The sequence below is a fragment of the Primulina eburnea genome, chromosome 1 (assembly GCF_022965805.1).
Source record: "Primulina eburnea isolate SZY01 chromosome 1, ASM2296580v1, whole genome shotgun sequence".
NCBI classification, from domain to species: Eukaryota; Viridiplantae; Streptophyta; class Magnoliopsida; order Lamiales; family Gesneriaceae; genus Primulina; species Primulina eburnea.
The window spans coordinates 3,873,155-4,004,242 of NC_133101.1; the positions used below are offsets into that span (position 1 = coordinate 3,873,155).

The following is a 131,088-nucleotide window of genomic DNA, read 5'->3' on the forward strand; positions in this document are numbered from 1 at the left end:
AATTGGCAAATTTTAATGTTAATAAATTCAAGTAAATAGTAGTAGAAAGTGAAGTCGATAATTTTTTTTATTAAAAAAGTAGATAATTTTTTTTATTAAAAAAAGTAGATAATTTTTTTTCAAAGATAGAATCAGAAATTGGGCTGCCAACGATTTCTATACTATTAATTTGTGGATAAATCTAAATCTTTCTATAATTTTGAAGGGATCAACTAGGAATCTTCAACATTGTACAGCAGAATCTTTGACACCAACTACTGCTTGTTGGGTCATTTAATATCATACCTAACAAATCTGAAACATTTTTTTAAAAGCGTGAGTATAATGTGAGATCGTCTCACGGATCTTAATCTGTGAAACAGGTCAACTATACCCATATTTACAATAAAAAGTAATATTCTTAACATAAAAAGTAATAGTTTTTCATTGATTACCCAAATAAGATATCAGTCTCGCAAATACGACATGTGAGACCATCTCACATAAATTTTGTTTTTTTAAAAAAGGTAAATCGTCCTTAGTTTGCACCAATATCTTTTGGGTTTCGTCATTACGTTAACTTCATGTTTATTTAACTTTTAGTTTTATTTAGTTAGAGTGTTGATGTCTATAACATTATTCATCCATTATTTTTGATATCACGTCAGTATTCACGTTAAATAATAAGATTAGAAATTTAGAAAATAATGCAAATTTTCTGTACTCGGATCCAAGATGGATAATTAATGGATTAAATTCAAAATAGAATAACTTAAAATGAGAAATTGACTAGTTTTTTCTACATATTAAGGAAATTAGATTTCACATGGTTATTTTTTATAACAAAATTAAGTAATAATAATATAATCTAATATCTATATTATATAATATGACAAAAACTTGTGTGAGTCGGTCTCACAGGTCGTATTTGTAAGATGGATCTCTTATTTGGGTCAACTATGAAAAAGTATTATTTTTTATGCTAAGAGTATTACTTTTTATTGTGAATATGGGTAGGGTTGACATGTCTCACAGCACTACAAGAAATTTGATCAATAATGACAAAAAAATAATGAGGGTACACAAAAGTGGTCATTACAAGAGTTTTTTTAATAAAAAAATCGCTAAATATAGCGACGGAAGGTGTTATCAAAACCGTCGCATCTATAAACATTAGCGACGGTAAATGAACACCGTCGCAAATATAGCAATGGTTTTTCAAAGCTGTCGCTAAATATAGCGACGGTTTTTCAAAGCTGTCAATAAATATAGCGACGGTTTGACTTTAATCTGTCGCAAAATTTAAATTAGCGACAGTCGAATAATAACCATCGCTAAAATGAGCGACGTTTTTTAAATTTGCGACATTATTTTGTCAAACCGTTGCTACTAGCGACGGTTTAACCAAAAACCGTTGCACCATTTCTATAAATACCGCCATTTCCCTCTACAACACTTCACAACACTTAAAAATTTTCTTTCTCACACAAATTTACCTCTTCACAAAACACTTAAAATTTTTCTCTATTACACAATTTTACCATATCACTTTAATTTTTTTTCACCACTTAATAACACTTAAAATTTTTTACTTTTACATAATTTTACTACTTAACAATACTTAAAATTTTCTTTTTTACAAAATTTTAGTTTCTATTTTTTGTTTTATTAGATTTATTAAATTAATAAAATTATTATTTTTTATTTTACGAAACAAATTAGCGACGGATAACATAAACAAAACCGTTGCGAAAATTAGCGACGGATTATAAAACTGTCGCTTATTTGGCGACGGATTAGAAATCCGTCGCTACCTTTAGTGACGGGACCTCATTCCCCTCATTAATAACCTTTACCTACGAGGGCAATAACGACGGTCCATGACGGGAAATTTCCCGTCATTAAAAGTATTTAATGACGGGATTTGATTATGTAGTGATGGATGATATTTCCCGTCACTAAAGGTCCATTTTCTTGTAGTGCAGATTAAAATATGTGAGACGGTCTCGCATGAGACCCACTTATACAATATTATAAACGACGAACTGATTTGATATGTCAACGTGGTATCAAAATATTTTTCCAATGTTGCCCCTCATATTACATGTCGTGTAACCTTCATTGGCTTTTAGGATTGGGCAAATTTATCACTAATGTCCCCACCCACCCCCCACCCAACCTCTTGAAAATGATACAAATCTACACACTTAATTAGGTATACATTTCATTCGATTTGTGGAAACAATTTGCCACGACAAAACAACCATATATAAGGTACAAAAAATCCGCCAATATATTTTACATCTCCAAGAAAATTATTTCTTGCTGTCATGACAAAACAATTACTAAAAAGTTTCTACCAAGTGCCGATTACTTATGACTTATCTGATATCGTTAAAATCTCAATTTCAAGATCAAATATCGAGTACGAGATTCAATTATAACAGTCTTTCTTACTCGCATGTCCAGGTGTCCTAAGCTCTCAAACTACATATGTTTTCCTAAAATGCTCAACTTATATGTCAGTTGCAAAATCAACTGCTGAAAAGCAAGACATATTAATATAAATACTTTATATATAGAATATCTATCCCTAAATAATTTGATTAAATTGAAAAGGATTTTGAATTATTGTTGGGATTGGATTCAATTTGTGGATAGTGATTTATTATTTGGGTTTTAGTTTGACATTTTATTTGGGCTTTGGTAGATTTATATATGGGCTTCCCTTTAAATAAATGAACTTCCGTGCAAACATTTTTACTGGACTTCAGATTAGAATAACAAATATGACAGATAACTCAGTCTTCCAATTATTAATAAATACTTGTAATTCTTATGTTGAAATGTGCTATTTTTTAAATTTAAAATGATGTAATTTTTTTGTGAAATGGGTTAATATTTTCATTTGAAGATTAATTTATTTTAGTGAGTTAATCAGACCAATTTTAATTAGTATTAGAGAGATTCTTTATATAATAATATTAAATATAAATATTATTATTATTATTATTATTAGAGTATAAATAATAAAGATATATTTACTATTTGGATGAAAAGGAAAATAAAACCATCAAAATTTATGAATTTAAAATTAGCCATAGAAATAATTAGGGTGCTTTCCATCTAAAACGATATCTGAGTATACGCAGCATGCTCCAAAGTTGGATCTCACTGCACAGAGGGAAAAAAAATTAATATTGATAGTTAATGTTTCATATATCTGTCCTTTTAATTTCTTGATAACATGTCCCCTCGATGAGGTTCTTTTAAGCATGTAAGAGTAAGGATAACAATGAGTTTGAATTTGGGTGAGATTTCATATCTTTTTATTCATTTCCATTTATTATATCTATCATCATCTTCATACTAGTCGAATCAAGTATCATATTACAGCCTACAATTATATTTTCAAATTTTAATTATTTCGATGAAACTATGCATATTTACCAAATTATGATCAAGAGAAAAAATTAAAGATAAAAAAATATTATCAAACTAAACATCCCAGAAGAAATAAAAAAAAATATAAATAATTCATCTCAACACCATTATCTTACGAAAATAATATTAGATATATAATAATAATTTTATTCATTTCACCAAACTATCATCATTCATCAAAAGTTTATTAGAATTAACATTTCTTATATATATAAATTGTTTTAATCATTTGTCATATTGACATATAATTTATTGTCGATTTTTTTTTAAAACATAGATGAATATAAAGTTTTCAATATACATTTATTGTATTTTATTTAGGTATGGTGTTTAGTACGTTTAATTTATAATAATTCGTTAAAATGAAACTTGTTTGAGTTATAACACGATTTTGAGCATCAAGTGTAACAAATTATTTGTCCCTTCTTGAAATAATCGAGTACAAAAAATCTCTCCATACCCTCCTTTATTCAAGTCTAGTATCGAATTTTCAAACAGGTTAAAGTGGAAATCATCTTCCTAAGATACAAAACTGGAGTTTGATTAATTGAATCGAAGACCATGCACGTGTAAAAGACACAAATAAACGTGTCGTATTATAGATAACATTTATATAAACTAATTTCAAAAGATCATACCCTATTTTACAAAAATATTATAATTAATTTGACACTTCAAGCTACTTAAAAATATATATTTATTCACTAAATCAAATTTTCAAACAAATATATATATTTTTTAAAAACAATAATGAAATTGTAATTAAATGTGCTCTAATTAAAGTCAGAGAACATCAATATAATAATTTCATGATATCAACATACTAAATTTTAGTTTTATTTATTTAATTTTTATAATTGTTGGTGATATTATTGTTTTTTAAATAAAGATAAAAAGTTTAAGTGACTAAAAGAATAACATAATAGAGGAAAGGCAAAAACTTGTGTGAGACGGTCTCACGGGTCAAATTTTGTGAGACGGATCTTTATATGGGTAATCCATGAAATAGTATTGCTTTTTATGCTAAGAGTACTACTTTTTATGGTGAATATGAGTAGGGTTGACCCGTCTCACAGATTGAGATCCGTGAGACGATCTCACATGAGACCTACTCTAGAGGAAATATATTGAGTGCTCGACTTTTAAACATAAAATGTAGCCACCCTAAAAACATAATTGACGATTCCTGCTAACCCTTGATTATGTTTGATCCTTATCAAAATCTTAAATTCAAATATATCATAAGAATGTATTCTAGATACGTACAATCGAACTTTCACCAAATCTATACAAAAATGAACATATAATATCAAAGAATAAGTCTCTTGTGAGACAGTCTCACGAATCTTTATCTGTGAAACGGGTCAATCCTACCGATATTAACAATAAAAAGTAATATTCATAACATAAAAAGTGATATTTTTTTCATTGATAACCTAAATAAAAGATTCGTCTCACAAAATACGACTCGTGAGACCGTCTCACAAATTTTTGACAATACCCAAATATAACCCTGTGTGATATTATCAGGATATTAACCAAAAATATTTGTAACATCATATGTCTTGTATCCTTGAATAATGACTAAGAGAACATTGATTTGAGATTCATATGTTCAGTTTTTTTATAATAATGTGAAAAAAAAATACATGACTAAAATCTTTAATAATATAAAAATAGTATAAATATAAATATAAATATAAGATACAAAAATATGTGACTAAGAGAATATTAAACTTTTACGCTGCGTTTGGTTTGGAAGATTAGGTATGTTTATTTTTTTTAATCAACATAATCACTTGTTTGGTACGTTTTTTATTTAATCAAGCCAATCCCTCATATAAATGACTAAGTTATATTAGGTAGATTAAAATAATACCTCCTCATACCCTAAGATTATTTATCTCACTCTTAATCATCTTATTTTTCCAATTTTACCCTTCTCCTAAATCCAAACTCACCACCACTTCCTTCCATCGACCGCCCACCGACAACCCTCGCGCCGGCCACCGCCAACCGCCGCCGTTTCCGACCGTCCACCGTCAGCCACTGACCTCCGCACGCCGCTTTCGATCGACCGCCGCCGCTTCCGATCGACAACCGCCGATCTTCGCCTCTGATCGCCGCCACAACCGACGACGAAAAAATAGAAGGATAATTTTGTCAATTAATCAAAAAATGATTAATTATCTCATTCTTAACCATCATATCAAACATAATTGATACCCCTGTAAGAGCCCGGGTCATGGATGACCCGGAATATCAAATGGATTCCCAAAACCGAGTGAGTCTGCAGATGGATTCTTCTGGAGCCGGGCAGGAGAAAGCCCATGCTCTACTCTCCGGGCAGTCATAGGCCCGGTCTCTTGTAATCTCCCGGGAACTTTCTACCCGGGCCACCTCGATATGAGCACCGCACTCGAGTATACTAGCAGAATAGGGTGTGGGTGACTGCCCTATCTCTGACACCAGGCCGATGGGTTGACAAAATCAGATAGACGGGATGTCACTAGTATATGAATTGACGTATTAGGATATAGGGTACAGTCAGCCGCTCTACTATAATTGGTAGGTAGCACGGAGAACGAGGTCATCATTACTTTTTCTACTATAAATATCAGGTTCTCTCTTTACATTTATATTCATTCATTCACACCAATATCACAGCCATCACTTGGCTACATTGGTTTTATTGCTTGAGTACTCTGCTGACTTAAGCATCGGAGTGGTCACGCCGGACACCCCTCCGGCGCCCATTCACGAGTTCCTTTCCTTGTTTACAGGTTACAGCTGAGGTCATATTGCAGAGATATATCTTCATCACAAATATAGTCCTTGCTCAGTTTCCTTCATTATAAATTATTGATTCGATCCGGTGGAGCACCCGACCCCGCTCACCCATTTCGCCCGGATCGCATCATTGGCGCCGTCTATGGGAAAGTGAGTTCAAGACGTAGATATGGTTTCCATTCAGAACTCAAGTCCGACCAGCTCGGCACTCAGATTTTATGTGGGTTTTATACGGGCTCAAAGCTCAGCAGCTATCCCGGATTGGCATGGAAGAACATTTTCTATGCACTCATTAGCATACAGCTATATTAGTCACCTAATTTAGCTCAACCAGAGAAGTTCCACTCTACCGAAAATGAATTTGGATTCAATATTTCCAGGTTAGTAATTTGGTTTTAAACTAATATAGCAGGAGAAGCAAAATCTTGAAAGTCCGGGAGACACGAGGCCCCGACACTATATCTTAAGTCCGGGAGGTATGAGGCCCCGACATCCTATTTTAAGTCCAGGGATCCGTACCCTGGCTCGGGACTCCGTACCTCGACCATTTATGAAGGTCCAGGCTCCGCACCCTGGTTATCTATTAAGTCCAGGGATCCGTACCCTGGCTCGGGGCTCCGTACCTCGACCATTTATGAAGGCCAGGGCTCCGCACCCTGGTTATCTATTAAGTCCAGGGATCCGTACCCTGGCTCGGGGCTCCGTACCTCGACCATTTATGAAGGCCAGGGCTCCGCACCCTGGTTATCTATTAAGCCCAGGGATCCGTACCCTGGCTCGGGGATCCGTACCTCGACCATTTATGAAGACCAGGGCTCCGCACCCTGTTTATCTATTAAGCCCAGGGATCCGTACCCTGGCTCGGGGCTCCGTACCTCGACCATTTATGAAGGCCAGGGCTCCGCACCCTGGTTATCTATTAAGTCCAGGGATCCGTACCCTGGCTCGGGGCTCCATACCTCGACCATTTATGAAGGCCAGGGCTCCGCACCCTGGTTATCTATTAAGCCCAGGGATCCGTACCCTGGCTCGAGGCTCCGTACCTCGATCATTTATGAAGGCCAAGGCTCCGCACCTTGGTTATTTAGAAGCCCAGGGTTCTCAAACCTGGCTCGGGGCTCCGCACCTCGACCACTCCCAAGTCCTGGGACATGCTCCCCGGCCCAAGGCTCCGCATCTTGGTTATTTAGAAGCTCATGGTTCTCAAATCTGGCTCGGAGCTCCGCACCTCGACCACTCCCAAGTCCTGGGACATGCTCCCCGGCCCAAGGCTCCTCATCTTGGTTATTTAGAAGCCCAGGGTTCTCAAACCTGTCTCGGGGCTCCGCAACTCGACCATTCCTAAGTCCGGGAGATATGAGGCTCCGACAATCTATTTTAAAGTCCATGAGACACGAGACTCTGGCATCTTATCTCAAGTCCGTGAGACACGAGACTCCGACATCTTATCTCAAGTCCATGAGATACGAGACTCCGGCATTTCATCTCATTTCTAGGAGACATGAAGCCCCGATGCTTTTATAGAACAAGATTGATTATCTCTTTGGGAATCCAAGCATGACTGATTGGGACAGCGAGTATGACTCTAGCCCGACTATTTAAGGGATGTGTGATGATACCCTTGTAAGAGCCCGGGTCATGGATGACCCGGAATATCAAATGGATTCCCAAAACCGAGTGAGTCTGCAGATGGATTCTTCTGGAGCCGGACAGGTGAAGGCCCATGCTCTACTCTCCGGGCAGTCATAGGCCCGGGCTCTTGTAATCTCCCGGGAACTTTCTACCCGGGCCACCTCGATATGAGCACCGCACTCAAGTATACTAGCAGAATAGGGTGTGGGTGACTGCCCTATCTCTGACACCAGGCCGATGGGTTGACAAAATCAGATAGACGGGATGTGACTAGTATATGAATTGACATATCAGGATATAGGGTACAGTCAGCCGCCCTACTATAATTAGTAGGTAGCACGGAGAACGAGATCATCATTACTTTTTCTACTATAAATATCAGGTTCTCTCTTTACATTTATATTCATTCATTCACACCAATATCATAGCCATCACTTGGCTACATTGGTTTTATTGCTTGAGTACTCTGCGGACTGAAGCATCGGAGTGGTCACGCCGGACACTCCTCCGGCGCCCATTCACGAGTTCCTTTTCTTGTTTACATGTTACAGCTGAGGTCATATTGCAGAGATATATCTTCATCACAGATATAGTCCTTGCTCAGTTTCCTTCATTATAAATTATTGATTCGATTCGGTGGAGCACCCGACCCAGCTCACCCATTTCATCCGGATCGCATCAATAATATTATTTTATCATTATACATTATATTTCTACAACAATTAATCGTTCTTTTTATTATTTCTGTCTTAATCATTTCATTTATAAAATATAGTAATTTTAATGCACATGGATGACTTGTAATCGTATCTTATAACTATGCAACACAATTAGATCTAAGATAAAACGGGAATACAATCATTCACTTTGTTTTTTTTCCAAAAACGATTAAAGGAAACAAAAAATTAAGGGATTTCCTATCGACCATTTTAAGCTTATTTCGAAATTTCCCTATATATATAGTGGCCCTTTCAGCTTCTATAAAAACTCACCGGTTTCCTACTACGCCCTTTGTCCTTAGTTTTCGCACTTCGTACGCTCGTTATCTTCTTCTTCGGGCTATATCAAGGATTTTACGATGGCTATCGAAGATTCCAGCTGGTGGATTTACGCTCTTCCTACTTTATTGGCTCGGAAGCCCTTCTTGATCAGTCTCTCATATGTTATATTGCTCTGTGTTTTCTGTCTCTGTGTGTTCTTACGTGGGCCTTTACTCCCGGTGGAGTAGCTTGGAAGAATGGAAGGAACAGATATGGCGCCGCCCCGATTCCCGGGCCGCGAGGGCTTCCGGTCTTCGGGAGCTTATTCACTCTAAGCCGGGGGTTGGCTCACCGTTCTTTAGCTGCCATGGCTTCAGCTTGTGAAGCTAAGAATCTTATGGCTTTCAGCCTCGGCTCGACGCCGGTTGTGGTGGCTTCCGACCCTGCTGTAGCCAAAGAAATATTGACCTCTCCCCACTTCGCAGATCGTCCGATCAAGCAGTCAGCTCGGAGCCTCATGTTCAGTAGGGCCATCGGTTTCGCTCCCAACGGCACTTATTGGCGTCTCCTCCGCCGCATCGCCTCCTCCCACCTCTTCGCTCCACGGAGGATTGCGGCGCATGAACCCGGCCGCCAACTCGATTGTGCCACGATGTTGGAAAATATTGCCACCGAGCAAACCCTAAACGGCAGTGTATGTTTGAGGAAGCATTTGCAGGCTGCCGCGTTGAACAACATAATGGGCAGTGTTTTCGGTAAGCGTTACGACTTTACGCGGGATACCGAAGAGTTGAGGGAGCTCAAAAGAATGGTGAGAGAAGGGTTTGAGTTATTGGGCGCTTTCAATTGGTCTGATCATCTTCCTTGGCTCTCGAATGTATACGACCCTCTACGAATCGTCGCGCGCTGCGAAGCCCTCGTGCCCTGCGTCAGGAAACTTGTGAAAGGCATTATTGAAGAACATGCATTAAAATCTCAGTCTAAAGATGTTACTGATACTGCTGATTTCGTCGATATTTTGCTATCTTTGGATGGTAATGAGAAGCTTGGGGAAGATGACATGATAGCCGTTTTGTGGGTACGTTTCTTTATCCATTAATAATTGAGTTAATATTGCTATTGATTCATGCATGTTTACGTTTTGGATGGTTTTTGGAGTAATAATTGTTAAATATGTTCTGTTTTATACGTATACAGGAAATGATTTTCAGAGGAACGGATACGACAGCTTTGTTGACTGAGTGGATAATGGCAGAACTTGTGTTGCACCCTGAGGTACAACAGAAGCTGCGGGATGAACTTGACGACGCCGAACGTTGTAAACGTTGTGGGTTAACGGATGCAAACCTGGCTGCGCTGCCGTATCTTCAGGCGGTGGTGAAGGAGGCGTTAAGGATTCACCCCCCGGGGCCGCTGCTTTCCTGGGCCCGTCTCTCCACGTCGGACGTGCACCTCTCCAACGGCATGGTGATCCCCGCCAACACCACCGCCATGGTCAACATGTGGGCTATAACTCACGACTCCACCGTGTTCGAGAACCCTCTCCAATTCAAGCCGGAGAGGTTCGTACCGGAAATGGGTGGCGCCGACATCGACGTCCGCGGCGGTGATCTGAGGCTTGCCCCTTTCGGGGCCGGGAGGAGGGTGTGTCCAGGGAAGAACTTGGGGCTAACGACGGTGACGCTGTGGGTGGCGAAGCTGGTGCAGCAATTCGAGTGGGCGGCGGAGAGGTCCAATCCGGTGGACTTAGGTGAGGTGCTGAAGCTGTCGTGTGAAATGAAGTATCCTTTGTCCGCTGTTGCCAAGAAAAGGAATGTTCCATCAAATTAAGGAAAAAGGAAGAAGTGTTTTTTTTTTTATATATATTATGTATTTGTTGTGATGTCCTTTTCTTGCGTCTGGATATTTTTTGTCTGGGTTGGTGTGAGTTTTTGAATTTGATCATTTGGTGGGAAGATATTGTAGGGAAAGGGTGTCCTAGTCTAGCAAGTTAAATGGTAAGATTTGGCCTTTGTGCTAGCTAGCCTATATAGTAGGGGCATATACAAGATTGGATATGGTGGCTCTCAATTTTGATCTTGTTTTGCCTTAAGAGAGCCTTCGAATGTATTCGGATCTCATTCATGATGAAATCTAAGTTCAATCTTTTTTGTTGTCGACCTAACTTGTGTTTTGTGTTGTCCGGAAGGCAAGTATTGACGACACCAGCGCCGTTTTTGGAATGTATATTTCGTCGAGGAAACATTTACATTTATGAATGATGGTCGTGGATAGGTAGTAAGCAATTCTGGAGTCGACATATCTCCACTTCGTAGATTTTTTTACTTCTATTATGCCTTTGTTGTCTTGGTTTCCTTTTTGTTCACTTTTTCGGATGGTTTGGATTGTGAAAATTGAAGAAGTAGATTACAAAATCACGGAGGAATTTGAATTTACAATACATCTCTCCGAATCAGATCTTTACCTTTATTTAATAAAATTGGGGTTTCAAAAAATGAAAATTGTTTGACTAAATAAGTATCGTATATAATCATAAAATTTGTAGATTTAGTCTAAAATTTACAATTTTAGCTCTGTTTATTTTTTATGTACAATTAAAAAATAATTGTAAATGGTATAAAATAATAAAATTGTTGAGCAATATATAATTTTTCAAATCGAGCTATCAAAAGCGAAGGCATACGTATAGAATAATTTATTGTTCGTTTTATATGTACATCATTTAAACATTTGAAATTGTTTTTTTTTAAGATATAATCATGTGAAGAATAATTATATAAATTAATAAGTACAGGAGGTTTAATTTGAAAGCCGTGGGGAACGCGAAGAGGCAGAGAAAAGCAGACGAATATGTTAGCTGAGCAAATTTCAGGCCATCCAGTCTTTCCTTATCCCAATAAAGATTTTATATAATAATATCATTATTAATTAATAATTTTATTCTTATAATAATAAGTGGAGCCATAAATAAAGTTCAGCCTAGTCGCAAATTTTGATTTGAAGCCCTTACCAATTTTTTTTTATGATAATATCGGAATAAATAATTTATATTAATATTCGACGATGTAATTCGTTTACATTCTTATTACATAATTCTCGGTTTCCTTGTCTTCTATCCGACCACAGAAGAATCATTGGAGGATCAAAATGGATACCAAAAAATAGGTTTATAATTGTGTATTAATATCGTAAATATCACAATACCGGGTGTATTGAAAAAAATATTGATATTTTTTTATCTTTTACCATAAAAGCAACTATAACACATGGTTTGATATATAATAATGCCAAAATGATCCTACAACTTATATAATTTATGTTCACGGATCTAATCTGTGAGACGGGTCAATCCTACCAATATTTACAATAAAAAATAGGCAAAAACTTGTGTGAGACGGATATCTTATTTGGGCCATTCAAGAAAAAGTATTACTTTTATGCTAAGAGTATTAATTTTTATTGTGAATATCGGTAGGGTTGACTCGTCTCACAGATTAAGATCCGTGAGACGGTCTCAAATGAGACTCACTCTAAAAAATAATACTCTTAGCATAAAAAATAATATTTTTTCATTGATGATCCAAATAAGAGATCTGTCTCACAAATACGATCCCTGAAACCGTCTCACATAAATTTTTGCCTAAATTTAAAAACGTATATATCGAATTGGAATTTTTTTTAAAGTTCTCGAAAACAAGTATAGATAAATAAACATGGTTTATACTCTAAATCATAGTCAGATTGAAGTTTAATATATTCTTCTTCGTCTAACTCAACTTCCGTGCTGATCGAAGCAAATTCATATTTTTAAAGCGATTGAATGTGGAACTTGAGATCTCGATTAGGCATATGTTTATATATATATATATATATATATATATATATATATATATATATATTGATCGGGAATCATGACCTAATGTGAAGGTGGCGGAAGGAAGCGTGGAGTAGGCAGTAATTGCTAAGCCACCCATAACTCTGCAACTTTAAATTGCATGAAATTAGCAAAAGGTATAGGTGGATCGGAGTTAATGAATCGGGGACGTGTGGGCGTGGGTACAGTGAAATTATGAACATTTTCACGTGATTATGTTCGCCTTTTGGAACTCTGAGCTCTTGCGTTATTCTGCCACTTGGATCACAAAATTAAACCATACAAAAATACATATTTTATAACTTTTAAAAATAATAATAATATTCTCCACAATATATATGTGTTTATATATATATATATATCTATCAAAAAGTTAATTAAGTTCGTGTAGTGATTAGTGAATGTGGTTTCAATTTTGATTGAGCTTTCAATTCAAATTTTTAATATTTTTATCGAAAATTAAGACAATATTTTTACGACTGAGAATGTTTATGTTGAACGAACTAGTCTCGCATCGTTCGAAACCAATAAAACAAGATGACGAAACCTAAATATGATCTTGAAGCACCTCCAATGGGAGGTTTATTCTTGTGCCTGCATATCATGGTTCCTAAAAAGAACTACATTCAAAATTATGAGTCGAGAAAAGATTGTTTTTTAGGGTTTATGAATGTGGGGGGAGGAGGTTTAAAAAATTTGGGTTTTTAACTTTTGATCTGATGATAAATATGACAAAAATGAACCAAATTTTTTGGATTTATGACTGGAGATGCCGTAAACAGAAGTTTAGAAACTCTATCAATTTATTCAAGTGGCACGAAAAATCTGAGGACATTTAATTTCCTGTCCCAAAATATACATAGTAATTGAAGGCGGACACGATTTCCGCCCTCTTGGAAAGCAAGTAATCGACTTTTTTGGGACATTTGGCATTGAAATCGAATAATAACAAATTAATATTATAATATATATAATATTACTCTTAAATACAACAATAATTTACTCTTAAATACAACAATAATAGTTGCTGTTGAAATCGGACATGATTGTTTCTGTCGATAATTTTTGTATCGATAAAAATTTACTCTTAAATACAACAATAATAGTTGCTTCTCATTAACCTAATCAGTTTGTAATAACAAAATTACAATATATGATTTTTAATTTGTCATCTTGACAAACTAAAGCAAACAATACTATCCTTATTTTACTTCAAAAAAAAAAAAATACTATCCTTATTTGTTAAAAATCCCAATTTGAATTCCAATATAATTATTATTGATGCCTCCTTTCTATTTCCTTATTTACCAAAACTATTATATTAAGTGTTATGATAATAAGTTTTGAATTTTAAATATTCAGAATTTGAAATATTTGTAATGTATGATCAAACGTTTGTTGTTTTTTTTAATAAAAAGTTCTAGTTGCTTCAGCTATAATAATTTAAATCATATACTAACTCAAATGTCAAGTTATAAAAATAATTATTCGTCGTTTTACCAAAAACTATTAACCAAATAACCAAAATTTTAAAATTATATAACAATTCAACATCATATTTCAAATATTTTATTAATAGAAAAATTATTACACCAACAACACATGTACATATGTCCATCACTCTCGTAATCGAGTAGGTATGAACCCAATAATCTCCTCCCAATGATTTAATAAATTCACGTAATCGTTGATAAGTTTGAAGTTGCTTTCAGAATATATTTTGAAAAATTATATAATTTTGTCATATAAATTTGTTCAAACGAAAAAAGAATTAAAAAATAAAACAATTTTGAAAAGAGAAAACATTTCCGACGAGTCAAAATCAAATAAAGAAGCACGAATTTGTTGGTTTCTCATATTTTGAGAAGCCTCCATGGAGGGGCTTCTCTCCAACAAGTTTGGATGAACTGTTGTCCATATATCGAGTCTTTAATTCCATTCACCACAGTCTACAGACTCTACACACACAAAGGACAGTGATAGCTACATACCAATATGCCTTCCCAACAAATTAAAATTAAAAATAAATAATAATAATACTAAAAACAATAGCAGTAATTACGATAATTTGAATGTAATTTTTCGAAAATTTTCCAAAATAATAATACAATAGCAAAAACTTGTGTGAGACGGTCTCACGTATCGTATTTGTGAGACAGATCTCTTATTTGGGTCATCAATGAAAAAATATTACTTTTTATTATAAATATGAGTAGGATTTACTCGTTTCACATATTAAGATTCGTGAGACAGTATCATATGAGACTAGCTCTAATAAAAAACTACAAACATGATAATTCTTCAGATATGGACCGGGAGTTTGGGCCAGATCTTGATGGGCTCATCTCTGGGGTATCAATGAGATTAAACAAAGGTAAAAAAGTTTTAACTTTTTCACCAATTGTTAAAAAAAAAATTAAAATTTGTTTTATATATTGAGAGAATATGCTTGAGCAAGATTTGATGTTGCCTTAATTAATGGCAAAGAAGAGGGTTGGGCAAGCTAGAGCAAGTTGAATGCAAAATGATGAGGGTAGGCGTCCGGCAGATGTTGTAGAATCAAATGTGTGATTCTCTAATGTACTGTCACAACCATCGTACGGCTACAGTACTGCCAATGGACGGATAGGATTGGTTGCTCATCCTGTCAATCAAATTAAATCTCCTGTCAATCCTTCCAACAAAAAAAGTACATCAAACAAAAATTAGTACTGTTCCATTTTTCTATTGAAATTTTGACCTAATTCACATTCATGATGAAATTTATTATTATTACTATATTTCATTCCTAGATATTAACATAAATAATAAATAAAAATTTACACACTATTTTTAGTTTTGATATCAATTAAATGATCAGACATCAATAGATTTTCCAAGAGTAAAAGCCGATAGCAAAACAAATTAATTTTCTAAAAAAATTTATATGACATTTCAGTGACCATAATTTGATCTCTATATAATTAAAACAAAAATCGTTGTGAGATTGTATCATGATGAAAGACAAATCTTCTACTTGAGTTATTCATTAAAAAATTATTTTATTATAAATATGAACATAATTGACTTTTCTCATGAATAAAAATCTGTGAGACTGTGTCACAAGAAGCTTATTATTGAGTAAATAAATTGTTTCTCTATAACTCCTACAAACACACATAGCAAAAACTTGTATGAGACGAATATCTTATTTATGTCATCTATAAAAAACATTATTTTTTATACTAAGAATATTAATTTTTATTGTAAAATAGATATGATTGATTTGTATCTTAATCTACGAGACAGTCTCATGTTCTTAGAGTTATTATTCGAGTAAACCCTAGATTTAATTATATGATTTTTGATTTTTTTTAGGAAATAAAAAATTGGAGGTATTTTCGATTGTCAGGCTATTGAAAAGCATGTAGGGAAGCGGTAGCCGTAGGTTAAGAGTAGGGAGCAGCTTTAATCCTAAGGAGTAAATATATACATGCAGAGAGAAGTGATTGGGGGGGGTACGACCCTAACCCATGATATGAAATGTCTGCCAAAAATCTGATCAATATCTTCTTTCCATTTGGTTGTCTCATTTAAATTTTAAAAATACCAATCAAAATAAAATAATTATAATTCATGGAACTAAATAAAATAATTTGTTTGGTTTGATTATTAACAAGTTTTATTTGTTGGAAAGTAAATGATTTCTGTGTTTGAGTAATTGTATGGTTTAAGATTTTTGATTTATATGTATTATAAATATTTATTGTTTTTTGTTAAACGATATGCGGTGCTTATAATTGGTATCTAAAGTGAAATATTTTATGTTGATTCCTATGAGTTATTAAACAATACAAATTACCTACCTATGGATTGTCCCATCACCATGATCGTATTCGATGGTGACCATCGAAATGCATTATTTTTAATTATTTTATAATTTAAAATATCGAATTATACTGACGTTCTATCTATATATTTTGTTTAAACAACAGCACGCAATACGATTTTGTATATTTGATCACTTCTCAAATCTTTGAATAATTTTATTAATTAAAATATATTATTATAATAATGTATTAATTAGTATTAATTTCCATGTCTATTAAAAATTATTACTAAGAAATATTATAGAAAACATAATATGAAAAAAAAAAAAAGATATTGAAGAATCATAATAGGTCGATGATGAGTTTCCTGGGGAAGCTGATTGGAGAGAATGCAGCCCATTCACGTGGTAGGACTAATGGCTACTTTTTGACTCTGCAAATCATCGTTGAATTGTTCAGTTTACCCATGGTAGCCACGTGATTTACCCACTCACATTTTTTGGATGGATGTACTGGAACTACATGTTCACTTGGTTTTAATAACTTTATAATATATCAATAATAATTTATAAATATCATTTTTTTTAATTTATTTTTTTTATATATTGCTATTTCAATGAAACAATATTAGTGTTTAATCCATTAATATCTTAATTTAAGCAATTGTGTTAAAATATATAATATTATAAATTACTTATATGATATCAGATAATATTAATGTGATATCAAATATTATTGACATATGTTCAAAGTCACGTTGATATTTTGATAAAATACAAATTTTTTTAAAAATAAAGTTACAGTACGACCAAATTTATCAATGAGTGAGTCTTATGTGAGACCGTCTCACGGATCATAATCTGTGAGATGGGTCAACCCTACTCATATTCACAATAAAAAGTAATACTTTTAGCATAAAAAAAATACGTTTTCATGGGTGACCCAAATAAAAGATTCGTCTCGCAAATACGACCCGTAACATCGTCTCACACAAGTTTTTGTCATTTTCAAATTCCAACAATTTTTGTAACTGAGTTGACTATTTTTCTCTTTTATCTATAATAATTTTTGTGTAATGTATAATTATGTTAGAGTAATTTTTTGGGAATCAAATTAATAATTGAGTCTAATTATTTTGTTACGTTTTTCTGTATCATAAAATTAATGCTATTTTTTTTTACCAAAATTTTATCGTTCAGCGACAAAAAATTGTTATTAAAGGTCATAAATTAGTTATCAAAGAGGATTTTTACTTAAAAAATTGATACATCAATTAGATATTTAATAAGGGAACTCGAATATTGGTGGTATATTTAGGCCTCCGTTCACGCGGACCAGTTCTTAGATAGCGTGGAGGGGTGAACTCTTATTTGTTCTACAAATAATTAGTCTAACCTTCTTTAAAGAAAATTTCAGAATTGTATATTTAGCAAATTTATCGGATTTTAGCAATATTATCTCACTTTTTTCTATCATGATTTTTCATTGTAAAAAATGATTTTTTTTCTATCATAATGTATATTATGAAGGTGAATGATTATGATATCTTATCTCTTATGGATTTAAAAAACAAGTGTTTAAAATGGTTTATAATAACTTAAAAATAGATTTTTTATAACAACATATGTTAGTCATTTTCGTAAAACGAGTCCAGAGTCAAAGTAGTTGTTATATATCTTATTGAATAATTGTTAAAATTGAGATTTGGACATAACTCAACAAAAAAAGTTAACTTTAAGGGGAGGATTGTCCAAGTGCACATATGCAACTCTCAGAAATTTTATCTAACCGATATTGGACAACTAACACACCCTCTTATGCTCAAGAATGAATATTTGAAGCGTGAAGTTTACAAGTGACTCAACTATTGACAGTCCAGTCCAACACATATGATGGAATCTGAAATTTGATATCATGTAAAAATTGAGATTTATACATAAATCAACATCAAAAGCTAGTTTTGGAGAGATAATTGTTCAATTACATATATCAAATATCAGATATTTCATTCAACCGATGTATGACAACTAACAACAATCACACTTGTGTTTCTGTTGTACATCCAGCCATCCCAGCAAATAGTATAAAAGTGATTGTTCTTAGAAGATCACTTTAGATCATTTTGAATGCATGTCACCAAACAAAAGCACCGAATACTTCCGGGGAGAAGATGGAAGAATACGACGATGGAAGGATTTACAAACAAACTTAGAGACAAAACACTCGTTCCAAATGACCAAATTATGGCATTAAGACCCACTATCGATCAAGTAAGGGACCGAAATTTAAAAATGTATACATTAAAAAATTTTAAATTTTATATTATTATCCAAAAAAGGATCCCCAGAAAAGAAAATTTGTATATCTATAAAAAAAACTATGGATAAACATTCGTGCGACAAGTTGTTTGGTCAGCAAAATTGACCTAGAAAAAACAAACGTACGTGGGGGATCCAAACATATGAAATATGATCTTAAATGTTGGATTGTAGGGATAAGTGAACAGTAGAATTTAATGAGAAAGACAATGCAAGCAAGCAAGCAAGCAGCAAGCATGCATGCATGCACCCCACATATTTCAAGCTATCCCCTATCACAAATTTAATCCCTGATACCTTTCAGATTTCACATTATATTTCTGTTTGTCCCAAATCCTAATATTTATTACATGTTCGTTTGGTAGGAAGCATGGGCTTTTGTGCTCCACGTGCATTGTAAAAACTAACAAATTATTAGCCTATATTAATCAATCGAACATTGTACACATAACCGAGGAATGATTAATTAAGAATATGATAAAATTTTACTTTAAGAGAAGAATACGTACTTGTCTCGTGTGTGTGTATATATACATATGGAAAAGTTCAAATTAATTCTGTAAATAGATTTGTAGAGACTTTTAGTCCCTCAAATTGACACTTAATTTTATAGAGCATATCATATAACAATTATTGGAATCTACGTCGTCGATGTTTAGCGTCATGTCTGTATTATTATGAAAATCTGATTACAAATGATAAAAAAATAACTAATTTATTTTAGGGAAAAGTGCATTTTTTATTATCTTTGTTATTAGATTTAAGTAATTATATATTTTTTCAATTTTCGAAAATTCTAATAACTTTTTATTCGAAGTGTTGATTTGATACGGTATATATCAACACAATACTAGCTAGTGTCAAATTAGCAATATACGTCGAAAATATGACTAAAGTTGCAAAAAAATAAAATAAAGATAATAAACGAAAACTGATATTTTATAACATACAAAATCAAAATCGCAAAAAAAACAAAAAGAGAAACCTAAAGACCAAAAATATAATTTTGCCATTATAGCACTAACACCAAAATTTGCAACATTAGCACACATGATTTCTTGAAATAATCGAGTCGTGGCCTATTGTTTAAATCACATCAAAATATATAATGAGACAAATGAGAGCCCGTGCACGTATAATATATAAAGTTTTGGATTTGATAATCCCTATAAAGATGTCCTCATTTTTAAATTTTTTTTCCCCAAAATTAATAAGTATTTCATGTTTTATTACTCCAAAATTCAACTACGTGCCACGAAACCTTGATAATCTGCCTCGGCCATACTGCCGACACTCGAGAATTTCGACGAATGGTTCAGACAATAATAATATAGTATGTGACAAGTCTAATTTATCAATCAGTATCGTCCTCGTACTCAACAATCACCATCGACTACTAGTAATATTGCAATATCTCTCACAAACTTTCTATTTGCATGTAATGAAGGGTACAGATAAATTACACGAAAAATATACAAGAAGGAGAAAATTTAAAATCTTCCTCTCCGACCTCAAGCACGCAAAGCATATTTAATTTAGCTTGTCTTTATATTAATTAATTGACAAAAAAAAGGTTACAGAAGACATGGATTTGTCGTCTGGTATGAGAAGAACGGCGCCGGAATTTCTCACATATTTTATTTACTCAAAATATATAATTAATTCTGATCGGTGTGTGGTTTCTCGCTGGCATTCACTGTTTTATTGCCTTTGGTCGTGCATGGAATTATCCCATCCAAATTACTATATTATATATATCATAATAACATATATCTACTCGAAAGGTTTTTGACATAATCTCTCGTTGGTTTATATAAACGATCTTTGTCGATCACAATTAGAGGAGTTCAAGGAATCCAATAATTAAAGGAAAATCTTTGTAGAAAAAGAAAATTATATTACGATCGGTTTTTAGCCAATTTGACAATAATTTATTCAAAGTCAACCTTTGAATAAAGGCAATGTATTGGCCTTAATTAGAGAAGGAGACAATGAATCTGCGTTCGTTTGTCTTTTCCTTCCATATGAAGAGTAACAAAGGTTTTGAAGTGTGTGCTTTTTAACTTATGGTTGGAACTTGGAGCATGATTGATTAATTTTTGGGCAAGCAACTCCTATATTTCATTTCCTACCATTAATTTATTAGTTAAAAATAGATTTAAAAAATGTCATGTGTTTGATTCTATTTGTTAATATTTTCTCGGTCGAATTTATCATGTAATGTTTGTTTAATATATTTACCAGATTGACGTTATTTGCATGCTGCTGCTTAAACCTAAGATTTTATCCGTAACTACTATGAATTTTTCGTCGCCCAAAAAAGAAAGTAATGTATATCCTTTCTATATTCTTGCATTTGATACCAATATTATATTAATGATATAGATACGAGGGAAAAAAATAAAAAAAAAATTATCCCACATACCTAAATTATTGGATCTATTTGGTTCGTGACACAAGAAAAAGTGAAATTAAATTGAATTAATTATCAATTTACCTAAATAACCAAATTGCATCTATTACTTGGTCAATGAAACTTTTGTGTTATTATTATTATTTAGGGTTGACAAAAGGCCTGATTAGGCCCAATTCAACCCGAAGAAGTGGCCCATATATCGGCTTATAGGGGTTGCCCGTCCGTTAAACCATATCGAGTGTGCCTACAGCAATTTTATTAGTTATTTAAAGCAGTTTAAAATATAAATAATTAACTACAAATTTTTTGAAATTGTTTTTAAAAGAAACTTGTCAATATCTAAAAATAAGCTACTTGTGTTTCATAGATATTTTTGAAAAAAATAGGCCAAGATAGTTTAATTTTTAAAATAAAAGAAATTACGTTCAAAACAAACACATTATTTGATTTTGTCACGCCACGAGACCAGGATGTTTAACAGTAACGTTGTTTCATAATCACAAAATTGTAAAACAAGAAGCCTCATAAGTATATAATTTCCAAACTAGTATATTTAGTCATAAATAGAAAACTTTGTCTTTACAACTCCGAAAAAATCATAAAATTTTTCACATAAACATAATGTAAAACATTAACTATAGTGCGAAAGCATATAACTTAAAATAAACTGATAACAAAATTGAAACTTAAACATTAGCAACACTCGTCTTTTTCCTTAACATCCCCAGAACTGAGTTTGTTCTTCATCCTCTAACCAATTTTCATTCTTATCTCAGAGGAGGTGAATGGGTGAGCTACATGGTCATCGCTCATTAAACAGGAGAATTCCTCACAGTCTTTAAAATCATTTTTTCAACAAAAACAATAATTTCAGATATATACATGAATATTCTAAATTTTCATGAATAAGCATGTATCAGAATTATGCACTGAATGAATTATGAATTGCATGACTAACTAATATTTGTCTCCCTATATATTCTCTAAAGAGTGACGCAAGGAATCAAAAATCAAGTATGTTCAGAATATGTATTATTACCATTAATTCACAAAGTTCCAATGCTTCTAAAATACAAATTTTAGAAACCATATTTTAAAAACATATAATACATATATGCTTGTCATTTTAAAACATATATATCAAGTTAAAACAAAAAACCCATTTGCTTGGTTGTTCTTGAATAAAAAACATGTAAAATGTTTAAATAAAATGTTATACTTTTAGTAAACAAAATAATATTGTGCTTAATTGTGCCATCATTCTTGTGCTTAATTGTGCCATCATTTTTCAGGTCTTCACAAGTTTTTTGTGAGACAATCTCACGGATTTTATCCACGAGATGAGTCAACTCTGCCTATATTTACAATAAAATGTTATACTTTTGGTATATAAAATAATATTTTTTTCATGAATGTACAAAATAGAAAATATATCTCACAAAATTGACTAATAAGATTATCTAAGAATAGTTTTGGTCTTGGTTTTATATTAATCCAAATATCTATATCTATTTTGATCAATGTTTTCTTAAGCATTGAGATCATTTGACTTGTTTATGTTCTCTTGATTTCTAGAAGTTTTTCTTCTATCTAAATGATTTAAGAATTTAATTTTGAAAGATACCTTTAAAACTAAATAAAACATTTATTTAATAAAATAAAAGCGTGAAATTTGTATTAATAAATATTTGATATGACATAAGTAAAATATTTTAAATGACATAATAATCTTAATTATATCCAAGATACTGATAAAATGCTTGTAAATAACTATGATTATAAATTATATGAGCATAAAAATATAATAGAACTTAAAACCATTAAAAATATTAAAAGTTTTTTTTTTAAAAAAAAAGAAATAATGGAAAATGATAAAAAGGAGAACATTAATATTTAGTTAAATTGAATGATATAAACATCAGATCAGATTTATATTATTTTTCTAAAGAGTGAGTCTCATGTGACACCGTCTCACATAATAGTAGGTAAATTGAATTCTATATTAAACGTCAGATTTATTTTATTTCTCTAAAATATATGTTTCAAGATCTGACTTAATAGGAAAAAAATAAATTACAATACCTAAAAATGAAAGTGGGCAAGCAAATAGTCGATCAAAACGAAAACTATCATAGTATCATTCTCTCCGGATGGCTGGAAATGTAAACTCTCCAAACAGGATGATTGAAATATCCTCGTGTACCATGAAATCCCTTGACTTCCCCAAATTTTTGTTGTCGGGGTGATAACAGCGTATGTCCAACCCCATAGCTCATCTTGAAACACAACCTCGTTTTCACTCGTCAAGTACAATGGGATGCCAGCGAAAAAGAATTCGCTATCCTCCTCTTCCGATGGCTCCCCCATATCCACCGACGGTAGCTTCATCCAACGTTTACGGCCACCACCGTGTTCGTGTTCTATCAGCAACCACATCCTAATCACAAACCCTTCAAAACGAGTGTAGAGACACAAGTTTCCTATCAAGTTTGTCAAAAAATACCCGTGATGCTCGAAATCCTCAGGTCCATGCAGTTTCTTTAACAAGTCATCTTTAGGATCAAAGTATACTATTCCAGTATAAGAAAAAAGGGACGAACACGTTGACATAACCCAGTATACAACTCCATTAACGTAAGTCCCCTCACGGCCTAGGCATCCTGTCAATTCGCTTCGTCTCTCGACCCAACTATCGTTTTTAATGGAATAAACCATGTATTTTCCGCCTAGTAAAACAGCTATAAACTTATAATCATCTTCATATTTATCGAAGCAAAGCCCATAACCTTCCGAAGGATGCATACGGGGGGCATTTGTCTCATCAAAGAACGGGCAAGAAAAAGTCGAGATATTTCTCGTGAATGGATTCAGTAACACAAACTTCTTCTTGAGGGTCTCTTGATTGGTTTGCTGGAACAGAAGTATCCCTTCACAGCCGCATAAAATATGTTCAAACTTGTATTCTTCCGACTGAAATTGGCAGACCGATTCCGTGTAAAATTCATGGCCTGTAAACTTAATCAAACTGTATGTGTCGTGTTTAAGTGAATGACTGGCAAAAAAGCATCGGGAATTCGAGATATTTGATTGTTTGGAGTGAGTTTCGGCGAATCCCGGATCTTTGATCATGGCGTTCCATGATTTGCAGACGGTTTTAAACCGGAGAAGAGACTTAATGGGTAATCTCGAGAGAATGTTTTCTAATATATCATATGGAAAATCATGCGTGCTTTGCTGATTCTTCATGCTCAGGAGTTTGAGACTTTCAATACGAGAGAATATTTTGCTACAAAATTATGATAAAGAAAAGATACAATGATATTTATATTCTCACGAAACCGTAAAGATTTGGAAAACTAACAAATTAAATTATTTGTGTATTAGCAAACCGTAAAATCTATAAATTCAAATATTTGGAAAACAAGATTTTGTATGACAAGGCAACTCTTGAGCAGCAATCCACGCATTAACGGAAAGTTGAATTTTCGACATAATTAATTATGATTTTTAGATTTTTTTAACTTAATAATCATGAATAAAACTAAATATTGTTATATTTTTTTAAAAAAAATGAATTTAGATAATGTTTACAAATTATATTATCAATAACTAAGAATCGCCTTATTTATTTAAGGTATAATGATAGATACAAATATATAGATAGAACGATAAAGATATATTTTCTCAATCTACAATATATATACTATATTATTGAATTTGAGCACCTCGTACTAGTTAATTTTGGTACGTCAATGTGACATCAAAGTTTATTTACAGTTTTACTTTGCATGACATTTATTATGTAACTTTGTTGGTGGAGATTTATATGTAATTTTGGTACGTCTCCTCGTCTTTTTCCTTATTTTCTCAATTTCTCTTTATTTTATCTCAAAGTTCAAAATATCTCATTAAAATCGTATCTAATCTATAAGTATTATATCTTAACTTAATAATATATATTTTTTATTCAACAATTATCGAACACAAAAACTTTCTATATGTATGCAACCATCACGTGCCAAATGACTAGTACTATATAAGCGTTAGGGTCAAATGTTTGGCAAAAACTTGTGTGAGACAGGTTTCAAGGGTCGTATTTATGAGACAAATCTCTTATTTGAGTCACCCATGAAAAAAGTATTACTTTATATGCTACGAGTATTACTTTTTATTGTGAATATGAGTAGGGTTGACCCTTATGATCCGTGAGACGGTCTCACATCAGACCTAAATGTTTTGGTAGGTTGGTATAATCTCTTTAATTTTTTGTTTTTGGTACCATTTTCCCCCAATATAATTTTTCTTTTTTCCCCTCAAATTTCTGTATTTAGTATATTGGCTTTAATTTTGTTTTTTGTTTTTTTTCCATTTTCTATTATTTTTTTTTTTTGGTTTTTCATTTAAAAAGTTAAATGTGCAAACACGCAACGCATACACTCGAATATCAGTCTTAATAGAAAATATATCTACATTATTAGTTACATTCAACAATCATATCGTGACACTTAACTTAGATGATTACTTACATAGCGACTACTTTGTTAAAACTTTCATTTGGCAACATTGCTTGGAAACTACATCGATCTATTTTAATGAATCATTGCAAATTATTTATCCTCGAGTTGTAACTTATTTTTGTCTTTCGCTATATACATAATCTTTTGATAACTTTACAAAAGAAGAATTAAGATTTTGATCTTGTGAGTTGGATATTTTAGATTATAGTCATCTATCTTGCCAGAGGTTCATTCAACAACTTGATTTTTTTCGGTTTTGTTTCTTTTTTCGCCATAAGACACTTAACTCAAATATTGTTTATTTGATATCGATTATCTCTTCTATGGCTCGTATGATGCAAATAAAAAAACATATGTTACACACATTAAAATTCATCTAAAAAAAAGGAAAATAATAGAGAACTACTAAGTATAAGAAGGATCCGGATCGCCTGCTGTGCACAGCATGCTGCTGTGCACAGCTTGATTTTTTTTTTTTTTTAATTTTTCTTTTTTTTTCTCTTTATTTCCTCTCTTATTCTCTTTTGTTTTCATTCTATTTTCATCCATTTTTTTTCAATCTTCCACAAACATTGGACAATTTTATATAAAATAATATAAACATTTTAATTTTTTTATGTTAAATTAATAATTTTGCAATTAAAAATTACTATATTAAATTTTTACATGTGAAAAATCGTATCATTTTTTTCGAATTTGATGAGTATTATTAATTTTTTTCCAATGTACAAAATTTTTAACAATATAAAACTATTAACATGTTAATGCTTAAATTAAAATTTAGAACATTTCCACTATGCAATATCAAAAACTAAAATTCAACACCACATTTCCATCAAAAATAAATAATTCATACATTTTGAAACTTCATTTCAACTAACAATGTTTATACCACAGTAGGGGATGTTGTGAACAATTTTTTTTAAAAAAAAGTTTATATATATATTTTTATAATTTTTTTTATCATTTTTTTGGATTTTTTGTTTTATTTTTTTTTTTTACTCTCATTCAAATTTTTTATTTTAAAATATTTTTTGCTCCTTTTAAAATATATTATAATTATTTTTTTTTTCGATTTTTGATTTTTTTTGACATTTCAATTTTAGTTCTTTTCGCATGTTTGTTTCATCCATTTTCATCGATACTCGAACAAGATTAAAAATTTGTGATTTGTTTTCGTCATCAATCAATTCTACCAAAAAAACATCGAATTTTCATTAGTATAGTAAACACTTGGTTTTACAAATAAGAAAGAGAGAAAAAAATTATAATATATTTTAAAAGGAGCAAAAAATATTTAAAAATAAACATTTTGAGTGAGAGTAAAAAAAAGATTAAAACAAAAAATCCAAAAAAATGATAAAAAAAATTAAAATATATATATATAAACTTTTTTAAAAAAAAATGTGCACAGCATCCCCTACTTTGGGGATGCCACAGTAGGGGATCCTCGTCCATTTTTATTTATGTAATATATATTTTTCTATTGTCACATGGATCATGTAGAAAGCAATCAATAACAAATGAACCATATTTGTTTGATTTAATGATTATGAGCAAAAACATACCAAAAAAGTTATTGGATAATAATCAAAATTTGAAAAGTTATACGACTAAAATCTAAAACACAACCAAAATCATAATTATATCTATTTCTATACATAAAAAATGTAACTATCATGTTAAACCATAACAAAATAAATATCCAGGGTCCATCAATTTCAAATAACAAAAAAAAAAAAAAACATATTAAATATCAAGCTAATGTAGTTTATCACCCCACTTCGTCAAAGTAATCAAAAAATATTCTTGGCTATGGCCTGTTCTTAGCAGAAAACAAAAAATAACAATAAAGTTCTCTCATAAAAACCGATTAAACCCGGAAAAAGAAGATGGAGAAAGAGATCATTGATTTGAGAGCTACCACTCTCTGCGGATGGCTGGAAAATGCAAACTCTCCAAACATGAGGATCCAATCATCACAGTGTCAAACGGAAGTTTCTTAATTTCCCCAAATTTTTGTTTTTCGGGGCGATAAACAGCGTATGTCATAGACCACGGATTTTGAAACACAACCTCGTTTTCACTCGTCAAGTACAATGGCCTACAAGGGAGAAATAATTTGCTCAAGTCGTCTTCCGGTGGCTCCAAGTTATAATCCGCCGTCATTAGCTTCATCCAACGTTTACGGCCACCGTGTTCGTGTTCGTGTTCTTTCAGCAAAAATATCCTAATCACTGACTTTTCATGAATAGTGTACAGACACAAATTCCCTCTCAAGTTTGTCAATTCAAAATTGACATTCTTCAAATCCTCCGGTCCACGCAGTTGCTTTAACAAGTCATCTTTAGGATCAAAATATACTATTTCACCAGGTGAAAAGAAGGACAAACAATCTGACATAATCCAGTACACAACTCCATTGACATAAGTCCCCCTGAAACATACATATCCTCTCAATTCGCTCTGTCTCTCGATCCAACTATCGTTTTTAACTGAATAAACCAAGTATCTTCCACCTCGTAAAACAGCTACAAACTTGTAATCATCTTCATATTTATCGAAGCAAAGCCCATACCAGCCACAAAAACAAATACGGTTGTCAAGTATTTCATCATAGAACGGACAAGAAAAAGTCGAGTAGTTTCTCGTGAATGGGTTCAGCAACACAAACTTCCTCTCGCGGGTCTCTCGATAAATGTCCTCGAACAGAAGTATCCCTTCACAGCCGCATAAATAGTAGGCATATTTGTACTCTTCCGACTGAAACAGCCCGACCGATTCCATGTAAAATTCATGGCCTTTAAACTTCATCCAACTGTAAGTCTTCTCTCCACATGAATAACCGACGAAGAAGCGTTGGGAATTCGAGAGTTTTGATTGCTTGGAGTGAGTTCCTGCGAATCCCGGATCTTTGATCATGGCGTTCCATGATTTGCAGACGGTTTTCAACCGGAGAAGAGACTTAACGGGTAATCTTGAGAGAATGTTTTCTAATACATCGTATGGAAAATCATGCTGATTCTTCATTCTCAGGAGTTCTCCAGACTTTCAATAGGAGAAAATATTTGTCTACAAAATTGTCATACATAACTAGTTTAAAAGATACAATGATATTTATATTCCCTAAAGATTTGAATAACTAACAACACAAAAACTCTTCCGATGTCACGTGTCAATTTTGTGAAACGAATATTTTATATGGTTCATTCATGAAAAAGTATTATTTTTTATGTCAAATATATTATTTTTTATTGTAAATATTAACATGATTGATCTGTCTCACAAATAAAGATCCATGAGACCGTCTCATGAAAGACCTACTCAACTAACAAATTAAATTATTTGTAAATTAACAAAACATGAAATCTATAAATTTCTAATATTTGGAAAACAAGATTTCGTGTAACAACGCAAATCTTCACTTGAAGCATCAATCCACGCATGAACGGACATTCGAATTTTCGACATAATTAATTATTATTTTAAACTTAATAATCATAAGTAAAATTAAAAATGTGATAAAGTTTTTTAAAAAAGAGAAAAGTGTGTTCAAATAATGATTACAAATTATTTTATTCTTATTATACAATGACTGATACAAAAATATATAGATACAACAATTGATATATCTATTTTCCCTATCTTTATCTCTATGCTATTTTAAAGTTGATTTGTGAGCACTTTTTCAATTTCCCTCTTTTTTTTTCTTTTTTCCGTTTGTTAGTTATTTATTTACGAACATGTCACTTTTGTAATTTTGATATATCTCTTGTTTTTTGGTGTCTATTTATTTACAAAAACAAAAATTTTCAAAATTATAGTGTAACACCTCATAAATTTTTATAGTTATGATAATATCCAAATTTTAATATAAATCATTTTAAAAAAAGTATATAAAAACACAACGCTTACGTCGAAAACCTATACTATATTAAATGTTAGCTTAATAGAGACAGAAAATTGGTAGGTCTGGTAGAACAAGTTCAGAAATTGCATGAAAGCCACTCATTAATTTTTATAAATACGATATCATCCCTATTTTAACATAAAATAAATTAATTGCAAAACACAGTACAAACAAGCAACATATATGTCGGGTATTAATATTATATTACACAAAAATTCATGTGAGATGATGGTCAATTTTATGAGATTGATATCCAACCAGACCCGATTAATAAAAAATATTACTTTTTTATAATAAAAATATTATTTTTTTATTTTTGAGTGTGGATCGAGTTGATCTATTTCACAGAATTAGATTCGTATGATTGTATCACAAGATATTATTCAATATACTAGGATAATGGTGGGCTTGGTACATTAGTATGATTAACTTCTCTTTTTGGCCATTTGATAACAATTTATTTACGAAAATGTTGTAAAATTTACGTGCATCTATAAATACCAAAATGTCACCTTTTCAAAATGTTCTCTGTCTTTTATTTACACATTATTTTGTAATTTTTTTTCGTTTTACAATTTAATTTTTTTCCTTTTTTGTTTTGTTTTCATTTTTTTTAAATAGACTGTACAAACATGCAACACATTCATCTATTTATTATACTATATTAAGCTTGGGGGGGAGGGTTTGGTATGTTGGCATGACCTTCCTCCCTTTTTATTTGTATTCGATGACTATTTATTCACAAAAACATCACTTTAAAAAATATTATCTATATATTTTTTTAGAAATCTATTTTTTTTCTACATTAAGGGTTTTTACATAACAAAAATAAATAATATTTTATGACCTATAAATTGAAAATAATAATTACTTTTAATAAGTAAATTTATTTTTTTCTAATTATTTTATAAAATTTTAAATAATCTGCATCTTATTTTTTGTTATAACTCAAATTTCATATATATGATAGTGATTAAAAAATTTATTCATTTGTTAATATGTTTTTAAAAATTTATGAACACATATGTATAAGGATAATTATAATAAATTAAATATATTAAAATTTTATAAAGTTACAATAGTTTTAAATATTTTAACATACTTATTCTCTATTTTCAGATACAAAATAATTATCTTATTTATTTTTTGTTAGAAATATTGTCAAAAACAAAATATATATTTTTTCATACTAAAATTTACTAGAAATGGATGAAATTATTTTTAGTATGATTATTTATTAATATCGAAAATTATTGTTTTGTATTTTTTTAAATATTAATTGATCAAATGAACACGTTGAATTGACATGAATAATTGAAATTGAATTACAATAAATTTAATACTAACTTATTTATTGTCTTTCGTAAATTAAATCAATAATTAAAATTATTTATATTGATAAAAAAATATTTTAAATAAATAAAAATTATTCATGTTGAACTTATAATTTACAGAAATAAAAAAATTACTATAATAAATTATAAAATTCAAAATTCTTATGCTTCAATGAAAAATTTATAAAACTAATTAATATTTTTAGGCTTGAACTAGCAATCCAGGCATGAGCTGACAGTTGACTTTTCGACTTAATTAATTAATATTTTCAGGCTTTTTAAACCTAATAATAATGAGTAAAATTGAAAATAACTTATTTTAGCAAGTTTTTTAAATGCTTTAAAAAATTATTATCAACTTTCTATTACAAAATTCTTCTTGTTGTCGGAAAACAAATATATATAAATAAGTTATTCTGTTTCAAAAGAATTTTAAAATGATTATCATGATTGATAGAGAGGAAAAAACACAAGCTCAAACTTCAGAATTTCTTTAAAAGTTAGATGAAAGACTCAAAATTTTATGAAATTAAAAATTTATCCAGTAAAATGAATTTAGAATCAGCAAAAATTTGGCAAACAAAATAATAAATTTCCACCAAAAAGCAGACACAATGACTCTTTTTACATGCAAAACACCTTTCATGGTATCCAGCATTGACAATCTTGAACTTAGATTGATGCCTTAGCTCTGAATCTGAGATAACTCAGGAGCTTCATAGAGAACCGCGCTAGAGTAAAAAAAGTTTTAATTGTTGCACGACCTTTGACAATCCCCTCTCTTGCACCACGTGCACTCCTAGCTAAACTCGGTTCATGTATCCCGGTTTCGTTTGGGGCCACCACCTGCACCGGTGCTATCGAAGTCGAGATTAAGCCAATTTCATCACCCTCGAGTCATTTCGGAAAGAAAACTGAAATCAACACACTGTACTAACTTGATGGAATCATGTCGGTCAGCTGCCTTAATCTTTCTTCTGTCACACGAACGGCTCGAGTTGAGTTCCTAATGCCTTGTGTAATTTCTTGGCTACAATAGGAAAATAATGAATGTTAAATTAACGTTAACTATGAGATATTCAGAGATAGAGAAGCTCGAAGTTAAAATGAGTAACCCCAGATCATTGAGCTCTGTTGTCAAGTCACTGATCTCCATCCCAGACAACCGAACGGCAGCCATAGTATCAGGCAGCTCCTCTCTCGTGGCATCCATTAACTTCTCTAGTGATTCTGCTGCTCTTCTAAAGGCCTTCAATTGAACATACGAAAATCAAGCACCATAAATGAGGGGAACCAAACAACGTATGCTACCAATGACATATTTCATCAATATTTTCTCAGCTCCGTTGAAGTATTATATAATAACAGCATTATTGCCTTTTGCATGCTTATTTTCCAGCTAATGATCAGCAACTTCTATTGCAGGTGGCACATTTGGATTTAACAAAATATTTTACAAGTAAAGAGAGAACATGTAGCAACAAGGATTACGAAAACAAACCAGAAGAGTTGGAATTGCCGAACAAAAGAGCCATGTTGCAGATATCGCCACCTGATAGTTAATATGAAATTGAGTATCATCCTTTAAAATAACCCAACAGAACAACTTAATGGAAGCAAATAGCACAAAAGATGTATTTAAGATAGAAATGCCACTTCAAAAAATCAAATATCAAATAAACTAAATATGTTCGACCATTCAGCTCAACTGTAAGTCTTATGGTGTAAAAGTAGCCTTTTCACAATTACATCCCAAATCCAATGTGTGGCATTAATGGTGACATTCTATAAAACCAAAAGTAACTTTAAAAAATATCAATCCTCAAAAGCACATAAGATGCCTGAAAACAAGTCTATTTCATAAATTAAATGCTGATTTTTTAACTACAAAATAAATAAAATACAATGAAATTTGTCTCTACCGATCAGTGGAAGGCAGCAGCAACGAAGCTAATAGCAAGCTAACAACATAGGGAATAACAAACAGCAGTGTAAGCGGCAGCAGAACCTTTCTCAGTTTCAGTCTCTCTAGAGGTTTTGTAGGCATGAGACATAAATCACTCAACGAGAGGGGGCCCAATATTTTTCAGCAAGAACAAGTTCTAAATAATAATACAATCCAAAGGGCTAAGATAGCAAACAGGAAAAAGAAAGCAGCATTTGTATTGTAGAATAAATTGAGAGAGCAAAATATGAAAATAAAATAGAGAAACACTGAGTTCTTTATAGAGTGAAATTGAGTTTGCTATCAAGTATATAGAGTTTTCATGCCAGAACATTATCAAATTTAATCAAATATTGCATTTTAAATTATATTAGACTTCATTTTGTCAATCGTTATTCCGACTATACGTTACACCAATTTAAAATGGAGCCTATATATATATATATATATATATATATACACACTTTGAAATGCAATATCTCAAAATAATTTAATAGAATTTCTGCATTGAGCTTGGGCTTCACAATTTACTTTTTCACACTTCACTTACTTGTAAGTTTCGAAGAAACAAAAATAAAACTGTGGTATCCCATATCTGCCAAGGCGTGGTAGGACACAAAAGCATATATGTTCTCTCGTGGTAACCATGATACCCTGTGATATAGTGGTAACTGGTAACCATGAAACCTTGTAATGTAGACAAATTTTCTTCTCTACAGAATTAAGATAGTTCATTACTATCTTCCCAAACGATTATCCACCAATAGATTTCATCAACTAACAATGGATTATCGACGCAGTGGAAGATTGATCTATATCTTATTTGTTCCATATTTATCTACACATATTTTTCTAATTTTTAGTGATAGCTTTAGCGTGAATTGCAGTTGGTTAGGATTCGATCATTCTTTCGACCTTTTTATATTTGAACTGCAAGATTAGGTGATTTTTTTTACCATTTATATGTCTCTTGTTATTTCTTCTCAGCGTTTTTTCAATAGTAATAAAATAGACTTGAGCGCTTGCAAGTGTTATTTTGTTTGCTTCTTACTCTGTGCCTGCATCCATTCTTCTTGGATATTTTTAGCTGCAATAAGCACCAGCAGCTTATACATAAATTACATGAGAATGGATAGCTAAGCAAAGAGCAACCTTTTTTCTTATCACGTCGATATCCAGGAAAGGATAGGTGAATCCAATGCTATTTGCAGATGCACTGAATCACGAATACTTTCTAAATTGATACTGAACACTTTAAAAATAATACTAGCTCCATAAGTTGTACAAAACTTCATAGAAACATGTGACATTGTACAGGGAAAGATGAGTAATTTTGCCTGGATTTTATGTAATTCGGCAATAATTTGAAATACTTCGGACCTGAGGCGATAAAATCTAATGATGATTATACATTAAACCTAGGCCGACACACAAATTTCAGTAGAAATACATCTGAATAGAAAAAAGAAGAACCCTTTATCTCAGACTAAAGCAATCAAACACTTGATAAAATATCTATTCAAGTAATGCTCACCCAAAACAAAATCAAGTTAGTCTAGCAGAGAGAGAGGAAGAAAATACCCCGCAGGCGATGAAACTGAGAACGTGAATGTGGCGGTGAGTGAAAGTGTACTGATAGGGCCGAAGCTCAGGGGAGGATTCAACTGTGGATGATAGGTCCACAGATTGAACAGTGGAAGAAGCGAATCGAGGCCGATTGTGTAACTTGAGACTCAGACGCCGGCGAGAATAAGCGACGGCGCCACTTCCACCACGGGAACTACCACGGATTACTGGGCTCGGGACCGGCAAGACCAACGCCGCCTCCTTCAACATCTTCAGAAACGCCGATGCATATATCCGAACATATTTGGGTTCGGCGAATCCTCGGAATATCCGAAACAGTGTCAGCGTCTCGACGCGAATTTGAGATTAATATTGTGCTGAAATGTTAAACAGCAACATATTTTAGCCAAAAATTTGTGTGATTTTTCGTGCTACGTATTTTTTATTTCGATCACCTATGAAAAAATATTGGAGTACACATAAAATATGGAATGGGTCTCATATGAGATCGTTTTACAGATTTTAATCTGTGACATGGGTCAACTCTATCTATATTCACAATAAAAAGTAATACTCTTTTAACATAAAAAGTAATATGAATAAGTTTGCAGTAAGATAAAAGGATAGAGTTTTTTTCAAAAATATGAGTTGTTAAATATATATAAAATTTGATTTGAAAATTATAATTATACTTTGTATGACTTTTGTAAAAGAACGTAATATCTTGTGAGACACTATCACATGTTTATATTTGTGATAAGCGTCGATATGATCTTATCAACAATGAAGAGTAATATTTATAACATAAAAATTAATATTTTATACGGAGGAACCAAATACTAAATTTTCTCGTAAGACGATATTATAAATTTTTGTGTTGATGAAAATTTATTGTAACAAGTCATTAATTTGTTTGAGATGGTCTCACAAGATAATTTTTGAAACAGATCTCTAATGATGCTTAACTGATGAAAAATATAATTTTTTATGTTAAAAATAATAATTTTCACAATAAATATAGATCGATCTGTCACAAAAACGAACTCTTCGTGAGAATAGATTCAAAACTCTGAAGCTTCGAGAAACTTCCAAGCTATTGTGCTTTTGGATGAACAATTTTTTAATAACTTCCCCTATTTTAAATAATCGACACAGATTTTAAAAATATTGTGGGTATCGATGAGAAGTTTTAACAAAAATATTTTAAATCATTGACCAAATTTATAACTTATTATCAAATTACTTTTTCCCCCCAAAAAAATATTAAGTAATTTGAAATTCTTTATTTTAATTCATTACTCAATTCATGTCATGGAGTAAACATAATAATCAAATTATTTAAAGACATTACTTTTTGTGAACTAAAATTTGTTTGTACCAAGTACCAACGGCCAACCTGACTTTATTTAGATTGTGCAAAAATACACGAAACAATAGCCTTGTTTTTAAAATTTGGCGACCATTTTTTTTCTTTTTCTCTGAGGACAAAATGGTTCCCAACATTTAGATACTAAACCCTAACAATTGTCGATCATGAATCCGAAGAACGGTAAAATGGTAATAAATTCAACCAAACTGGTTCAAAGTTAGAAACAACTCTATTAAGCGACACTTCAACTACGATAATCTTATATTCGCTCAAAAAAAAAAGGACTCAACAAGGAATTTGCTACTGATGATACAAAAAGAATCTGTTCATGTCAGTTCTTCTATTCAAGGACCGGCTGATATATCGTATATGTATATCACAATTGTGAATATTGAAAGTTCTCAAAAATAAATTGGGTAGTAGAGCTTGATTTTATTCAACATAGTTAGACATTTATTCATCCTTGAAGTTGCACAAGCCCGACCAAGGTCATGTTACAATTGCAAGAAGAAAACGATAATTTCAGTGCATCAAATCCCACAAATCTCTACTTGAATTAAAAAACCATGCTCATAGATCATTGTTCCTTTAAATTTTCAACCGAAACGTAGGAACAGCCATCAAGTGCTCGGCTCTAGCCACGACGAGCGCAAAATCCTCGGTCATGTCCAGTTCTTCCGGCAACATACCATTAGGCAGCTTTAGATCAAAGCAGTGAACCAGTTGTGCAACGATTAGCCGAACTTGGATGAGCCCGAGTTGCAATCCAGGGCATCCTCTCCTTCCAGACCCGAAGGGAATAAGCTCGAAATGTTGCCCTCTGACATCTATATCCCTCCCAACAAATCTCTCCGGAATGAACTTCTCCGGATCACTCCAGGAACTCGGATCACGTCCGATTGCACGTACATTAACAATTATTCGCGAGTCTTTCGGTATATGGTACCCGTCAACCGTGCAATTTTCCATAGAGTAGTGAGGTAACAACAAAGGCGCGACTGGGTGTAGCCGAAAGGTTTCTTTTACAACCATATCTAGATACTTCAGTTTCTCCAAGTCGGATTCCTCTACCATCCTTTCCAATCCCACAACTTCTTCCAACTCTTGCTGAACTTTTTTCATTGCTTGGGGATTTTGTAGGAGTCTCGAAAGCACCCACTCGATCGATGAGGCCGCGGTGTCCATTGAAGCTACAAGCATGTCCTGCACAGAAAATTTACTGACAATGATTATTGCTATATCTGGAACATCACTTGTGCCAAAAGTTTGAGCTCCCGAGACTATCTAACAGTAGTTTTTTTTTTGAAAATTTGATTTCTCAACACGGGGAAATGGGGTAATAAATTAATTACCAGCATTATGGCCTTAACATGGCCACGATCAAACTGAAACTCTGTCTCCCCAGATTCCATAATCGACATCATGGTATCAACAATGTCTTTAACCTGCCCGCGATCACTGGTCTTGACATGGTCATCGATAACTTTCTCGAAAAAATCATCGAACACTTTCGCGACGGCCTTCATTCTTTTCGTCAATCCTTGAAGATCAAGAATCCCAAGTAGAGGAAAGTAATCCCCAAGATTTGGAAGTGCTGACACTTTCAACCCTTCTTGAATCACAGATTTGAACCCTCTCTCGTCGATGTCTTTATCCTCGTACTTCTTACCGAACACCATCCTACAACTCATCTCTGCAGTAAGGGATGAAACCATAGCACTGAGATCAACAGCAACAGTTCCTCTCTGAGATTCTTCTTTCACGGCCTCTATAAAAAGGCCAAGCTCTTCCCTCCTCATGGGTTGGAATGAGTTTATCTTGAGATTACTAGGAAGCTCTAGAGTGCAGAGTTTACGCATGTTTCGCCAGTATGCGCCGTATTTCCCGAAAATCAAGTTTTTTTTATCCCAAGAAATGTATTTAGCCGCCTCGTGTGGAGGTCTGCTCGCGAACACGAGATCATATGTCTTAAGAAAAAGCTCGGCGGCTGCCGCAGATGAAACGATGATGTTCGGCACGAACCCGAATTGCAAGTACATGATCGGGTCATGTTGTTTGGCCATTCTTTCCAAATCTAGATGAGGGTTCTTGCCTATCATCTGAAGATGTCCCAAGATAGGAAGCCCTTTCGGACCCGGAGGCAGCTTCTTCTTTTTCTTAGTATACATACGAAGCAAAGGAGCAGCTAAACATGCTACAATTGCCATAATCCAAATCCAAGAAACACCCATTGTTATTTTTTTGGCCGATCAAATTTTTTAGTATGCAAAGAATTTTGAAACTATTGTAGAAATCTTAAGAGTGTGTTCGTTTCTTTTTATGACGTTATCGGATACCAAAGATGCTCCGTGTCGCATTCGAGTTGCGAATTGAATATCCATTATAAAATTTGGGGGAGAGTTCATTATTGCCGTAAGTTTCTTGTTTCGGTGACGACTTGATTTCTAGAAATTACTGATATAATGGAACAAAATTCATCAGACAAATCCGGTGCACCTCTGCTGTTATTGACTTTATTTTGGAGTTATCCATACGCCGCAGTAAACAATTGGACCAATGTAAAAGTTAAATGCTGTCGTAATCAACAGTGATTGATAGAAGATATGACGGGGAGATATTTTAGAGGAGACAAAAACTTGTGTGAGATGGTCTCACGGGTCGTATTCGTAAGATGGATCTCTTATTTGGGTCATTCATGAAAAGTATTACTTTTTATGCTAAAAGTATTACTTTTTATTGTGAATATGGATATGGTAGACCCGTCTCACAGATTAAGATCCGTGAGACGGTCTCACATGAGACTCACTCTTCAAAGAATGAGTACCTAACTTACGTTTCTTACATATATTCATAATTTTTAATTAAGAATGATATCAAAAATTTGTGTGAGAAATTTCTTATTTGGGTAATCAATGAAAAAATATTATTTTTTATGTTAAGAATATTATTTTTTATTGAGAGTTGACCCGTTTCACAGAAAAAGATTCGTGAGACCATCTCACAAGAGACCTACTCAAATAATAATGATCATTTTTTTCAATTTCTTTTAAAATGAAAATTAACTTCATCCTCGGCTGGTAAATATTATAAAGTAGCTCTGAACCAAACTATATCGACAAAAAAAATTAAAATCCCGTTGATTTTTAGACGTTTTAAAAATAATGCCAAAATTCAAAATCTGGAAAACCCTGCTCGGAAAGATGAAAAATCAGCCCGATGATAGTATAATCCACCTATATAATCAAAGATTTTTCTGGTTCATAGTTACTTAGCTCGAGTAAAAAGGTTCCCCAGTTATATTATAAATTTTTAATTTGATACATATTAAAATATTGTGTCATTCTACACACGTTTTATGTATTTGTATAATCTATTTTTATTTTATACTTATATATAAGCACTTTTGTTTAAAATTAGAAATTAAATTCCGAAAAATTTAATAAATGTTATCACTAATATTATTTTGGAGTCAATGTGAAAACACTATATTTTTAATTTAAATTTTCTTAATGATTAATTGTTTTGAAAAAAAAAAACCCGACTCTCCTGAAAATAACTCCTAGCTCCATCCCTGGATGTTGTGCCATTGGAATGCCGTCTGAGCACCAAGATGGAAGCTGTGATAGCACGTTTTGGTGCAGCAGCTACTTATTCTAGCACGAGCTTTAATACTGTAAGAGGCGATGTTCTCGTCGTAATGGTGGTCACGCGATGAATGTCGTCGCGGCTGCAGTGCGTTGCTTGGGCCTTGTGGATCCACCATTGCCCCAACAGGCTAGCTACCTGATGCTAAGAGCAACTCCAACCATTCTCTATTTTGGAGAAAATGGAGAACCAACCATGTTCCAACCATTCTCTATATACAATTTCCATTTTGAAGCCATGTACAGTAATTCTCCAAAAATGCCGAATCTTAGCTGCATCTCCATATATTTTGGAAAATGCCATTATTTACGAAAATCCCATTCTCCAAAATTGCAAATACACCCTTTTTTAAATTTTTTTTTCTCTTTTATTCATTTCATATATTTAAATGTTTATTTCAATACTTTTATTAACTTTTAATGATTTTTTGGTATTATTTAATTTATTTCAAGTTTTCTCATTTTTTATTATTTATTTATTTATTTATTTATTTATTGTAATTGAATTATTTTTATGAAAAAAACAAATGAAAATAATAATTAAATAAGATTGTGAAAAAATACATTACATATTTTTTTTGAACACTATGCATTCCGAGATGCTCTTATTGACCATTTGTGGGAGGAATACTCTAATTCGGAATATTAGTCTTTAAATCATGCGCAGTTTATAATTATATCGATCTATGTATGTGTTTTAATATTGTATACGGCTTGAAATTTGATGTCAAAATAAATGAATTATTTTTTTAAAAAAATGAGTCACATTTAATTTAATTTGTTTGATATCATAATACATAATTAATATTTTTATGTTAAATAATTTGGAATAAAAAATATAAAAATAAAGAATTTACAAAATTTAGAGAATATGTGTTGGAGAAGATTTTTGAAATAGAGGATTCAATACTCCATTTTGGAGAATAGAGAATGAAAAAATGAAAAATAGGGTTGGAGATGCCCTAAGGTTATTGACATGAAGGAACTGCACCCGATTCAAGCGTACATATTTTATCTAAGCTTCTAAATTGCTAATTCTTTCTATGAATTGATTATAAAAGTATTTACTTATTATTTGTATTGTATAATAAATTGAGAGAGCAAAATATGAAAATAAAATAGAGAAACACTGAGTTATTTAAAGAGTGAAATTGAGTTTGCTACCAAATATATAGAGTTGTAATGCCAGAACATTATCTAATTTAATCAAATATTGCATTTTAAATTATATTAGACTTCATTTTGTCAATCATTATTCCGACTATATACCTTGCACAAATGTAACATGGAGCCTATTACATATGTTAATATATAATTTGAAATGCAATATCTCAAAATAGTTTGATAGTGTAGGTCGGGGTATATTGCATAGACCATACTTTTTTTTTGTGTGTATCATATTTAAAGGTTGTCTCAAATGTTGTAATACTTAGTGACAACACACAGCGAAATAATATAACACACAAATAAATAATTTCAACCAAAATAACTCGAAATTAATCATGCACAAGTAAAAATACTTGCGCGGTAACTAGAAAACCAATTCTCGTTTACAAAAACCAACACTAGTGGTTTTAATGAAAAACATGTCTCACTAAATTTTCTCGTAAGACGATTTGATAAAAGTTTTTGTGTTGATGAAAATATATTGTAATAAGCCATTAATTATGGATTAAACATAATAACATGTTAGAAAACATTAAAAAAGCTATGAAAATATATGTTGTGGAACATAAAAACTTGTTTGGGATTATCTTAAGGTTAATTTTATGAGACGAATCTCCAACATTGTCTAACTTACGAAAAATATTATTTTTTATATAAAAAAAAAGAATTTTGACGATAAGTATGAATTGTATAGATTTTCCTCATAGTTTCACAATAAACATATATACTCTTTTTAAAAGTGGATCAAAACTCTGAAGCTTCGAAAAACCTCCACGCTATTGTGTGTTTGGATGAACACGTTTTTAGATTGATATTTTAAATAATCGACACAAATTTAAAAAATATCAAGTGTATCGATGAGAAGTTTTGACAAAAATATTTTAAATCATTGACCTAATTATAATTTATCAAGATATTCTTCAGATTCGTAGAAATCATCTCCTTTAATTATTATCATAAATTACTTTTTCCCTCAAAAAAATATTAAATAATTTGAAATTCTTTTTTAAAATTCATTACTCAATTCAAGTCATGGAGTAAACATGATAATCAAATTATTTAAAGAAATCACTTCTTGTGAACTAAAATTTGTTTGTACCATATAAAACCCGATGAATCTTTTTATGACGGTTTTTCCTTCTAATGACCGACATATATATCGTATACGTATAACATAATAAGTGAATATTACATATATTGAAAGTACTCGAAAATAAATTGGGTAGTAAAGCCTGATTTTATTCAGCATAGTTGGACATTTATTCATCTTTAAGTTGCACAATCCCGACCAAGGTCATGTTGTGATTTCAAGAAGAAAACGATAATTTCACAAACATAATCCCACAAATCGCTACTTGGATTAAAAAATTGTGCTCATGGATCATTGTTCCTTTAAATTTTCAACCGAAACGTAGGAACAGCCATCAAGTGCTCGGCTCTAGCCACGACGAGCGCAAATTCCTCGGTCATGTCCAGTTCTTCAGGCAACATACCATTAGGCAGCTTCAGATCAAAGCAGTGAACTAGTTGTGCAACGATTAGTCGAACTTGGATGAGCCCGAGTTGCAATCCAGGGCATCCTCTCCTTCCAGACCCGAAGGGAATAAGCTCGAAATGTTGCCCTCTGACATCTATATCCCTCCCAACAAATCTCTCCGGATTGAACTTCTCCGGATCACTCCAGGAACTCGGATCACGTCCGATTGCACGTACATTAACAATTATTCGCGAGTCTTTCGGTATATGGTACCCGTCAACCGTGCAATCTTCCATAGAGTAGTGAGGTAACAACAAAGGCGCGACCGGGTGTAGCCGAAAGGTTTCTTTCACAACCATATCTAGATACTTCAGTTTCTCCAAGTCGGATTCCTGTACCATCCTTTCCAATCCCACGACTTCTTCCAACTCTTGCTGAACTTTTTTCATTGCTTGGGGATTTTGTAGGAGTCTCGAAAGCACCCACTCGATCGTTGAGGCCGCGGTGTCCATAGAAGCTGAAAGCATGTCCTGCACAGAAAATTTACTGACAATGATTATTTCTATATCTGGAACATCACTTGTGCCAAAAGTTTGAGCTACCGAGGGGATATCTAACAATAGTTTTTTTTTTTTTTTTTTTTTCAAATTTGAATTCTCAACCGGGGGAAATGGGGTAATAAATTAATACCAGCATTATGGCCTTAACATGGCCGCGATCAAACTGAAACTCTGTCTCCCCAGATTCCATAATCGACAACATGGTATCAACAATGTCTTTAACCTGCCCGCGATCACTGGTCTTGACATGGTCATCGATAACTTTCTCGAAAAAAGCATCGAACACTTTCGCGACGGCCTTCATTCTTTTCGTCAATCCTTGAAGATCAAGAATCCCAAGTAGAGGAAAATAATCCCCAAGATTTGGAAGTGCTGCCAATTTCATCCCTTCTTGAATCACAGATTTGAACCCTCTCTCGTCGAAATCTTTATCCTCGTACTTCTTACCGAACACCATCCTACAACTCATCTCTGCAGTAAGGGATGAAACCATAGCAGTAAGATCAACAGCAACAGTTCCTCTCTGAGATTCTTCTTTCACGGCCTCAATAAAAAGGCCAAGCTCTTCCTTCCTCATGGGTTGGAATGAGTTTATCTTGAGATTACTAAGAAGCTCTAGAGTGCAGAGTTTACGCATGTTTCGCCAGTATGCGCCGTATTTCCCGAAAGCCAAGTTTTTTTGATCCCAAGAAATATATTTAGATGCCTCGTGTGGAGGTCTGCTGGCGAACACAAGATCATATGTCTTAAGAAAAAGCTCGGCGGCTGCCGCAGATGAAACGATGATGTTCGGCACGAACCCGAATTGCAAGTACATGATCGGGCCATGTTGTTTGGCCATTCTTTCCAAGTCTTGATGAGGGTTCTTGCCTATCATCTGAAGATGTCCCAAGATAGGAAGCCCTTTCGGACCCGGAGGCAGCTTCTTCTTTTTCCTTGTATACATATGAAGCAAAGGAGCAGCTATGCATGCTACAATTATCATAATCCAAATCCAAGAAACACCCATTATTTTTTTTTTTGGCTGATCAAAGTTTTTAGTTTACAAAGAATTTTGAAACTATTGTGGTAATCTTAAGAGTGTGAAGATGGTCTGTGTCGCATTCGAGTTGCGAATTGAATATCATTATAAAATTCGGGAGATAAGATCGATATTGCCCTTAGTTTCCTCACTGGACCTCTGCTATTATTGACTTTATTGTTTTGTATTTTGGAGTTACCGATATTCAGTAAACAATTGGACCAATGTAAAAGTTAAATGCTGTCATAACTCATAAGCAACAGGGATTGATGGAGATATGACGGATATTTTTTAGAGATTCAGTACCTGACGCAAGTTTCTTACATATTCATAATTTTAAATTTTGGAAAATTTAGTTATTTTTTTGGTGATAACACATGTTTGTACATGCTCGAAGTCAAATAAAAAATGATCAAAGTTAGTTCCATAAAAGTTATTGTGAACTTGCTTGCATATCAGCCCATCATTACGGAAGATTTGTGATTTTTTTTGTTGTTGAAGGTATTTATGTGGCACCCGTGTTTTGTGAAAGTTTTACAGCTCAGTTTTGTCAAAATATGGACCTACGTTTTGTCCTCAAACCTCTACGATATTTCTTATATTCTTATTAATGTGACAAATTAGGAAAACTGTTGAGATTTCGTATTTCACTCGCCTTTGAAATTTAGCAAGGAAAGTTGAGATTTGCTGTTGCATGCTAGTTAACTTGCTTTACATTTCTTATCTAAGCTTCTAAATTGCTAATTCTTTCTGCAAATGGACTTTCAGAATTATTTCTTCGCAGAGTAGAGTTGTTAAAATGAGTAAGTTCAGTCGGGTTTGGATGCTCCGTCCTGCCAAATAAGTAAGTTGAGTTACAACTTTTTAACCCACTCAAATAACGAGGAGACCTATCCCGCCCTTGCATGTGGTGGGTTGTGGTTTGTTGCAGGCCTATCCATCTCAATCTATCAAATATAACTAAAAATTGATAGGTTGTTTCGTCTCGTTCCGTTCCACCAAATAGACTAGTGGGTTGGCAATATATCAACCAACCTATATGGTGGGTGGTGACGGATTACAGGTCGACTCGTCTCAGTGGCCCGTTTTAACAACTTAACTTATAACCATGATCTCGATAAGAAATATTGGACTCGCCCTTGGTTCTCTTTGAATCTAGCATCGACTACAAAGTTCAAAGCCTGTGGTGGATATCGAAGCGTGTGGTGGTGGATATCGAAGCCTGTGGTGTCACACGATATCGGATTATATAATTTGTTTGGAGAGAAATAATATGCATGATCGGGATGTCTTTTGTTGAAAAATTTTACCATGAACCAGAGCTTTTATTATTGTTTATTTATATTATATTACATTATATTATATCATTCAATTATTGAGTTCCACAAGCATGTGGAAGTTTGAACTCTACAATGGTTCTGACACTTCAGAATTTAATTCCCATTTTGTCGTAATATAATCTTTGACGTATCTCATTTATTTTGGTCAAATTCCTAATGCATGACTTAATTATCATATAACTCCAACCAAAACGATAGTGACAACTATTTCTTGATTTTGGTGGGGTATTTTATTTTATTTTTTTAACTGTCAACTATTTAAAAATACACGTGACAAAGTCATTTTCTTAAATAAATAGTTGATCAATTTTATCTTACAAATTTTCACGGATTATTTTGGTGCCACATGAATGAATTGGTTCAAATTCCTAAAATAAGGCACCAAACATGTCTACTTCTTCAACATGACACATTGAATTAATACAAGTTTCATGTCTTTTATTATATTGTGTTAAGGTAAAAACTTGTGTGAGACAGTTTCAAAGATCGTATTTGTGAGACAGATCTCTTATTTGGGTCATCCATGAATAAGTATTATTTTTATGCTAAAAGTATTACTTTTTATTGTGAATATGGGTAAGGTTGACCCGTCTCATAGATTAAGATCCGTGAGACGATCTCACATGAGACTCACTCTTGTGTTAATTTTTGTTTGTGAAACATATATCCCCGTAATTTTTAAAAAATCATTTAAATACTATTAGTTTCCAAAATTAATTTGTCGTTAAAACCCGATAACAAGCATGTGTGCCACCCCTGTTAAATTTCACCCAGACTTTACCAACCTTTTCTAATCGGGACAATTACATTCACCCACCAAATATTTGTTTTACCTAAACCGATTTGGTTTCTCTAATGTACTTATGAGTCCCTATATTTTTTGTCGTTATATAGATGGTAATTTTTCATTTTTGATTTTGTTTTCGGTCAATTTACGATTTATCTTACTAATTTGTATTTTTTTTTTCGATTTTAGTACCTTTTTTTCAATAGTGTGTTAACATAACACCGAAAATATGATGTTTTTGATGTCACGTTAGCTAGCACTTCAGTCAAATATGACTAAAATTGAAAACACAAGACTATTAATTGATGGATTAACATGACAAAAAAAAGTGCAAGTTATCATAAAAAATAAAATAAAAAGAATGATGTGAAATTCGTAAATCACTAGACTTTTGTGGTACAACGGTAATGTAGATGCTATCTGTGGGGGCAGTGCCCTCACAGGATCTCAGCCATTGATTTTACATGGTGATTAAATTTAGGCCTTTGATCACTTCATGGGGTGTATGTGTGTGTAAATCTGAGCTTTTGATCACCTCATAGGGGCAGTGTCTCACAAAGTAGGGTGAAATGAACCGTGGTACAACCCTGAACAGAAAGACCAAAACCTTTTTGGGCTAAACAAAAATAATGAAAAATGTTATTATCCCAAACTAGAGATACGAAGAAACTGAAAGGAAATGGATGATTTTAAAACTTGGCTCGGAGTTTTGGGTATCATTATTACCGAATCTTTCATTAATGAAAGATTTTCGATACTATACACGTGGAGTGTAAGCTCAAATATTGAAAAAATATATATATACGATACAAAAATTATCTGTAATAAAAAGTCAAATGATAAGAGGAAAATATTCTAAATTATCATTTATGGCAAAAGTATATATTAATTAAATGTAATAATCAAGAGGTTTAACTAATTTTCTTCCGGCGAGTTTTTGTTAACTTCAACTTGAATAAACTTTTTTTGACATATATTTATCTTGATTTGAAATTCAAGTGATTTCAGTACCATGTTTTAACAAAATACTAAGTCAAAATTATATTTTTGGTCAAAACGTTTTCTATTTTAATTATGTTGTTGCAATCGTAGTCTACTATTTTGCAATTTTCTTTTTCAAATTTCATCATTTTTCACCCAAGTGTCGATGTGGTGTAGTGCTGGAAAATGATGAGATGACACCAAAAATTGATGACGTGACATCGAACATTGTTGAAGTGTCCGATGTCACGTCATCACTAAATGAAAAACAACTAAAATTAAATAAAAATTTACAAATTAGTATATTAATATCGTGAATTGACCGACGACAAACCAAAAATTAAAAACGTCCAAAACACATAATCAAAAATGCAATTTTCTCAAATATGAATTTACTTTTGGGCTCCCTCAAAAAATGGGCACGAGGGAATGTATCTTGGACCTCACCTCAAGTCTTTCCCTCCCCTGGTGTGCATTTGCCCTCCGATAGAATTTTCCGCACCATCGTGGTTGCACTCTCGGGTGAATGTTTTATACTGTTTACTGTACATGCCGAACTAGATTGGTTGCTAAGGTTGTCGACTTGACAAACATTTTCTTTGATCGCAGTTATATCCCAATTTGTTGAATTTGGAAAATTACACATGGATGGGGGACAAATATCGAGTTCCGAAAGAAACAGTAAAATTCTTCGGAAAAAGGAGTACCGCAAGATAAAGTACGTAGTTGAAAATTTATTGTTGAGGAATGGGAGGTTTCCAATTCTGCTAAACTTCTTGCAGGGAGCGACACTAGGATAGTGGGTTTCCAGTTGGTCATTGAACAATAAAATTATTTTTTATTATAAATATAGATAAAATTGATAATAAAAGAAAAATGAAAATAAAAGAATCATAGTGAAAATATCATAAAATTTGATATCAATTCATGCTAACATATGTCCCCGACTTTGCAACCATCGCCACCTCTAACTCTCCTAGAATAAATGCAAGAACCCAACATTGAAATCAAGAAACCGGGAATATGTCAAAACTTACATCAACTCACACACAAGTTCACGCGAATCAAAATGTAACTTCTAACAACAAACATTGAGACAAGAAACACATACGTGCGAGGGAGGGAGAACGGTCCAGAAAACAGAGTATGTGACCCACGAAAGTATTCAGGAAATTCCTCAAAATACGCATAAAAAAAGTTCCAACAACAACAGCACCGAGATCTTTGCAATTCAGAACTCAAACATTGCATGCCCAGTAATTTATCTATCTAAGACACAATAATAACATCCAAAATATATCCTTTTGGATTGAGGAAGACAAACAGTGGGAGCATCAACGGACACAAGACTCCAAAACTACTTCTTGTGCGGCACAAGCTGTGTAAAAAGAAGAATACACAATTGGCTGCATGATGCCCAAAGAATTGTACTTTCAATTCGTAATTCCTCTGAATCTGCCATGGATGAATTTCATTTCATCCCTTTGTCGTTGGAGTTATTTTTATTTAATGCAGACAATTATTTATATTTAGTTTGAGTTAATTGACCCCCTACCCCTTGTAATCGAAAATAATTAATGTTTTTTTCCCACTAATACCCTTGTCTCAAAGTTAACTTTTACATGCATACCCCTCATTCTTTTTTTGTTTTATTATTATACACGATTAAAGGACAAAGTTTGTCCTTTCATTGGCACTTCTATAGACGATGAATGGCATTATCTGAGCAGCATATCTCGAATTCCTCCGCGAAGCATAAAAGATAAAGTAAATAAAAGAAGAATGTCATTTATTCCACATGGACTAGAGGATCCTTTTGTCTTTGCCCGAAAATGAATTTTGGAGATGAAGATGCTATCGATGCATTTAAAAACGACATCCTTGTTTGACTTCACAATCATGTTTGTTTCATTCCAGCAAGAGCTTCAACTTCCTACTATGTTAACTTTATTCATTGGTATAAGTATAGCAGTATTATTGCTCACATGGTTAAGTACATCAACAAGGAGAAAAGGTGAGATTCCTGGGAAACTAGGAATCCCTTTTCTTGGCCAGACCTTCGCTTTTCTCGCGGCAACGAATAGCACCAAAGGCTGCTATGATTTCGTTCGACTCCGACGATCGAGGTAACTATATGCGTTATGTAGTTGTTTGTTCCCTTTGTTGAGATAACGAAAAGTTTGTTCATGATAGCTGATGACTTATGGCACCAAGGTTACAAGTTTGTGACGAGGTGACGAGATCTAATCATAATAAATCGCCGGATTTAAAAAAAAGTGTATGTCATGATAGGATCGAAAGATTTGAATTCGAAGCGTGAAAGGCTTCACTCTAAAATTAATTCCTTTTTACCTTTTGGTCAAGTTTTAAGAGATTTCACAAGAAACACAATAACATATATATGGATATGGTTTGAGCAAATAGTTTTCATTTTGATGATTCATTCATCGACTGGAACAACAGTATAACACCGCATGTTTGTTGGATAAAACCAGGTATGGACAGTGGTTCAAAACGAGATTATTTGGTAATGTTCACGTATATGTCCCAACTGTCGAGGGTGCAAAGACAGTATTCGCCAATGATTTTGTGTTGTTCAACAAAGGGTACTTAAAATCAATGGGAGACATGGTTGGAAAGAAAAGTTTACTCCGTGTTCCGCATGAAATACACGGACGCATGAGGCGACTGCTCTCAGATCCTTTCTCGATGAAGTCCGTATCCAAGTTCGTCCCGAAATTTGATCGCGAATTGTGTGCGAGATTAGAAAGATTGGAAAGGGCTGGAAAAAGCTTCAGGGTACTTGAATTCACTATGAAGGTAAAAATTTATATCAACTATATATGAAGATTAAAGAATCATTTGTCAAGTTATAGTAGTACTTCTGTTGGTTACCAACAATTGTTTTGGAGTAATTAGGACTATTTAATTAGAATGAAAGATTACATCTCACTTTTTATTTTCAAACCTCTGAAAATCTTGGCCTTGTCGGCTTGTAATCGAATAAATCAAAGTCATCATGTTCACAACTATCATCTTTGCTCAAAATTACACAAACTTAATAGGGATCGATGTTCCGAAAATATGTACGGGCATGCCCTTAATAGGATGCCAAGGAAAATATGCGGTGACCAAGAACCACTCGCGGCCTTTTGCACTCAGGACTCTAATCCTGCAAGTGAATGTACACAGGTTGCATTTGATGGTATCTGTGATATGCTGATGAGCATCACGGATGCTTCCACGCTCGAACAACTCGAGAGGGATGTCACAGTTGTTGCCGATGCAATGCTATCATTTCCCATTATGTTACCCGGCTCGAGATACTACAGCGGCATGAAGGTAATACTGGAGGTTACTGCAATAAATTAATGAAGAAAAACTAAAAGTAAGGTATGAAAATTAACAAAAGTATATAGTCGAACTTTCGTGCAGGCGCGCAAAAGGATATTGGAAACCCTGAAAGCAAAGATTACCAGGAGGCGGAATGGACAGGAAACTGGGGACGATTTTCTGCAATCCATGCTTCAAAGAGATTCGTATCCTCCGAACGAAAGGCTCGATGATGAAGAGATAATGGATAATCTACTGACCATGATAATAGCGGGGCAGAGCACCACCGCAGCTGCCATAATGTGGTGTGTCAAGTTCTTGGACGAAAATAAACAAGTTCAGGACAGGCTAAGGGTACTTCATTGCATCTTCAGATTGAAAATTTTCTCACAACATGAATGAAAATGTTACGTTTTGCATTGATGAGGTTTTTTTTTTTATCATGCTGCAGGAGGAACAATTGTCAATACTTGGGAAAAATGCAGTTGGAGCTCTACTTAAATATGAAGATCTGATGAGCATGGCTTACGGTTCAAAAGTTAGAGAAACGGAAAAAATAAAAAACCTGCATGAATTGCTAAATAAAATTGATATTTATATGTGAAATAATTATATGGTATATTGTTGTTTAGGTTGTCAAAGAGACTTTGAGGATGGCAAATGTTTTGTTGTGGTATCCTCGTGTTGCACTTCATGACTGCACTATTGGAGGTGAGTTTTGTATATATATTATATTTATTTTTGGTTTAGTCGAGTAACTTGTCCAATTTCGGAGATTTGTCTATTAATTTGTCGAAATTTGATATCGATGTACTAATTTTTAATTTTCGATGATTTTGGTACAATTAGATAGTGTAGACTCCAGATAAAAAAAAAAAAGTTAGGTTTTAAAGTATTTGGATTTAATAAATAAAGAAAGTTAAATATGTTGATTAGTTTGGTGCTACGAGACTTTTTTGTCACGATGATGCAAATATTTATTTCTAAAAAAATGTATATGAAGAGAGTTTACTACGATAATTTTATTTATTAAATTATAATTTTCATAAAAAATATGATAATATACTATAATTGTAAAATTAATAAATAATAATATTACCAAGATATTAATATAATTGTAAGTATAATTATTGTACTTAATATAAAGTATAATTATTTTTTTGTGAGACAATTGGTAAACTGAGATTACAATAGAGAGGAAGAAATTGAAAATGAGGAGAAATTGTTTTTCTTTTTCTATGTTTGAAAAATGGACATGTATATTATATATGTATAGCTTCTTTTGGGAATGAAACCAAACATGAAATTCAAAATTATACAAAACCCACTTATTATGTCTGATTCAGTTCCCTCTATTCGCAGGTTTTGAGATAAAGAAAGGGTGGCAAGTGAACGTTGATGCGACTCATATACATTATGACCCAACAATATACACAGAACCCATGCGCTTCAACCCTTCAAGATTTGATGTAATAATTAACTAACTACTCTTTCCAAGATTTACATATGAAGTTTCTATGCTACACTCGATCGGTGTAATATATTATACGAGCCTTTGGATACTCTGAGCTCCTCGTAGGATCCAAGGGCTTAAATTCTGTCATCCGAGCATTGATGTACGTTACAAATGACAACGTTAACTGTTTCGTGTTATTCGATCAGGACATGCAAAAGCCATGCAGCTACATACCATTCGGGTCAGGACCTCGGACATGTTTGGGTATAAATATGGCGAAAGTGACCATGTTAGTGTTCTTGCACCGACTCACCGGCGGATACACGTAAGTCCATGCCTGGTAAAACATTTGATTAACAATGAAAAATGACTTCTCATGTAAATTTAGTCTATAGTTATTAATTTGTATTTATAAATATACAAATTAATAAGAAATGTTATATTACTAGAATTTATTTCCAATGAATATTGCAATAATCTTGCCTTTGTGGCGTAGGTGGATTGTTGATGACGATGATCCTAGCTTGGAAAGAAAAGCACATATTCCTAGATTACAAAGCGGATGCCCCATTACGTTAACACGATTGGATTCGAAAGCTTAATGTGTGTATATGCTCGATAAAGTTCATTTTTTTACAAGTCTTCAAATATTAAGCAGAGGGAAAACGATTTTTTTGGTTCATTAACTTTTTCAATTTTAGGTTTTTGGTTCATTAAGTTTTCATCATTTTTCAGTGTCACGGTAGCAATTTGACCAAAATAGTCGAAAATTAAAACTTATTATATTAAAACCAAACTTTGAAAACTTATCAGAAAAAATCCAAAATTTAACTAATTAATGAAAAAAAAAACTATTTCCCTATTTGAGTGTGTTGAATTTTTCGTTAATCATGTAAATTTTGTAAGAGTAAATCAAGTTTTTAATTGGTCAAAATGGATGTCAAAACAATTATATCCACACAACCACCTTAATTTACATATGCTTAATTAGTGTCATAAATTCTTGTCATTTTTGTTCGATTCATTGGGAATATTTGAAGTTTGTAATGCTACTAATTAAATCGTAATGAATTCTCCATAAGTGCGGCTTATGGGAAATATATATACATTTTAAAATAATAATAATAATAATAATAATAATAATAATAATAATAATAATAATAATAATAATAATAATAACTTTTGTCTCGATACCTATATATATTACCCTATAAATTGATTAGAACAAAATAGCTTATCAAAATTGACAATGCACAATTCATTAAAAATTAATAATCAACATTTTCCCTCCGATAACATTCAACCTTGTGCATGCAGATGGCACCTCCATTTACAATTTACTTTAAAATATTATTGGTGATAATACAAGTTTTAGAGTAAATTAAAATATATAAGATAGAGAATGAAAAATGGTTTTCTTTGAAACATCAATTGCTCCTCCATTACATCACATTATTATTATTATTATCTAGGTTAAGTGGTCTAGAATAGCAAAATTTTGTATCATAGAATTTAAAAACCATGAAAAAATTCTTGGCGTTCATTCGTTGGATCCGTGGAGTCGGATACATGGATATTAGTTCTTCAAACTAAGTAATTTTCCTACATGTAATCTCTTCAACCAAAATATAATACATCATCTTTATTCACATTTATCCAGGTTTTCAATGACATATATCTTCTTTCACTTTTCAATGAGCCCGCTAATCTAATATATGTCGGATCAAGATCGTGTTTGATCTCTTCTTTATATGACCAAATCATATTAGACATGTCTCCATAAACTTAGCTTCTACGGGGTTACACCTAAATAGCTCATAATTATGTCATTCATAATTCTATCTTTGAGCATTTAGCATCCATTCATATTAAGAGTGGTGTATTCAATATAGGAGATTTATTGACTTTTAATTACTTTTGTAGATTTTAAAAATCTAGATGTATTCAATTAAGACTTTTACATACTATATAGAAGTCTAGTGATATTCAAAATAAACTTTCATAGAGTTTTAAAAAGTCAAGTGGTATTCAATATTGACTTTTAAAAACTCTATAAAAGTCTATAGATATTCAAATTTTCCATAGACTTTTAATAACTTCATGGTATTCATTAACATACAAACATTAAAGCCTAAGGTACAACTATAAATTGTAAGAAAGTGTATTTACTTCAACCCAAAGATTTGGATGGATTTTTAAAATTCTAACTCATACGCAATCTATTTAATTTTCTCTCTGTCGCTTCACATAACATCTTTTCTTATCTTCTCTCCTCTCATCTATCTCTATCACTCTCTCAAATTTTCGAAATATATCTCTATATATATTTTCATCTTTCCATTTTATTTTTTTCATTTTTGGCTGAATGTTCATTTAATAATTTTTTATTTTAATATCACGAGAAATTTTGAATTCTAGAATTGATTTGTGATTTTTAATTTATGATTTATACAAATTAATATAATATTCAATAATAATAAAAGATGATCCAAAAAAATGTTGTTTTATTCTTAATAATTAATATTCTCGTAACAACCATAATTTTTTAAATTCATTTTAGAATTTTCAATTAATATGTAAGCTATAATATTTTTATACAAAATTATATTCACACAGGACTAAATAATATTCTTTTCACATGCATATTATCAATTTAAAAACAAGGTTACAGATTAATCAATTGATGTATTTTAAAAAATTTATAAACATGCATACAAATCTACATATATACACATGTAAAGATTAAATGATTTAACTTTTAAATAAGTACATTTATTTATTAATATAAATATTAAAAAATAATTTCAAACTTAATATGTTATATATGTCAATTAATTATTGGTTCAAAGAAATTAATAAAAAATAATATGTTATGATTAAGTACAAAATTTATAAAATTCTATAAAAAAATCCTCAAAATTCTATAAATTTTTTGTAGAAAAGTCTACATAAATCTGTTTATAAATTTGTGAGATTCTGTAAAAATCAATAAAATTCTATCAAATCCATAAAAGTATATCATTTGAAAAAGTTATCAAAACTCTGAATTAAACATACTCCGCTAAGATATACATATCTGCTACTATCATCTTATGCATAAGTAGTCATATAGTGGCCCAATACCCTGAGTTATAAAACACAACTTGTTGAGCAATAGTCTTGTCACATTTTCCTTTCAATCTTGCAGACAACCTTCTATCACATGACAGTCATGATATCATCCCTCGTTTCATCCTTACTACTTTAATTTTATGGTTAATATCATCTTTAATGTCCTCAATATTTTGAATACTAGATCTTAAATAACGAAAAATTTTACGCTATGAGACTTCTAGTCAATATCAATTGAAATACTCATTCATTTAGATTGGGACCATATAGCATTACAATAATATAATAAAAAAAACTTTTTTTTTTGACATAAAAAAAAAAAAAAAAACTTGATTATCTAAAAATGGGCTAATTTTTTCAGCTGACGAACTCTTTTAGAAACAATGGAGTTAGTACTGTGAAAGTCTCCTCACTAGCGCGCGTACACATACACACACGTGTACGAAACGACCCGACAAATCGTAAGGTGCCTATATTTCTGACGCAATAGCTCCCATTTTTTGGAGACAGCTCACAAATTAAAGGGATGGCTGGGGAGATTGAAGAGGTCAAATCTTGAGAAAAACGGAAAAAATTTGATCTGTCTTTCTTTTGTTGATTGGATGGGAGTTTGAATCCAAATGAAATCTTTGATTTCTATAAATTAACTAAATTTGAAATTTGAACCGATAGTTCCCGTCTCTGGTTGACCTCTATTTCTGTCCCTCTCTCTTCCCTTCCATTCCCTTCTTTTGTCTCCCACGCTTTCGGTTAACTTCTGTCCTGTCCTCATTCACCTTCTCCTCGCCACCCCTCCAAAAATTCTCACTTTTTTCGAACGACCCACGAAAAAGCTGACAAATTTCTCATTTATTCGTTCCCAACACATTTATATTCCTTTCAAGATTTCTTTCCATTCTTTCAAGTTGGGTTGTTTCTTTTGTTTTGGTTACGGCTTTTTAATTAAATTCTTAGAGGTGGCGATGGATTCCGGGAGGAGGCGTATGAGGTGGGCTTTCCTTATTTTGTTCTTGGTTGATTTGATGTGTGTGGTGAAGGGTAATGTGGTCTTCGAAGTTCATCACAAATACGGTGGTCGCGGGGAGAAGGCGGCTTTGAGCTCCCTGAGGGCACATGATTCGCGGCGCCACGGCAGGATGCTAGCTTCCATGGATTTTCAGTTAGGGGGAGATGGATCACCCACTAATGCAGCGTATGCGTTCCCTACATATGCTTGTTCTTCATGTGGATGATCTATTTTGGTTTATGATCATCGGTACTTTATGCTCGTGAGAATTTCTCGTCACGGCTTATGGAATCATGGTCAAAATCGGGATTTTTTATTTGCTAAGATGATAAATTGTTTCTAATCCGAAATCTGAGGCTTAGAATGCTGTGTGTTTATGAGATTTTCTCAGTTGTTCCTATCTTGATTTAGTTTTAAGAGGTAAATTGCTCTTGTTCGTTAGATTGTCTTTTGTTTTCCTATGAAATAAGTTCCACATTTTCCTCACAAGTTTTAATCTGAATAAGGCAAGTCCACTTACATTGGAGGAAACATTTATATAGGAATATGAAATTTAATGAAGTGGTTGATTTGAGCAAAGATAGAGATGTATTTGATTCGAGACATATATATAAGATATAGTTTCCTGTCTAAGGGATCCATATATTTCCAGTCACTTGTGTTTTCTTGTTCTATACAAAATCTGAACACAGTATCTGTACTCTTGCCATTTTTCGACTAGATTCTTGTTAAGAAGGAAAGATAATTTTTCTCTAAAAAAAAGCCAGAGAATTTTTCTTTCGATTGTCTAAAATGCATATGTATGAAAATGCTGTTTTTGTGATGATCGGCGATCACCTAATATTTCTAGGCCTGTTCAATTTTTTCTTTGGTCTATTTATAACAGTTGCTGCCAGTAGACAATGTTTTATTCTTGTTGCTGGCATTAGAGTAAGGTGTGGAGGTGTTTCGTGTTTGTCATCTCTACTAGAATGCTTCTACTTCAAAATTTCGCGAAAGTCTTGTTTGGCTTAGTCATCAATCAGTTACGAGAGTCCAATCAGTTTCTTGAGTGGTGATTACATACATTGTGACTAGTCGCTGAACGCTTAATCAAACAGAACGAAGATATGAAAAAATTGTTCACCCATAAAGTGACTACTGTACCGTGTGATTAGTGTTGAAGATTGTTCTAATATCATTACAAAAATATATTAATGGCACCTGATAAAGTGGGGGTCAAACATTGAGATCAAGCAATTAGTTTCTTTGCAGATCATGGTTTGGCATACCTTCACTGATTAACATAATTAAGCATGCAATCAAGGAGCTTTATATCTTAGACAACAAGAGAAATTCTGGATTTTTTACGCTTGAAAACTAAACATGCATTGATAAATTTAGCGACTGAAAGAATACGGTCTACATAATTGCAAAAACGATGATATTCGTTTCTCTCTTTTCTTTTCTTTTTCTTTTTTTTTTTTTACTTTTTTTGGCTTTAAGATCATATTTATTTCCAAATGACCGCAAGTATGCAATTCTTTTAGCATGAATTGCATCCATTTGATGTGTTCAAGGAACCCTAATTTTACTTTTGCACTAGTTGTCCATTTATTTTTAGACACCGGTCTTATGTATTTATGTGTGATCTTCCCAACGAGGTGTTGATTGTCCAACAACCTTGGATTGCTAAGGACTGTTTTTCCCCAGCTAATTAGCTCATTTTTTTAACAGTTTTGAAATTTTCATTTGATAAATTTGTGCAGGCTCTATTACACCAAAATAACAATTGGGACTCCTCCAGTTGACTATCATGTCCAAGTTGATACAGGAAGTGATATTTTGTGGGTGAATTGTCATAACTGTCTTAGGTGCCCCACTAAAAGTGATCTTAATGTACGTCTACTTTCCTGTCCTGTTCTCTTTTTTGGTTCTATTTGTCTCAAAAATTAAAATTTTAGCTGTTGAATATGGAATCTTAACTTTTAAGACTGTCCACTTGCACAGTCTGATGTACACCTCATAAGTCATAATCAGTTATTTTTCACCTTGGAGCTAGAATTTGTAGCTTATGATTTGTGTTCGTCTGCCAGATACCCTTGCAGCAGTATGACTTGAAGGCATCCTCTACAGGAAAGACGATCTCTTGTGACCAGGCTTTTTGCGCTTCCGTATTCAACGCTCCTAGTTCAGATTGCAAGGTTGGATTTAACTGCGAATATGCTATTACCTACGGAGATGGGAGCAGAACTGAGGGTTACTTTGTCAGAGATTATTTTAGATTTGATCAAGTGACTGGAAACCTTCTAACTTCAGCAATGAATGGATCCATAGCATTTGGGTGGGGTTTTTATTTCGACTCTCAGAATTTATTGTTAGGTTTTTTTTTGTTGTTTCCAGTTCTTATCATCTTGCATCAGCTATTAACTAGGCATCCTATATATTCATGCTAAGGCATTCACAATACGAACCTTTCACATTGAAACAGTAGACCTTTAGCATTGTTGCACATGTTTGGAATAGCTTCAACTTTGGTGGCAATTGTTGAATCAATCTCAATGCTTTATTGAACTTGGATGCACATATTTTTGGAAGCGCTTTCAGTAGTTACGACCAATTTTCTTATTAAGAAGATGATTTAGCAATATGCAGTTTTTCCATGCTTTTGTTGTAGACTAGAGCATGAGAAATGTAGATAGGGAATTACGAAAAAGGGAGAGTATCTGATTTCTTATTTAACGAAATAGTTTTTCCCATCTTCTTCATCCATTTCATTGTCCATTCTCTAATATAGAGGAAAAAGTTTAGTACCTAACTGATCTCAACAATGCAGGTAGAAGGGTTGGATCTTTTCAGCCACTCTATGTTAAGCTGTTGAATTTTATGGTGTGTATTATTATTTATCGTTGTATGTGCATGGGTTATTATATATTTGAAACTTAAACAATTCTACATTTGTAAGTACTTATCTTATAAAGTTCACTTGTAAACACTTTCCCACATTTGAAAGAAAGTTATTGTATTCATATAGTTTGCCTTAGTCAAACGTCCGTTATAAAAATTACATATTTCTGTTGCTATGCAATAAACTTCAGTTCTTGTTAGATATCTAAACCCATATTTTCAACTGTGGCAGGATATAAATCAATTGTAATCCTTATTTGGATAAGGATTTTATTTCTATATTTTCCATAAGAAAGACTAGAATTCTACCTTGCTGTTGGAATAATCTCAGTATATTTTTAAGGAATGCCAAAGTTCCTCCGATCTTAGTTTGAGGTATAGGCTCAAAAGAGTAGGTTGATGACCATCAGTGCTTTCGGCAATGCCAGTTAGTGGGTGTTAGATATTACGTGAATTAACTCAATGTTCTGGATTTTCTGAACTTTTTTATTTTGTCTTTGCTTTTCCTTTATTTTTAACTTTTTTGCACTATGGAGAAGGGAATTTCTTAATTTTATTTTTTGGATATATTTAACATAATAATTTGACAGGTTGAAATCTGAAAATTTTCATCTACTCATACTTCTAAAATGATTGCTTCTAAAATGAGTCTTCCGGATTCTTGTCTTTCAATATTTCCTTTGTCAGATTCTTTACAGCTTAAATAATATGCCTTTTCTGTCTCTGACGTATGTATTATCTAAGATAGGTGCTCGGCTAAACAATCGGGAGAGCTTGGTTCATCTTCTGAGGCAGTTGATGGAATAATTGGTTTTGGACAAGCAAATACGTCTGTTCTTTCTCAGCTTGCTTCATCTGGAAAGGTGAAAAAGATCTTTTCACATTGCCTGGACAGCTATAAGGGAGGTGGCATTTTTGCTATTGGAGAAGTAGTTCAGCCAAAAGTAAATAGAACAAAACTCCTCCAAAATGAGTATGTGGCTTTATAATTGTTTGTATTTTTCTTTTTTCTGCATTGGAGTTATATTGGGAGGTGTGTAGTTTATGTTTTATTATATTATATTGTTATGTGTCTTGAGCTGTCGGAATCTATCTCCTATGCAGTAGCTCACATTATGTCAGAATTTATTTAAAAACCTCAATCCTAATCTGAATTTATAACATATGATCGAGAATCTCATAATCACTCTGCTTGGAAGCCTTTTATCTTATATCTGGCCCCAAATACAATGCATTAACTATATTACAGTACACGATCCAGCTTCTCATACAGCATATGACTTTATATGAAAGGTGCCTGATGATATTAGATTCTCTAAAAGTCAAAAAGGTTTCCTTTGGAAAGATGATAACCTTCAACCATTGGTATTATTACATGTGAATAATGTTGAACTATTTGGTTCTTGCCTGTCATTGATCTCTCTGAGGTGAGAGAAATTAGATTGTCACCATCTACAGCAGATCAAATCATCCTAGCAATCACCATGTTTTATGCTACCTCTTTTGGCACTGCTTGATTAATTCAACTTCCAACTGCACACCATTCACTGTGTTGATTATTGTCCCATTTTTGCCACAGATCCATGGCAACCATAGTAGCTATTTAGCCTGTGAAAAATGATGAAGTTGTCCGCTATGGTTTTAGCAATACGGCTTCTTAAATAATTACCTCTTTTTATTTTTATTGATTAACTTCACAATTTTGATTAAACCTTTTTTAGCAGGCAACATTATAATGTTGTTTTGAAGGAGATTGACGTGGGTGGTCAGTTGCTTAATCTTCCTACCGATATATTTGACACGGGATCTAGTACGGGGACTATAATTGACAGTGGCACAACCTTGGCCTATCTTCCAAACAATGCTTATCAACAAGTTGTAGACAAGGTAAATCTAATATTCCCAAACCTCGCAGAGATATTAATACATTCTTGGTGCTAATGTTAGTTCATGTTATTTACTCGTTGATCTTTCCATGTGACATGTATGTTCTAACATTTTCCTCTCTCTATCTCTCTCTCTCTCTCTCTCTATATACCTTTGTCATTAGATGATGGTGCAGCAACCAAATTTGAAAACTCATATAGTTGAACAGCAATTCAAATGTTTTTATTACAGTGAGAAGTAAGTATCGTTTCTTAGCTCGAATTCCCTCTTCATTCTCTATATCTATTTGTGGGTGTAATAGATGCCAGTATAATAAAAGTCAATGCCCTGTTCTATCAACATGTTATCTTCACTCAAATCAGCATATTTGTAACTTTAAATTAAACTGCTATTCAATCTAGAGTTCGATTCGAAGCTCAAACATCTTAATAGTTTTAGCTTGACTTCGGTTTAAATCAAAGTTCAAGTTCAAACTTTGAATGCCAGTTTAATACAAGTCAATGCCCTTTTCTCCTCGATGAACTTTGCCTTCATAAAATCCAATATAATTATTTGCATGTTTCTGCAGTGTTGATGACGGATTTCCAGTTGTCACATTTCATTTTGAGGGCGGACTCTCTTTGCCAGTTTATCCTCATGATTATCTATTTGAAGTTCGTGTAAGTAAGCCGATTAATTTGGTTGTGTATTGTGGTTGATTGTCTTGGGATGATTGATTTGTCTTTGGGCCACTGGTGTGTCACATTTACTGATTTACATTTGATAGTTTAATCCAGTAAAAAAAACAAAAATTCATATAAGCAGACATTTCTTTTTCATTTCTTTTATTGTTTATTAGTTGTTCCAGTTTCTCGTGTTTTGATTTTATATATTTATGTGATGAGCATCTGATAGATTAGTATAGATTGATTATTAGAATTGGGTGAGGATGATCGAGTGGGGAAAACAATCTGGTTGATGTGTTCATGGGAAGTTTTTAAGGAGAAATAGATATACAAATGGGACTCGTACTATTTAGTTGTAAAATGTGAAGACATGAGTGTAATGAACCATGTGGAAAAAGAGAGGTCATTAGGGCAGGCTGTATATTATTTATTATTTCTAGTGAAAAAAGTAGTTTCTCATGTGATGCTTATTGTTAAGCTAGCTTAAGCAGGAGAATGATGAGAAAGGGCTTCTTAAAGGTTTTGAGGTGACTCAGACAAAACTATTCTTAGGTACTTTATAAGCAGAGTCTGAGATTGTTCTGCTCTTGAAGATGAATCTGATGACAGCTGAACCATCACTTGGTGATGAACACACCTTTTTTGTGTGCCCTCGGGAGCTTTGACAGCAAGTTTGAGAAGTTAAAAATCTATCATTAAAGTTTGTAGGAATAATGAATTTCTATGGCTAGCGCATGTGATTACAAAAAAACTGTCGTATGCTTTACATGAGCATTATAATCTCGGGGTTTTCCAAAAATTGAATAACTATGCAAGGAAAGCAAGTTATGATAGCTAATGGGATTGACTCGATGTAGAAAGGGGCTCAAAAATTTTCAGCATTCCTGCTGAATCTCCTGATTTGTCAAATGAAATGTTAATGTTGTATAGCTAAGAGTGTAAGCAATGAATGAGATGGCGTGGAAGAAAGTTATGGCAAGGAATTTATGCTATACACAGGGACTATGATGAAGACTGCTTCCATTAACTGATCTTCCAGAGATGTGGGCATGGGTAGCATCTCTTATTTTCTGGTGTATAGTTCCCAAAAGCTGATATCAGTTATTTCTTACATGATGAATCAACATAGAAAGGCAAAGCCGGTATTTTGTCCTTGTGTTATGTAATTGCCTGGTTCTCGGTATGACTGTTGCAATTTTCGGGATGCATAGAAAGAGATACAGAGGATGTAGTTGAAGCATAATATACCGATGAAAAATAAATAATTATCTAAGAATTTATCTACTTTAAGATATTTATAAGCGTTATCCATGGAGACAAAATTCCTCAACATTTTGCATGTGAAAGTTCAATATTAACTGTTGATTGTCCTACAGCTGCTGGAGTCTTACCATTACATTTGTGCCTTGTATGTAAGATGTGATATTTTAGAATGGGGCAGATGCCATTCTGTGATGTTGGAAAGATTTATCCTGAGCATTTAATAGTGTTTGAGCTTCTATTCACGAGATAAACATTGTGATTTTTTTTTTCAGTTGCTTTTAAAAGGATGTCATAACTGAAATATGATAGGTTTCATGTGTTAAAAACCTTGCTTTTTTGCAGGATACTGAATATTGTATAGGTTGGCAAAACAGTGAAATGCAGACAAAGGATGGAAAAGAAATTACCCTGCTGGGAGGTATATTTCAATTCACTTTATATAAGTGTTGCATATTGCATCGTTAATGCAGGTATATTTGTTTCTTTCAATTTGGAACAATATACGATTGCTGTGACTTAGTTCTGTGTGCAGTGGTTTGAAGATTCTCTGGTTATTGTTAGACTAGCAAAGAAAATTTCAAATATAGTACATTCGGCACCAATGGAATTTGTAGATTTTTCTCAAACTTCATGTGTGAAAGTCATGTCAACATGGTGTAAAGAGGTTGCCTATTGTTAGCACTTTTTATCCATATCTAAATGGTCTGTGCATCTGATTTGATATTGATCATCCTTTCTCGTCGAGGGAAAAAAACCATGTAATGGGCCCTTTTTGGATTTTTCTAGATACATTCCCTGTTTATTAGTTGGCTAATTTTCAATAGCTGCTTGAATTCCTCAAATGGTATGCACGCATAATCGCTTTAACTTTTAGGGGTCCCTCGTGCGGAATTGGATTACAAGTAATGTCATATAAGTATCTTCCTGTTTTACCATGTTTTCTTATGGTGTATAACTAATGCTTGCTATTAACTTGACAAGGTGTCATGACTTGTCTCAAAACCAGAATAGATGAACTACTTGATGATTTGAAAGAGTTTATATGTTCATTTTTTATTCATTTGTCTGCAGATCTCGCATTATCAGACAAGCTTATTTTGTATGACCTTGAAAATCAAACCATTGGATGGACACAATATAACTGTGAGTCTATGCATACTTTGTGATTGATTTGCTTTCATGGTTGAAGTTTGGTCTTGTCATATCATTCTTATACTTGTCAATATCAGGCTCATCTAGCATCAAAGTAAAAGATGAAGCTACTGGAAATACTTACGCTGTGGGTGCCCATAACATATCTGCTGCATTCAATGTATCTGGCGTGAATGTTCTATCATTCCTTTTACTTATAGTCGCCCTCTTCAACCTCATAGAATAAACTTCCGTCACAAAGAGCAGGATCGAGAAATGCTGTTCATGTTGTACCATAGCAAAAAGGTTTGAGCTACCCAGCATGGTGATGAATCTTTGTGTTAACCACAGGGAAATATATTTTGTGAACTCGTGGCTATTTTTCATTTTCTTGTTTTGTGTTTCTGAAATGAACTATTGTTTTTTTTTCTTTTTTCCCCCAAAGTTGGTTTCTAGCTTCTGTAGGATCATTGATGGAGTATCAGAGATTAGACTTTTTCAAGTTTTCTTGGTTTGACATATTTTCCCCAACAGGAAATGTTACAGAACTTATTTACACTTGCACTGTAAAACATAAAGGAAAATGTCTACTCTTTTTTTCTTCCCAATTCCTCGTTGTGTCCTTGTACTGGCCGACCTATTGTATCCTTGTGTATCTTTTTGCCTTTAAATTTCAAACCGAAACCGTAATTGGAACCATATCCCAAGAGGTTCGTTTCGGGTTTCAACTTTCGTTGGAACTAAGAACCGTCAGTTATGGAACCATAATCAAGCCTATTTATGCTTCCTTAATTTATATTGTTTGACAAACATTTTGGATGCGAGTATAAGGTAAACAGAATATATTCACAGAATAGTGTAACAAACTTTAGTTACAAAAATTTACTAAGATGAAACTCACATCAAATGGAATCCCATTGCAAAATCTCAGCGTAACTCTCTGTTGCATCCGTATAGCAAACATTTTCGAGTGTGCCTTTACAGAGTTGTCCTCAAGAACTGTACAACAAAATAGGCAACTGCAAGAAATAATGCAACCTGGTATAAATCTCTCTGAAACCCATCATCCCCTTGGAAAAACTGGATCAAGAAATAACAGTATATATCGGTCAAGTAAACGGAACAAATCATATAAAAAAATTATGGAAAGGATTCGTGTAATGGACTTTCACCTTTGTTGGATCACCAGAAGGATCTGGATAGATTTCTGTATTCGTATTCTCTGTTTGGAAGCCATTGGTCAAGTCCTTCATGAATTCAGAGACATCTTTTCCTGTTTGAACCGTGGCAAATAGTCGTCTTGAAGTCCAGAACCATGATTGAACTATAGGCGACGAATCAGACAAATCCCAGGTCTCCTTGTGCTCGATTACTTGCCCACTGATCTGATTTAGAATGAATTTTGAATTCACTTTGACAACCAAGTCTCCTACAACACTAAAAATTGGAGACTTGGGCTTCCCTCTCACAGTCCACTTGATATTTAACTCACTTGTTGACAACATCACCATCTCCTGCAGAGTCTGTGCAAGCAAACACACTGGCTGTAAGAATGATTTCGTAATTCATCTTCAAATGTGTATGGTTAAATTTTCAGCTCCACAGATAATATTTCTCATAATATTACAGAATAACTCACCACTTTTGGATTCTCTAGTGCATTTGTTGCCCACAACTGTCTTTTGTACTTTTCTCTACCAGTAAAACTTCTCACTGGATCCTGCATTTATTTATTTCTCTTTTCAGAACCAATTTAAACAACTAAAACTCAACAGTGAAATCCTATGCCCTGAGATACAGCAGAATATGGACGTTAAATGTGATCCAAGAATCTTCATATTTTCCCCACAACATAAGCTTAATGATCATCACAAACGTAGAATGCATAATCCAGTACCCTGTACTTGACAGAAACGGCGAAGACACCCAGAGCACGATTTCCTTGCCGAAGTTCAAGAATGTCGCGAGCAAGTTGTCGAGCAGTGGATTCCACAGATGGGCTGCTTACGCACTCAAACTCATTACAGAGCTCACCAAAGTCCATTCCATCAACAATCTTGTCTGCTTCGGATGTTTCGGTGTTTGCATCCGTGGACACCTCAGATGTTGCAGCTCTAGAAGACTCATTTGTCACTGCAGTAATCACAACAATACGCTAATAAGAGCGAGTGCTGAAGGAAGACGGGACAGTAGAGAAAGTCACCGCTTTTAAATTTTCTAAAAAGTTGTATTATTTTAATATATAACATGCAGAATCTTGATTGTATCTCGCTCTGCTTACTAAGGTTCTTGACTGCCTAGTGATGATTACAACTTACTTTCAAAAATGATTCTTGTACATTTTTCTCAGACAAAAACATGTATAACAGTATATTGATCATTCGACAGGAGACCGGTACCTCGTAAAGAAACATAATTGTGACGAAAATGATGGAACGAAGCCTTCGAGTTCTGCTCATTCCGGCCATAATGAAAGATACTAATACCACTACTACCGCTATGAGGAGCAGCAGCAGCAGCAATAGTAGTTCTACTGCAGTTAAATGAATGGAATGGTGATAAAAGTGTCAAATTTGAAGCACAAGGGAAGGGAGAACAAGCATAAGAGTTGGCTGGGAAAGCTGTGACACAAGGGCTCATGTCTTTGTAATAAATCTTCCCATTCTGAATTTGCAAGAAGAATTTGAATTTGTGGATAAGCCCTTAAATATCTTAGTTTGTGTGTGTATTTTGTTCCACAAAGGTAGCCTTGTTGGATAAGGTGTGAAATCTGGTTGTGCATAGCTTAACCACGTCATTACAATGGAAACTTGAGTAGGAATTTTTTTTCTTTTTGTTTTCTTTCAAAAAGAAATAACTAAGATTCTGTAATACCCAAATAAATTTATAATACATTTTTATTTAAATATTATTACATGATATATTAGAAATCAATTTTCTTTATTAAGAAATTATATTAATGTAATCAACAATAACTTTGAAGTAATAGTTAAGTTAGAAGGGTTTTTTTCCCTCAACCAATTAAAAACTCATGTAATCCAAAAACTTTATTTTTTTTAAAAAAAAGATAGTTTTTAGGAAATATTAATTTTTGGTAATTTGGGGTTTTATGTGAAAACTAGTTACTTCATGATAAAAATTTACTTCGGGAATTTTTTGGATATTAAACCTTTATCAATAAATATTTTTGATTTTTTGATGGTTTACCTATTTTTCTATTTGAGAATAAAAGATGTTAAAAATCTCACGCAAAATTTGTTGCTGAAAATGATATCTTCGTACCATAAGATTTTTAAAAAGTTTTAAACTTACATAAATGGGGTCATATAATTAGATATCATGAATTTTAAAATAATAACTGAATAAAGATGGGAAATATTATTAAAATACAATTTTCGTTAAAAAAAATTTATATATGTTTTCATAACCATATGTTCAAAATTATTTTCAGAAAAACGAATGGAAAAAGAACATACTTCCTTACATTCGTGAGGAAAGGGTACGAGACCGTGAATGGATTCAATTAGTTTAATTAGCTGCCTCATAAAACAGATCATTTTGGCAAGCGTGACTTCTGCAACAGATAAAATACACAAATTTATAGTTGGATAGTACACGAGTCGATCCAATCTATATCTAAATGAAAAATAATACTCATTAGGTTCGATCTCAGGTGATAATGAAGTGAGAAATGGAACTCCATGATTCCATTCCCATGCGGTAATATTTCTCACAAATTCAAACATAAATTCATCAAATACTTCAACAAGCAACTTAAGTGCCAAACTCAACGGGAAGGAATAACAAACAGTACTGTTGAATTAGTCATAGCAGATAATAATGTCCCACACAGATTTAGTAAATATCATTATGATTTTGATAACCACCAACTTTTTTTATTCTTCTTCTTCTGCCTCATCCAGCCATTTCACAAATGGCTCCAATGCCTTCACAAAGGATTGCCTGTACATATTTATAATGACAACAAAGATCCTTGAGTAGAAAGAAACACATGCAATATCTGAATAATGACTGCAAACACTAGGGCGTATGGTGTAAAGGATCGAAACATCGCGTCACTTTTTCATGCCAAACTAAGACAGAAATATCGCAAGGGAGCTGAGGGGAATTTTGTCTAAGAAACTGAATTCCCCATGCTTGATTACATGCAACCTCTTTCATTAAGAAAAACTAGTAACAAGTGCTCACAAATAGGTCATCCGGTATCATGATTTTATTTAGCCGCGAAGGAGTACATGACTGTAGATACTCTAGAATTTGTGCAAGTGATTTTCAAGTACGTGCACCAGAGTCCCAATTAAATTATAATTTTTCTGGTTAACAGTTAATTTACGGACAAGTTAAGACACGATTTTACAGATTTCTTAGTACAGAAAAAACACAATATTAGAGCTTTAAGAAAAAGATTTATGAAATAGTCGGCACCCAACTCCAGAAACTGATTTTTTTTCCATCAGAAAAAAAGAGGTAGACAAGGACAATTGAGTAGAAAACCAGCTCTGTGATTGCTTTTTCATAAAAAGTAACATACCTGCCCTTAAGGTTCGTTCCTTTACGGAACCAGTGAAGAATGGTATCTTCTGCAAGAACATCCTGATCGTAAAGGGACCTTATTATTTCAGGAAACAGCTTCATCAATTTAGCATCTTCGTAACACTGGATCTGGACTTTGTACATCAGTTCAAGCTCGAGCTTTCCAGTGGTACAGAAGGCATTCAACAATTCAGCCCATGTTTTTACCTGAGCATACAAGTACATATTGGATTTCAATTTAGTTGTTTCTAGCAGATAATTGGTTACCACACAATTTTCAAATCATTCTTTAACAATTATGCCCTTTAAGTTCTAATCACAGTCATAAAGTAAAGAATCTGAATGAAATTAGAAAATACACATAACACAGCAGGTTTGCAAATTGATTTAGATTATGGCAGAGACCGGCAGTATCAACCCATACTTTAAAGCATGGAATCATATTAATTAACATGCTAAATGCTAATAAAGCTTTGGATTTGAGGGTAACAAACAGCAAGGGTAACGATAATCCGATTACCATTCAATGCACATAATCAACAGTTATTTACCAGAAGAAACCAAGTCACATTGATATGATCTCAATTTTTTTATCAAATACGCGTCTAATATCCGGTACTATCTTTGATAACAAGTAAGCATATCAGACAATTATGATGTACCTGGCGTAAAGCTGAATTAGAATTCTGCTGCTGATTCTTTCCAGACCATTGCACAGCATCCATCATGACATCCCATAAAACCCGCACAACCTCAACATCTGGGAGTTTGGCATCTTTCACGTGCTGCTTGACGGTTTCTATGACTTCGGATACATCGGCTTCCTCTGCTATTTGGCTGGTTAGAGCAGATTTCATCTCCTTAAGCTTCGTCTCAAACATCTTTTTTTCATAATACTCCGCCACCAAGAGAAGGTTTTCCTTTCTGAGAAAAGACAGATTAAAAAACTGTAGGCCTTGCAGATTTTCCTATTTTAGTTTTGAAAAAGATATTGCCATCTACACAATTAACAACCTAAAAGTAATGAGAACCAATTAATAGTAGTTTTCAACACTAGGTAGCTTTGTGAAATGCTGCCATATCTCTAGCAACAGGACATAATTTTTCGCCAATTATGTCATTTGAACTTAAGTCATAGCAAACAAAATTTTACTCAAAACTCTATTTATTCCAAACCTACAGATTTTTTGTTTTCTTTTTGAGTTTAATTTTTCTTGAGTTTGTTAACACAACAGTGTTTCATGATAGAGAAGTTTCACATTAGATTTTGAAAAATATTGATGGAATTAAAAATAAAGGTACAGGACAACTGAAGGGACAAATGACAATCAAGCTGCATAATGATATTAACATTAAATCACCTTGCAAAACTTGACAGCTAATAATTTCAAATCTTTTGGCATCTCCACACCCAATGATGCCATTCATACAAAAATTCTGTCATAATACACATTAATAATGCAATCACATTTCACCCACCTGGTTCGAGCGGCATCAACTGTACCCATGAATGGAGAGGTAATGGGTTTTAGATCATGTAATAAAAGAAAATATTGATAATGCCAACAGACTACAATAGCTGCAGGTTCCAATTACAATGAATGTGGACAAAAAGTGGAAAATTTTCGTCTTCTCTTATTGGTGAGAATAATATGGAGAGCTTTGCAATCTCGAGTTTTTTAAAAATTAATTATTTTGACTTTACCTCCACAGCTTAAAGATAAGCAGTCGACTTAAACATCAAGAATCGATCAAACTAAAACACTTTATGATCAGATTACACGAGGAAAAACTCTTTGCTTTTTTCAAATTTAGCCATGTTTCCAACAATGGGTCAGAGCAAACAGGATTATTTTTAAATTGTGTCATCACCATCATATGATATAGTTTGTGTTATATGTGAGGTGATAATTTACTGAGCCACAGTATAGCTGGTGAGGATAACATCCATTAAACACAAATTGCAACTCAAGGGAGTAAAAACCTTACGTAAAATGCTCAGATAAAGCTTCAGGTGTCCGCTTTCCAGATGGGAAAAAGTCCAGAAGATTGTCATCCATTTTACCCCGCTTCAAGATTGAAATCAGGTCATCAAGGCTATTATCAACAAGATATTCCTTGAAGAATTCAGTGATGAAAGTGAGAACTATCCCTTTGGCAACAAGGTTATCCTTGAGCAATGGCTGGAAAACAGTTTCAGGTGGAAGGCCAGACAACTTCTGGGAAAAGGCAAGGGCGGTGAAGATTGCAAGCTTCTTTCTTTCATCATCCTCAAAAAGCTCCAAGGACTGCAAGAATCTTCGCATAACATTTTCAAGATTCTTAATAAGAAAAGGCTTCCTCCTCAAGATCTTCTGTATATATATCACAGATGGCAAAATCACTTCACGCTTTGGCTCACAGTCAATTATAGAGTATGGGTGAAGCTCTCCTTCATCAGGTTTGATTGTGCCAGGTTGTGTGCGGGCCCCTCTAAAGACCACCTGCATCAATGCAAAAACCAAAAAAAAAAGGTTAAGGAAAAATATCACAAAATGTATCATACAGATCTAAATTAGAGGAAAAATTGAAATTGATATAACAAACTAACAAGGTAAGTGTTTAAATTAAAACGTGTAATTGAATGGATGGTTTTGGGGTGAATCAGTCAAAGCTCAATAAACTAAATAAACTATGTTTCAGAGAAGAAACACCTTTGATTCAAAGCATTTCCTTCCAGTCGTCTATTAACATGATGAGCTAAATTGCATGAATCTAAGAATGAAAAATTGCATGCTTTCCCACTTGTCATGTAACAGAAAAAGTATGGTTCCAATGGATATTCTTGGTAAAGCTTCAACTCATTTCTCCAAAATGTGGATATCACTCTAAGAGATTTAACATGCATTCGAATACAAAGGTTTTGTTATTTCATAAACACACCTCTTGAATATTTTATATACTAGGGATTTCGCATGGATATAAATTCTGCACCATAACCATGGGTCCCACAACACGAGACCTCATAGGTGTAGCACTTACCTATGAGACCCTTTCAATTAGCACTACACAGGATAATATATCATTCATAAAACAAATACAGTTAGACTGGCTCTTCATAGACAAACTTTTCATTTGTAATACTAATTATTAGTTTAGAACCATGAGATTCTTCTCAATCAAACAGGAAGGCTGTAGCACAAAATTATTTCCAACAAAGGTGTGCCAAAACTACACTGCGAGTAAAGTTACACAAGGTAAAACAGAAGTTGAATAGAATAAACTAACCTCAAAAAAGGTGTCACCGTATCTAGAGAAATTCAAATCTGAAGATTCAATGGTCTTGGCAACAAGTTCCTAAATAAAATACATTCACATAAGTATCGTTTAAGGCCTGCATCCAGCCCCTGTCCAGAGGACAAATATATCCAAAATGTGTTTGCATGCAGTGCGACCAAGATTTAAGGGATAACTGATTTGTGAAACTAAATATGAAAAAAGCAGTGAGAAGGAAGAAGTACCAGATCACCAGCATTATCCAAATAGACCTGGACCACTGCATCCGAAAATGCTGCAGGGTCCAGTGGCGCTGAAATATTCCGTTTGCGGGTCTTAATCCGCGTGCCACTGTAATTTCAACATTGAAAATTACATTAATGAAAATAAGCTTAGAAAACATTGCTGCAATCCAATCAATGCATGTAAAAGCATATCAGTTTCAGCTACAAAGACTACTTCAAGATTATTTAAGAAATAACAAGAGACGCAGAAAAATCAACTAAAACTAAAACCAAGAACAACCTGTTTCCCACAAGAGAACAAAGTAGAAATTTGCCATAGTTTCTGAAAAAATAAAAACTTCTTGACCAAACTTTGAATGGATGCAAACCCATGACTAAACCAGACTTGTACATGGACAAAATATAAAGCGCTCACACATTATTATACAACAAAATCAGACAGCAATCATAATCAATTAATTATTAAATTGGTGTTCAAAAAACTTACCCGAGAGTGGGTTTCTCCTTCGAGCTGCACAAGTGGCAAAAATATTAAAATTAGTTAACACACTCACACAATTAATAACGATTAACGAACCCCAAATAAAAGCGATCCCCCATCAGATCTGACTAAAAGATTTGACTTCCAACCAAATAAAAAAAAAACCATCAAGAAACATCTAAGCTAAATGAGAGAGACACCCTCTTCCGCTATACAAACCTAGAACGATAACAGAGTTATCAAGATTAAATATTGATTTCACTGCAAGTTAAATGAGAAAGATACCCGCTTCCGCTCTACAAATCCAGAACGATCACAAGGTACAGGGAAATCAAGATCAAATCTTTCACAAGAAAAACTACTATCCAACCCTAAATTCATTGACCAAAATTTCTAAATGATTAGACGTCTAAAAGGGCGAAAAGGGTAGATCCAAGAATACAAATCGGACAAATTTAAAACAAAATCATAAGATGAAGAACGAAGTTCTACAAAAAGAACGGATCGAAAAGGGAGATTTGTACCTCATAAACCAAAGTTCGGAGAATTGAGGAGAGGGACGAGTCCGAAGAAAATCACAGCGATTCGCGATGCCAAGAGAAAAGAGGATGAGTGGTAAAAGAGAGAAATAGGTGTCGATACTACCTTGGAAACCCGCATTTATTGTTTCGATCGCTGAAAGAGAAGTACAATAACTAATGCACAAGGTACTGCTAATGTGTGTGGGGATCCCACTTCACGAGAGAAAAGGGGATTTCCTTTCGTAAGAATGACCAATATGGTATATAAAAAAAGGCAAAAATTTATGTGAGACGGTCTTATGGGTCATATTTTGTGAGACGGATCTTTATTTGGGTAATCCATGAAAAAGTATTGCTTTTTATGCTAAGAGTATTACTTTTTATGGTGAATATGAGTAGGGTTGACCCGTCTCACAGATTGAGATCCGTGAGACGGTCTCACATGAGACCTACTCATAAAAAAATGACCAATAAGTTGAAAATAGCATATTACACCCCCTGCATTTTGGAAAATGCTGAGGGCCCCTTATCGTCATATCGAGTAACGAACGGGCAAATAGCATTTACACTCTTGTAAAATTGCAAAAAACACAGAATTCCTTTATAAAATTAATAATATTTTTTTTATATCATTAAGACATGTTTGGAAGAAAGGAATGAATATTTTCATATTCACAAGAATGATCATTTCACCAATTTTGGATTAAAATGATCATTTTCACTCTCAATTTTGTCATATTTTATTAAAAAATTACCTTATTTATTTTAACTAATATAAAACCATTTTTAAATCTTCATCATAACAATAAAAATAAATAATATATATTATTATTTTAGGTACTTATAATATATATATATATAATATTATTTATTTAAAAGTAAAAGAAAATCGAAATCGAGTTTTCCGAGCTCGAGTAACTAGATACGTTATCGAGTTGAGCTTGAATTCAAGTATTTAAATTTTTTTGAGTCGAGCTCAAGTAATATGATATTCGAACTGGAATCAACTCGAGTACACCTTTATTTTTTTATTATTATTTTTTAGTGAAGTAATTCCATTAAAATAAGTAAAAAGAGTTACAAATACAAGTACACTGGGCATCCTCATGAAACACACATAAAATCGAAACACTACAACCTATTGTAAGTGTGAATCTGATTCTTCCTTATTATCTCTTCAACCTGCGGTTTTTCAGCTTCAAACATTACTTTGTTACGCAAATTCCAGACATGTAAATTGTCGATGCAAGAGCCGTGATTCTCATTCTGTTCACTGTAGACTTCCCTCTGTACATCTCTCGAAAAGCTTTCAGAATCGATGTTGGTGTACCCATAATCAGCCACTGTCGCACACCATCCCAAATCAGTTTCGAGATCCTACACTTGAAGAATAAGTGTGCGTTCGATTCCTCGAATTCCTGGCAAAGCACGCAGTGTTTGTCTTCAACAAACCCAAGTCTATTATGTGTTAGCAACTTGTGATTAGCAAGCAGACATAGCACAATACGGTGCTTCGGAAGAATGCATCCTCGGGACAGTATGTTATTCCAAGGCCACTTATCTTTTGCCTTTACAAAATACTCAAATGCGCTAGGCATTTCATTTGGTGCTTCGAACCATGATTGCAGCTTCGCTATTATCGAATCCACCAAACCCAATCCACTAAAGAGATGATCACGAACATTTAGTGTTTGCTTAACAAGAGGTGAATCATCTTTCTTCATATTTTCGTCAAGTATTTATTTTTTGGATGATTATATCATTTATAAGTATATGCCATGGTACTAAAAAAAAAACACACACCTCTATCCAACATGTTTGAAAAAAAAAACGATTCATTATTAAAAAAAAGAGAGACCAAAACTTCTACATGAAAAGTTTTATCGTTTCACAAGTTAATTAGGCATCCACCACTTGGGAAATTTATCGAACATTTGGCACGCAGTATGAGACAAATATTTTCGTATAATGGAACGGAGAGCCTATGATTTCTCCTCGAATGCGCTGCCATTAGGGTCGTCGGAAATAATGGTCGTGCCGGTGGGTTTTCCGACTTGGGGGTCGTCGGCGGCGTTGTTGATGAATTTCTCCATGTCTCTCATCCTTGTCCTCACAACATTCGTCACAAGGACTGCGATCGACCCCACGACAGATCAAATTACACTGTATTATCGTTACACATACAAATATGGAAGTAAAACACGTACCAGCTGCGGTTCCGAAGGTCCAAAGCCAAAGGATCTTGAGGCCAGGACTCTTGTCTTTCCACATTGATTTATCTTTTCCACTCTGGTTGATTCTCTGAGGCACCGGGCCCGTAATCCTGGAAATAGTACTTTTCCGTTTCAGGACCTTAACTCATTAGAATATAAACGTATTTCACTTTGTATAAAATTATATTTGAAAATTTGTATTTTGAATGATCAAACTATAAAAATAAGAAGATACAAAACTATATTGAAATTTGATAATACATTAAATATTCTTATCTGTGTCGTTTAAAACATTCAAGATTAAAAATACAATTTTTCTAAATTATTTTACATAGGCTATTTATAAATTCATATTTTTTTAGGAGTTTTATAAGAATAATGCTACATGTACAACAATTCTTACAACATAAAAAATTCAATATAAAAATTTAATTTATCAACATCTCATTATAAATTCAATGCAAAATCTCACGATATAATAACAAAATCTCGTAATTTAATTGTTGTAAATATCAGAATATCTACTCATACTTTTAGCATTATTCGTTTTATAAATAGTAAGGAGTTGTGTTTTAAATATATTGCTATCTTATTATAGTAGAAGTTCTTTAATTAACTGTTTTCTAATTAATTACTTAATGCAGTAGTTTTTTTAAGAAATTATTGCAACGTACGAAAAAATATTACGTACATATAAAAGGTAAAATTGGATTCCCTTCAAAAATCTTACGTAGGTTGCTGCTTATGGTTTATAACTCATTTGGTATTATGGATTCAAGTTTAGAACATGATATCGGTTTTGATCCTAATCCACTCCCCATAGCAATGATTTTTTATCTGCACTACTGTTGTTTTTCAAGATGATTGGCACCTGTTTGATGAATTGCCTATGTGGTGGGTGCTTTCACCTGTTGAACTTTAATGGTTTTTTTTTTTGCTTAATCCATTCATTTAATTCATTGCATTTTTCTTGTCAGTTTCAGTATTTTCCATTTCTTTCGGTATTTGCGAAGTGAAATTTTTTTTATGCTTTGAATGTATAGATGGAGTAATTTAGCGTGTTAACTAATTTATGTCTTTTTTCCTACTCAGCTCGAAGGACAAAAATCCCTCTCCCGTGAGTTTCTTGACAGCTTTCCAAGATCTATTTAATGATGATTGCTAACTGCTGGAGGATTGTTACTTGGTAATTTGGTACGATTGAGTCCTATTTAGTTGTCCATCTCTGCAGTTTATTAGTGATCCCATTTTGGTACACTCGCTTTCTCAATTCAAGCTCGCCTTGTTTAAATCTTGTGTGACAATGATTTTCAGTCATGAGTCGTGCTAAATTAAGTACCCCCTTACCTCCACTTTCTCAAGTGACACAAATTGTTTCCGCAAAACTCAGGAATCCATCTGCTCTGCAAACTATCAACGGCGAACCGATATCCAACCCACTTTACAACTTTCTTCCCAGTACCGAAAATCCCAATAATATTGTGACCCTCGTATGCTCTTCCCTCGAGAAAAAGGATTGTGTCTACTGGGACCATCTTCAACAGAAAGGATTGTTTAGTAATTTCACGAACCTTGAATTCTCAAGAGTTTTGTTGAGATGCCAGTCTGATTCATGTACAGCACTCACTTTCTTCAAATGGGTAAAAATATATTTGGGTCTCGAACCAAATGCGCACAATTATTCCCTCATGATTCATAATTTGGTGTGGTCTAAAAATTTTAAGCAAGCAATGAAGCTTTTGTTAGAATTGGTGGAAATGAAAGGAAACGGAAATGTTTCATGGAGCTTGAGTGTGTACAAGAACTTGATTTCATGTTCAAATGAATGTAATTGGGACCCTGTTGTACTTGACATGCTCATCAAGGCTTATCTTAAAAAGGGTATGGTTGAAGAAAGTTTTAGAACATTTAGAAAAATGTTAAATCTCGGCTTCGTTCCTAGCCTCATCACTATCAATTGTCTGTTAAATGGGCTTTCTAAGGTTGACTGTGGAGAAAAATGTTGGGATGTTTATGAAAAACTGCAGAATATTGGGGTGCATCCTAATGCGTGCACATTTAATATATTGACTCATGTGTTGTGCAAGGAGGGAAATGTGGACAAAGTGAATGAATTCTTGGAGAGGATGGAAGATCAAGGATTTGACTCTGATGTCGTGACATACAACATGCTTATTGATAGCTATTGCAAGACGGGCAGGTTAAAGGACGCAGTTTATTTGTATAATATAATGACTACGAGAAGAGTAAATCCTGATTTAATCACGTTCACATCCATGATAAATGGTCTTTGTAAGGGAGGTAGTGTGAGAGAGGCTCATCGGTTGTTCCATTTGATGGTTAATCGCGAGTTAAAGCCAGATGTTTTTGCTTATAATACTCTCGTAGATGGATATTGCAAGCAGCGAATGATGAAAGAGGTAAGATCCTTGTTGTTTGACATGATTGGAAGTGGGATTCGCCCTGATAACTTCACTTGTTGGATTATCATAAAAGGATACCAAGATCAAGATAGGTTGATTTCCGCATTGAATCTTATTTTAGAGATCACACGCATGGGAGTTACAGTCTCTCATGATGTGTATTTGTATTTGATCCTTGCTTTATGCAAGGAGAACAGGCCATTTGCAGCAATGTCCCTTTTGGATCAGATGTGCCAAAATGGTGGTGTCCCTAGCGAGGAAATCTATAATGAGTTGATTGGTTCTCTTTGTAGAGGTAATTTTGTAAAGGAGGCATTACAACTGAAAGCGGAGATGGTATCGATGGATATGAAACCGAATCTGAATTCATACAGAGGTATGATTAGAGGTTTGTGTGGATCAAACAGAACCATGGAGGGACAGTTCTTGATGCAAGAAATGGTTGAATCCGGTTTGCCCCCAGATGTTGAAATTTGTAGAACTGTGACAAATGGGCAATGCAAAGAGAGAAATTTCGTTGAAGCCGAAAAATTGTTGAAACTCTTCGCTGAGGAATTTCAAATCTTTGATTCAGAATGTTATAATGCTCTTGTAAGGATGCTCTCCATGGAAGGAGATCTTGCTAAGTTGATGGAGTTCCAAGATAGGATGACAAAAATAGGTTTTGAACCAAATAAGCTAACATGCAAGTATGTTATTGATGGAATGCGGAGAGCTATGGTGACGTAGAAACGTGAGCAGTTGGTGAAATAGCAGACACTACACTCGCAGCACGTATGCCTGATGATTAACATAAAGTAGTAATTGGAGGAACGTGAACATGTGTAATTCAATATTTATATATAATTTTTTAATGAGCAAATTATTTTACAGAATGCAACTGAGTTTTAGGGTCATCACTCATAAGAGTTATCATCACGTGCATTATAGACTATTTTAGAGGATGTATTTACATTCGTTATCATGCCAAAAAAAATAATATATATATTTTTTTATCATCCAGTATAGAAGTAAAAAATAATCGAATATGTACAGAGTTTCATTATACCCATAAAATATTTGTTATTTTATAGTAAATTTTATTATTTTTAATATTAGAGGTAATATGTTAATTTTGTGGTCACATCATGGCATCGACTAGACTGCCTTTGGATTTTAAATTGTTTTCCTTAAAAATTTTATAATTTGATTTGTGTTTGAATGGTCTTTTTAGTGCTTTTCAAAGTATTTAATTAAGTTGAAATTAGAGTTTTCCAAAAATCTCAAATTTTAAGTTTTTCTAACGCTTTTTATTAATTATGAAATAAAAATAATATGTTTGTATCTATTTATCCAAACAAATAAACAACACAAATTTTTAATAAAATCCGTCTACAACATTCACTTCACCATTTACTAGTTTATTCTGAATATCTGACATAATTTTTAATATTATCTCGGGTAATATGCCTGAAGAACGACAACTTTTGTTAATCAAAATATGTTAATAAAAATTAAAAAGGAGGCAATTTATTCTTTAAAAATCATATTCCATTTTTCATGGAAATTTTTTAATACATTGATCTGTACTTTACAAACATATAATCACCCCATAAGTTAAAACGAGGCAATTTATTCTTTAAAAATGAATTGTATTTCAAATTCTATCATCAGAATTTATGGTATAATTATCCAAAAAAAATTCATCAAATGAACCATGTTACCAAATGGATTTTTGGTAGAAACAAGAGTCCAATGTCAATCAACAATTGCTTACAACTTATTTGACTGACACCAATGCCTCAAGCGTGAGACGAGATTTCAGATTTGTAATCCAATTTTAACAGACCGCTAATGACAATGAAAGATGACAGACAACAGACTCACTATCCATTTGAAGCCGAATCAATATGGGAACAAGTCTAAACAAAGATAATGTAGTTCGAAATCAAGGGACACTGATCCAACTCGAGTAAATCCGACAAGATTTTAACTTATTGCTTCAAACAACTAACCGATGATATCAAGAAAAGACACCTAGACAACCATTGTAGCATCATATATTCACTCACTCCTGGTAGATCTTCTAAGTTAACTTGTGAATTGTTTTCATGTCTGCTGCTTCCTTGAGAGTTCCTTTCTCCACATGATCCCACCACTTCATCAAGAAGTTGTCCACGACCAATCTGAACCATGGTGATAGCTTCAGTCCCCCCTCGCCCGCATCAGCTTTCCTCAAGAGCTCTTTCAGCTCCTCTCGGTTCACGTACTTTACATCAGCCACTTCATCAGGATTTGGGTTCACATTAACTTCCCGAACAATGAAGAGAAGATAATCAACTGCATGTGTCAAATAACATTGATCAGAGTCAGACACACATAGTGCCTCGAGCAATCAAGATCGCAACTAAAGGTTCAGGGGAGGAGATGAAATTAGGGGGGCAGCTGGATCGACTGTGGGATAACGTATATATTTTTAAAAAATTAGACATAAAATTTCTCTTGAGAGCATTCACCCGCCCGTCGAGTCTGCCATAGCAATGTTGATGGGTAATTTTAAGGTTGATCTGGTAAGATGTCCCAAAACGAAGCTGCTGTTAAAATTGCAATGAGAAATTGCTAAGATGAAGCCAAGATGGTGGTTTGACAGATTTGGGGCCTGGGGGCTCAGAGCAGCATTTAGAAAAATTACTCTGAAAGTTAAGAATTTTTTCGGGTGGATCTTTCAGCAAAGAAAATGGTAATAGTCTAATAGATAAGTGACAAAACAATGCCATGGCAATAGATAATAATGACTAGAAGTATGAAATATTACGTTCATGCTCTCCCCATTTCCCATCTGATGGTGCCTTGTACAGCATACGACCCAACGGAGTGAAATGACCGACTGGGACGTCTTCAGCAGGAATACCCAGTTCATCCAAGAGCTTTCTCTGAGCAGCGTTTCTCACCCCTTTTAAATGAAAAATTGGGTTAGAGTCAAAATTGCTGTTAGACAAAAATTAACTCCTTAGTTTAAATGTGAAGCGAGAAAAATACCGAGAGCATTCTCTTCGATAAGCTCGGAATCTCGGTACAGAGGATGACTGCAGCAGGTGTTGGTCCACACCAAAGGAAACGTCACCTTAGTTGCTGATCGTTGCTGCACGAAAACAAACATGATAGATCATGTAAGCATTCCTTCACAGACAGACATGAAATTCGTGAAGTAACACTAGCTAGTTGAGATGAAATTAATAGGGGCAAATTTCACGGAAGATTGACATCTTCAGAAATTTCTAAATTAAGTTGACCAAAAAAAAAACAATTTATTAAGCAGGTCTCAATTGATTCTTAGTGGTGCAATGCTTCGGAGCCATCCAATGAGATACCATAATCAGACGTGAATCGTACCAAGCAGACTCCTTCTCTGAGCAGTATTATACCTCAATCTTCTTTAGGGCCTAGAGAAATCCTAGTCCTATTATGATTGTTCCATTTATTCTTGATCAATAAATATTTTTTCCATCAAAAAGGCATTCACATTTTAAAAAGACTGTCCATGATGAATGTCGAGCATTTGAGAGAAAAAGTTCGGCGAGAGCAAGAAATTAAATGTGCCCATGAAGGAGGAAACCTGAGTTTTAATAACCAACAGATAATTCACTCTCCAAGTTCAGAATTATCCAGTGCCTTGACTAAACAAAATTTTAGCTCGATCAAGCATGAAAGTTAGCGTACAACACACATAGTACTATGGCTATGAGAACAGGGAAATATAAAATTCACAAACGCATTCAAACACAGAGAGTTGGGGCAACCTGAACGCGAGAGTAAGAGAATTGTGTAATTGTTAAAAGATATGCCATGGACAACTTCGGTAAAGATAAAAGTGATATCCGATACATGCTCCAATTTAATCCTTATTTTTCGAGATATCCAAAAATTAATTGCTTTTAAGAATACCCAAGTGCCCCGAGAAATGATAAAATAGCCCGATTCTAAAACAACTGATTGTATGCATGATCTTCAAAGAACTTAGCCAGCACAAAACTCACTCGGCAACACGTACCTGAAGCAGTAACTCGTATTTTGAGTTAAACAAGAAAACACTGAAAGCCCTGTGTAACAAATTTTCAGATTCGATCTTTTCCATCAGATGGCCTGCATAATACAAAACTCGAATGGTCAGGAGTACAATACTCGAAGCTAAAACAGGCTGCAGGTACCATATTAAAACTGCATCTGAGACACCGCGAAAACAAATAAAATCGAAAATCACAGTCCACTCTCTATGCACCCAGCAAGAACCATTAGAATATTTTTTCCTCGAATAAACCATCAAACATACTTAAAGAGCAGTAATTCGGAAACATAGGCATACATATATGACCACACGTTTGATCATGTCTTGATGACTAAGTAAAAAATTATGGGTGCGCGGCATAAAATCACAAGATTGTATATAGATCGAATTACATGTTTTTTTTTTTTGCATTCAAGATATTACAGAAGAATCGAAGGTGGTGGCTTACAATTGTATTTGGTGTCATGGCCAACAACCCGATCATTCTCATCAACCAATATGCATCTGCAAAAGAATAACACGGATATTACTACTCCTTTTCAATAAAAAGCATGACCAGAAATCAAATCCGAGGAAAAATGCATCCGAAACTATGAACTCAATCAAAAGGAAGCTCGGAATGGGAAAAATGATCCATATTGTCACATAAAAATAAATAGATGCAAAAACTAATTAGATGGTCTTGAAAAAAACACAATAAATAAATAAACAAATAAGAAGCAGACATTCAAGAAAACATCTTTATCACAGATGAATCAACGTTCTCTATTTCTTAACCCTTTGTGGGGGAAAAAACAAACAACAAAGCAAACCCAGTTTCAATTTTTAAGATCCACAAATACCAGACTAGATAACCCAGAATCCAATCCCATTTCACCAAAAAACCCATCTCAAATCCCCTCATTGAGTGTAACAAAAAGCAAAACGAGACAAATGAGAGGTCAACAGATAGAATCACTAACTCGTCGTCGAACATGAGCCGCCTCTGGACAGCATCCATGCCGGCATCAGCGGAAACATCAGCAGCACTCATGGTTGAAGGGGTGTTGGTGAGGGACGAAGCGTGGACCGAAAAGGGCCTCGAGGAATTATCTCTGAAAAGGGATGCCGATTTAAGGAGAAGGGATTTGAATGGCAACGAAGATGGAGAGATTGAAGATGAAGAAGCAGCGGAGGAGGAGAATGGTAACAAACTTTGGAACCGAATGCCAGTAATGGAGGACATTACTATTCTGTGATTCTTACCAAACAAAAAAAAAAGTATTCCCTTTCTTGGTTTCGCCGAACAAAATAAAAAATAAAACAAACAAATAAATAAATTTGGAGCACTAAATCACGATCTTGGATTCTCCACTAGCAATCTTGGATCTTGATTTCAGATTGCCTGATGGTTATGTATAGATATATACAATGTGGATTGAATCGAAAGCAACTTATTGTTGTTTTATTTTGTTTATCTATTGTATTTTATTGTTGTTGGGATGTACAAAAATTTTCATAAAACTTGTCAAAATCAGCCATAATTGACCGCAGCCAAATGTTGAAAAATATGAAGTTACACACATGTTTTGACTTATGAATACAAAAATGAACGATTCAGTTGGCGGAGTCAAGTCTAAATTTTTATGTGGATATCTAAATTATGTATGTTTGTAAACTTTATTTGAATTTTTAGGTATAAAAAATGATTTTAACATAATTATATATTGACCCCTCTACCTTTCATTGTGACGGCTGCATTTATGTCAAAACGAGGCCGTGCTTGGTTTTGAAACTAAACTCCGTGCACATTTTTTACAAAAATTTGTGTGAGACAGTTTTACGGGTCAGATTTTGTGAGACAGATATCTTATTTAGATCATCAATGAAAAAATATTAATTTTTATGTTAAGGGTATTACTTTTTATTGTGAATATCGGATAAAGATTCGTAAAACCTTCTCACAAAAGATCTACTCAACATGGCAAAAACTTGTGTGAGACGGTCTCACGGGTTGTATTTTGTGAGACGGATCTCTTATTCGGGTCATCCATGAAAAAATATTATTTTTTTATGCTAAGGGTATTATTTTTTATTGTGAATATCTGTAGGGTTGACGATTCGTGAGACCGTCTCAAAAGAGACCTACTAATCAAACATCTAGTATCTCAACGCTACGCATGTTTGTGTTCATCTTACATAAAGTTCAAATTTGATTTGTTTAATAAAAATTCCCAGAACAAATTCATAATCCAATGTGTATTAAAATGAACATTTGAAAAAGTAGTTTTAACATGATGATCAAGACATGTTTAGCCTAGCACCACATGTTTAAGATGTGAAATAATATATATATATATACAGACTTTAAACGCCTACCCCACAGCTCGTGGTGACCAGATAGGCAAGGCGAAAAGGAAATTTTGGATGGACAAAATTTTAAATAATTTTTTTTATAATTTTCAAACTTTTTTAATACAATTTTTTTAAAAAATTAATGGTAAAATTACAATATTTTTTAAGCTGTTTTGCCCCTACATAAAGCAGCTACATCCTTAAAATAAATAAATAAAATAAAAAAGACAGCTACATCCTTGTTTTGGACTTATCGACTAAGAATTTTCCGAACTCTAGCCCACCATAAAATCCTATTGTCGGCTAAAAACTAATATTCAAATGTTTCATATGCATTAAAAGAGTATTAGTACATGTTAATATTATATTTTTATGTAAAATTTCTTAATAACATAATTATAGATTACAAAATGTATATTTTGGTCCATAGTTTTATTTTGCTAGATCTTGATGTAATTGTTTTTATAAACAAAAAAAAAAGATTGAAAAAACTCAAAAAATCATATACATCTATATTTTGGAGCTTTGTACTCAAAAGATATTATGTAATAGTTATGTTAAATAATTAGTATTAGTCACAATCTTAATTAATTAAAGTATTCAAAGATAAAGAAGTTAGGCATATGGTCATATCGTGGGCTTTGTCGATATTCAAAGATGGTAGGCATGCTGTCTGAATTAACCAAGTTTGACAAAGATTAATTAATAAATTATTATATTACAATTAAATAAAAATGGGCACCTGGCTGCATTCAAAATTTAAAATGTATAGACTTTAAAATAAAAATATCATGGTGCCAAATTCATTTCTATTTCATATGTCAATTATTCATGGCAAAATATATCCCATACTCAAGTCAAAATATAGAGAAAATAATATATTTTTTGGAGATGGAGAGAAATTTATATATAGTTATGTACCATATATTGTCTATATTTTTCTTGCAAGAATCAAAGGTTCGTCGAGATACAGTTGAATTTTCTTATGTCGTATTTTGTTGAGTGCAATAATTGTCCTTATTTGGTAGAGCGGTCGAACTGTGGTGCTTTAGCTACGGTGCGGTTTAAAATATTTGAGTTGCATCATTACTATTCGCTACAACTTTTGGTAAAGCGGCAAACACTCAGTCCTACAATTGGTATCAGAGTCAAGATTACGGGTTCAATTCTCAGTTGATTACAAGGAGTATCAAGGTCACATGTTCGATTCTCATTTATTGCAAGGAGTTGAGAGCGAGATTGTTTGGTGCAATAATTGTCCTCTGCTTGGTAAAACGATCGAACCGTGGTGCTTGAGCTGCTGTGTGGTTTAAAAGATTTGAGTTGCACCATTACTACTAACTATAGCTTTTGATAAAGCGACAAGCGCTCGGCCCTACATATTTTGATCGAAAGAAATTTCAAATAAGTCCATTTGATTCAAATAAGATGAAGGAAGCAAAATATAATTTTTGGTAAAATTTAAAATCCACCGACTAATCAAGTCAAACACTTTCATCCAAATGCACCCTTAAATAGTCAGATTCTTCTGTGTACATATAGGTTTCTTGGTTTTTCAGGGAAATACATTTGTGTGTGTGGACTCCTGCACATCAAGCCATCCCAAGCCCAGTATCTGTCGAACCGTGGCGTCGGCTCGACTGGTCGAGCTAGTCTCGCCATATTCGCTGGTTTCAAGTTTTTATCCCAAATCTAAAAAACCGAAATACGGTTTATATGACAATTTTCGATAAATCCATTTTCAGTTCGAATCGTAATTGGCATGTTGACAAATATTTTGAAAATAAAGGGAAACGATCGGTGTTCATATTTCACAACAAAGTCCAAATGTTCTATCGCGAGACAAGTAAAATGGGCCACCAAACCAACCCAATTACTGCAGTCCCGGCCCAATGTACGTTGAATATAATCAATTAATGATCGGGATAATTCCTTTTTTTTTTTTGAAAGTGGAATAATTACTCATTTAATTATTCATTTTGTGTCTTTTTTATGATTTTAGTCGTCCTTTTTTCAATTTTACTTGGTATTTTTTTTTAAATCTTAGATGTATCGAATAAAATAATTTGAGTTCGAGTTCGATCAGAAAATCGGACATATTTGAGTTATGCTCAAATTCGATAATTATGAATAGGGATAAAACGATTTCTTAAATCGGCTCGAGAGGTACACGATCAGACTAGTGTAAAGCTAACTGCTTCGATACTAAACCAGGCAAAAACGTGAAAGATGTTTGGTTATGGTAAACTCGTGTTCAGGACCTAATGAAATTGATCGAACAAAAGCACGCCTTTCCTCTTTTTCCTTATCGGTTCTCTTCACTTCCAGCAGTGAAAGATCCATCCTGATTTTTCCCATCAATCAAATTTCTCAATTGAAAGATCAGATTTTTACAGGCTTTATCGGCTTGAATCATCTTTGGCATGGCCAATGCAAGAGTGGCAGATGGAGGAGTAGTAGACGGTGGCGTCAGCCTCATCTTCGTGTATGGCACGCTCAAGCGTGGCTTCTACAACCACTCGCTTATCTCAGACCTCATGCACACCGGCGACGCCGCATTCATCGGACCATGCGCCACCTTGGACGCCTTCCCCTTGGTGTGCGGGCCCAACGGCATACCTTACCTGGTCAACCTTCCGGGATCGGGTCACCTGATCCGGGGAGAGCTTTACTCCGTGTCTTCAGACCGGGGATTGGCCCGTCTCGATGAGCTGGAGGGGGTTGATCGAGCCCACTACGAGAGGCTTCCGGTGGCGGTGGTTGCGGATGGCGGGGACGAGGTTGTGCATGCGGAGGCGTACTTTGCGCATCGTGGATTTGGGGAAGCGATGAGGAAAAGGTGTGGGGAGGAGGGGCTGATGAGTGAGTACACTTTGGAGATGGGAAAGAAGTATGTTAGGAGGGAAGATAGGCCTCCTCGTTCTTGCTTTCTTCATGATATTAACAAATTCATTTCAGAGCAGAGTTGAGATTTTTATGGATTAATCATCCCCCCTGCAGCCATTGCTGGATTCTTCAGCTATTTTTTGAAGGATTCAGCGTCGAACAATGCGTTGATCATTGCCAGTTATGCAATTAAGATTTCTGTTACTGTTAACACTGCACATTCTCATGTTTTGGTTACTTTTAGTGATTCAACTGGGATTTTGTTATTGTGCTCACTGCATTTATACGTATTGTATCTGGCATACAATTGATTAGCTCTGTGTCTAGAATGTCACCAGTATGTATGTTTTCCCCCCACTACTTAGTAATAGCTTAGCAAAAATAGTCTCACTCATTTGCTCACTCGGCACGAATATATTGTTATCTTCATATCCAGGTAAACTAATTTTTCCATAAATTTTCTGAAAGACGTTGAATTGTAGTTTTTTCTAATTTTGAGTAGATAATAAGTGAATTATTTTTCATAAAAGTTTGAATGTAGAATCAGAAGAAGCCAGCACTTTGATGTGGACCTTAATGGTAGGATGCGTTTTTTTCTTGTGGATGACTATTATGGTTTCTTGGTTTCAATTATTATCTTTCTGACAATGTCACTGTGATGGTAAAATCATTTTTCTCTAGTTGCAAAGACAGCATAACTTCCGATGAGATATGACACGAGCTGAGTTTAGGTTCAAATAGCAAGAGTATGACGCATGAGATACTGACACTATTTACACACATAAAATATTTATTCTAGCGAAATCCTCTCAACCCCCTAGATTTGACACCAACTGCATGCATTCAAAATTCACCAATTCATCCTTCATTTAACTGCTTGATAAAGCGGCAATGGGACACAACTCCTGCTATGTCTGGAAGTGATGTAATAGCTAATTATGTGTGAGGTGCAACGCATGCAAGGTCAAAGAAAAATGGACAGTCATGCAAATCTTGTGATGATTCAGTTGTTTGCTGCTTTGGGACTGCCTACAATATGGTAAATCTGTATGTGTTTTCAAGTTAATTTTGACAGCCAACCAGAAATTTTGGTTCCAAAAAATATGGGTATTTGAAAAATCAAGCATATTCTAGCTCAAATGTTCCCACCATTCAAATTGATATGGGAGCTTTGGACCTATCAGCTAGTAAATTTTCTTAACATTATTGTCGTACTTGGGTTTTGTTCTTACTGTTGTTAACTTTGTTGGTTTTGGGATTTAGTTTTATTGCAGCCGTATATATCTTAGAATTTGAACAAATATCATATAACTGCTATAGAGTTTTGCATTACAAGGTACACACCATCACAAAAGCAAACATAACCACAATAAACACTTACAAGATACACGAGCAAACTATCTGGAGATGCATATCACAATTAAAATTAACTAACCATCTTCATCTGAGTCCCTCTTCAATTTTACTGTGATTGTCACTTTAAACTGTACATTTTGTTCCAAGCAACATATTGACACTGGATGTATCAGCAAGGTTTTCTGCTGCAATCTCATGCGCCGGCGGTAAGAATAAAGATGGGAAATTTATCATTTCTGGTTCAATAAGATTGTTCCAGCCATTTGAAAGGATCGAGCTTGCACAACCATCCAACCCTATGTGTGTCACATGCTTCACATTTGTCGGTAATCCAATCTCCATTCCTATTTCTGGTTCTTCTAACTCATCTTTGTATGCTGAATGAGATACATATTAAATATTTTTTGACACGTATATTTATAAGCATGTCAAAGAAGCCTGACAAGTGAACAAAGGGGGTGACTTTGGAAATAATACTATTTATTTATATTTGAGTTATTTGATCAAGTTTGTGGAGTCAAATAAAGTAATCTTGGGGCGGCTTCCAAGATGACTATTTTTAGAGTACGACGGACACATTCAACATGAGAATAAAACCGTACTTTTAGTTATGCATCTTAAAATAGACATAACATGTGTATTGAATGATAGGAAAATTTTCATTTTTACGTACCAAATAACTGGGAGAAGTTCTTGAAATTTTTTATCAGCTTTTGTAATCTTGGAAGGGATGATGGGCTCTTCAAATTTTGGCCCGACAAACTTTCTTCGTCATCCTCGTAGTCCCCTTCTTCTATGCTCCTGTCTCCTTCATTGATTCCTTCAAAGCAAAAACAAAAAACCCAAGAAAGGTAAAAAGTGTGCGAGTAAAAGGATTTAATGCTTGCTTGAAATGCGTGCGTGCGTGCGTGCGTGCGTGCGTGTCTTGTAGAGAAGCAGACTTGTGGGAGTCGAGTCGATGTCTGGCTTTGATCTTTTTTGCTGCATTCCAATTGCTATGCTTGATTCAGAGATGCAGCCCATAGTGAATGGAAGAAGTAAAAACCGTTCGCTTCGATCTCGCATGTCTTGATATGGTTTAGAACTGAGATGCGACAAGTTATGAGGTGGATTTGGAGGAGTGATGTTTCTATAATATAATATATATGCTTCTAACTTACACACTAGCTTTATTTTTAAGTTAGAACTACTTTGTTTTATATTGAGAAAGAATGTCCATTCACGATTGATGACTGATATTCAGTTGTCTCTCCGTTGGTTCTAAATGGGTGGGCTCCTCCTCTACTTGCCTCACTTAAAGGAGAAGGTAACCAGCGCTATTTGCTTGTTTAAACTTCTTGTATCTTTAGTTAGCTACTCCACCAAAAGTGAGTACGTTACAAGCAAACTTTTGATAACATGGAGAGCCCCAATCGCTATAGTCATAAATATAGCTGGGGAATTTTGTTAATTTGCTTGATTCCGAAGGATTTGGAACCAATGAATTATCAAGTCATTGGTTGCTTTAAGAGCACAACATGTGGATACCTGCTTTGTCTGAATACTGTATTTCTTCATTAGTTCTTTGTACTAAATTTGCCTGTCCAATCGCGGTCCTCACGATTTTGGGGCATCCGCCTTTGGATTACATGTCAACCATAATGAACAAGAAGCTAAAGTCTTGTACAAGTCCTAATTTTCCGAGTATCAGATATGATCTGCTGGCCAAGCTCCAATAATGCAGTATTTGCAGAAGCCGCAACAATAGCACCAAGAGTCGAATCCACTTCAGATTCAATTTATGAAGGAAAAAATTATACCATCAAGCTTTTTATTTCACCATCTTTGGTAATATATTCACTATAATTATTCTTTATATTCTCAACAAGAGGCTGTATATTTCATCAACTCGTGGACACAATCAAATCTTCATAATTTGGCCTTAAAAAATATGACCAGATCCAATACGATGGATTTGTGTCATCTATGATTTTCGCAATTAGTTTCACAAAATCTTGCGCCTTTTCGTGTATGGTACTTCTGTTGATATCATGATGACTAAACTCGCTTCAATAAACCAAAACTATATGTATGCGAGACATCAGAGCTGGAAATTGGAACATGAATTAAACTGCAAGCTTTGCGTTTTCAACAAAAGATGATTCTTTATACTGAAAGAAACACGTTAAGAGAATTTAATAAATTGATCTTAATACGGAGAGTGCTACGTACAAAAAATAGGGAGAACAATATCATTGAACACCAATATTAAACTTATCCTGGCACATGTGACGAAGTATAAATTAGAAACTTAACACTATGGGGGGATATCACGACATGTAATCGAGTTGAATTTACCAAATGATCATAGAGGAGGATAAAAGTATGAAGACAAGGAGAAGCCAAGGAAGAGGAGGCCTCCGATTGTTGCAACAGTACGCTGTGAAATCTTTGATGCCAGCATACTTCCACCGACCACTGCCACCGATGTACAGATTGTATGTCCTATAATGGCCCCTACAGCAACTCCAACAGCATTTTTATGTGTAGCTAGCTGTAAAAGGCAAAAATTCAAAAGTTTTTTACTCGTCCAGTAGACTAGTTTTGGATTTTTTTAGCTCGGAAACATGTTTGCAGTCCCTCTGATTGTTCAAATTCAAACATGTAAACTGCATGATGAGATGACTAAAGAGATTATTATTGACAAGCCCAAAGTACAAGATTTTCACAACCACAAATATTGTATCACAACATTCACATTGAAACCATGCCATATAAAAGTTTTCAATGTAATAAACTGTCCTCTAACAATCTATCAATACAGATAGCAAATTAAGCACAACTCCTATTTTGCTTTCACTCCGGACAAGCCTCAAGGATACAAGATGAAACTTAATCTGGGACCTGGACAACTCGTGCAACGGTATCATCTAGTTTTGACAACTTCAAATTATAGTATGAAAGTAGTGCCTAGAGTAAATCATGAAGGGGTTTTGAACTGAATTAAATTTTCACACTTCAGTTCACTCACTATGAAATAGGTTTATACATGTAGAAATATGATGACAAAAAAAACCTTACATTTTCTAGTCAAACAAAACCAATAGAGTTCGTAAAATGCTGTGCATGTCTTGGAATATAACGAGATGAAAATGAATAAAAGTACATCACCAAAAACAAATTATGAGCACAACTATATATATTACTCTATAACCAAACAGAGATCTCCAATGAATTCACAGTTCTCTGTATCCCTTGCTAAATCATTAACCATGACGCAAAACATATTGATTATCTTAAGTTGATAGCAAGTAGATACTATGTGCAATATCCTTGTCCATAAATGTTGGACTATAATGAATTTCATCAAAATTTACTACCAGCACAAGGAAAGCTTTGGTCATAGTTTCTATGGCCTAAGTGTGTGTAAATCTCTACAACTATAATATAGTTCTTAATATCGCTTGTTTAGCGATTAACCATGTTAACATAGGCTATCATTCAAACACCAAGACCATTGGATGCTTCTATGTTAAACGAGACTGAATCTTGAAGCATTTCCACAGATCTTAGAAGATATGGCTGAAATGCTCAGCCAGTCTGGTGGTGAACCACCAATTCTCAAGTTCTACGCAGGACTGCATGTCTGAAATGCATTTGACACCATTGGACAGAACATATACTCATATCCGCAATGACCAAGTTTGAAAGTTGGCACACATACAATCAGAAACTTGAAGGTAAATAAGAAAATCTTACAGCTATTGTCGCAATCTGGCTACGATCCCCCCACTCTGCTAAAAATGTCAAAATAAATGACTGCGAAAAGGACATTGCAGTCGGTTACTTAAAATCTCCAATCCATTTGAATTAAAGCATAGGGAAAAACAAACACACAAAAAATTGAATAAATGAATAGGGAGAAATTTATCTATCTATTCCTATATTAAAGTTGAGTCATAATACAGACAAAATAGGTAGGTTGGTTTGGTTTTTTTTATGATTGTCAAAATCATCCCTATTCATTTTGATAATTATCATTTGACCTCTTTCTCAATTTCCACAATTACCCCTTTGGCGATTTTATGCAATTATAAACCTAGCAGTTTTAATATTTAACATTTTACCCCTTTCTCAATTTTAACAGTTACCCCTTTGACAATTTTACTAATATAATAATGTACCAATTTTATATAATTATCATCCCTATTCATTTTGTTAATTATCATTTGACCTCTTTCCCAATTTTCACAATTTCCCCTTTGCCAATTTTATGCAATTATCATTTCAACCCTAGCAGTTTTGATAATGACCATTTTACCCATTTCTCGATTTTAACAATTACCCCTTTAACATTTTTTTGAGAGAGTCTCATGTGAGACCGTCTCACGGATCATAATCTGTGAGACGGGTCAACCCTACCCATATTCACAATAAAAAGTAATACTCTTAGCATAAAAAGTGATACTTTTTCATGGGTGACCCATATAAGAGATCCGTCTCACAAATAATACCCGTGAGACCGTCTCACACAAGTTTTTGCCCATTTTTTTTATATTAAACTTCCACTAAGGCAATAACTTAAAGATCATTTTAACATTTTTTTATATTAAATTTCCATTAAGGCAATAACTTACGGATCATTTTTTACTCATTATCATATTGCCTCTATTCTATAATAATGGACCAATTTTTACATAAAAATTGAATTAATTCAACGATAACTTTGGTAAAAAAAAGGACAGTGTGCACCTGAGAGCTAGTTAGAATATAAAACTTGATAAAGAGTAAAACAGCAGGTAGAATATAAAGCCTGAAAAGAAGTAAAAATAAACCTCCAAATAGATTGGTGTACAGAATCTAGAAAAATAACGTCGGAATTGTGTTTTCCCTTGCCCACCCTCAAGTTTCTCTTCTACCTGAAAATATTCACAGTGAAAAACAAAATTCCACAATCTATCAACACATGTGAGTGGAGGGAAGATAAGAATAGGTACAGAAAGTGCAGCGTATACGCTTTAGTAAGGTAGATAAGCTAGGATAAAGTCAGGATTGGAAAGTAACTTCAATTTCAACCACCAGCTCTATGAAACAAGAAATATCGCCCGTCAAAACCAGAAAGTGAGGTGAACGCATTATGGTCCTTTCATAGCGTAACATTTATCAACAGAGAACGCGTGAAAAAAAGGCTAAACTAGAAAGTGAACGAGCTAGTCATGCAACAAAACCAAAAAATCAATGACTAGTCGTATTAACCATGATATTTTACTATAACAAAACACCAAACAACAGCATCATGAACACAATATAGCACCAACATAATCAGCTTGCAGAAAAGGTTGATGCATATGACATACTGCAGGCTAGCATCCAGAGTGTCTCTTCAAAAGTCAAATTCAAAAAAATTAAATCCATAAAATAATTCAAAGATTAATAGAAAAAACAAAAACAGGAAACAGTATCAATTTCAGAAATAAAATTACAATTATAAACTAAATTTATGAATAGGAACATACTTCCTCCATTTCTTTCTTCTGAGAGGCTTTTGAATCTGATCTCCAAGCAATATAAAGTAGTCGGAGTCCAAAAAAGGCATAAAGAACTGCCATAGAAAATTAATATCAGATATCTAAACAAGTTGAAAGTCCAGTTAGCATAGATAGAAACTTGAGATTATACAAGCAAGTTTATCTTTCATCAAAGACGCATGTGTAGTTCACCAATAACATGGCTTTCAGCTTGGTGGAAAATGAGCCAATACCATTTTAACATTTTCTATTTTCATATTTCTCCAGCAGACTTCAAGGTTTTTAAAGCTCACCTTGGTGTCATGAAAAGCGTGAACAAAAATATTCAAGATTTTGCTTGTTTGAGCCATCATTTGATGAACCAAGTTCAATCACTATGGGGATATCACAAAGCAAAGTCCATAGGAAACTGACCTGGTGATATTAGATTCTGTTTATTAGATAGACTGATCATAATTGAGTTTAGTGTGATGGACATAAGTGGTACATATATGTGAGTTGGACTAGAAGTTGGTTGCTTTTTTGCATAAATGTGCTGTGCACTGAGAAGAAGTTTAAATTAGGTTTGTAACAAGCTTGGAGCATATCCAATATGTTCCACGAGGTGAAGTGTAGCTTATATTTTTGTTTGTATGCTTAGTAGTATAGTTACTATTTTGGATACTGGCGCATTATTCATTAACAACACTACAAACACTATCAAGCTTCCAGTCGTTCACTTGATGATTATTATAGAAAGCTCAGGATGCATGTACTCTGAGTTAGGATCTGTGTAGTTAATATAATTTTACGTAACAAGCATTTCTAAAATGACACCAGGCACTTCACTGACCGATTCTATCCACATTTACTTCCTACTGATTCTTGTTATCTCCTTTCTACACTCTCTAAAGAAGCACCCCTATATATTTCTTTTACTTTTTGCTTCCCCTTGCCTAACAACACTCACTGATTCTGTCCATATTAATTTCCCACTCATTTTTGGCTCTTTCTTTCTAATCTCGCAACTGGCAATTGAGGGAGGCATATTTCATTTTCGCTACCCATCAAACATATTTAGTTGAACCAAATCATGAATCATCCGATCTTTTTTTATTTTTGGAAAAGCAATGGCTTTACATATTCAATCCCCCCTCCCCCGTGCCAAAAAAAGCAAAATTTTATTGATAGATATGGGAGAAGAGTGAAGCAATAACCTGTAGCTGCACTGTTAGTGTGTTTCCTTGATATCAAATTAGGCACAATCCTACCAAGACCAGTTGATAGTACCTGGTAGCATGTGTGGGAAATAAAGCATCAATATCATCCACCATAAGAAGTTTTGAGAGCAAAAAACTGGAAATAGATATAAAGCTTCAAATATTTGGGATTAATGGAGAGATGAGCCTAAAAGAAGAAATATAGAGCACTATTTCAGCAAAACGTACAGCGTTCTTTCAGCAAACAAAACAGGACTATTTCAGCAAAAGAAACAGGATTCAACTTACTGTCATCACAAATAAAGCACTGAGGGCGCCGGATAGAACAATTGACTTGGGATGACGCATTGCCATAAGAGCTGCTATTATAAAAGTTTCATCTCCAATCTAGTAGCAAGGCATCAATAAAGATAAGGGATGTCAAATGAAGGATCTTATCAAAACAGGCTATCAACCCCTTAAAAAGGTTGATTTCATAAGTATAAAAGAAACATAACTTTTCAAAATTGTGATGCCAATTTTTTGAGTGGTGAAACTTAAAATAATGTAATCTTGTAAAAGTATGATCAAGACCTAAGGCTGCACACTTAGGAGTATCAAAACCATAAAACACAGACCAACTTTTCAAAACACTGCTGCAAAAACTATTGACATTCTATTGCTTTTCCATTAGGTATTTTCATTTCAATATTATCTTAAGCGCATAGACTGCGACGACTATTTTCATGTTTTACTAGAAGAAAGAAAGGAAATTATCCCAGCAAATTTTTGTAGGCATACTAGTGTTCTCTTTGGTTCTAAGTGAGTGGTTAACAAATTCAATCTTAACAACAAATGGCTGAATAAAAAAGGAAACATTCACCTATTGTCCATGAAAAACAATAACAAAAGAAAGATTTTAGCTGTCTCATTTCTCTATTTTAAAGAACAGATATTTCAACAATACGAGTCAAAATCTTTGTTAACAAAATAAAATCAACAATAACTGTTGCACGAGATGATGCCATGTTCATTATTGTAAATAGGTGACATTTCTATTGAGCATTACACGAGAAAACAAAGATTAAAATGTGATTCTTATCAATATGACAACTCAAACATTAAGTAAAAGGATGGTAAAAAAAGAAATACTTTTGATGGGATGAGAAATCAAAGTAGTTATACATGGCATGCTACTGGAAAGTTCAAGCCCGAGCAGCAGAGAACATCGATAAATCTGAATGTAAAATGCCTGGCAATATATGATACCAATATTTACCTCGCTGACAATAATCATTGATAAACTTGCAAAGAAAGCATCGGATATCCCAAGACCAGAGTCCAATGCAACACCAAGATTAACAGAATCAGGATCTTTTACATTCCTTGCAATACCAGTCTTGATTTTGTCCACAAATATCTGCCCACCAAAACTCATGAATGGTCATCACACTCAACATAAATTCCACAAATAGAACACATACACCAAGAAAATATCACGCCAGCATGTACATGATCACTAAGGCACAGCTTCTATTTCCAGCTACAGTTGTTAAAAGTTCGAGAATTCTTTCATCCAATAAAAGTTCAATGGCGCCAAATATATTGATAACAAGCAGTAAGCTACTGAAGAAATTAAGCTCCTCAGAAACAATTACAGCGGCTGACACATTATAACATGATTAAATCGATAAAAAAAAATCAAGAGTTTTTAGACATTTTTACTCAAAACCCAACTATTGCAACATCTGATTTAGCGGGTAAAACTATAAAGCAGTGGAATACTGACTTTACTACGTCGGCCCAGATCCTTGATCCCTGCACTCGCCTCATCCCTGCCATTCTCCTAGCATTGAGATTATACAAATAGATGAGTCCGAACATCAAATCCAAGTGATTACCACGAAGAAATAAGAGTGAAAAAACAACAAAATAAAATTACCTGAGCCGCAATTTGGGAGAAGAAGAGAGAGAGCAAGAGCACGTAGAAACCAAAGGGTTTCGTTCGAGAAGAAGTTGAAATCCCCATTTTGGCTTGATTCTGAGCAGTTTTCTGGGATCAACAGAAAAGATATAGGAGGGGATCTGGATCCGGAAAGCTAATTGTGGATCGGAATAATTTTGAATATTTGTCCTATTAATTTCCCAGAAATTAGGGCTAATTCCAGTTTACTCATAATTTAGTGTTCATTATTCTTACATATAGAAGAATAAGTTATTTATATTTATATATGTAAGAATAAGTTATTTATATTTATAAGATGAGTAGATTTGATAAATAATTATAAAAAATAATATATTTTTATTAATTAAATCAATTAGATGATCTTATAAAAATTTATGTGTTAATTATCTATGTCATTTTTCAGGGTTTTTTTAAAAATTAATTTAAATTTTAAAATTAATTTCAAAAATAATTTTTAAAAAAGTATGTTTGTAAAAATACCTCAATACGCGCTTCGGACGTCGTCCGCAGGAATATTTTAGCGACGAAATATTTATGAAACTGTCGCTAAAATTGACTCAACGACGGTTAACAACCGTCAATAACATTAGCTGAAATGGATACAGTCGTCGCTCAGTTTAGCGACGGTTTCTAACTGTCACTAAATGCCGAAATTTTCTAATTGTATTAACCGCAGGCATATGCACGCCATGGATAATCTTGAACTTTCAACGGCTTGCATCTTTGCAGCATGTAATGTGCGCTACGAAAGAGAATTTGCGCGCTGCGAAAAACTATTTTTGTTGTAGTGAAGACATAGAAAAAAATAGACAAGAAATTCATCATGAAATAAGTTTTGTCAGGAACCTCTACTATTCAACCTGATTTTTCCAGTGATTTAGGGATGACTGACTTTGGTTTGTTTGGTCAGCAAGATTTTCAGACTCCGTCTTGGTTGAACATACATAGTTTTACAAATTTGCTTAATGTTGGTCCACATCATCTTGTACATGAAATTCAACCACAGAATGATATTGAGGAAAATGAACAATATTCAATTGAGATATCCCAGTCTTACACCTTCTCCACAGTCCCAGGAAGCACAAATTTTGGTTCCTTGATCATTTCAAAATTGGCATCATCAGATGCGCAGCCTCTTTTGGTTGATATGCCATGAAAAAACTTATTTTGCGATGAATTTCTTGTCTATTTTTTTCTCTGTCTTCACTACAACAAAAATGGTTTTTCGCAGCGTGCAAATTCTCTTTCGGCAACACACATTACATACTGCAAAGATGCAAGCTGTTGAAAGTTCAAAATTATCCGTGGCGTGCATATGCTCGCGGTTAATATAAATATTTTGGCATTTAGCTACGGTTTCTAACTGTCGCTAAAATTAGCGACGACGTTTAAACCATCGCGGATTCAATTTTAGCGACGGTTTCATATATATTCCGTCGCTAAAATATTCCTGCGGACGTAGATCATCGTCCGCGCTTCGTGAGGGTCGATTGAGATATTTTTGAAAACATATTTTTTTAAAAATTATTTTTGAAATTAATTTTAAAATTTAAATTATTTTTTAAAAAAAAACCCCATTTTTCATTCATCATTGAAATTATTTTGAAGTACACACTATTATAATTATATTTGATTACAAAAATTTGTTGATTCGATAACAAATTTAAATATTTATGTTTTGTGTTATTTAATATTAAAATAATTACGATTTCAAAAAAAAAAATTCAATTAAATGATTTTTTTTGAATATTTACGCTCAAAATATTATTATTTAATTTATCGGTATACAAAATTATCGTTACAATTACTTTTTGGGTATTATATAATTTTGATTTACCTTAAAAATTAAAATGCAAAGTTTTTGTATATCAAATACTAAAATTTAATATTTTCAAAAAGTATCAACATTATTTATCATATATAAATAAAAGATAAAATAACAAAAAAAGTATTTCGATTTAAAATTTTAAATTTATTCATAGAATATTCCAAGTTTTAGTAGGGGTATATAAATTTTTTGTTATTTTTTAATATTAATATATAAAAAAAAAGTTGGGGTATAAAATTTTACCAAAAGAATTATTAATTTTACACAAAAATTAAAAAATACATTTATATTTTTTTTATTATTATTTCAACTTGTTTAAATATAAAATTCATCAGTGTTTGTAAATTAAATTATTTGGTTATTGAAAAAAAATTGAGTTTAAATAATCAAAGTAGAAAAATTAAAGAACCATAATATGTATAAAAAATTAGTCAAAAAATAAATAAAAATGTTTAAACAATATATTTTTAAAAAATACTTTGATATATTCAGCATGTTCAAATTTTAGAAAGAAAAAAAATCAAACTAATGAATTAATCATCAATACATCAAATTAAACAAACCAAAATTCAATTTAAATTGTTTCATATATCTTGATATTAAAATTATGTCATTATATTGAGACAAGATTTTCCGTTATTATTGTCATTATATGAGACAAAAATTATGAATATATCTTAAAGTGCGAAGAGTGATTAACAATTTAAAAAATGTAAACAAAACACTACTTTTGAATATGCATTAATGAAAATAAATTATATTAGGACAACTATCTATGTAATGAATCTTGAAAATTATTTGACTTATTAGGAATTTTTTTTTAGAAAACGGAATTAACTTATATTTAATTAAATTTGGTACATAGCCGACAATGTGAAGGAAATAGATAGGGACTTTACATAATTATAAAGATAAAATGATGATGAAATTTATAATGGAAGTAGTGATATGCAGAGACGGATCTATGCTAGGGCTATACTGGGCTGTAGTCCAGCCTAATTTTTTTTATTTAGCAACGGTTTTTTGATAACCGTCGCTACTGTTGCGACGGTGTTAGTAAACCGTCGCAGATTGGATCGACGACAGTTTTATCAAAAGCCGTCGCAAATATTAGCGACGGTTATTGCTAAAACCGTCGCTAAATTATTAAAAAATAAGAAAAAGGTGGATCGGTGGTTTTAATTAACGACGGTTTATTCAATAGAACATCATTACCACTTTGATGTTTTTAATGCAGCAATAGATTTCATTTTGATGGAGTTAAATACTCGGTCCAATGAGTCATCGGTGAAACTTCTTTCTCTTAGTATAGCTTTAGATCCTAAAAATTCATTTGACTCATTTAACAGTGATGATATTTGCAAGCTTGCGAAGAAGTTTTATCCTGGAGATTTCACAGATCAAGAAATTGTTGTTTTGAAGTATGCATTGATACATTTATAAACTCGATGTGATGCATAATTTAAAGGTTTCTACACTTGTTGAGTTGTGTCAGCAATTGACCGAGAGTGGACGGTCAAGTGTTTATGTTATGTTGACTAGATTGATTCATCTTGTTTTGACATTATCTGTGTCTACTGCCACTATTGAACGGGCTTTTTCAGCAATGAAGCATGTGAAGACGGCACTTCGCAATAAAATGGAGGATGACTTTCTTGCCGATTGTTTGACACTCTATATTGAACGAGATTTAGCTAAACATATTGATGTAAATTCTATTATTGATGAATTTTATGTTTTAAAATCCCGTAAGGCACAACTTCGTTGAACGATATAATGTACTTTTTTTTTAATAATATATAATTTATCATATTGAGTTCAAGCCCACCCCAACTCTTATTCATGGATCCGTCCCTGGTGATATGTACATGGAATGTGGCCTAAAACCCATCCAAGTGAGTGAGTCCAAAATGGTGAAAAGGCAGTGTGATGTAACTTATTGTTAAGACATTACAAATAGCAATCAACCATATTGCACATTATCTATAGCAATATCAAGATTTTTTGTCTTTGCAAAAGAATGAATAAAGACTGTCAAAACATAATTATTATAACTTGAATAATAGAATATGGTATATTATGTTAGAACGTCACGTTCTGAATCTCAGATATACAAGTTGATTTATTGGACAACTACTCCGACAAAAACAACAAATATTGAATGTGGATTGGAAGCATATATGCATGGATGATTAGTGTCATTGTTATCCTTAAAATCTTGTAATAACAAAAAAATGACATATAGTTGAGCTCAAGGGAATTTAAAGCCACCACCTCCTAGATCTGTTTGTGCACCTCCAGGAGGATTAATTGCTACCCAAAGTAAAGAAATTGTGATAGCAATCAAACCTGACCATACAAACACTATAGTTGGAGTCTTCCCTCTTCTTCCCATCAACCCTTTTGCAAATGGATATAAATGAGCAAGAACCCAAAAACTGAAAAACGCCCCGCCGATGAACTTGCTCCATTGAGGCACAGGCTCATAAATGGTCCTCGAAAACGCCACCACTATAGCTATTATGTTCACCATTCCAATCACAATAGGTGGGATCATCAAAGAAGTCCATTTAACCAAGTAAAGCTCGGCGTAGATATCTTCGTTATCATCTCCCGCGGACTTGGACGTTAGTGTGAACGAGATTTCGATGCCCGCGATGACCTTGAGTAGTCCTTGCACCACCGCGGCTAAGTGAGCACTGGTTCCAGAGATGAGCCAGAACTGCTCGTTTCTCCACCACTCTTCGAGCCCGATTCCGGACCATTTCACTTCCAAGATTGCTAACCCCACTAGACAGAGTGATATGGTTAGGAGGAATAACAAGAAGGCGACATTAAGTGTTTGTACAATGAAGAAGCCTGAGAAGAGCGAGAGTGCCGGAAGGAAACAATAAACCACAAGAAAGAATGAGGTGAAAGGGTAGACGCCCACGTTGAGGTAAGCGAGGCGTTGGAGGAATTTGAGTTTGGATGTTGCTAACAAGGCATTGTTTCGTGAAAAGAATATCTCGACTGAGCCAGTAGCCCATCTGAGAACCTGGTGGAGTCTGTCTGTGAGATTGATTGGTGCTGATCCGCGGAAGGCATCTCGCTTGGTGATACAGTAGACAGAGCGCCACCCTCTGTTATGCATCCGATATCCGGTCACCACATCTTCTGTCACCGAGCCATAAATCCATCCTACACGATCACCCCACTCTGTCTTGTCCTCATACCTGCATGTGATCATTCACCTTATAAATGAGTCACTTTTATTCGAAATACGACTATTTATCATAGCATACTAGAAGGTTAGGCAAAAAATGAAGACCAGCACGATATTGACGAAACAGCTTCAGCTACAGTAGCTGCATCGAGTGGTTCACGCGGAGCTCTAAGAATACCCGGTGGTCGACCATATTTGACAGCAGGATGATCAGCAAGAGGACGGCCTTGGAATTCTGCAACAGGGATCGACTCAGCTAACATTGTGGAATTACCAAAACGTTTAGGCAATAAGTTCACATCAAGATCAGGATCAAAATCTGTTGCTTTTAGAGCTTGAGTTTCCGAGCCTTTATCTGTAATCTTGTCGACTTTTGGAGGATCAAAACCATAAAGAGCAAATCTACGAAACATGCATCCTGTCCCCACATAAACCGGGCCCTAAAATGGAATTGATCAGTCAATCTCTACATAGTTCGTGTCATACCATTATGTGAAAACGTACATACATACATGCAAAGTTTACCTGTAAGCCATCAAGTGCTCTCATATTACCATCGAAAAACACGGTGTTGTTATTCGCATAACGATCAGAGGGATCAATGCCTTCAAATCTCTGAGGAAACTGAATATAACATATATCTTCGCCACCTCTGTCCATCATAAAACACATTCCTTCGCGGACAGCTTTGCAGTTAAAGATATAATGGTCACAATCAAGGTTGAGTATAAACGGACCATTAGACAAGATGGCCGAGGCTCGTACGAGGGCATTCATGGCACCGGCTTTCTTGTTATGATCATACCCAGAACGTTTTTCACGTGAAACATATACAAACATGGGTAAACGGATGTCCACATCAGTAAAATCTAAAAGGTTTTCCTCTGAACTTCCCATTAGTGGATCATCACTAGGGGGCTTCAGCATCACCTATTGATAACAAATATCAAAAAGACCACAAGTTACATAAAAAAATATAACAGAATTAGTTACAGATGTTAATAGTGTAGAACAAGAAACATCCGAGGACAACAAATTTTGCTTGTACTTGAAGAATTCCCGCGTGATCGCCTTTGGCATGTTCACCAGATGGAATGGCCCAAGTTCCAGGCCAGTGGGTTCCGTCGGCCATCCAAGTAGCCTTTGGGACTTTGATTTTCTCAAATGGATCTGTCCCGCTCTCTCTCATGTGCTTCATCATTTTCATCTCCTCCCTTGCATTGAATGCTTCTGATCTTCTTCTTATCGAATCAGGTAATCCATTTATTCTTACTTTGAATTCATCATACTCCCTCTTCACTCTACGCCTATCTTTGACAAAATCTGCCCTTTTCTTGTTCTTTGTTGGATCGCCTTTCATACTGAAATAAGGTTCTGGATTCCTAGGCTCGATGTCATGTTTTCTACAAAAAGGGACCCATAAATCAGCAAAACTCGCTGCCTCCGCCATGGCTTCAAAGGTCAAAAGGGCACCACCATCATCAGAAACATAACAAGCTAATTTCTCCACAGGGTAGTCAACAGCTAGAATTGATAATATAGTGTTGGCAGTGACGAGTGGCGGCTCTTTTTCGGGGTCTGCTGTGGATACGAACAAATCAACACCAGGGAGGTCAGAGCGACCAGTCGGGTTGGAAGGCGATGGCATTTCGAATTTATCATGCAACACATCTAAATCTGTGCTTCTATTGACTGGATTCATCTTTGGAATCTGATCAAGGATCCAAGAAAAGCCAAACCATATCTCACAAGTAACCGACATCAACCAAAGCCATACCGCATCTTCATTTGGGTGTCGAACTCTCCAAGCCAAGAAAAAGCACAAGACAACTAACCGAACAACAATCAACAACCTGAGGGATCATTGAGAAAATGGTACATTAATGCTTACTTCGCCACCGTGGTGGAAACAGTTAGCAACTTACTTTACAAGGATCGCATAATTTAACAGGGAGTAAATCTACATGAATGCGCTTCACATTTTTCTTTTAATTTTTGAAAAAAATCAGCACAAAATGATTAATACATACCATGTATATGAATTTTAGAGTACCTGTAAGGACTAATAATGCTATTCGGGATAGGTAATTTTCGACTTAGAGGCTTCCATGGTTTGTCTGCGGAATCCAACATGCCCCCTCTAAAGCTTCCTCCATCCCCATTATCTCCATATGTATCGTCTTGAGGCCAATATGCGTTCCCATATCCATACGTGCCTTGCGTTTCATATAGCCATTTATTGTTGTCGAATTCTCCATTTTGGTTCCTTTTCATCAAGGACATGCTGCGGTGATCTCTCTTGGGATCATCCGGGACCGGAAGCGATAGAGTTCCATTAGAGAAATCAACTGGCTCGTCATCATATTCGCCGACTTTGTATGGCTCCTTACATCCTGGACACAGTCCGGTGTCTCCTTGGGCATCCAAGTAGCAATCTCTGCATATTTTAAACCTGGAAAAAACAAAACATTTTCTTGAATGAATATCAAATGAAGAAACATTTCTTGGTGAATTCATCATTGTAATGTATATGCAAGGGGAAGATGCAATTTTTTACGATTTTGTGTACAGTTATCAAGTTTAGTCACAAAAATAAATTATTGATTGTCATCCATGAAAAGAATAATTCAGTAAATTTCCAATTTTGGTAGTGTAATTATCATTCAAAGAATAGTTCTAGTTATTTGTGTCTAAATATCTTAAATTGAAAAAGTTTTTGTGCGAAATTTAGACAACTTATGAATGTTAAAATACTATAAAAAAATCATTTTATCATAGTTATATATTCAAATGATCATAACATTTAATATATACCTGCACTCGCAAGGAATGACATCTTTGCCACGCTCGTCTTTCATAACCTTGCCATCACAAGCCGGCATGGCGCAGGAGGAGCCTTTGGATCCGGCCATTTGCGGATGGCTCACCTCGGAGTCGATGACCTTGTCCATTAGATGAGCACGAGTCACGCTGTTGAACCCGCCCGTAAAGAGAGAATTCGACACGTATTGTTCCTCGGCTTTTGTGGCCACGGAGGTGTCCATCGGCTGATTATCCGGCGTAGGAGGAATGTGGACCGTGTAGTTCATGTAATCCCCCGACGACAACTCTTCGGACATGTCTAAATCTTCTCTCGACAGGCTGACATACCTCCCGCTGGACGTCCGTCGCGCAAATTTCACGGTCTGCCCAGTCGAACCTCGGTTACCAGATGAAGAAGAATTGGCGGAGCTGCGCACCTTCTTCGATGGCTGGCTCGACAAGGTCGCCATTTTCGTAGCAGAATATATATAAATGTGTTATGTACACGGTAATGCCTGCAATAATTTCCGGCTGATCCGATCAAGTTTCATTTCATCCTCAAATCGACATTTTGCAACATTGTCGTTTGTATATTCATGAACATCATGTTTTCGGAACGAAACTTCGTGAATCCCACGAATGTCGAGAGGCTATGAAGATCTTCAACAAGTCTCTGATTCAAATTAATAGAAAAGATTGTTTCATGCAGGCGTGCATGTTGGGAAATAAAAGGAAATTGTAAGAGTTGCAAATAATTAGATGGTCGGGGAAATTAAGATCCTAAAAATGTGATATAAAGTTGAAAACCTCCCAATATTCCCGAGGACTAATTAGTGGACGGACGAGAAGCAAGGGGACGTAGAAATTAAAGGGACAAAGATTTAATATAAAATTTAAGACAATCGTAAATTATTTTTCAATTTGTGTGTAGCAAAATCTAGATAAGAAAAATTCGACGTTACTTACTACAAGAAAAATACAAATCAACAACACCCATACAAAAACGATTTTTATTAAAACCGTTGTCTTTTTTTTTTTAACAACGGTTTTAACAAAAACCGTTGTCGTAACATAAAAAACCCGCTTATAGTCAACGATTTTTTAAAAACCGTTGTCTTTGATGTGTCTACGACAACGGTTTTTAAAAACCGTTGTCTATGAGCGTTTTTTTTTCAGGATACAACAACGGTTTTTAAAAACTGTTGTCTAATAACTTTTTTTTTGGACTACAACAACGGTTTTAACAACCGTTGTCTATGAGAGGTTTTTTTTTTAGGCTACAACAACGGAAAACCGTTGTCTTTTGGATAGTTTTTTTGGGCTACGACAACGTTTTTTCAAAAACCGTTTTCTATATAAGATTATGTCAAGGGTCAAAGACAAACCGTTGTCTTTCAGATGGATTTTTAACTAAGACAACGGTTTTTTAAAACGTTGTCGTTTCTTAGTGTTTTATTTATTGAAAGACAACGGGTTTTAGAAAAACGTTGTCGTAGTTTCTTATTTTTTTAAAAAAATAGTTTAATAATTAGCGACGGTTTTACAAATTCTGTCGCTAATTTAGATTTAGCGACGGAGTAGTAGAACACCACCGTCGCTAACCTAGCAACGGGTTATCTAAAACCGTCGCCGATTTACTTTAGCGACGATGCCTGAACCGTCGCATTGTTATATTCATGAGTTTTAAAATTAGCGACAAAACAACTGTCGCTAAACAAATGTATGCGACAGTTGTTTATTATACCGTCGCGCATAGCGACGGGTATAATAACCGACGCAAAAAGCGACGGTGTTATCTTAATTGTCGCTACTAGCGAACGTTTAATCAAAAACCGTGACTACTAGCGACGGTTTACTCATACACCGTCGCACATTTGCTATAAATATCCGCACTCAGTTCACTTTCTCCCCACACCCAAGTGTTCTCCACTAAACAATTTTCACATAACTTTCAATTTCAATTTTAAGTGTTAAAGATAAAGATTATAAATATATTAATTTAATAAGATTGTTAGGTTTACAAAATTAAAACCGACATTTTTTTTTAATTTTACGAAAAACAATAGCGACGGAAATCATGAGACAAACCGTCGCTAATTAGCGACGGACAGCGTAATAAAACCCGTCGGTAAATGGCGCCAGAATACAATAAACCGTCGCTATTAGCGACGGTATTCACAACGTTTTTCTTAACAACTATTTTTCAAAGCTACGACCATGGTTTTTCACCGTCGTCTTTAGACGTCTGCGACAACGGTTTTACCATACCTACGACAACGGTTTTTCACCGTTGTCTTTGAGCCCACAATTTAACCACAGGGGCTTTAACAACAGTTTTTTTGACCTACGACAACGGTTAAAAAACCGTTGTCTTTCGCCTTTTTTCTTGTAGTGCCTCTTGTTGAACAAAGTATATGAGCAAATATTATCGTCTTATCAATTATTGAAAAATTGTCACGTCGATTCAAACATCATGTGTTAATCACTTATCGATAAGTAGTTCCACCCAAGCACAAAGTATTGGATTCGAGTCTTGCGATTTGAAGAGAGATGTTATTTTCTTCCGGCCTGCTCGGTGTAACTCTGGAAACTGGGGTGTTATTATCTAATAAAAAAGGATTTGGTGCAATCAAAGCAGTAGTTCAAGGCTGGAGTTCCTTGTTCTAGCCCGCGAAAAAGGCATCAAAAAGGCATAATAGCATGTTGAGAGGTGGACCTCATGGGGATATACCGATTCTACCTCTGCAAGAAAGGCCTACTTATCCACGGGTTCGCTAACCATTAACCGGATACTGACCTAATACCGCTGTTCCCTCGTGGCCATAGGGACTAAATTGTTAGAGTTCATGTTAGAAAGAAAATTGATCTATATTGAGACCCTTTCAAAAGATGATAAATCTCTAATATTATTTCATCATATATACACTTGGACCATGATTTTACTCATATATAAACTTATGTGAAACATTTTTATTTTTATGATCTTATTATATGAGACAAATTCTCTTATTTAGATTATTCATGAAAAAATATTATTTTTTATATTAAAAATATTATTTTTTATTGTGAATATCATAGAATTTACTCTGATGACATATTAACCCTTTCTCAATAAAACTCATCTTTGTATAAAGTGATGGCTTGATATTTGAGAATATTTTATTGTCTGGATGAGTCTAAAGGCAGAATTCCTCCTTAATTTGCGGGTTCACCAACTTATTTAATTTTAATTAATATGTGGATTGATCATTTTTATATTTTCAACAGAAATATTTTTTTATTAATTTATTAAAAATAATTTTTTTATTATAAATTATTCAAATAAAATATTCGTCAAACTATATAACTGTTACATTTTCAAGCGTTGTTCACCAGCTTTCTATATATTTACGAAGCGTTACATAGTCTCTCAAATATTACTTTTTGTTATTTTTTTAATAAATATGTAAAGATTTTGCTTATTAAAAAATTTGATATTTAATTATATAATCGGATGTTAGATTCGGAGAAATTTGATTAATTTATTATATGAAGGTAACGGAAGTTTCCTTTTTTTTTTTTGGGGTGTTAAAATATAGGGATATATATTATAACTGTTTACTCTAAAAAAAGTCTGCACTATTCCAAGTAGATAAAATTAATAATTATTTATATCACTAGTTAAATAAATGTTTTTTATTTTAGTCTATATTTTAATTAATTTTCCCCTTATTTTAAAAATAAATTTAACATATTATATTATATATTCAGGCGTCATCGTGTGATGCAACACTTGGGGAAAAAAATCCACCTTCCCAAGCACTACAAAGTTAAATGGCCCATTTTATAATTCTAATTTTAGATGACAAAAGAAATTTCCATAGAAAATAATTGATTACGATATTTACCAACCAAGTACTATTACCAAGAACACAAAACATAACACCAAATGACCAAATAAATTTACCAAACCCTGAAATCTCATGTAATACAGTAGAGGATTACACATCAGGAAAAAGAAGAAAAGAAAAACAAGATTCACACGCACGCCAATGTCCTCCACTTACACACCCAAGTCAAGGATGGCTTGCAGGCTTATTACACACAATAGTAAGATGCTCGAACACACACTTAAAAACACACAAATTACACAAATATATATGTATGTATATATGTATGTGTGTGTGCGTATATAAAGTGTAGAATATTTTATTTAGTTGTGGTGACCGCCGGGCAGTTTCTCCTTGATTTTGTCCATCATCCCCTTCTTCTCAGGTTCTGGTTGTGCTCCGTAGGCACCGCCGTATCCCGCTTCGTGATGTGGCTGAGTGTCTTTGTGGCCGCCGGGTAGCTTCTCCTTGACCTTGTCCTTGATACCCTTCTTTCTCCTACCACCTTGCCCGTCGTCCTCAGAAGACTGCCATACATATGTAAGATTTCATGAACAATCAATAAACATGATTCACAGAAAATATTTTTCTATTTTGCCCGAGTAAAAGACTAAAAAGTAAGGTGACTCCTTGACCATGCCACTAACGTACCGAGCTACTTGAGCTGCCGGATCGGCGGTGTTGGGGTTCACCGGTGGTGGGTGGCACCCCGATAGGAGCACCATGGTGATGCTCAGCTCCATGAGTTCCTCCGAATTCTCCTCCTGCCGGATGGTGGACGGGGTTGCCAAACTCGTCGGTCTTCCTCTGCTCATGAGCTCCATAAGGTCCGCCGAGTTCTCCTCCGGCCGGATGGTGGACGGGGTTGCCAAACTCGTCAGTCTTCCTCAACTCGTCACCGTAATGCGCCATCTGATTCTTGTTTTTTGTTTTGTCAAGAAAGTTGTAGAAGATAATGTGTTGTAATTGGTGATCTTGTAGCTAGGCTGGTGTGGAATATATATATGGTGAAGGTTGAAATCGAAGGTGATTTTGGGCAGGACAAGTGTCGGATAAATCCGAGAGCAGTTGGACACGTCCCTAAGTTTATTTAGGCTACGTGTACTTTTGCCACTTTTTCTTTTCTCCGAATACAATGACAAGGGCACGTGTATTTGTACTACGATAAAATATTACACAAAGATTTGTCTTGATTTCGAATGGATATTGACATAATATAACATTTTGTTAAGCTCCATTTCAAAATATAAAGGAAAAGATCATCTAAATCTATTATATAACTCGCAATAATTTAATACAATCGATTTTTTTTTTTTTTGAAATCACAAATTTGAATTGATGTATTGATTACTTCTAAAATGCATATATATATCTCATGACTACATATTTTATTTGGAATTTGGTTTTTTATCAGACAACGATGTACAAAAATCCCGCTAGTGGTCGTGCATTGGTTAATCAGTCGCCTTCGCTTTTTCATCAACCATGGCCATTTTCGGTTAACTCGACCTTACTTCTGCGGGCACTACCCGCAAAGATAGATTCAACGGCTCGGATTTTTCTGAGTCCATTTTATTTTATTTTTTTTATATGGAGGTGGACTCGCATCACTCATGTGGAGTGATCCGAGCCGTTCATTGCCCGTACAGGCTTGCACGCAAGGCACCAATTTGTCCTAAGGAGGTGATATTAATCATATATCAAACATATATTTAATCATATAATGATTTAATACTCGGACCATGATCATCGCAAATAGAAACCAGGTTTTATTTGTTCTCTTTTTGCTCCAAATAATTTTTAAAAAACGAGAATAATGATATAATAGAAAGTAAGAGATAAATATGGAAAAACTAAAAATTTAAAAAAAAAAACAATAAAATACATAATTAAGAAACATAGTAAAATTCTTAAGTTGATTTCTCATAATTCTATATATTCTTTATTTTTTATATTTTCGAATTTTCAATTTTCAAAATTTTTCCTCCAAATTGCAGTCTTTAAATTTTGAATCTTCCATATAATTTTGTTGTTTTTGCCACTCGAAATGCATAAGTTGGTTCATTCTATACACAATTTTTTTTTAATATTTATGCGAACATATTGTATTTTTCGATTATTTAATATAATATGATACGATCTTTTAAAAAATTGATCTTCGAAAAATTAAATTGAGTTTGATTTTAAATTCAAGCGGAATGAACTCAAAATGATTTCTCTAAAAAACGGTTAAACATTTTGTAAAATGTTTAAAAGATATGCATGTTGAATGTGTAAAATCGATTTAGTTAAAATATTTTATCAAACACATTGTATGCGATATTTTTATATTTGAAAGACACATAAAAGTTTCAACTATGCATACAAAAAACAGTAACAAAAGTAAGTAAATGAAATAAATAAATATGCACGAATTTGTTTATGGATGTTACGAGAATATCAACTTCTACGCCGTCTTTTGTTGTCTTTGAAAAGATTAACTAAAAGACGGTAATTTATACAACCATTTGTAAAAACCCATTTCGATTTAAAACTTACCATTTATCTAATCAAAACTCCTTGCACATTCTTGATTCTAGGTCAACCTCATGATCCATGTAATGGTTTATATCATTTATGACAAGACTACAAATACATTTTTCGATTTTTTTGTGAAAATTATCATTCAACTAAATTTTGAAGTTCATCTCTGTTGTATATGTTGGTAATCTTGTGTGTGAGAAAATTAATTGATTACAATGTGTATACTGTCAAATATATCATCGCACACAAATGCAAAAGCTCTCATTAAAGTCATATATCTATTTTGACTCATCTTCTTTTGTTTTTTTTTCTCATTTTACCTAATTTCTTCATGTCACAAATATGTGTTTTGAATATGTTTATTTTATATATATATATATATATATATATATATATATATATATATATATATATATATATATATAGTCTCCAATAATAAAATATATGTTAGAGAAAACAATATGATATTTGAAAAATGTTCTCTACGATTTCTGATATAAAAACAATCATATTCATGTTTCTGTAGGTAAGTTGTAGTGTGATCTAGTCCGGCTCCAAGAGCTTAACAATTGAATGAATGAGAAGGTTGGATGAGCAAAACGGTTGAATGATCGTGGACTGATTCAATGATTATAGCTCTTGATTCATTCATTTCCGGGCAAAATAGTGAACATAAAAAATGTAGTCATTTATCTTAGTTTTACATAAAAATCAATAATTACTAAATCTCGAGTTCATGTAAGAGGGATATGCTTGTAATATTGAAACTGCTCAAGTATAACCGCAAGTTGTATCAAAGTTGTAGAACAACAACTTCATCGGGAATTATCAACTTCTTACTTCGATTCAGATTTCGATTTTGAAATATTTATAGATCATTAACTTAACTTTGCAAAACTTGCTAAGTAGTTCACCTCGATAACGTTTGAATTCACTCGAACTAGTCTGAAATTTGATTTCTATATAATTAAATATAATTTTTAATCATTTTAGCATGTATTAATTTAGATAATTGATTTGTGAGTTATTACTGAAACACTTTGCTCACCAGGTTTTTTACCAGACTTCTTTTGAATTTCAATTTGTCAAATCTTCTAACTTGACATTTTACTACACACTTGATTAAATATGATAACACACAAAACATTTTTTTATAATCAAAATTAAGAATACTAACATTTTCACAGTACAAACAGTTATTAATAATTATTAACTCGGACAACGACCACCACCATTAGTAACCAGACACCGTCATTACTCATTGGAGTTTTGAAAAACCGACTTAATTGTTGTTTAAGAAGGAAAGGTTGCGGAGATATAGTTTCAATAGTTCGAATTTCAGACTTGTATTAGAACTGACAGGAAATTGAATTTTAATTTTGCAAATTAACATATTTTAGATTTTGATCTCAACATCTATTACTTTCTATTAAGAACATGTCTAATAGAAACAAAATTGTTAGTCTGTTTTTAGATCTTTAAACTTTGCTATTGATCTGTTTTTTGTTTTCTCAATTTTGCCTTCATTTGATCTGAAAATTACATTTTTGTTTCTATTTTTTTTATTTCAAAAAACTTTTTTGTTTTGTTTTTTTAAAAAATTACAACTATTTAAATAACACTTTGCTCTCTCAATAATTTTTCGAATTTCATTTTATGATAATTATAAAAAAATCTATTAATATCTATTAAAAATTTGTCTAATAGATACAAAATTATTGGTCTGTTTTTGATCTTTCAACTCTGTTTTTTGTTTTCTCAATTTTGCCTCCATTTGATCTCAAAATTACATTTGTTTTTTTTTTATTTCAAAAAACATTTTTGTTTTTATTTTTTTAAAAAATTAAAACTATTCAAAAAAACATTTTAGTCCGTTGAATTTAATTTTAATACATAGATAATTATAAAAAAAATATACACACTACGTGTGCAACATAACTAGTTTAAAAATAAGGCAGAGTTGCAGATACAATTATTATTATATATATATATATATATATATATATATATATATATATATATATATATATATAAATAAAGAATCTTGATATGCTGCACATTTATCGTGCACATCTATTTGAACATCGATGAAATGTCACTCTCATTGGATACGCAATTTTTCTATATTTCATCACATCCAACAAATGAGTGATACCTCATCGATGCTCACATAAATGTGTAGCATATCAAAACTTTATAAATACATATGATACATTGGTATGTTTTCAGCATATATGTATGATACAGTATTAACTTTATCACGTGTATCTCTTTTTATCTGTTATTTTAAAAATACGACAGTTAATTACCATTCATGAAAAAAAAAAAAAAAAGTACGACAATATGGAGTGAGATTTAAGAAGAAAATACATTCTTTAGGCTTACGTGAAGGCAAACTCAAAGATTACAAAGCTTCGTGCTCTCTCATCGTATAAGAAAACACGATTTTATTGAAATTGAAATTAATTTAAGGAAACACTCGGATGTGGGGGGTGTGGTATTTAGTAGTGGTGGCCGCCAGGTATGATCGCACTCACACACTCTCACACACACACATACATAATATTTTACTTAGTTGTGGTGACCGCCAGGCAGTTTCTCCTTGATTTTGTCCATCATCCCCTTCTTCTCAGGTTCTGGTTGTGCGCCGTAGCCTCCGCCGTATCCCGCTTCGTGATGTGGCTGAGTGTCTTTGTGGCCGCCGGGTAGCTTCTCCTTGACCTTGTCCTTGATACCCTTCTTTCTCCTACCACCTTGCCCGTCGTCCTCAGAAGACTGCCATACATGATGATATATAAGATAACAGGAATTAATACACGTAATCATAAATACGCCGAAAAAGCTCGGGAAAAAAACGTAGTTTTTTTCAAAAACCTAGCGCACTTATACCACTTATCAGGAAATCTACCAGAGGACAACAAAGATTGCTGATCTTGCTTTGAGGTTCTTTGTTTTTTCAAATTTCCAAAAAGGGTGTTAAAAACATCGAGGCTAGTGTAAAAATCTAACGTACCGAGCTGCTTGAGCTGCCTGATCGACGGTGGTGGGGGACATCCGTGGTGGGGGGGAATCGAAATAGGAGCACCATGGTGATGCTCGGCGCCAACATGATGTCCGCCGTATTCTCCTCCAGGCGTGTGGTGGACGGGGTTGCCATGCTCATCAGTCTTCCTCAATTGGTCACCAAGTTGGTGGTTCCCGTATGGCTCCATCTGCCTTCTTACCTTCTTGTTTCAAAAGAGAGAATGTTCAAAAGATGTTATAGCAATAGAGTAATGCGTGATAGAAGTGATTTAGACAAGGTGCTAGCGAGGGATATATATAGTGTGAAGGTGGTCATAGAAAATGAGCTCGGGCAGGACAAGCGTCGGATGAAAGCGAAGCAGGTGGACACGTAGCTAAGTTTTATTAGGATACGTGTACTTTTGCAACTTTGTCCTATTTCCTAATAGAAGGGCACGTGTACTTGTATAAAGATAGAATAGAATATATCACACATGTATCTGGATTTCGAAAGAAGGATGTTGACCTTTTTTGCAGCGAAAGGAAAATGATATTTTATTTTATTAATAATTTGTTTAATTTTGGAGTTGGTAATGGTATTTTATTTTTTATTTTTATTTTTGTCTTATTTATCTTTTTTGATGTGATATCTAATTAATTTACAACATTTTATACAGTATTAGTATTTTTTTAATGTGATGTTACTATTTTTCGGTGTTACTTTGATATTTATTGGTGTCATATTAATAATTTGATCAAAATCCTCAAAAATTAAAAATATTTTATTAACATCGAATTTTGAAAATTTATTAGACCAAAATTCAAAATCGATCAAATTGATGATGAAATATTGTGATATTACAAGAATTTAAATTACGTGAATAAACTCTCGAAACTCTTTTCGAAATATTTTAGCTGGAGATGGTTTTCAAACCAAACTCGACAGTTGTTTACAGTAAAGTTTTTTTTCTCGGTCGGATATATGATTAACCACTCAAAAGGATTTTCATACTATGGAAAGGTCCATACGATCTAGCTAGATGATGATACAATCAAATGAACTAGGTAAAATAAATAAATGTGGTAATTTAAGAATCACAATAGTTTTTTTTCGAAAGTTTTAAAGATTTAATCATTTTATGTCTTTCATTCTTCCGGTTAAAAAAATATATACTAGAAAATTTTGGTTTTACAACGGTTGCACAAACCCATTTCGATCTAGTACTAATTCTTTTGTCTAAATTGAAATTTCTATTATCACTAAACCGACAAGATTTCTCGACTGTGATTAAACACAGGCTTGAGAAATTGTGAGAATCCTTTGTTGATCTTTGAAGATCAATAATAAATTTGAACAATATTGCTTGAGACTGGTTTGATAATTTTTCAAATCGGTGTAATCAGAGATGTTGATAAAATTGAGAGAGTAGAATTTCAAGTTGTTCTGGAGCTTTAAATCCTTGCAACGTTCAACTTTTGTTTGGCAAAAACTTGTGTGAGACGGTCTCACGGGTCGAATTTGTGAGACGGATCTCTTATTTGGGTTATCCATGAAAAAATATAATTTTTTATGCTAAGAGTATTACTTTTTATTGTGAATATGGGTAGAGTTGACCCGTCTCACATATTAGTATCCGTGAGACGGTCTCACATGAGACCCACTCCTTTTGTTTTATACGATACAAAAACAACTTTATCTCGGCCTTTTATTGATTCATTATACATTGCATTAAATTAATGTTGGCACATTGCCATAAATGGTAACAAACGAATCTGAAAATTTGATCTGGTGAATGCGAAAACTGCAACTATTCTTTATCTCATTGAGAGACATCTAGTCTTCTAACAATTGGGTTAATGTTGCAGGTTCCGGAGTTAATCGACTTAGAGGTATAACCAGACGAGCCTATAATTTATCGTTGCTATAATACAGCAATAATTTGAGGAAAAATGATATTTTTAATTACTAGAATTTGTCGCAATAACTCGAGCTAGTAAAATAAGTGAATTAAAATATTATGATTTTTTTTTATAAAATTCAAAGTGAGGGAATTTAGGAAAAATACGGGAAGCAACGCAAAAGCTCAATCCAACATACCTTGCAGACTAAAAAAACTGGATGAGGTGGAGTGAGATTAAAACAGAAAATCAGTCGTCCCGAGGCAACAGGATGTATGGTATAGGGCCTAATCGAATTGTTTGGGATTCAGAAGTGAAAGAAAGAATTTTATGTACGACTAGTGGTCAAATTGGCATATTACCAAATCATGCCCCGATTGCTACAGCTGTAGATATAGGGATTTTGAGAATACGCTGAATATTAGTTTAACGTTATTTAAAAGATAAATTATTTATTTTAGGTATTTTAATTTAATATTGGAAATTTAGAAATTTAAAATGTGTGAATAAATAAAGTTGAAATTTTGAATTTAAATGAATATGAGATTGTTATATGATGATAAGACCATTTAAACTTAATATTCGAGTGATTTGTTTGAGTTGATATTTCCATTATTTTCTTAAGGATTTAAATTACTGGTAAATTGGTTGACGTACGTAGATATCAGTTATTTTCACGACGTCTTACAGAGCATTTGATAATCATATGTATAATTTATTTGTTGATTTGTGTTATATTATATTCAGACTTGCACATTATTAGTGGGTAATTGATGTGCAAAAGAAATCATATTTATTTTGTCCACGCACATTTTTATTTTAGTTAGACACATCAATACCATTGAACATATCATATTGAATTTGTCTGTTATTGAGATCCGGTTATATTTCGTTTGAGATTCGTTATATATATGATATGATATTATGTCACGGAGATGTTTGATACTCTGATTCAGTCCGACTCAAGTAGTTGTTAGCTTCAAGGTTGGGTCATATCTCAAGCACGGCCCGCTCAGTCGTTGACCAGCTCGAGCATATTATGTATGATTGTTTATATCGATCATTTGACTCCTGATATCATGATATTTTTCATGTATTCATGCATTGCATTATATGACAAACATAATGATTTCTTGATGTCTCGTATTGAGGTCTCTGACCTTCGAGAGGTGGTTGTCGAGTTTTTGTGTGTGTGGATATTCAAGAACAACGTACAATACAATGAAAATGGGATAGCTATTGACTATATGGACATTATATTCATAACTCCGTAGTGAACTGTCGAATGATTTCTCCCCCACTTTTTGATTCTGCCCCTTTATTCCTGTTGTATCTCCCATTACGATGCTCGAATTTAAGGTTGCAACCTTTTCTGGAAATCGTATATTACCACCACCTGGTATCAGACACTTGACCTACCACTATATGATGCCCATGTATTTATATATATTTAATTTAACTGACAAATAACATTTTATACTCTTGTAAAATCCACAAAAAACTATTATATAAAAATTAATAGTAGATGTCTTCAACTACGATTTGGTTTGGTTTTAGAAAAAAATTGAATCGTAATATATTTTATTGATTTCAAAGAGAATAACTAAAATTAGTCGTCAGAATATAGTTACATGAATATAATTAAAAAAAATCACACTATACAGGCAACAAGAGCACATCAAAAAGGCAACCAAATGTGTGATTTAAGCGCAAATGCTTGATAATCTTGTAATCCTTATCCGATTAAACACACAGACCACAAGATCGATGAAATTCAAGATAAATAAACTGAAACATATGAAGTCGGGTTAAAAATGTACAAAACTAACATGTTATACGCAATATACAGAAACCAGAAGTACGTATTAGCTGACTAAAAGGATGGATAATAACTCAAAACACCTATTCAATTTTAACTATATATTAGTGTCATAATTCCTGCAGTGATAGGTTTGAAGGCACAAATTGTTGGAAATTAGTGTGCAAAATTACAGTAATTCCAAGTATTAATCGAAATGAACTGTTTAAACTAAAAATAAGATGAGTGAATTTGCTCTGCTGTTAGTCAGCAGCTGACTTTAGAGCCAACAGGCAGCCGGAATAGCCCTGTTGTTAATGAAGAGACTGAATTTAGAGCAACCACGCAGCCATAATAGCAGCATCTACCGGAAAAGGAACATGGGAAACTCCAAATACTTGGCAAGTAGGGCCTGAACTCTAATGGTAGGACAAGTACAGCAGCAAGGAAACAATACTGATATGGTCCAACAAGCATGGTGGAAGAGACAATATTTCTCAGTTCGGGTTCAGTAGAGAACAAATATGATTCACTGTTTTCTAGAGCTATGTTTGAGAGAGAGAAAACCTGGTTCGGAATAAACAAAACATATTTTAATTTTGTGACATCAGATTAACAAACACGAGGCTTATGGAACTCACAGCTTTCTTTAAATGTGTGCCTGAATATTAACAAGCAAATACAAATCATCACTTCCGAGAAATAGAATGTGTGCCTGAATATTAACACACAAAGTCGGAATAGAGAGGCCAAGTAGCAAATTCAGATAGAATTTCGAATGAGATTGCTCGACGATTCAGTATTTGAACCGTGGAAATGGAATACATATTCATAGGCTTAAACTCGATTCATTAATAGCCCCCACTAACTCCATTTCTTGGGTAATTATGCCAACCCTCCCCACTCTTAGGTATTACCTGTCCACTTTATCGTTACCATAAACATGCCAAGCGTGGGGAAAAAGATATATGCCAATTTCATGGGTTTCTTATTAGATTTAATAATGAAACTGAATACTCAAGTCAGGCTAGTGAATTATTCTTCCAGTTCGATTTCTACCACTTCCAATTGCCATTAAATTCAAGCTACATATTTTCATTCAAGTAAGTCCAAAATTTAAAACAGAGATAATATGGCATTACATGAATAGTTGCAAATTGATAGAGATACAAGAAAATATATGCGTTTCAAGCCATGATATTTACAAGAATCAAGAAACATAAAGCAACGAGAATTCGTACTGATTTGTGTCTCGGCAACAAAAGCTCCTAATTACCAAAACCAGTTACACATCAGGACTCATTTGCAGCAGTAGCCTCTCCTAGTAAGGCCACCAATCAGGTCCCCCGGGCTTCTTCACAAGGATTTGATTATATTCAGGCCTCGATGTCTAGTAAACATTCAAGAAAACCCAACCGATAAATATTCAGTCGTCATAATCGATCAATAATGAATTAAAAGAACTGCCCACAATTAGCATCCACTAACCAGATCTTTGAAGAGGAGATACGCGATGAGGAAGAAGAGGACAAAGAGGATCTCGAATTCAGCTAATCGGACGAAGGCAAACACAGAGTTGACCCCTCTGGTCAACAGCGATGGTTGGTCCGAGGAAGACGAATTGCGGCCTGCGCGACGTCCCATTTCCAGATGATCTCCGGCGATTACAACAATAGGATGGCGACTATTCTTGCAACGTTCTTATCCGCGGATGAATTTGGGGATTTCTGCAACTTTATTGGGCTTTCTTTTGGAGTCAATGTAGGAAGCTTGGAATAGTCGATGTTTGATCTTTAATTAAAAGTAGAGTTGATCGTAAAAAAATTCGTACTAAAAATAATAATAATGGTAAATTAGTGTTATATTTAATAATATTTAAATTTTAAATATTATTAATTTATTTATTTTAAAAAATAAATTATTTTTTTATTATTTTTATATGTCTATTTAAACCATTTTAAAATAATACTAAACAAAAATATATTAATATATTATATATGTAAATAAAATCATAATTTATGTTAAAAATAAGAATATAAATATTTATTATTTGATTAAAAATAATTTTATTTTAGAAATTTAAATATATAATGACACGCATAATAATTATAAATTATATAAATATTTATAATTTTTTTCGTAATTCATTAAATTAAAGAAATAGATATTATAAATATGAATATAAATAATTATTAGAAAATAAAAAAATTATCTTAAAATTCGCTACAATATATTTTTGAAGAAAAATACTAATAATATTATTATTATATAATAATTTATTATGATACTTAAAAAATATTAGAAAACAATAATTAAATTAAATTTTTATTAACGTATTTACGAACAATTATTTGAATTAGAAAAAATAAATATAGCTAAATCAGTTCTAATAAATATCATGTCAGATGATCTCATAGATATATATTCATAGAACGGGTTAATTCGGTCAGATCTTGAGTGAAGATAATAATTTTGATGTTAAATAATATTTTTTCCTGAGTCGCGTCGAATAGAAGATTCATCTCACAAATTGACCCATAAAATGATCTCTTAATAGTTTTTGTGAATTATTTAATATTCTATTATATTTGATTAAATACTATATAAAAGACATTGTACATTTATATAAATATTTTTAAAAATCATTTGAAGAAATAGTAGGCATTTTAGAGTAAATATGAAGTATGTTTTAAAAAATAGAGTGTAAACAATACTCTTTAAGTGTGTGTATTGATCGTATCATTTCATTTACTGGGGCATATTCAATGTAAAAAATTTAATGATTTTTGTATATTTTAAAAGTCTATAGGTATTCAATAAAGACTTTAAAATATTCTATAAAAGTTTATTGATATTCAAAATAGATTTTCAACTTTGTTAGCCACTTTTCTCGAGCCTATATGATTTTGACGATTTTATCCAACTTTGCCACTCTGCTCAACTGAACCTGCTCAGCTGGTCCTTCAGTTTTGCATGCCTACTCAACCGGTCATTCATTTTTGTTCATCTGCTCAGCTGGTCATTCAGTTTTGCTCGCTGCTCAACTGAACCTGCTACATTGGTCTTTCAGTTTGCTCGTCTGCTTAACTGAACCAACTTAACGAGGTAGTTTGAAACCAGCATTGCTGATTTCAGCATGCGCAGAACACATATCTTTATCGTCTTTTATCAGTATCTTATTCTCCGATTCAGACTTTGACTTGTAAATATTATTTGTAGATCTTATCTTAGCTTTACAAGACATACTGAATTGTTTCATTTGGATTAACAATCTATTTAGACTGACCAAAATATCGTAATTTATCACGTTCAGTTGATTGTTGTTTTCGTTCAATCAGTTTGGTTTTGCTGCCATTATTTTGTTCAGATAATATCCGATACTGACGTGATATACAAAATGTCCTAAATTGAGTTTTCTGTTGAGTGGTTTTGACGATTTGTCATTTGCATTATCAAGCTGTGAGAAATCATCAAAACAATGTAATTTGTCAGATTTTTAATTTGGCTAAATTCGAGTTACGGCTTCCAACTTGAGCTAAAACCACACACTTGAGTAAACATGTTAGAAATACAATAATAAGTTTTGTTATCATCAAAATCAAGATTGCATGTGTTTCTCAACCGAACAAATGATATCTGAATATTTTGTATATTTGATGTTCATACATCGATATATTTTGATTGTCAAATAGCATTTTATTGTTAACATTTTTTCTAATTTTTTTATTAATAACAGTTCAACTTAATCAATATATCGAATAAAATAATAATTAATTCAATTTGACGACATCATTGTTATTTTTATTTGAATACGATCTCAAATTGTATACAAATGGTCATATCATAATTTTAATTATTTATTAAAAAAATACATATTTATTAATTTTAATAGTTTGTACGTGGCACGAGTGAGATAATAATTGATATAAAAACAGTCCAGCCGACCATAGTTTTGAAAACTAAAAATGGATAGATTGACCGAGGTTGAACCGGAAAACCTGTAAGTTGCAGAAAAAAATGTTCCAATTCGAGTTTTTTTTTTTGTTTTAAAATTAATCGACTGTTACTTAAACAATAAATATAGAAACCAAATAACGGTCGGAATTTGTTTTTTACAAACAATGACCTCATTATATATTATAAATTTTAGTTAAGGGTTGGAAATTATAGAAACAATTTTTGCATGGATGCATTCGAATTCTTAAGTTATGATGATGATGGTTATTATTATTATTATTATTATTATTATTATTATTATTAATGTTTCTCATTTTTTTTCGATCATATTGTTATTTTTATAATTATTTACTACATTACGATGTCACACAAAGAAATTTTAGAAACAATTTTTGCATGGATTCGAATTCTTAAAGTTATTATTATTATTAATGTTTGTCATTTTTTCTCATATTATTGTTAGTTATTATTATTATTATTATTAACGTCTTCAATTTTTATTATACATATATTTTTAATAATTATTTACTATATTACGATGTCACGCAAGAATCTTTCGACAATAATTAAAGTGGTTTTTAGTAAAAAAAAATCTCCAAAAATAAAATAAAATTAAGTCAATGAAAAAAAAGTAATTGACTATTTAAAGGAGAAAAAAAAAGCAAAAATAGGTCAACTTACGAGATCATTTTTTCCAATTTTTTTGTCACTTCCCTTAGGTCAATTCCATATAGTTTAATGTCTGAACATTTTTTTGTGTTGGTAGGAAATTTTAAAAAAAAAAAAAAATCAAAGTCAATAAACAAAGATCGAAGCAGGACCAAAATTTAAACACAGTCTTACTTACAATAATAATTTTACAATGTTCCCTTAAAGTAAGACGTTACTCTTATTTAATTAATGCATTTTGTATCTCAATCTAATAATATATCATAATAATTCAATAATTTAGAATAATATTTTAGAGTCATGACATAATTTTATATTTATAAATTTAGTTAATTACATTGATTAACATTTTTTAATTAATGTTTTTATTATGTAACGTCAAACAATTTGTAACAAAAATATAATATTTTGGTTTTTTTAAAATATATTATTTTTATTATAAATAGTATTAGTGTATTATGATATTGCGAGAATTATTGTAGTTAAAATAAAACATATAATGACACTTGCTATCTTCCATTAAACAAAGTCTAATGAATCTTCATCTTTCATACGAATCAACCCTAACGATATTTACAATAAAAAATAATACTCTTAACATAAAAAATAATATTTTTTCATGAATGAGTCAAATAAAATATCTGTGTCACAAAATACGAGATGTGACCAACTTTTTATCAAAGTTTAATTACTCACACACACACTCTCTATCTCCACTACCTTCCGAACTCCATTACTCCACTTTTCTCTTGGAAAAAAGGAAGTGTGGAGAAATTAAAATCTTCTTCTTTACAGTTGAATCCCATTAACCCCCACCTTCTCTATCCATATCCATCTTATTTATACCAAAGACAACGCTTTCACCTAATTTGCAAACCTCTTTTCTCCGCCATTTTCGAGATTCCTTCGCCAAAAAGCTGAATAACAACGGCAAGAGATGCGTCCAACTGCTGGCGGGGTCCTCTGGTCGCTGTTCCTATTGTTATTCGCTGCATCCAGTGCATCAACCGAAGTAACTCAATCGTCCCTCGTGAGTATATTTCTGAAAGAATAATCGAAATCTTCCGGTTTGATATATAACTTAGATCTCTATCAGTCCTCTAGCAAATTCATGGGTTTTATTCCATTCCACGTCTTTCATTTCTTTGATTGGTTGATCATGACTGAGTTGTGAATTGGCAGGAAAATGGGTTCACGGCGGAGGGGAACGTGAGCGCGGCGGTGGAGATGGTGCCGATGGGGACGGAAGAGATGATGATTATGGTGAACGAGAGCCGGAGAAGACTGGGGAGTTTTCAGATTTGCGCGCTGTGCACTTGCTGTGGAGGCCGGAGCAGAAGCTACTGCTTGGCGTCGCCGTGTTGCTATGCGATCAACTGCAACATCCCGAACAGGCCCTTCGGCTTCTGCTCCTTCACTCCCAAAACCTGTAATTGCTTCGGATGCCATCTCTAGTCTTTTTTTATATATAATATAATTTTTTTTCCTTTTTTTTTTCTAAAATTAGAGTCCCTTTTGAATTTGTTGAATTTTGTTTAGCGTGAAAGTTAAGGTTTTTAATTTGTTTGTAATTATTGATGTTATTGTTTCAAGGACAGCTGATTCCAGGCAAGTTTTCTGGTATTGGATAGAAGACTGCCCCTTTTCTTGATCTTTGCTAATCACTTCTTCCTTTGATCTTCATACAGTTCCCGTGACACTAAGGTCTGAATTTGAAACAAGATTAACTCGGATTTTGATCCCGATTCGAGACACAATTGTAACAAACTCCCGTTGGACTAAAAACTCACTTCTTGCATAAACTTAAAAGATGTTATAACAATAAATATATCAGTGTCTTTGGAATCTATCATAATATTTTGTCCAAATTTCTTTAAAAATCATTTGTGTAATAAGATTTTACACTTTGTAGTTTATTTATTCTTAAAACTGTTTGATACGAAAGTTTATATGTAATTTAAAATTAATTTAGCACAGTATTTTTCAGTTTTCATTATTTTGTTAGAATAAATTTTTTTTTTTAAGATCCTTTGACTGAACCAGTATTAAGACCAGAATACAGAAATGCTGCTAATCGCAGCTTTGTAAATAATTACTCCACTACCGTTAAATATATTAGTTATTTATAACAATTTTATACGAGAATTGTCTTTCTCTCCAACAACACAGTTAAATGTGTGTTGGTATCTGTTAGACTGAAACTTTTTCTATAATCTTTGTTTCATACAAAAATGTTTTTGTATTTTCTGGAACTATAATTATTCTTCGAATGAAATTCAATACAAAACTTTGAAAATATGGAATATGTATATGATATTGCATAATAAAATGTTTTAAATCTGGTACAAAAAATACATTTTTGAGTATAAATTTGGGACAACTATATTAATATCAATACTTTCTACATTTGTTTGTGTAATCAAATATCGTATATTTGTACATGATCTGAAAGAGTTTATATCGAACTATCATATATTAGTAGTACATTTTTAATGTTTTGTACTAATTTTCATTAAAAAAAAACATGTGTCACTAATACCAAAATTTGTTCTACATGTTTGAATACTCAAAAATCATATATTATTGTAATATCTGAAACATTTAATACACAAATATCATATATCAATACCAGATTTTTTAATGTTTTGTACCAAATTTTCGTCTAAAAAACGTGTCATTAATACAAAAAGTTGTTATACATGTTGGGTACTCAAAATATTATATTAGTGCAATATCTAAATTATTTAATACTCAAATATCATATATTAATAGCAATTTTTCCAGATTTTTTTTGTATTGAATTTTCATCTGAAAAACATGACATTAATAACAAATTTTGTTATACATGTTTAAATACTCAAAAATCACATATTAATATCACATCTAAAATATTTATTTCTAAATTATCATATATTTGGCCAGAGACTTCAGAAAATGAATCGGTCCGACAAAAATTGAATGCATATCTAATTATTGGGATGAAATTGTATTGATCATTTGCTATTTTTATATCCTATTAACTTAAATAAGGTAAATCGAAAAATGGTGAATTTGTTTTTTTCCATTAAATTTCTAGTGAAAACACAAATATATCTACATATAGGACGGAATAAATATTTATTTATTTAACAATGTTTTGAAAATTAGATTCTATGTATGGAAAAAATGGGCAACCCATTATTAACCTTTAGAGTGGATCTCATATAAGACTGTTTCACGAATCTTAATTTGTGAGACGGGTCAACCCTACCCATATTCACAATAAAAAGTAATACTCTTAACATAAAAAGTAATACTTTTTATGTATGACCCAAATAAGATATCCGTCTAACAAATATGACCCGTAAGACCGTCTCACACAAATTTTTGCCTAACCTTTAATGCCATATACAGTGCTTGTTTTGTATTTTCATCGTTGCCATTACAATAATCATCACTTAATAAAAATCAAATACCAAAACTTCAATATTGATTTCTAAATCATCTGAAATTAATGCCTAATCGGTTTAAGACTCACATTATCGCGAACTCGATACTTGACTAAGCTTCGTGTTTTCTATAACATTTCATGAAATTGTTGTCAATCATCGTATAGGAACTCCGATTTATCAGACATGAAATAATCTCTACAATTTATTGGAAACTCATTGCGCATGCGATACGTACATAAATATATACGTATAGACGTAGACTTGGTACCAAATGTGGTGTAGAAATTAATATCACGAGCGAGCCAAGTTAGTAATGTGCAGCTTCTTTCTATGCCAGCTGTGAGGGTGGTCCATAGCCAGTGAGTGCCACCAATATCACGGTCTCCTCTCTCCCTACAGCTGTATAATATATATATAATCCCTGTACAAATACATAAAAGCCAATAATACAAGATATTTATATTTGTACCCCACAAAAATACAAATATTTTAAGAAGAGTATATTTTGTGGATATAATACTTTATATATACACACACATCAAAATTCATATTTTATCATTATTTAATTCATTCAAAAAATCGTTGCGTCTTTGCAAGACTTCGTTGATATGATATATCAGTAGAAAAGATAATAAGAAACTTTATTATATATTTGTGAATTTCGGGAAAAGAAATACAACTTCAATATTTGGGACGGAAATAATATAATGACAAAAACTTCTGCGAGACGGTCTCACGGGTCGTATTTTGTGAGACGGATCTCTTATTTGGGTTATCCGTGAAAAAATACTTTTTATGCTAATAGTATTGCTTTTTATTGTGAATATCGATGGTAACCATGAAAAATATTATTTTTTATGTCAAGAGTATTACTTTTTTATCGTGAATATCGGTAGGGTTGACTCATCTCACAAAAGACATACTCTAATATAATTTATATAATGCAGTATTGAAAATTGATTAACACTAGCAAATATTATTTATGGGGTAGTTGTGAATTATTGATTATTTCCAATTAATTCAACTGCTATCTTTAACTAATCGGTGGTTGGGAGTTGAACAAGTGAATTAATCCACAACTGTATAATTTTTTTGGAGACAATTATGGAAATACGAAGGAGGATGCGTGTGATTTAATTTTATTTATGGTAGGGGAAGCGTGACACAATTTATAACCCTTTATTGGCCATCAATTCGACCAAAATGTGGGGTTTTATGTAATTGAAATCTTGGCAGAGTTTCTAAAATACAAGAAAAATCTTGGAAACTTGTAAGTTTTTTCCCTTGTCAAATTTGGGTCATACCAATGTTTAAAGACAAGTCCCACAAGACTTATATAATTCAGGTCTTAGAAATGTTAATTTTTTTTAATATTAAAAACCCAAATCACTTTAATTAGTTTAGCCGATTTTTAAAATCCAAAACGGAAGTGAGAACTCCTAATTAATTCAGTTTGGTCGGTTATTCTGTTAAACTAGATTTTTTCTCACATCTAGGCTTGAGTCGAGTTTATGGGAGATTAATAAGTATTAAAAATAATTGTTTTAATTTGTAATGAAGCAGTATAAAAAAATTTTAAAACAAAAAATCTACAGATTTATGACTCTACACTACCAAGTTACCGGTCTAAACATTTGATTATGTACTTGGAGAATTATTCATGTTGCCCCATAGATTTGATCACAGTTATATTGGAATCCTGAACTGAAAGTGACACGTCTTTATATTTCGATTTCAATATAACTGGTAGCTTAAGTTAATATTAAAGTCTAGGTTCTTGTAATGCACATGGACAACTTATTAAACCGATACATGTAGCAATTACAGTTTCCTTAAAACATATTTGTCATCTAAGAACATGTGTCTCTATCTATCATATATGACATAACATGTGTCTCTATCTATGTTACATATTTGGGGAGAACTCCAGACCATTTTTTTTCCTATTTCTTTAGTAACATACCGACGATGTTACTGTTGATTCTATCTAGGTATCCCCTTGGTAAAATTTATGTTAATCGATGAGACTTGCGACACATTTCTCTTGAAAAATAGGTGATTACTGATGTACTTTTATGAGGATGATATTTTTTTTGGGTTTGGAACTGATTGTCAGCATCCAAAAATGGTCTCCACCGTACCTACTTTTCATGTGAAAGACATCAGAGGAATTGAATAATGGAGCTGAATACACACTCGATCCAAAAGTTGTACAAGAAGTGCCCAAACAGCAGATGACGCGCCGGAGAGCCTTAGCGCCCCTAGAGATGTCTGTATTTTCCAAGCAGCAGGTGTTGCGCTTAAAAGGCCGCCCTTGTGCACAATATCCTGCTTGGAAAATCAAGGCAGCACATAAAAGAATGTGTCTTTGCATATTGATAATATTAAATAGAAATATTAATGTTTTTTCTTCTTTTCTAAAATGAGAGAGTTTATAATATTTTCTGGCTATTGAATCTGTGATTTATTGTGATGTTATAATAAACTGAAGTTGTATCTTAAGATAATATTGTCATATTTCATATTTCAAAAGTACTAAGAGTTGGGTAAAATCTTATTAAGAACATAGTGTTCAGTATTGTCTCAACTTTAATATCTTCAGTCATTTTTAGAATTTTTCGTACTAAATGACACATTAATTACAATATTAAGAAGATTTTTTCTGAAAAGTCAAAGACGACACATCATCAACGACGACGAACACTCCACTAGAACAAGGAGAATTGCCAAAAAAAATTCAACGAGACTTAAAAAAGGCAACAAAAAATGATGTCTATTTTACCACCTTAGACCTAGTAAGATTTCTGCATTAGAGAGCTCCAATGATATCCGAAAATGAAACCAACAAATACAAGATAAATGGTAATGATGTATGGGGAAATGATGACCACTAATGTTGCAACTATATTCTTAACCGTTTGGACAATATGTTACATAACATATATAGTCCAATTAAAACTACAAAGGATTTGCGGAGATCTCTTAAAAGTAAATATTGATAGAAAAATGTCGATCCGAAGAAATTTATTGTTGGAAAATTTCTAGATTTCAAAATGGTGGACTTCATATATATTATAGTGCAAGTCCAAGAGTTGCAATTGATATTACATTATTTGTATGATGCTGGTATGCATATAAATGAACTCTATCAAGTTGTTGCGATAATTGAGAAACTTTCTGTTGTTCAAAATATATCGAATGGTACAGGACAAATAGTCATGTGTAAAACCAGCAAATCAGTATATGGAATCAAAACAGTAGTACAATTCTTAAATAAATCAAACTGAGGCCTGTATGAAATACATTGTCCTTAAAACAGATTCGTCCCCTCGGGTATGTGCTTCGAGGAAGAATTTGCAGGATACAACGGAACAACCAGAAGTACCTTAGCACGAGGCACCACTATAGGAAACTGAAAAGTATCTGAACTTTATCACGAGGACATAGTAACGGCAGAGGAACAACAACCGGTGGAAGCAGCAGCAGCAGCAGCCGAGACAACAAAGTAAAGCTTCGAAAATATGAGAATGCAAGAGAGTGTGTTGGTTTTTTTTTTTTGAAGGACTAGGTTGCCTCTATATATAAGCACTTCGGTTCGCCAAAGGTCAACCCAGCTGGAGCACCAACAGTCACGCATGCCATATGAAGAGTCATGCAGATGGAAGGTCATTCATAACTGAAATTTCGAGAAAGAAAATAGCAAAAGTCAGGTGAACATTGGTGGGAAATTTTGTCCTTGATCGGTCTGACATTCGACGCACCCAGGTTGCGCTTGTACGCTTGTACACAAGTCAAGCCTTTTTCACTGTAAATCGGGTCCATGATTTGCAGCCCCTTGCGCCGGCGTGCGCGAGAGAGCCTCTTGACAAATCTTTCTTACACCTCCACAAAATGTAAATCAATATAAGCTCACCAATACCATGTTCTTTTTCCTACGTGAGACACTTTCCACTTACCATCCACAAGCTTGTCTAATTTCTCATTCAAATGGACCAAGCCCAATACATAAGTCCAACACTTCCACCTTCATAAAATGATTTAAAAATTTATCTTAAGCATCAGCGAAAAGAGATGTGTAACTTGAAGACTTCATTATTAAACCGCAGATTGAAGAGGATTAACACAAGGAGTCCGAATTAAAGAATAAATTACCATGGAGGCAATGTCCAATTTTGTGGAAAGATGACAATGAAGATATCAAAATCGAGACTAATGTTGAATATCACGTTCTTACAAAATTTGTCTCGTTCTTGATCTTTTCGAAAAAATAGCGATATTCTCTCAAGATTTAACTTCAACTTATGATTTCAATAACCAGTAAATGATATAAACTTTCTTTGCAAGTGTTGTAAATGTGCTTGAGTTTAAAAGTGTTTGATTTTTGAAAATAAGAGACTGTAAAAAGGTTGTTAATTTCATTCAAAGGATCTTTTAAGATGGTTCTCTATCAAATTTTCCTTTTTATTATACTCAGTTTATTTAAGAACTATTTTGCGTGTATTCATTATTTATTTAAAGAGTGAGTTTCATGTGAGACCATCTCACGGATCTTAATCTGTGAGACGGGTCAACCCTACTCATATTCACAATAAAAAGTAATATTGTTTCATGGATAACCCATATAAGAGATTCGTCTCACAAATACGACCGGTGAGACCAGTCTCACACAAATTTTTACCTTATTTAAATCTTCAATATAGTTCTTTATCTAATTAATTTGTTTCTAGATAATTTGTTTCATATTGAATAGTTGATGGACTGTCCTTCCTTTTAGAAAGATTTGTAAATAGAAGCCCATATCATAAGTTGGAACTGGAGGAATAATTATCAAGCCCCATTTTAAATGGACCAGTCCACTTTATCGACCATTTGTTATCTTCAAAACACGATTCACACAACGGAACCAAGTCAAGCGAATGGGTTTAGAAAATTTACACGAGAGATATAATTAAATGTATTTTTAATTTTCAAGATCAATCTATATATATTCTTGGGAAAAAGACGTAAACAATTTAATTTTGGCAAAAATTTGTGTGAGACGGTTTCACTAGTCGTATTTTATGAGATAAATATCTTATTTGGACCATCCATAAAAAAAATTAGATAAAGATTCGTGAGACCGTCTTATAAAAGACTTATTTTTTAATTTTTGGAGGGTTGATTCAATTTCACATCCACTTTAGATTCATCTATTTGTTTTTCATATTATTTACTTTACAAAAAAAAATAATTTTTCACGAGCGAGTAATTGTTTTATTTTCTTCTAAAATTTCATAATCATCGATTGCAAACTATCATCTTCGAGTAAGTATAGAAGCTATCAATCTTTTGCATCCAAACGAGGGTAAATGATGTGTTACTCTCGAGGTCTTGTTGTAGATCCATTGATATAAATATGTGAGTTCGTGTTCGATCTCACGTCAATTTTTTTTTAGAAGATGATAATTGGATTGTTCTTAGAATAGGTTGAATCGTCTCATCTTTATCTGGGAAATAGAAATGATCGGAGTTTAGGATGGATCATTTTTTTAAAAAAAATTAT

The 131,088-nt window shown here is 33.3% G+C and overlaps 18 protein-coding genes, 1 long non-coding RNA gene and 1 pseudogene across 23 annotated transcripts; 6 read left to right on the forward strand and 14 right to left on the reverse strand.

Annotated features, from left to right (window-relative positions):
* Positions 1 to 8,833: 8,833 nt before the first annotated feature.
* LOC140810424 (cytochrome P450 78A7) lies at positions 8,834 to 10,972 on the forward strand. The gene is given in 3 exon segments (XM_073168288.1): positions 8,834 to 8,966; positions 8,969 to 9,903; positions 10,023 to 10,972. Coding segments are annotated over 3 exon segments (1,611 nt in total). The 5' UTR covers positions 8,834 to 8,923; the 3' UTR covers positions 10,656 to 10,972.
* A 12,352-nt stretch (positions 10,973 to 23,324) lies between these two features.
* On the reverse strand, positions 23,325 to 24,488 carry LOC140807151 (F-box/kelch-repeat protein At3g23880-like). Its single transcript, XM_073164233.1, has one exon. It carries the CDS (start codon positions 24,486 to 24,488, stop codon positions 23,325 to 23,327), a length of 1,164 nt encoding a protein of 387 aa, XP_073020334.1.
* A 3,191-nt stretch (positions 24,489 to 27,679) lies between these two features.
* LOC140807911 (F-box/kelch-repeat protein At3g23880-like) lies at positions 27,680 to 28,789 on the reverse strand. Its single transcript, XM_073165201.1, has one exon. The coding sequence runs from the start codon at positions 28,787 to 28,789 to the stop codon at positions 27,680 to 27,682; it is 1,110 nt and encodes a 369-aa protein (XP_073021302.1).
* Positions 28,790 to 31,480: 2,691 nt separating this feature from the next.
* LOC140822717 (uncharacterized) lies at positions 31,481 to 34,902 on the reverse strand. Of its 2 annotated transcripts, none has more exons than XM_073183581.1 (5): positions 34,530 to 34,902; positions 32,505 to 32,555; positions 32,119 to 32,252; positions 31,942 to 32,033; positions 31,481 to 31,849 (listed from the first exon to the last, which is right to left on the reverse strand). In XM_073183581.1, exons 1-5 carry the CDS (start codon positions 34,782 to 34,784, stop codon positions 31,818 to 31,820), a joined length of 564 nt encoding a protein of 187 aa, XP_073039682.1. In that variant the 5' UTR covers positions 34,785 to 34,902; the 3' UTR covers positions 31,481 to 31,817. The 2 variants fall into 2 exon arrangements, with proteins under 2 accessions (XP_073039682.1, XP_073039675.1); XM_073183574.1 differs by having other exon boundaries at positions 31,481 to 31,860.
* A 1,411-nt stretch (positions 34,903 to 36,313) lies between these two features.
* Positions 36,314 to 38,271, reverse strand: LOC140822731 (cytochrome P450 71AU50-like). The gene is made up of 2 exons (XM_073183592.1): positions 37,236 to 38,271; positions 36,314 to 37,086 (listed from the first exon to the last, which is right to left on the reverse strand). Exons 1-2 carry the CDS (start codon positions 38,112 to 38,114, stop codon positions 36,472 to 36,474), a joined length of 1,494 nt encoding a protein of 497 aa, XP_073039693.1. The 5' UTR covers positions 38,115 to 38,271; the 3' UTR covers positions 36,314 to 36,471.
* A 3,641-nt stretch (positions 38,272 to 41,912) lies between these two features.
* Positions 41,913 to 43,864, reverse strand: LOC140822740 (cytochrome P450 71AU50-like). The gene is made up of 2 exons (XM_073183604.1): positions 42,862 to 43,864; positions 41,913 to 42,701 (listed from the first exon to the last, which is right to left on the reverse strand). The coding sequence occupies exons 1-2, from the start codon at positions 43,738 to 43,740 to the stop codon at positions 42,087 to 42,089; spliced, it is 1,494 nt and encodes a 497-aa protein (XP_073039705.1). The 5' UTR covers positions 43,741 to 43,864; the 3' UTR covers positions 41,913 to 42,086.
* Positions 43,865 to 48,635: 4,771 nt separating this feature from the next.
* Positions 48,636 to 52,283, forward strand: LOC140810432 (abscisic acid 8'-hydroxylase 1). The gene is made up of 9 exons (XM_073168294.1): positions 48,636 to 48,986; positions 49,356 to 49,680; positions 50,053 to 50,202; positions 50,296 to 50,547; positions 50,645 to 50,731; positions 50,826 to 50,904; positions 51,556 to 51,662; positions 51,856 to 51,974; positions 52,146 to 52,283. Exons 1-9 carry the CDS (start codon positions 48,706 to 48,708, stop codon positions 52,249 to 52,251), a joined length of 1,506 nt encoding a protein of 501 aa, XP_073024395.1. The 5' UTR covers positions 48,636 to 48,705; the 3' UTR covers positions 52,252 to 52,283.
* Positions 52,284 to 55,295: 3,012 nt separating this feature from the next.
* On the forward strand, positions 55,296 to 63,956 carry LOC140822747 (aspartic proteinase 36-like). 2 transcript variants are annotated; one of them, XM_073183613.1, is made up of 10 exons: positions 55,296 to 55,952; positions 57,515 to 57,644; positions 57,842 to 58,089; positions 59,401 to 59,625; positions 60,374 to 60,539; positions 60,703 to 60,776; positions 61,108 to 61,198; positions 62,810 to 62,885; positions 63,539 to 63,610; positions 63,697 to 63,956. In XM_073183613.1, exons 1-10 carry the CDS (start codon positions 55,723 to 55,725, stop codon positions 63,843 to 63,845), a joined length of 1,461 nt encoding a protein of 486 aa, XP_073039714.1. In that variant the 5' UTR covers positions 55,296 to 55,722; the 3' UTR covers positions 63,846 to 63,956. The 2 variants fall into 2 exon arrangements, with proteins under 2 accessions (XP_073039714.1, XP_073039721.1); XM_073183620.1 differs by having other exon boundaries at positions 55,299 to 55,952; positions 60,377 to 60,539.
* A 469-nt stretch (positions 63,957 to 64,425) lies between these two features.
* LOC140822762 (uncharacterized) lies at positions 64,426 to 66,309 on the reverse strand. Of its 2 annotated transcripts, none has more exons than XM_073183640.1 (5): positions 65,998 to 66,309; positions 65,496 to 65,731; positions 65,238 to 65,318; positions 64,771 to 65,121; positions 64,426 to 64,617 (listed from the first exon to the last, which is right to left on the reverse strand). In XM_073183640.1, exons 1-5 carry the CDS (start codon positions 66,236 to 66,238, stop codon positions 64,591 to 64,593), a joined length of 936 nt encoding a protein of 311 aa, XP_073039741.1. In that variant the 5' UTR covers positions 66,239 to 66,309; the 3' UTR covers positions 64,426 to 64,590. The 2 variants fall into 2 exon arrangements, with proteins under 2 accessions (XP_073039741.1, XP_073039733.1); XM_073183632.1 differs by having other exon boundaries at positions 64,426 to 64,678; positions 65,998 to 66,305.
* Positions 66,310 to 67,218: 909 nt separating this feature from the next.
* LOC140822774 (uncharacterized) lies at positions 67,219 to 72,814 on the reverse strand. The gene is made up of 8 exons (XM_073183652.1): positions 72,658 to 72,814; positions 72,140 to 72,163; positions 71,653 to 71,758; positions 71,420 to 71,488; positions 70,142 to 70,635; positions 68,815 to 69,076; positions 68,151 to 68,359; positions 67,219 to 67,561 (listed from the first exon to the last, which is right to left on the reverse strand). The coding sequence occupies exons 1-8, from the start codon at positions 72,660 to 72,662 to the stop codon at positions 67,495 to 67,497; spliced, it is 1,236 nt and encodes a 411-aa protein (XP_073039753.1). The 5' UTR covers positions 72,663 to 72,814; the 3' UTR covers positions 67,219 to 67,494.
* Positions 72,815 to 75,622: 2,808 nt separating this feature from the next.
* On the forward strand, positions 75,623 to 78,165 carry LOC140822784 (uncharacterized). 2 transcript variants are annotated; one of them, XM_073183672.1, is made up of 3 exons: positions 75,623 to 75,761; positions 75,960 to 77,382; positions 77,488 to 78,165. In XM_073183672.1, exons 2-3 carry the CDS (start codon positions 76,184 to 76,186, stop codon positions 78,017 to 78,019), a joined length of 1,731 nt encoding a protein of 576 aa, XP_073039773.1. In that variant the 5' UTR covers positions 75,623 to 75,761; positions 75,960 to 76,183; the 3' UTR covers positions 78,020 to 78,165. The 2 variants fall into 2 exon arrangements, with proteins under 2 accessions (XP_073039773.1, XP_073039765.1); XM_073183664.1 differs by having other exon boundaries at positions 75,960 to 78,165.
* A 972-nt stretch (positions 78,166 to 79,137) lies between these two features.
* LOC140822794 (isopentenyl-diphosphate Delta-isomerase I) lies at positions 79,138 to 82,738 on the reverse strand. Its single transcript, XM_073183686.1, has 6 exons — positions 82,298 to 82,738; positions 81,784 to 81,839; positions 81,321 to 81,412; positions 80,309 to 80,411; positions 80,085 to 80,222; positions 79,138 to 79,609 (listed from the first exon to the last, which is right to left on the reverse strand). Exons 1-6 carry the CDS (start codon positions 82,558 to 82,560, stop codon positions 79,356 to 79,358), a joined length of 906 nt encoding a protein of 301 aa, XP_073039787.1. The 5' UTR covers positions 82,561 to 82,738; the 3' UTR covers positions 79,138 to 79,355.
* Positions 82,739 to 85,884: 3,146 nt separating this feature from the next.
* Positions 85,885 to 86,900, forward strand: LOC140822817 (putative gamma-glutamylcyclotransferase At3g02910). Its single transcript, XM_073183717.1, has one exon. It carries the CDS (start codon positions 86,093 to 86,095, stop codon positions 86,636 to 86,638), a length of 546 nt encoding a protein of 181 aa, XP_073039818.1. The 5' UTR covers positions 85,885 to 86,092; the 3' UTR covers positions 86,639 to 86,900.
* On the reverse strand, positions 86,560 to 89,929 carry LOC140822809 (CRIB domain-containing protein RIC4-like). The gene is made up of 4 exons (XM_073183709.1): positions 88,853 to 89,929; positions 88,585 to 88,731; positions 88,046 to 88,288; positions 86,560 to 86,688 (listed from the first exon to the last, which is right to left on the reverse strand). Exons 1-4 carry the CDS (start codon positions 88,974 to 88,976, stop codon positions 86,651 to 86,653), a joined length of 552 nt encoding a protein of 183 aa, XP_073039810.1. The 5' UTR covers positions 88,977 to 89,929; the 3' UTR covers positions 86,560 to 86,650.
* A 140-nt stretch (positions 89,930 to 90,069) lies between these two features.
* Positions 90,070 to 96,775, reverse strand: LOC140822801 (GDT1-like protein 3). The gene is made up of 9 exons (XM_073183698.1): positions 96,539 to 96,775; positions 96,386 to 96,442; positions 95,876 to 96,016; positions 94,906 to 95,004; positions 94,615 to 94,687; positions 93,407 to 93,492; positions 92,726 to 92,809; positions 91,650 to 91,709; positions 90,070 to 90,444 (listed from the first exon to the last, which is right to left on the reverse strand). Exons 1-9 carry the CDS (start codon positions 96,623 to 96,625, stop codon positions 90,256 to 90,258), a joined length of 876 nt encoding a protein of 291 aa, XP_073039799.1. The 5' UTR covers positions 96,626 to 96,775; the 3' UTR covers positions 90,070 to 90,255.
* Positions 96,776 to 100,556: 3,781 nt separating this feature from the next.
* Positions 100,557 to 105,144, reverse strand: LOC140822825 (cellulose synthase-like protein D4). Its single transcript, XM_073183730.1, has 6 exons — positions 104,410 to 105,144; positions 103,649 to 104,047; positions 102,644 to 103,448; positions 102,121 to 102,525; positions 101,701 to 102,035; positions 100,557 to 101,605 (listed from the first exon to the last, which is right to left on the reverse strand). The coding sequence occupies exons 1-6, from the start codon at positions 104,865 to 104,867 to the stop codon at positions 100,642 to 100,644; spliced, it is 3,366 nt and encodes a 1,121-aa protein (XP_073039831.1). The 5' UTR covers positions 104,868 to 105,144; the 3' UTR covers positions 100,557 to 100,641.
* Positions 105,145 to 108,316: 3,172 nt separating this feature from the next.
* On the reverse strand, positions 108,317 to 109,240 carry LOC140822831 (uncharacterized). Its single transcript, XM_073183744.1, has 2 exons — positions 108,918 to 109,240; positions 108,317 to 108,793 (listed from the first exon to the last, which is right to left on the reverse strand). Exons 1-2 carry the CDS (start codon positions 109,176 to 109,178, stop codon positions 108,590 to 108,592), a joined length of 465 nt encoding a protein of 154 aa, XP_073039845.1. The 5' UTR covers positions 109,179 to 109,240; the 3' UTR covers positions 108,317 to 108,589.
* Positions 109,241 to 113,143: 3,903 nt separating this feature from the next.
* On the reverse strand, positions 113,144 to 114,097 carry LOC140822839 (uncharacterized; annotated as a pseudogene).
* A 4,484-nt stretch (positions 114,098 to 118,581) lies between these two features.
* LOC140810442 (uncharacterized) lies at positions 118,582 to 119,283 on the reverse strand. The gene is made up of 2 exons (XM_073168300.1): positions 118,978 to 119,283; positions 118,582 to 118,879 (listed from the first exon to the last, which is right to left on the reverse strand). The coding sequence occupies exons 1-2, from the start codon at positions 119,131 to 119,133 to the stop codon at positions 118,811 to 118,813; spliced, it is 225 nt and encodes a 74-aa protein (XP_073024401.1). The 5' UTR covers positions 119,134 to 119,283; the 3' UTR covers positions 118,582 to 118,810.
* Positions 119,284 to 122,809: 3,526 nt separating this feature from the next.
* LOC140810449 (uncharacterized) lies at positions 122,810 to 123,748 on the forward strand. The gene is made up of 2 exons (XR_012113255.1): positions 122,810 to 123,145; positions 123,298 to 123,748. It is a non-coding gene; the product is annotated as an uncharacterized lncRNA (long non-coding RNA).
* The last annotated feature ends 7,340 nt before the right edge of the window (positions 123,749 to 131,088 follow it).

Excerpts from the sequence above, each read along its gene's own strand:
- LOC140822731 (XM_073183592.1), bottom strand. The coding sequence starts at position 38,114 with ATGGGTGTTTCTTGGATTTGGATTATGGCAATTGTAGCATGTTTAGCT. Across the intron at positions 37,087-37,235 it reads ATGTTAAGGCCATAATGCTG|GACATGCTTGTAGCTTCAAT; the intron begins GTAATTAATTTA and ends TTTTCTGTGCAG.
- LOC140822717 (XM_073183574.1), bottom strand. The coding sequence starts at position 34,784 with ATGTTGAAGGAGGCGGCGTTGGTCTTGCCGGTCCCGAGCCCAGTAATC. Across the intron at positions 32,034-32,118 it reads ACAGAGCTCAATGATCTGGG|CCAAGAAATTACACAAGGCA; the intron begins GTTACTCATTTT and ends TTCCTATTGTAG. Across the intron at positions 31,861-31,941 it reads GACCGACATGATTCCATCAA|CACCGGTGCAGGTGGTGGCC; the intron begins GTTAGTACAGTG and ends CGACTTCGATAG.
- LOC140822762 (XM_073183632.1), bottom strand. The coding sequence starts at position 66,238 with ATGAGCCCTTGTGTCACAGCTTTCCCAGCCAACTCTTATGCTTGTTCT. Across the intron at positions 65,319-65,495 it reads CCGTTTCTGTCAAGTACAGG|GATCCAGTGAGAAGTTTTAC; the intron begins GTACTGGATTAT and ends AAATAAATGCAG. Across the intron at positions 64,679-64,770 it reads CTTCTGGTGATCCAACAAAG|TTTTTCCAAGGGGATGATGG; the intron begins GTGAAAGTCCAT and ends TTCTTGATCCAG.
- LOC140822831 (XM_073183744.1), bottom strand. The coding sequence starts at position 109,178 with ATGGCGCATTACGGTGACGAGTTGAGGAAGACTGACGAGTTTGGCAAC. Across the intron at positions 108,794-108,917 it reads CCGGCAGCTCAAGTAGCTCG|TCTTCTGAGGACGACGGGCA; the intron begins GTACGTTAGTGG and ends TATGTATGGCAG.
- LOC140822801 (XM_073183698.1), bottom strand. The coding sequence starts at position 96,625 with ATGGGGATTTCAACTTCTTCTCGAACGAAACCCTTTGGTTTCTACGTG. Across the intron at positions 96,443-96,538 it reads TCTCCCAAATTGCGGCTCAG|GAGAATGGCAGGGATGAGGC; the intron begins GTAATTTTATTT and ends TCTCAATGCTAG. Across the intron at positions 95,005-95,875 it reads CAATGATTATTGTCAGCGAG|ATTGGAGATGAAACTTTTAT; the intron begins GTAAATATTGGT and ends CCTTGCTACTAG.
- LOC140810432 (XM_073168294.1), top strand. The coding sequence starts at position 48,706 with ATGAAGATGCTATCGATGCATTTAAAAACGACATCCTTGTTTGACTTC. Across the intron at positions 50,203-50,295 it reads GATACTACAGCGGCATGAAG|GCGCGCAAAAGGATATTGGA; the intron begins GTAATACTGGAG and ends ACTTTCGTGCAG. Across the intron at positions 50,548-50,644 it reads AAGTTCAGGACAGGCTAAGG|GAGGAACAATTGTCAATACT; the intron begins GTACTTCATTGC and ends ATCATGCTGCAG.
- LOC140807151 (XM_073164233.1), bottom strand. The coding sequence starts at position 24,488 with ATGAAGAATCAGCAAAGCACGCATGATTTTCCATATGATATATTAGAA.
- LOC140822740 (XM_073183604.1), bottom strand. The coding sequence starts at position 43,740 with ATGGGTGTTTCTTGGATTTGGATTATGATAATTGTAGCATGCATAGCT. Across the intron at positions 42,702-42,861 it reads ATGTTAAGGCCATAATGCTG|GACATGCTTTCAGCTTCTAT; the intron begins GTATTAATTTAT and ends TTTTCTGTGCAG.
- LOC140807911 (XM_073165201.1), bottom strand. The coding sequence starts at position 28,789 with ATGAAGAATCAGCATGATTTTCCATACGATGTATTAGAAAACATTCTC.
- LOC140822817 (XM_073183717.1), top strand. The coding sequence starts at position 86,093 with ATGGCCAATGCAAGAGTGGCAGATGGAGGAGTAGTAGACGGTGGCGTC.
- LOC140822747 (XM_073183613.1), top strand. The coding sequence starts at position 55,723 with ATGGATTCCGGGAGGAGGCGTATGAGGTGGGCTTTCCTTATTTTGTTC. Across the intron at positions 55,953-57,514 it reads GGATCACCCACTAATGCAGC|GCTCTATTACACCAAAATAA; the intron begins GTATGCGTTCCC and ends AAATTTGTGCAG. Across the intron at positions 58,090-59,400 it reads AATGGATCCATAGCATTTGG|GTGCTCGGCTAAACAATCGG; the intron begins GTGGGGTTTTTA and ends TATCTAAGATAG.
- LOC140822774 (XM_073183652.1), bottom strand. Across the intron at positions 70,636-71,419 it reads ACGGTGACACCTTTTTTGAG|GTGGTCTTTAGAGGGGCCCG; the intron begins GTTAGTTTATTC and ends GCATTGATGCAG. Across the intron at positions 68,360-68,814 it reads CTAATTCAGCTTTACGCCAG|GTAAAAACATGGGCTGAATT; the intron begins GTACATCATAAT and ends TTGTATGCTCAG.
- LOC140822794 (XM_073183686.1), bottom strand. The coding sequence starts at position 82,560 with ATGTCCTCCATTACTGGCATTCGGTTCCAAAGTTTGTTACCATTCTCC. Across the intron at positions 81,840-82,297 it reads CGGCTCATGTTCGACGACGA|ATGCATATTGGTTGATGAGA; the intron begins GTTAGTGATTCT and ends ATTCTTTTGCAG. Across the intron at positions 81,413-81,783 it reads CCATGACACCAAATACAATT|GCCATCTGATGGAAAAGATC; the intron begins GTAAGCCACCAC and ends TGTATTATGCAG.
- LOC140822809 (XM_073183709.1), bottom strand. The coding sequence starts at position 88,976 with ATGCGAGATCGAAGCGAACGGTTTTTACTTCTTCCATTCACTATGGGC. Across the intron at positions 88,732-88,852 it reads CATCGACTCGACTCCCACAA|GAATCAATGAAGGAGACAGG; the intron begins GTCTGCTTCTCT and ends TTTGCTTTGAAG. Across the intron at positions 86,689-88,045 it reads TATGTTGCTTGGAACAAAAT|CTGAAGAATCCAGCAATGGC; the intron begins GTACAGTTTAAA and ends TTCAAAAAATAG.
- LOC140822784 (XM_073183664.1), top strand. The coding sequence starts at position 76,184 with ATGAGTCGTGCTAAATTAAGTACCCCCTTACCTCCACTTTCTCAAGTG.
- LOC140810442 (XM_073168300.1), bottom strand. The coding sequence starts at position 119,133 with ATGGGACGTCGCGCAGGCCGCAATTCGTCTTCCTCGGACCAACCATCG. Across the intron at positions 118,880-118,977 it reads ATCTCCTCTTCAAAGATCTG|ACATCGAGGCCTGAATATAA; the intron begins GTTAGTGGATGC and ends AATGTTTACTAG.
- LOC140822825 (XM_073183730.1), bottom strand. The coding sequence starts at position 104,867 with ATGGCGACCTTGTCGAGCCAGCCATCGAAGAAGGTGCGCAGCTCCGCC. Across the intron at positions 102,036-102,120 it reads GAGCACTTGATGGCTTACAG|GGCCCGGTTTATGTGGGGAC; the intron begins GTAAACTTTGCA and ends ATTCCATTTTAG. Across the intron at positions 101,606-101,700 it reads GTTTCGTCAATATCGTGCTG|GTATGAGGACAAGACAGAGT; the intron begins GTCTTCATTTTT and ends GATCACATGCAG.